The sequence below is a fragment of the Stegostoma tigrinum genome, chromosome 1, assembly GCF_030684315.1.
Source record: "Stegostoma tigrinum isolate sSteTig4 chromosome 1, sSteTig4.hap1, whole genome shotgun sequence".
NCBI classification, from domain to species: Eukaryota; Metazoa; Chordata; class Chondrichthyes; order Orectolobiformes; family Stegostomatidae; genus Stegostoma; species Stegostoma tigrinum.
The window spans coordinates 139,039,101-139,160,996 of NC_081354.1; the positions used below are offsets into that span (position 1 = coordinate 139,039,101).

General features: G+C 42.0%; 2 protein-coding genes and 1 long non-coding RNA gene across 5 annotated transcripts; 2 read left to right on the forward strand and 1 right to left on the reverse strand.

Moving 5' to 3' along the window:
- The first annotated feature begins 15,685 nt into the window (after positions 1-15,685).
- On the forward strand, positions 15,686-30,202 carry LOC125457246 (cryptic protein-like). The gene is made up of 6 exons (XM_048541212.2): positions 15,686-15,864; positions 15,961-16,025; positions 16,144-16,317; positions 23,966-24,080; positions 25,726-25,832; positions 29,641-30,202. Exons 1-6 carry the CDS (start codon positions 15,791-15,793, stop codon positions 29,787-29,789), a joined length of 684 nt encoding a protein of 227 aa, XP_048397169.2. The 5' UTR covers positions 15,686-15,790; the 3' UTR covers positions 29,790-30,202.
- Positions 30,203-44,312: 14,110 nt separating this feature from the next.
- Positions 44,313-76,107, forward strand: rgp1 (GP1 homolog, RAB6A GEF complex partner 1). 3 transcript variants are annotated; one of them, XM_048550179.2, is made up of 8 exons: positions 44,313-44,577; positions 48,219-48,355; positions 54,983-55,066; positions 64,479-64,628; positions 65,445-65,591; positions 72,250-72,377; positions 73,335-73,512; positions 74,253-76,107. In XM_048550179.2, the coding sequence occupies exons 1-8, from the start codon at positions 44,462-44,464 to the stop codon at positions 74,474-74,476; spliced, it is 1,164 nt and encodes a 387-aa protein (XP_048406136.1). In that variant the 5' UTR covers positions 44,313-44,461; the 3' UTR covers positions 74,477-76,107. The 3 variants fall into 3 exon arrangements, with proteins under 3 accessions (XP_048406136.1, XP_048406220.1, XP_059504998.1); XM_059649015.1 differs by lacking the exon at positions 44,313-44,577 and adding an exon at positions 45,988-46,047; XM_048550263.2 differs by lacking the exon at positions 64,479-64,628.
- Positions 76,108-86,421: 10,314 nt separating this feature from the next.
- LOC125456209 (uncharacterized) lies at positions 86,422-115,352 on the reverse strand. Its single transcript, XR_007248420.2, has 4 exons — positions 115,234-115,352; positions 114,835-115,076; positions 105,357-105,465; positions 86,422-90,607 (listed from the first exon to the last, which is right to left on the reverse strand). It is a non-coding gene; the product is annotated as an uncharacterized LOC125456209 (long non-coding RNA).
- Positions 115,353-121,896: the final 6,544 nt, after the last annotated feature.

The following is a 121,896-nucleotide window of genomic DNA, read 5'->3' on the forward strand; positions in this document are numbered from 1 at the left end:
TGTGGAGGGGTCACTGAATAGGCCAATCTTGTTCCACCAATAGCTAGGCACGGAGTTTCCAGAAAGGGTTTCTGAAAGCAATCAGGAATCATGTTTGATTATTCCCTCTCCCTTCTCAGGGATGTTGAGTCTAATTATCGTATTTCATGTTGCAGCTGTACAAAACTCTGGTGCGGCCGCACTTGGAGTATTACGTACAGTACTGGTCACCGCATTATAGGAAGAATGTGGAAGCTTTGGAAAGGGTGCAGAGGAGATTTACCAGGATGTTGCCTTGTATGCAGGGAACGTCTTATGAGGAAAGGCTGAGGGTCTTGAGGCTGAGATAATGGGAACTGCAGATGCTGGAGAATGCGAGATAACAAAGTGTGGAGCTGGATGAACACAGCAGGCCAAGCAGCATCTGAGGAGCACAAAAGCTGACGTTTTGGGCCTAGACCCTTCATCAGAAAGGGGCTGTGGGGAGAGGATTCAGAAATAAATAAGGAGAGAGGGGGAGGTGGACCGAAGATGGATAGAGGAGGAGATAGGTGGAGAGGTGAGTATAAGTGTGGAGGTAGGGTGGGGATAGGTCAGCCCAGGGAGGATGGACAGGTCAAGGGGCGGGATGAGGTTAGTAGGTAGGAAATGGAGGTGCGGCTTGAGGTGGGAGGAAGGGGTAGGTGAGAGGAAGAACAGGTTAGGGAGGCGGGGATGAGCTGGGTTGGTTTTGGGATGCAGTGGGGGGAGGGGAGATTTTGAAGCTTGTGAAATCCACATTGATACCATTGGGCTGCAGGGTTCCCAAGCAGAATATGAGTTTCTGTTCCTGGAACCTTCGGGTGGCATCATTATGGCACTGCAGGAGGCCCAGGATGGACATGTCGTCTAAGGAATGGAAGGGGGAGTTAAAATGGTTCGCGACTGGGAACCTTCTATTTCAGATTAGAGTTCTTTCTTTCTCAGTAGTCCTTCAACATTGGGGATTGTTTGCTTCCACTCTGATTTTTGGGTCAGAATAAATCCAACATTTAATCTTTAGACTGCAGCATACAAGACAGGTGGTGCTTGGAAGGTGGGATACACCAGTTGGACATGAAATCCCTGCAGTGTGGAAAGGGGCCATTCAGCCCATTGAGATCACAGTGACCCTTCAAAGAGGATCAACCCCAGACTCATCACCCTACCCCCACCCTATCCCTGTAACCCTGCATTTTCCCATGGGTAATCCACCCAGCCTTCACATCCCTTGATACTCTAGGGCAACGTAGCACAGCAAATCCACCTAGCCAGCACATTTTGGAAACCGTAGCACCCAGAGGAAACCCATGCAGACATGGGGAGAATGTGCAAACTCCACACAGACAGTCACCCGAGGCTGGAATCGAACCCGGCTCCCTGGCAGTGTGAGGCAGCAGTGCTTACCACTGAGGCACTGTGCCACTCTTCATTTTGGTTGGTCACAAGCTAGGGGACCACATGGATCAGTGAGGATGGTTGATCTCTTCGGGGATGCTTAGAGGACATTTGTAAAGTGTTCCTGCTGTCTTCCTGGAAATCTCCTGCTATGGCTAGTTCCAAATAGAGCAGTTGCTTCAGAAATTTAGTGTTAGCCATTTGAATGACACCTCCTGCCCAGCAGAGCTGTGTCTGTCTGATTCGTACTTCGATGCTGGGCGTGTTCACTATCCTCTACAAGTATTACCAAATCAGACACATAAGTAAAGCTCCTCAGGTCTGCGGCTAAATGGCAACAACTTGTCTGCCATTATTTTAATGTATATTCTCTCTAATTTGATGAAACATTTCAAACCTATGTGTACGATGAAGGAATGAATTCAATAAATATTCTAGTTTTCGCAATATTTCTATACAATAGTGGTAAAGAGTGAAAATCCTAGGGCAATTTGCAGAAGACTAAAAGAACAGAAAATATGCAAGCAAGAATTTTGAAACTCAACATTTGTGTGTGCAGTTTTTCTGGGACAAAAATGATGTAAAATTCCTCATGTTCTTCTCATTCTCATATAAAGATAGGTCTGTATTAACCACATTTTCACAATGATAGTAATTGTTTACTAACCTGTTCCTTAATTGGCACATATTGATTCAAAACGTTTTCACATTTCCAAAGTATATGTGAAATCTCTTCTTTGGCAGTCTGTCTGGACTGACTAGTGGTTTTTAAGGGGACTGTACAGTCTGATCCTAGATCTTCACATGCTGCCACACTAGGGCAGGTGTTGTTTGACAAAGCGGGTGGGTGGATGCTGCTACTTTTTATGCCCTGCCTCCAGCTGGGCCTGTCAGGGAAGCTCAAGGTGGTGGGCACTTTCAGTTGCATCTTGACCAGTTTGTATGATCCTGGCCAAGAGATTTGATGAGTTAGTAGGGGTGTTCATTGTTTTCAGGAGACTTTGAGGACATCCTTGAAAGGTTTCCTCTGCCCTCTTGGTAACCACTTACCATGATGAAACCCAGTAGGGAGCTTGTTTTGAGAGGCTAGTGACAGGGAGGTGGATGATGCAATCATTTAGTGCCACCTGATTGACCACAACCATGCTGGGGAAGTTGGCCTCAGAGTACACTAATACTATTCTGCCACTGAATTTTCAGGATTTTCTACATGCATTGCGGGTAATATTTATCCAATGCTGTACATTATTCATGTCTACAAAGCTTGAAGAAGGGCAGATGTCACTTTTCTCTGATACTGCCAAAGGCTGGTCCAAGATTTGAGAAGTGGTCCACACTGTCGAATGCCTCGCCATATGCCTTGATAGCTGGGAGACAGTATTATACTGTGGAAGCATGCACTGTAGGGATTCTAGGATTCAATGGAGGCAGGCTGGTAGAGGATTGTAGATAACAAGGTGTGGAGCCGGATGAACACAGCAGGCCAAGCAGCATCTTAGAAGCTGGAAAGCTGACATTTTGGGCCTGGACCCTTCATCAGAAAAGTTGTGGATGTGAAGGAGCCTGAGGCAAATTCTCTCCTACGTCTCCTTGAAGGCATCAACAACAGACTGGAGCTCAGCCTTTGAGCATGTGTAAACACATCATCTGTGTTTAGCATTTTGATGATTGCATAGCTCGGGATGACCTTTGTTTTTGACAAAGCTGACGTAGGTTTAACAATTTCATGCTTATCCTGTAGAGAAGCTCCACTCCAGTGGGGAGTTCATTGGTGTGAAGTGAAAAGTTGCGGCGAGGTAGATAAAGTAAAGTGTTGGTACTTGACCATCCTTGCTTGACACTAGTTTGCACTTGTATTTGCTGTGTGACAGATCCATTATTTGAGGATCACAGCTAGTGTGTCATTGTACAGCAGAAGGATCAAGCTGAGTCTCTGCAGGCAGGCAGATTTGAGGAGAGTCCTCCATAATCTTTCCCTGCTGATAGAGTTGAAGGGCTTTGTGAGGTCAAAGAAGGGCAGGTAAAGCTTTGCATTTATTGTGGTCTCGGCTCATGTCTCTTGAAGGACACAATCCATATTGTCTCTAAGAAGACCCCTTCAGCCATTGAGAGGAGACAATGGAGGCAAATTCTTGCAATGTTCCTCCCTATGGTAGCCGATAGGGAAATACCTCTGCAGTGACCACAATCTGTCTTGTCTCTTTTCTTGAAGGTAGCTACAATTACGGTGTCTTGGAGATCTCTGGCAAGGTACGCCTCTTTCCAGATGAGGACATACATTCATACCACAATGTTTCAATATTTCACAGGGACTCTGTCTGTACCAGCAGTCTTGTTGGTACTCAGCTGTCAAATAGCCTTTTGAGCTTAATGTCAAGCTGGGTTGGGCTAAGATGTTGGGACGGGGAAGGTTGTGGGACGTGGTCAAGGGTACTCACATGAAGGAGTAAGAAAGTGCAAAAGATAATTCTTGGACTCCAGCTACAATACATTACTATAATGAATCTGCAGCATTCTGAGACACAGCAACTACAGAAAAAGCAAGAATTGATTAAGGATTGATAGTATGGCTTTGTGCATGTCTTACAAATTTGGTTGAGTTTTTTGAAGAGGTGACCAAGAAGCTCAATGAAGACAGAGCAGTTGTCTACATGGACACTAACAAAACCTTTGACAAGGTTCAGCATGGTGGATTGCTTAGTAAGATAAATCACATAGGATATAGGAAGATCTAGCCAACTGGATACAAATTGGGTTGACATAGGAGACAAAGGGTAGTGGTAGAAAGTTGTTGTTCAGACTGGAGGCCAATGACCTGCAGTATGCCACAAGGATTGATCTTTGAGGATGTAACAAAACTTATGACTGAAGGTAGAGCAGTGGATGGTTTGGATGTGTTTGGATTTTAGTAAGGCATTTGATAAGGTTCCCCATGGTAGGCTCATTCAGAAAGTACAGAGGCATGGGATTCAGGGAAATTTGGCTGTCTGGATACAGAATTGGCTGTCTAATAGAAGACAGAGGGTGGTAGTAGATAGAAAGTATTCAGCCTGGAGCTCGGTGACCAGTAGTGATCCACAGGGATCTGTTGTGGGACCTATGCTGTTTGTGATCTTTATAGATGACTTGGATGAGCAAGTGGAAAGGTGGGTTAGTAAGTTTGCCGATGACATGAAGGTTGATGGAGTTGTGGACAGCGTGGAGGGCTGTTGTAGGTTGCAACAGGACATTGACAGGATGCAGAGAGGGCAAAGAAGTGGCAGATGGAATTCAACCCAGAAAAGTGTGAGGTGATTCATTTTGGAAGGTCGAATTGGAATGCAGAATACAGGGTTAATGGCAGGATTCTTGGCAGTGTGGAGGAACAGACGGATCTTGGGATCCATGTCCATCGATCCCTCAAAGTTGCCAGGGTTGTTAAGGTGTATGATTGTTGGCCTTCATTGGCGGGGGATTGAGTTTAAGAGCTCTGAGGTTATGCTGCAGCTCTATAAAACGCTGGTTAGACCACACTTGGAATATTGTGTTCAGTTCTGGTCACCTCATTACAGGAAAGATGTGGAAGTTTTAGAGAGGGTGCAGAGGAGATTTACCAGGGTGCTGCCTGGACTGGAGGGCGGGTCTTATGAGGAAAGGTTGAAGGTCCTAGGGCTTTTTCCATTGGAGCCCTAGAAAGATGAGAGGTGACTTGATAGATGTGTACAAGACGATGATAAGCATAGATAGAGTGGATAGCCAGAGACTTTTTCCCAGGGTGGAAATGGCTATTACAATGGGGCATAATTTTAAGGTGATTGGAGGAAGGTGCAGAGGAGATGTTAGAGATAGGTTCTTTATGCAGAGAGTGGTGGGTGCGTGGAATGCACTGCCAGCGGTGGTAGTAGACTAAGATACATTATGGACATTTATACGACTCTTGGATAGGTACATGGATGATAGTAAAATGAAAGGTTAGTAAATCTGTGGATGACATCAAAATTGGTGATATAGTGAACTGTGATTGAAGGTTATCTAAGAGGACAATGGGATCTTGATCAACTGGACCAGAGAGCCAAATGATGGCAGATGTTTAATTTAGATAAATATGAGGTGTTGCATTTTGGTAAGACAAACCAGGGTAAGACTTATACAGTTAATGCAGGGCCTGGGGACCGTTGCTGAACAAAGAGACCTGAGGTGCAGGTACGTAATTCCTTGAAGGTGGCATTACAAGTAGACAGGGAGGTGCAGAGGCATTTGGCACGCTTGCCTTTATTGGTCAGTGCATTAAGTATAGGAGCTGGGATGTAATGTTATGGCTGTACAAGGCATTGGTAAGGCCACATTTGGATTATTACATACAGTTCTAGTTGCCCTGCTATAGGAAGATGTTAGCATGATAGGAAGACTGGAGGGTTTGAATTATAAGGAGAGGGTGGATGGGCCTGAACTATTTTCCCTAAAATGTAGTGGGATTGGTGGGGGTGGGAGGTGGAGGGTGACCTTGTAGAGGTTTATAAAATCATGAGCAGCATGGATAAGGTGAATAGTCACAACCTTTATCCCAGGATAGTGGAGTTCAAAACTAGAGGGATAGGTTTAATGTGAGGGGAAAACCTTAAAAGGGACCTGAGGGGCAACTTTTTCACACAGAGGTCAGTTTGTCTGTGGAATGAATTGCCAGAGGAAGTGGTAGATGCAGGTACAGTTTCGACATTTATAAGGCATTTGAACAGGAACATGGATAGGAAAGGTTTAGAAGGATTTGGGTCAAATGCAGGCAAATGGGACTAGTTCACTTTAGGACGCCTTGTCGGTAGGAAAGCCAAAGTTACAGAAAGTGACAACAATACTGCCCAGCCATCATTCAGTGCCTGGGAAAATGTCTGTAAAGGTGCATATCGCCAGTTCCTGTGCCCACGGGACCTGGGTTTGAACATGTAGCATCAGAACAACAGCAATGATTTGTTAAGGAATACTCACCTGATTCTCAATCCCTCCTTTCTTGCCTCTGTCATGTAAGGAAGAGAGTTCTGTTGATTGAGTGTCAGTAATATGTTTTGTTGTTATAAAGGTGGGGCATTTGATGGAACGCATTGTCTTCAGACCTAGAATGTGAGCTCAACAAGTTTCACCGCTTCCTCAGTGTTAGGTTACTATTACTGGCCAGAAAAATTGACTGCTTTCACTAACGTCTAATTCAGCAAGTTACAAACCAAGCCTTTTAAAAGGCTGCATGGTCATACTGACACACCCTCCCTCAAAGTTTCTCAGCTAAATGTGCTGTCTCCCTGTTTTTGTCCATTACCACATTAGGTCAGGCATCCATCATTGGCTGGCTTTCAGACAAGGGCATTCTGCACTCCTGAGTCTGTGTATGTACAGGGGAAGGAGAGGAGGAACCATTGGACTATCATGAGAGAAGTACATTGCAATTTGCTCCAATTCACCTTGTATTTCTTCTGTGATTTGTGTGAAAGGGAACATTTTCTGAACCTGGCCTTGTGGAATACTGTTGTGTAAACTTGGGGTATGCACTGTTCTCAGAATGTGTCAACGCAAATTTAAACATTGGGAAAGCCACTTACATTGCATGCCTGAGCTTTCAATATGACCTTCAGCTGAATAAGGCTGACATTGAACTATTTGTCTCCTACACTCATTTGGAAGGGCGTTTGGAGTGTCGTCTCCAATAGGTGCTCTGATGTCGCTATCACTCGCTTCTCACTACCCCACCAAAATATTACACACCAAGCGTCATAGTGCTTTGTACATTCACAAACCTGCACCTCAGTTATAGCCAGGATCCTATTTTTGCTATTTTAAACTAATCTTATGATTTAAGGCGATGATTGCTGGTGGTAATGAGGGGCTTGGGTGTGTGCAGAATGAGGGGTCCAGAATCAGGATGAACACCTGTGCATATGATTTCTCACTCTAGCCTTCTGCACCCTGATGAAAAAATTCATTTTAATGTTTATAACCTGGAACCTTTGTGGCTGAAGTAAAAAGATGCAGTTAAATTGTTCCTAACAAACGATTATTTTCTAAAATGTGCTTTTCTTTAATTTGAAGCACCGTGAAATAAAAATAGCAACAGACATTAATGGCCCTCCCAGATGACTACTCTTTCTTTGAACCCTAGATGACATGGTTGGGCCCTAAATTGTTTGAAATCCTTCTGGTAAATTAGAGATTCAATCAGTAAATCTCCCAACAGTTTATGTATGAGTTGTAAAGCTTTACTTGGGAAATCTCTTTGTTCACCATTATTGTTTCCTTCTCTCTCTGACATTTTAATCAGTTGTACACACTTCTAAAGGGATTAACCCCATCCTTCGAAAAACCTTACTTTCACTGCTATGCTCAAGCACCTCAGAATCTTGTGATTGGTCTTGTTCTAATTATTAAAAACAGCAGGAAATTTGTCTTTCAATCGTGTTTGAGATACAAAGTGTTTTTTAAGTCAGGCAACACACAATATGGGTTTTCTGCATCCTTCATAAAAGAGGTCTTGTGCTCTTTTAAATGAAACAAAAGAATGTTTCATAGCTTTGGATAAAAGCTTAAAGAACTGAGGAGCTTGTGGGAGATTTGTTTCTAATGTTATTGTGATCTTCTGAAAAAAACAATTAATCAAATCCCCCTTGGCCAATCAGATTGTTTGCACTCATCTTCTTCATCTCTTTAATACTGGTAGGTATTTGTCCATGCAGCCCTGTCTGCTCAAGGGATGATCCCTGTACTGGAATGGGTAGGCTTGAATCTTGCGCAGCTTTGAACCTGCACATCCACTTATCCTACCAAAGTAGATAGCTTCACATTTTTTCCACGATACATTCCATCTTCCATATTCTTCCCCATTCTCTAAGCCTGTCTAAGTCTTCCTGAAGTCGTTTTACATTTACCTCTCAATACATTCCCGCTTGGTTCTGTATCATCTAAAAATTAAGAAATGTTCCATTTAGTCTCCACATCCAAATCATTGTCTATTGCACACAGCTGGAGCTCAGGCAAGGATCCTTGTGGTACCCCACTACTTACAGTCTGTCAATGTGAGAATGACACATTAATCCCTATATCTGTTTTCTGTCTGTTAACCAATCATTAATCAATACCAATAAATTACTTCTATCCCATGTGTTTTAATCCTTCTAACCAGCCTACTGTGGAGTATTCTATCAAGGGCAGCCTGAAAATCTATTTATACTATGTCCATGAGCTCCTCTTTATCAATTTTGTTAATAATATCTTCAAGGAGGTCCGACGAGTTCATCAAAAACAATTTCATCCTTCCAAATCCGTGCTGTGCCCAAATATAGTTTTAGCAACCAGGTGTCTACTTTTCCATCCTTTCTAACAGATTCTAACACTTTCCTACCACTGATGTAATGTTAACAAGTCTGTAGTTTCCTGCTTTTCTTCTCTCTCCTTTCCGAAAGAGTGTGGTGACATTTGCTACCTTCCAAAATCATTCCAGAATTTATAGAATTTTGGAAGAGGATCACTAACGCATCAACTATCTCTACACCCACCTCCTTCAACACTCTGGGATTTTCCTTCAACACTCTGACTTTCAGATCCTGGACTGTTAGCAACTTTCCGTCCCAATAACTTATCCAGTACAATTGCCTTCAACCCCTCATTCTCCCTAGTTACTTGGATCTCTAGTTCTGAGAGATTTCTTGTAAGAAAGGAGAAGGGCCTCTATGTTGAGGCACCCACAAAGGATGGTGCTGGAGCTAGTGCAGACAGCTCTGATGATCAGAGAGATGCTTCTTCCAGTAGTGGAGCAGGAGTCCCCAGGACAGACATTGGGTAATTTTGAATCATAAAGTATTCAAAAATGAATGTCTGCACATGGGAAGCTGCTGGGACGTCACCTCAATGTAGGTGGTTGTTTCTCTATGTAGGCAGGGTCTGTTCTAACATGTATAAGATCCCAGTGATCTGGTAAAATGACCATTAAAAGGCCAATGGATTGGAGTAATTGACCATCTCTCTTTGGGTATTAATGCCGATTATTATATCTCACGGCAGTGGGAACACATCAGGCTTCCCACCCAATGCTATCTGCTGCTACTTTACCACTTCTCCCACCTCCCAGCTGATCGCTAAGGGACTGATAATGTCCCAGTCCATACCTTAAGCGGCAAAAATAATTCAAAGAAAATAGAAACTATGAGAAGCAGCAAAAAATGGGAGTATGTTTCTCCATTTACAGAATATCAGTGCTTCGCACATCCATATAGTGTTCCACGTTTATTTTAATTTTTTATGGGATGAAGGTATTGCTGGCTAGGCCGGCACTTATTGCGCATTCCTGTTTGTCCATATGGTAGTCAAAAGTGAACTGCTTTGCTATTGCTTTGGATTTACATGTAGGCCAGTCCAGGTGAGATTGCCTTTGCTAAAATGCATTAGTGAACCAGATGGGTTTTCAATAACAATCAGAAGTAGTAAATGGGTCACTATTAGATTATCTCTTTTAATTCCAGACCCTCTAAACCGAGTTCAAATTTTACCATCTGCCACGGGGAAATTCAAACCCACGGACCCAGACCGACCTGAAATCTCAGCTTTCCTGCTCCTCTGATGCTGCCTGGCCTGCTGTGTTCCTCCAGCTCTGCACTTTGTAATTTCTGACTCCAGCGTCTGCAGTTCTTGCTATCTCCGCTGCCCCGGAACATTAGCCTAGGTTCTGAATTATTAATCAAATGACATTGCCACTAGGCCACTGCCTCCCCAAATATTCTGGCCCATGTCAACTGAATTTGCAGAATTCATCCAAACGAGGGACTACGTTCAGTGCTATGAGAGAAGGGAGGTGAAAAACAAGCTCAAACCCCAACCCTAATCATGGTCCATGAGTCCTCCTGACAAGGGGATGTCAGGTGATAATGGGATTTAGCTCACCCTTGTACATGCCACTTTCAAACTATGATCTTTCTGGTCTGCATAGCACAGTTCCTCACCTGAGAAACAACTTGTATTTGATAAGTTATTCAAATTAACTTTTTACAATATTGGATACATTTGAACTAGTTATTGGAATTTGGAGACATTAATGTTTTGGTCAAACTTTGGAAACTTGAACCAAAAACAAAAATCGCTGGAAAAACTCAGCAAATCTGGGACCATCTGTGAAGAAAAAGCAGAACCCTTCTTCAGAACACTTGACCTTTGTTTTTAGTTTTGGCTTCAGTTTTTGTTACTTGGCTAAGTCATACCTCATTATTTCTTCATGCTATTTTGTAATCCTTAACTAAACAAGCTCACTCTTCATTAAATGAACAGATTCAGTCACTCAACTTGATTATCTAGTTCTCAGAATGGTAATCTCCAGTTCATGAATTGAGGAAATCTCTCTGGAAATGAGGAAGACAAGCTAACTGCTTACAGTCAGAAATTGTTGAAATTATTGATGATGAAGCACTGTACATGGACATTGACAACCATTTTAAAAATTATTTTCCTTTATTAATTTGCCACTTTGTTCGCCTTTTTTCTCCCTCTGCTGAAAATGCTGACTTGCTGCAGTTCTAAGGATGTTAATCACCTCCAACACTTCACTAGCGATTCTTCAACTGTCAGCATTACCCCGAGCACTTATAGAACATAGAACATTACAGCACAGTACAGGCCCTTCGGCCCTCGATGTTGTGCCGACCTGCCATACCAATCTGAAGCCCATCTAACCTACACTATTCCCTGTACGTCCATATGCTTGTCCAATGATGACTTAAATGTACTTAAAGTTGGCGAATATACTACCGTTGCAGGCAAAGCGTTCCATACCCTTACTACTCTCTGAGTAAAGAAACTACTTCTGACATCTGTCCTATATCTTTCACCCCTCAATTTAAAGCTATGCCCCCTCGTGCTCGCCGTCACCATCCTAGGAAAAAGGCTCTCCCTATCCACCCTATCTAACCCTCTGATTATCTTATATGTCTCAATTAAGCCACCTCTCAACCTTCTTCTCTCTAACGAAAACAGCCTCAAGTCCCTCAGCCTTTCCTTATAAGACCTTCCCTCCATACCAGGCAACATCCTAGTAAATCTCCTCTGCACCCTTTCCAAAGCTTCCACATCCTTCTTATAATGCGGTGACCAGAACTGTACGCAATACTCCAAGTGCGGCTGCACCAGAGTTTTGTACAGCTGCAGCGTAACCTCCTGGTTCCGGAACTCGACCCCTCTATTAATAAAAGCTAAAACACTGTATGCCTTCCAGTGGATAAACTTCAAAAGACAAAATGGTAGAGCCTGATCCTGTTCCTTTCCCAACACTGACATAGGAGCATCGCTGACAAGGGTCTCTCAAAGACAATCAGGAGTAACTGATCTTATCCCCCTCCTAAAGGCAGTCATAACACCTATATTGGTGGAACGGCTGGAATCAGCTAATTTGGCACATGCTGGATATAAAACCTGAAGGCCTCCTGATTGTGTCATTTAACTACTCACAACATAGCTCCACAATCCCACAATTGACACATACATTAGAGAGTAGTCTAGCTTTCAAGGTAAAGATGGAAAAATCAAACTGCTGTGTTAGTGTTAGGGAAAGTGATAAAAGAGCCTCAAGCTGTTTATTCTATGAGGGCAACTGTTTGGGTACAACAGAATAGAAATGAATGACAATTAGAGTTTGCACAGTGTTGCTTGCTAAAGGACAAAGTGCACAGATCTGGGCCAACAGAACCAGCACTTTCAAGTGAATATTGGACAAACATAGAACTGAAAGGCGAGAATATCTTTCCAGCCCAAACAAAGCTGTTCACATCCATTCCTGAAATGGGGGCTATTAGCTTGTTCTTTCTCCCAGAATAAATGTGTTTATCCCTCATATTAAGAATATCAACAGGAAAATGAATATCAGTTTGCAGGAATGAATTTGGAGTGTTTTGTTTTGAAAATATGAGAATAAGACATTACCTTCTAAGAGCAATTCTTTTTCGTATATTTTCTCCTCGATGCGATCCTTGGAGATTCCCATAGCAACACTATTTACTTGGAGAATGTGAGTAAACTTGGTCAAGTTGCAACATTTTCAGCTGGTCAGTAAAGTTTGGAGAAGCTGAGTTTCCTGAAACAGCGAGAGCTGTGATTGGAGAAACATTGAACACCATGGGAGCTATCAGTCAGTGATCATGGGTTGATCCTAAACAGGAAGGAAAATTTGAGCTGAAATCCATGGGGAATGAAAGAACTGGAGACAGGTGGCTGAGCAAAGACAGATGTCTCTGAAAGAAAATCTTTGTAAATATATGATTAAAACAATAAAAAGAGAAAGGGAGGGTGATGAAAGTAGATAGGATAAAGCAAATCAGCAGAAATCATGTTAAAGAGGAAGAGAATTTCTTCATGATTGAAGAATGCTAAAATCAAAAGCCCAAGTATATATTCATTCTACTAACTAAATGGTTCAGATACATTAATTACCAAACTGTGTCTCAGGGGGTATTGCACACACAGCCAAATACAATGAGTGAAATAAGACCATAAGGTACAGGAGCAGAATTAGGCCATTCAGCCCATCAATTCTGCTCTACCATTTGATCATGGCTGATATGATTCTCAACTAGTCTCCTTGCTATAGGAAGGATGTTGTGAAACATGAAAGGGTTCAGAAAGAATTTACAAAGATATAGCCAGGGTTGGAAGGTTTGTGTGACAGGATCAGGCTAAATAGTCTGAGGCTATTTTCCCTGACGTGTCAGAGCCTGAGGGGTGGCCTTATAGACGTTTATAAAATCATGAGGGCCATTGATAGGGTGAATAGCTAAAGTCTTTTCCCCAGGGCGGGGGAGTCTAAAACTAGAGGGCATAGGTTTAGAGTGAGAGGGGAAAGATTTAAAAGGGACCACAGGGGCAACCTTTTCACAAAGAGGGTGGTGTGTGTGTGTGGAATGACATACCAGAGAAGATAGGGGAGGCTGGTACAATTGCAACATTTTAACTTCATCTGGATGGGCATATGAATAAGAAGGGTTTAGAGAGATATGGACCAAATGTTTTTAAATGGAACTAGATTCATTTAGTATATCTGTTTGGCATGGATGAGTGGGATCATGCTGTATATCTCTATGATTCTATGACTCTATAACATCATTCTTTGGCTTCTCCCTGTAATCTTTCATCTGCTTACTAAGCAAGAACCTATCTATCTGTCCTAAATACACTCAATGACTTGGCCTCTACAGCCTTCTACGACAATGAGTTCCACAGATACACCATCCTTTGGCTGAAGAAATTCCTCCTCATTTCAGTTATACGGAGTTGTCCCTTCACTCTGGGGCAGTTTCTTCAGGTCAGAGTATCTTTTATTAATGGAAACACCTTCTCCATCTCCATTCTATCCAGAAATTGCAATATTCTGTAAGTTTTAATCAGATCCCCCCCTCATCCTTCTCACCTCCATCTTGTACAGGCCCATTTGGTCTATATCCCTTTAAACTCTTCCTATTCATATGCCAGTCCAGGTGGGTTAGAGGTCCTACATGTTACATTTTCTCTGTAGGACCATTTCACCAAAGTTTACTTGTGTTTCTTTCGGTCTGTTGACATTATTTACACTTAGTTATAATACATGGCACTTTGCTGTAAAAGCAAGTTTAAAAGCAATATTCTAATTTTGTACATGTGGTATTCTGCCAAGCAGTGGTGTTGGCCACAAATGCAGCTATGTAATAAAGGCTAAGCTATCCCTTGTTTTCTTATATAGTAAAACAAACAACTGTGCATGCTGCAAATCTGAAACAAAACAGAAATTGCTGGAGAAACTCAGCAGGTCCAGCAGCAGAGTTCTGAAGAAGTGTCACTGGACTCAAAGCATTAACTCTGGGCTTTCTCTACATAGGTCTGCTGAGTCTCTCAAGCAATTTCTGGTTTGGTTCACTTTTTTAATTGCTTACTGTTCTTGCAAAGTGACTTAACAAACTAGGATACACAGCATCCCCTCCACTTAGAATCCCTACCATGTGGAAGCAGGCCATTCAGCCCATACCAATCCTCCAAAGAGAATCCCACCCAGACCCACCCCTCTATCATATCCCTATAATCCTGCATTTCTCATGGCTATCCCACCTAGCCTGAACATCCCAGGGCAATATGGGTAGTTTAGCCCAGTCAAACCACCTAACCTACACATCTTTGGGCTGTGGGAGGAAACTGGAGTACCCAGAGGAATCTTTGCAGTCACGGAGAGAACATGCAAAGTCCACATGGCAAGTTGCCCAAGGGTGGAATTGAACCTAGGTCCTTGGCACTGTGAGGCAGAAGTGCTAACTACTGAGCCACCTAGCCACTGTTAATGCCAATGTTTCCTAGTCTCTCATCTATTAAAATATGTTCAGTGTTTCTAGTTGACCTAGTAAAGTGGATAACTTCGCACTGCCAGATAATCCATTCAATCTAATATATTCTGCCCATTCACCTAAATTGACAGGGAAATTAGGATGAAGCAAGCTGTGCAAGATATTTAATAAGCCTAATTTAGATGAGAGTTTGAATGGCATCCACCTTGTGCACTTAGATAAACTAACAAGAGCTGAGCGACAAACAAGATTGTATTCAGTGGAATGCAAACCTTCTGCCAGAACACATTCTATTCCCAACTGTGCTGAGCGAGGGAAAGATAATCACTGGGAAGAGTTAATCATTTATAACACCTCACATTGATATCACTGAAAAACAGTAACAGTATACTTTTTCTCACACATCGCTCACTAAGAAATACCACATTTATATAAATCAGTTTGTACTCACTTATTATTTGATAGTTTAATTTGGGGAAATTAAAATATTCCAAGAGATATTTTAGTACTGTCTAAAATCAGAATAAATTTGTAATCCAAAATTAATTTTGTGATGTGGGGTTGGTTAGTTCAGAAGTCTGAAGTGACACTGATGGTACAGTTTCAATCCCTCTGATAGGAGCTGGGTAGTTCATATCGGGGCTGTTTCCTTACACATAACGTAGCGTGGTCCCCCTAGAAAACTCATTTGATCCTAAACATTAATTCTGTTTCCATCTCTCCACAGATTCTGCCAGACCTGCTGAGTTTTTCCTGCATTTTCAGATCTGCAGCATCCGTAGCATTTATATTACGGTTACATTTTACTTTTGTTCTGGACATTGAAATGAAAAGGGAAGTGTGACGTGTAAATGGTGAAAAATCTGAAATGAAATGGTGTAAAATCTGAAATGAAATGCTGGAAATCCTGGTCGAAGTGAGGAGGCGGGCATTGAGGAGCGTATTGGTTTACTGAAAGCTGAGGGCGGCAGGAGGTGAGAACTCACTCACTGTTAATTGCTCATCGTTTGGTTCCAGTTGAAGAATGGTCGGAAGAAGCTGAGTTAGAAAATCAGCGGCTCTCACCGACTTCTCTGTGAAACTGAGCTGGCAAAATGGAAGGTTTTGTTTTCAAGAGTAGACAAGAATTTGAATATCTGGGAATAATGCGTTTTGGGAAGTCTGCACGGTAAATTTGCTGAAAGCATTTGGACAGGGATGCGATCTGCAAAGTTGCAAAATGGAAATTTAATGAATTAATTTGCAATTTCTTTCTTTTTTGTAGTGCGCGTAGATTCAGATTCCTCACTGTTGCGCTGTTCACTTTACAGGCGGTGAGGATTGAGGCTGGTAAGTAGTGAAAATAATATTTCGTGACTTGGAACTCTGTTAAACAGTTATCGAGAGCAGTCGATTACTTCTTTTGTTATTGATCTTCAGGAACATCCTTTAGATGTTGTTTGGTCAGTTTCAGGCTGCGAAGGTCAAAATTGTGAAGATACATCAGAGTCCGTGGCTCAGGAAGCTGTGGAGAAGACCCACGGATTTGCTTTAAAGCATTTCAACCAATTCACCAAACAGGCTGAAGATCGAAAGGCCAGGCGTGGGGAAGAGATTATACCGTTCATTGGGCTGACCGACAGTGAGTGAGAGCTACTGCACACACCGGGCTGGACTGCCTTTCTGTACAGTCCATAGTTACAGCTGTTTGAAATTGTTAGCTACTAACAAGCCTAATGTTTAGATGCCGCCCACTTCCTATTATCTGCTTTAGAACGGTTCATAATGAGCGGTACAAAGTGAATGGTTGGAGGTAACGCTACAAGATAGGGATAAAAATCGTAAACTTGACCTGACTCCAGCTTCAGTCTCTGTCTCTCCCTCCTACAATGAATTAAATCTTCAATAATCTCTCTTTAGTTTTTTAATCCTTATCCAAACAAATCAGTCTTTACTGAGTAAACACACAGCACTCATTGGGTTTTATTGCCATCCAAACAGGGATGACCTGCTGTGTGAGGGAAGTTCAAGAGAGAACATCGCTCCTGAATCATAACTGGCGATTCAATTTCCCTTGTGTCCTTTTTGTTCTGCTTACAGCTGTTTTAATACATTTGATCCGCTAAACCCGCTAACGGGATAAAAAATGTTATAAATTAGGTCTATTAAGAGAATTAAGACCGTGTGTGAATTTGATTATCAAGTACCAGGAGGCATAGGGTCACTGAACCTAATCGAGACCGGAAGAAATTTGTGCAGAATTAGACCATTCGGTCCATCAAGTATGCTCCGCCATTCGATCATAGAATCCCAACACAGTAAATAGAGGACATTTCGCTCATCAAGTCCATACCGACCCTCTGAAGAGCAACCCACAGAGACCCCTACCCTGTGCGTACACCTCGGCATTTGAAATGCCTGACCCACGTAGCTGCACATCCCTGGAAACTGTGGGGCAATTTAGCATGGCCAATCCACCTGAGCTGTGAGCCAGCAGTTCTAACCACTGAGCTACCAGAGCTGGTATGTTTCTTCACACCATTCTTCGGCCTTCTTCCCATGATTTTTGATCCCCTCACCAATCAAGAATCTGCCTAACCATCTACCTGTATATCTGTCTATCTCTGTCTTAAATACACACAATGACGTGGCCTCAAAGGCCCACTGTGATATTGAGTTTCACAGATTGTTCACCTACTGGCTGAAGAAATTCCACCTCAGTTCTAAATCTTAGCTCTAAAGAGGTGTACCTTCACCCTGAGGCTGTGCTAGTCTTTCCTTCTAGTGGAAACATCTTCTCCATGTCCACTCTATCCAGGCCTCTCAGAACTCTGCAAATTTCAATCAGATTCCACCTCAACCATCTAAACTCCATCAAGTACAGACCCAGAATCCTCAACTGTTCCTTGTATGACACGTTTTTCATCCCTGGGATCATTTTGCAAACCTCCTCAAGAATCCTTCCAAGGCCAGCACATCCTTCCTTACAAAAAGGTTCAAAATTACTCACTATATTCCAAATGGGGTCTGACCAGAGCCTTATACAGCCTCAACAATACATCTCTGCTCTTTTATCCTCGCACTCTTGAAATGAACGCGAACACTGTATTTGCACCTAACTGCCAACTGAAGCTGCATGTTAACCTTATGAGAATCTTGAACTGGGACTCCCAAGTCCCTTTGTGCTTCAGAAATCTAAAACCATTCCCCACCTCCAATTTACCTAGCAAAGTGCATGCCTCACACTTCACCACATTGTATTCCACCTGCCACATTTTGCCCACTGGTCTAGCATGGTCAAGTCCTTCTGCAGCCTCCTCACTTCTTTAACACTGTCCCTCCACCTATCTTTGCATCCTGAGCAGACTTAGCAATAATGCCCCTATTTCCTTCATCTGGATCATTAACATAATACATGAATAGTTATGGTCCTAACAATGACCTCCGTAGAACTCCACTAGTCAGCAGCTGCCATTCTGAAAATGACTCCTTTATCTCTATCTTCTGCTTTCTGCCATTCAGCCAATCCTCTACCTATGCCAGTAGCTTGCCTCTAACACCATGGCTGTTATTTTATTTAGCGTGGTCCTGTGCAACACCTTGTCAAAGGCCTTCTGAAAATCAAAATAGATTACATCTACTGTCTCTAATTTGTCTAACTTGCTTGTTACCTCCTCGAAGAATCCTAATAGATTTGTCAGGGATGACCTCCCCCTGATACAGCCCTATATTAGCACTTCCAGGTACTGCTTTGCTGTGATGCTGATTGCAAGGATGTCCTCCCAGTCTGCTTCACTGTGATGACAACTGCAAGGACACAATTCCCAGACTCTTTAATTTCAAAACCATATTTTATTCATAAAAATATCTATAGTATATATACAAAGTCACACGCAGTTCGGTTCTGTACAGTGGCATATCAAAGAAATGAACAAACATTGAATTTGACTTTCTCCAAACAAACCATCTGTTTCACATACAGGACTATATTTATATGCATTTGAGGCACCAGGAAGGTCCAATAACTGAACAAACCCCCATTTAACTTTAACAGGAAGACTTCAGACAATGGTCTTTCCCTGCTGTGTCTTGGCGGCAACTGCCGCAAGCTTTAGTGTGTCCTTCAGCACATTGTCCTGGGCCTTGAAATGTGCCAGTCTACAACAGTGGAGATCAACTCGTTGTTCTGGAAGACCAACAAGTTTTAGGAAGATTAAAGAGCATCTTTCACCAAGTTGATGGTCAATGTTTAGTCTCAGTGTGCGTGCTGGGGAACAGACCATAAGGCACAGAGTGCTGTGTCATGGAGCTGCTCGAGATGAACCTCGACGAAAACCACTGCATCTTTCTCCAGACTTTCCTTTGCAAAGACCCATTCCAGAAGGAGACAATGTGACCAACTCAAAAGCTGTACAGCTGCTTCGAGGGCAGAGTGTGGTGGCATGACCAACCAGGTGTAAGTGAAGGACCTTACAGGTAGTGCCCTTCTCACCACCAGCCAAGCCATGTCTTGGTATTTGTTGAAAAGTTCTGGTAACGAGATATTCTGCCAAATGACTTTTGACAGTCTGCTCGGGGAACCATGCAACAGGATCCATCCTCACTTTTACCTGCAGAGTCTCAAGGACACTATGTGCCGACCATTTCCTGATCGACTTGTGGTCAAAGATGTTTTTCCTTGCAAATTTCTCCACAAAAAGCTGGTGACATGGAACGGTACAACTACTTGGAGCATTCTGTAGTGCCAAGGCCAGTCCCATCCTTCACAACAGTGGGGACAGGTAGAACCTCAGTACATAGTGATGCTTGGTGTTTGCATACCGATGATCTACACACAGCTTGATGCAGCCGCACACAGAGGTGGCCTTCAGGATGAAGATAATGTTGAGTATGTTCTTCCCCCTTCTTATCCAGAGTTTTCTACATGTAATCCCTGCAGACATGGTCCATCTTAGGCTTCCAGGCAAAGTGGAAGATGACTTGGGTGACTGCAACAGTGCAGTTTCAGGGAATGGGCCAAACATGTGCCTTGTACAACAGAGAGAGTGCCTCATACCTGATGACCACGTTTTTACCCGCAATGGAGAGGAAGTGGTGCTCCCAAGAGACCAGTTTCTGCTTTACCTTGGCAATGTGCTCCTCCCAATATTTTGCACATACCCTTGCCCCTTCGAACCATAATCCCACTGTATTCAGGTAATCTGTCCCAATGATGAAGGGGATAAAGTGTCAGTCAACCCAGATCCCAAAAAACATGGCCACAGTCTTGCCTTGATTTACCTTGGCTCCCAAGACCAGTTCAAACTAGTCATCAATACTCATGAGTCCGCACACTGTCAGCAGATCCGAGCCGAAAACTGCGACATTGTCCATGTATAGGGAAGCTTTGACCTGCAGGCCTCCACTACCTGGATTAGTCACCCCTCTCAGGCTTGCATCCTTCCATTGGACTCAGCAAAAGGCTCTATGCAACAGACACTGACTGCAAGTAATTTAAATAAATGAGAGGTGCTTCATTTTGGTAGGGAAAATCAGGGCAGGGCTTATACACTTAATGGTAAGGTCCTGGGGAATGTTGCTGAATAAAGAGACCTTGGGTTGCAGGTTCATAGTTCCTTAAAAGCGGAGTCACAGATAGACAGGGTAGTAAAGAAGGCATTGGTATGCTTGCCACTATTGGTTGGTGCATTGAGTATAGGAGTTGGGAGGTCATGTTGCAGCTGTGCACGACATTGTGAGGCCATTTTGGAATACCACATTCAATTCTGGTCCTCCTCCTGTAGGAAAGATGGTGTTAAACTTGAAAGGATTCAGAAAATATTTACAAGGATATCATCAGTTTTGGAGGATTTCAGCTATAGGGAGAGGCTAAATAGGCTGGGGATATCTTCCCTAGAGTGATGGAGGCTGAAGGGTGACCTTGTAGAAGTTTGTAAGATCATAACAGACATAGATAAGGCAAATAGTCAAGGTCTTTTCCCCATGGTAGGGAATTTCAAAACTAGAAGGCATAGTTTTAAGGTGAAAGGGGAAATATTTGAAAGGGAACTAAGGGGGAACTTTTTCAAGTAGAGGGTGGTGAGTCAATGGAATGAGCTGCCAGAGGAAGTGGTGGAAGCTGGTACAATTACAACAGTTAAAAAGCATCTGGATGGACATAACAATAGGAAGGATATTGGCCAAATGCTGGCAATGGGAATAGATTCATTTAAGATATATGGTCAGTGTGGAAGAGTGGAATCGAAGGGTCAGTTTCCATGCTGTACATCTCTGTTATTGTATGACATCCTTCCCAGACTGCATCACCATGACACTGATTGCAAGGACACATTTGCCAAAGTGCTTCAATTAAATCTACTTTTTGATCACTTGCTGCATTTGGTATGTCCATGCTTTACGTCTTGATGTGCCACTTGGGTGCATATTGTAGAATTTTGACAACTTATTAATTAAATTATTAATTAAAATTAATTAAATAATTAAAGATTAGTTTTAACATTCCTATCTCAGAACGAATCCAATTGCAGTCCTGCTTCAGAATTTTTCACCAATAATCATAGAAACATTTTCCGTTTATATAGTGCCACTCATGGACTAAAGGCATTTTAAAGCATTGTCCAGCTAATTAAGTAGGTCTGAAGTGTAACAATTGTTGTAATGTGGGGGATGCAGCAGCCATTTTGGCAAATAACAAGTGCTAACAAACATGAATAGTCAGATATAATATGGTCAGAGTGTGGCCTGGAGTTTTGTCTGTATTTGCATCCAAAATCTATGTTTGATTTGCATAGAACTGAATTATGTCCTTGAATAGACCATTTTGATAGTTCTAGCTGTAAGTGACTTATACATGATTACAGTACTCGCAGTATTGACAACATCTTATCCATCAGACTATTAGTTCAAAGGAATCACTGAATGAATTGACCATAATTCCAACTATTCCCCTCCTACTGTGGTAAAATCAGAAAATGCTGAAATAACTCTTCTCCGATGTGCAGAGAGAAATGTGTTCATGTTCCAAATTAATAACCTGTCATACACTCTTAAGACAAAAAGAAGAAATGCATTTATGTGAGTTGGCATTTCACTTTGCTGTGATTGTTTATAAAGGTTAATGATAGTTTTAAGATCAGGTCCATAATAATAAGGTTGTAAGACTATTCTTTAGTTCAACTTGACATTGGTAAAATAGATCAGTTTTTTTGGGTTCAATGTTTGTGTCAAGGGGGAATTCCAGAATACTATGTGATGTTGTTGAAGGATGGATTTTGGCCAGTGTAGCAGGGAGAATACTCTTGCTCTTGCTCTTCTTCAAGTAATGCCTCAGGTATTTTACATCCATCAGAAAATGTGGATAGAACTTCAGCTTAACATTTCATCTGGAAGGTGACATCTCTTGTCACCTCCTTCAGCAGTGCACTGAGGTATGTATTTGGACTAAACTTTCAAACATCTGGATGGCCTTTAAATCCACAACAGTTTAAGTGAGAGGCAAATGCACTACCACTGACCCACAGTTACCACCAAAATGTTCTTTATAAACCACCAGACCCACCATATTGAAACAGCAAGTGAAAAAAAGTTAGTGCAAATGGGACACAGTTACTTGTGCTTTGTGGAGCAGATTGCTAGGGCTGTAGGCGGCATGTTCCCTAGGCCATAGTTTGGATTTGTTTGAACTAAATTGTTGTCTAATTCATCAACAGCAAATATTCAACATACACTCAGTCGTTTTTTTTACTTTAGAAAGGTATTCATTCACCCAATTTCAATTTTACATTTTGGTCCACGTCTCAGGAGTCCAGAACCTGTGGGCATAATCTCAGAGTAGGATAGAGATGGAGAAGAAATTTTTCTCTCAGAAGGTAGTGAATCTATGCAATTCTTTACCACAGAGGGCTGTCAATGCTGTGTTTGAATATTCAAGACAGACATAAGTAGGGAGTATATACTGCGGCCGCTGTGCATTGATGGTGAAGGGTGTTGATGTCAAAGGTGGTGGAAAGGATGCCAATCAAGTGAGCTGTTTTTTTTCTGAGTGGTGTTAATCTTTTTGCATGCTGTTGGAGCTGCACATATTGAGGGATGGTGGACAGACACTAAGGAAGTGGGTTACACGTCATAGAATTCCCAGCCTTTGACCTGCTTATGTAGCCACAGTATTAATATGGCTGATCAATGGAAATCCTTACGATGTATATAATGGGAGCTTCAGTGATGCTAATACTATTGAATATCAAGAGGTGATGAATTGGTTCTCTCTTGTTGAAGGGAGCCATACCTGGAATCTGTGGGGCGCAAATGTTCCTTGTCACATATCAGCCCAAGCTTGGATATTGTACAGGTCCAGTTGTATATGGACATGGTCTGCTTCAGTATCTGAGGAGATGTGAATGGTCCTGAACATTGTGTAGTTATCAGAAAACATTCCCACTTTTGACTCTTTGATGGAGTGAAAGTTATTGATGAAAGCAATTGAAAATATTTGGGTTTAGGATATTATCCTGAGGAACTTCTGCAGACATGTTCTGGAGCTGATACAACTTTCTTCCAACAACTACAACCATCTTCTTTTGTGTCAGGTATGACTCCAACTAGTGGAGACCTATCCCCTGATTCCCATTGACAGCAGTGTTGCTGGGTACTATGATGCTTCATTTGATCAATTGCTGCTTTGACATCAAGGGCAGTCACTCCCACTTCACAACTTTTTACCATCTCCCTAATCCAGAGTTGTGATGCAAATTGTAGCCATCGCAGATAAAGTCAATTATTGGGGTTTATAGAAACAGACATATAAACCCATTTTTCAAGAGGCTTGACCATAGTTTGAACTTGCCTAAAATAAATTGTTTAGTTCACCATGGAAATACTCATCATGGTGTACTTTTTATGCTGATTTTTTTTTGCTTCCAGAAGTAGTCACTTGACCGAACTGAAAACACTGGCAGTCAATGGATTAATGACAATACCCTGTCATCTGAACAGAACAAATGATGACATGTCAATGAAATGGTCAATGTGATGACATGTATAACCTGTATGACTCAGTTCTATATTGCATTTAGCAACACAGCCACTGGGTTCAAACTTAGCTCTGCCATTGTTTGCATATATATGTATAGATTTTAATACATATAAATACACAACAGTCACTAAAATTTCTGTTAGAAGTCTTATGTCTGCTGTGATTTTTATCAAATACTTAATTATCAGTTTCAAGTGTTAAGATATAGGACTCAACATTTAATAACATTTTATTTTATGGTTTATTTCTCTTTCCCCAGGTAGCAAGTTGAACAGGAATTGCTGTCAGAATGGGGGTACATGCGTACTTGGAAGTTTCTGCATTTGCCCAAAATACTTCGTGGGGAGAAACTGTGAATATGATGAACGTGTTAGGTAAGATCCATTTTGTTGCTCAGATTTAAGAATTAAACTCATCCCAACTGCTCACTGATGAAATTACAAAGACCAGGAAGGTAGTAGGTTAGATCCCAGCCTATACTGAGTTAGCTGATGCTGCTAGTTCTTTTTTCATTCATGGGATGAGGGTATCGGTGGCCAGGCAGCATTTATTGCCCATCCCTAATTGTCCAGAGGGCAGTTCAGAATCAACCACATTACTGTGGGTCTGGAGTCACATGTAGGCCAGACCAGGTAAGGATGGTAGTTTCCTTCCCTAAAGGGCATTAGTGAACCTGATGGGGTTTTTCTTGACAATTGACAATGCATTCATCGTCATCATTAGACTCTTAATTCCAGACATTTATTGAATTCTATTTCCACCAACTGCTGTGGCAGGATTCGAACCCAGGTCCCCAGAACTTTATCTGGGTCACTGGATTAACAGTCCAGTGATAATACCAATAGGCCATCGCCCACCGCTCCCCCCCCCCCCCCCACCCCCACCAATTTCAATTGGTTGCAGAACTTTGGTTTATGAAATAAAAAATCTCAGAAAATTTAAGAAAGTTAAATGAATGAAAAAAATACAGTTTTGATACATACTGCTTTTCCAGTGACTACTCCTTTCCACCGCTAGTAGAGGTTTGTATGACAAGTAATTAACATTAGAATGTCTATTTGGATGATCCCTAGAGTTCAGGAACAAAACACACGTTGGTACCTGATACAGAGTATCAGACATAGTTAGAGGTTCCTCCACAGTGGGCCAGTCTGACGAAACTTGTCAATGTAATTTATGAAGATTGATCACTTGGGTAAATCCTAAATGATTAACAGCCACCCATGGTACCATATTCCAGGAGAAAACATTTCAGGATTATACTGAACCATTCAAATTTGAAGGATGCCTGGTTTAATGCTTAGTTCTACTGAGTTAGGGACCCTTAGTCCTGGGATCTTAGATGCCTGTTTTACTTCATTCATTCTTCATGTAAATGCAACATAATATTTGCTATTTGTAACACGTTTATTATATATAAAAAAACTCTTGTAATACATGTTGATTATAACATTAAAACTACTATATTAACCTCAGTAAATTTAATAAAATATTATGAAATTTTGTCAATAGCCTGGTTGGTTTTGGCCCCATGAATAAAGGTAACAGATTTCAAAGTCCAGATTTGAGCTGAGTTATCTGATCAACATTTAATTTGCTTTTAATTTGCTATTTGTTTTTACCTGAGGAAACTCCTGGCCAACATTTGTTGCCCATTTCTAATTGCCTTTGAGAAAATGGTGGTGAGGTATCTTCATGAATCATTGTAAGTCCTTGGGTGTAGGAAGGCCTACAGTGCTATTAGAAAGGGAGTTCCAGGATTAGATTTTCCAGGATTTTTGCTGATAATTGCTGATTAGATTGCTGTATTAAGAATGCAATATGGGTAAGGACTATCTAAGTCTGTACCAAGTGTGAATCACTTCACAGTTCAAGAGGTATCAGACTTCTGGAAGTTGTGGGTGGTAGTGTGGTATCAAGTTAACGTTTTAGTTCTTGAGAGGTAGCCTCTACCTTGTACCTAATAATTGTGTGTATGCAGTTATAGTTTCCTGAATAGCGTCCTTTTTGCTCTGACAGGAACTGTGGCAATATTCCGGAAGGAGCATGGGTACCCAAAAATTGTACTTGGTGTAGATGCAGCTTTGGAATCCTGCACTGCATTCAAGGATCACAAGATAACTGTGGTAAGAAGTATGCAATGTCTTGCAACTTGGGCTTTATAGAAATTTCAGTATGAAACCTGTAGTATTGGTATTGATAAACAAGTATCATTACCCTTCATCTGATTTTTATCGCTGATTCACGAGATGTGGGCATTGCTGACCAAACCAACATCTGTTGCCCATTTTTAATTGCCCTTAAGAAGATGGTGGTGAGCTACCTTCATGTTGTCCTTAGGCTGTAGGAACACCTACAGTGCAATTAGAAAGGGATTTCCAGGATTAGCAATTTTGAGCCTTTTCTCACATGCATTCAAATAAATGATTAATATATGTAAACAAGTTTTATGGACTAGAGTTGAGACGAGGATTACAATGTAATCTGATTGAACTATTTAACATAATGAAACGAGTTCACATGATAGCGACTGAATGCTTCTTCCACTGGTAAGGATCTAGAACAAAGAGCAAAGGCTGAACACTTTTAAGTAATTACAGGTTTTTCTGCAATAATGCGTGTTTGTTAATGGAATTGGCTGTAATACAATTGATGAATAATGGATAACAAAGTGTGGAGCTGGATGAACACAGCAGTCCAAGCAGCATCTTAGGAGTACAAAAGCTAACGTTTTGGGCCTAGACCCTTCATCAGAGGGTCTAGGCCCGAAATGTCAGCTTTTGTACTCCTAAAATGCTTCTTGGCCTGCTGTGTTCATCCAGCTCCACAACTTTGTTATCTCGGATTCGCCAGCATCTGCAGTTCCCATTATCTCTGATCACAATTTTAACCACACTGCGAAGCCTCTTCCAGGGATGCCTATCCTGAAGAAGTTACCCTCCTCCCTCCGGACCAACCTCAGGGGATCTCTCTCCCACTGCAACTCTCTTGTCATCTCTTCGGCCTTGAAAAGCATTTCTGATGAAGGGTCGAGGCCCAAAACGTCAGCTATTGTACTGCTAAGATGCTGCTTGGCCCGCTGTGTTCATCCAGCTCCACACTTTGTTATCTCGGATTCTCCAGCATCTGCAGTTCCCATTATCTCTGAGGAATAGTGGACGCTGTTTGGATAATGCAAGCTTTCTACTGTACAATATAGCAATTTCCCTATAAAGCGATTTTCTATGGCGATTTTCTACAGCACAATTTTCTGTAACGTGAGGTTGCACAAGAACTCAATTGTCATGTTATAGGAGAAATACCTGTATCAAAGGTGTGGAATCTCACCAAGTATCAGCTCAGAAAATCACAAGCAGCACGCTGCTAGCATGTATCTGGAAAATATAAAGACATGGAATATTAAAGCGGAACTAAGATGGAAAAATTTAAGGCATACAAAAGGGTAGGTAATGTAAATACACTGCTAATTGTTACTATTTACTTGATTAGACAAGTTGATGTCATCACTAAATTATCATACTCAACTTGTTTTATGGGCTGTGTGAGCCACTAACGTGAAAAGATGTTTACATTTATGTTGTATCTCGCAGAAACTTCCACATTCAAACAGAATCTGTTTGAAATCCATTTCATGCTGTGATCCTCATAGTATAAACTCAGTGCCTTTTTTGTGTTATATAGCTGTGATGAAACTTATTCTTGGGGTAGGAACACAAGGACAGGAGTAGACCACTTAACTTCTCTAGCCTGTTTTTCAATTTGATCCTGGCTGATCTGTGACCTAACTCCATATACGCATCTTTCTCTTTTATTGTTTAATAATGGAGGAGGTGAATTGAGATTATGTGGAGCAATCAGATCTGCATGACTTTACTGATTAGAGGCTGAGGCTCAAGGGACTGAGCAATTTACTCCTGCTCCTAATTCATAGGATCATAATAACTTTGGATAACAAGAATCTGTCAATGTCAGATTTACAACTAATGACTGATCTGGAATTAGTTGCCATTTGTTGCAGAGAGTTCCAAACTTCTACCACCTCCTGTACGCAGGGTTGTGTGTGCCTTTGGAACTTTCTTCCTCACAATGTGGTCCTTGAATATTTTTAAGGTAGGGGCAGATAGATTCCTGTTAAGTAAAGGGTGAAAGTTTATCATGGTAGGTGGGACTCTGGATTTGAGGTTACAACAGATCAGTCATGAACTTATTGAATGATGGAGAAAGTCTGAGGGGCTGAATGGTATATTCCTGCTCCTTGTTCATATGAAATCGGCCATCCTTACCTGGTCTGACCTACATATGACTCCAGACGCACAACAATATGGTTGAGTCTTAACTGCCCTTTAAAACGCCTTCGCAAGCTACTTAATCACAGGCATTTAGAGATGGGCAGCAAATATTTGGTTTTATCAGTGATGCCTACATCTGATAAAAGAATAAGGGGAAATAAACAACGCCTTTTCTTATTCGTATTTTGCCTGCAGATTTTTCTGTAGGTTATTATGTTGAAATGACAGACAGGGAGGGAAGGGGACATGTAAAATGCATTGGGTAAGTGAGTATTGACAGTGTTTGCTCAGATTTTTTTCTTATCCAAAATGTAAATTTATGCTGCTTAATATAAGTTGAAGTAGGTGAACATGGCATTCCCTGATAACAGTTTGTAAAGTTCATCTGAAGAAGAAGAAAGCAATTTCAAATCCTCATTAAAGGAAAAGAAAGAGTGGAATACTCTGTTAAAATGGATACTTCACTTTGGGGTTATTTACATTTTCTGTTTTTAATTTTAGATTTCTTAAATATGTTTGGTAATTTTTGAAGAACATAACTTAACCTGATTTTAAAATCATGTCCGTTATTGAAGAGGACATTATACCTTCTGTTTTATACAGCTTCCTAGGTAAGTTTAACGAGAGGCAGTGAAAATGCTACATTGTCTCCAAGATCTCTGAAACTGAAGAGGGAAAATTTGTCTAATGTTTTGTTTTCATCCAGACTACAGTTCAGTAAAAGTACAGTTCACTGTAAGGTTCAAGGATGTTGGACAAGGATGGATGAAACAATTTGGAGTAATTGGCATTTGGACAATTGTCTTATGAGAACAGCTTGGACAGGTTAGGCTTGTATCTATGTGAATTTAGAAGAGTAAGACATGATTTTGTTGAAGCATATAAACTCTCGAGTGTTCTTGACAGGGCAGATGTGAAGACAGTATTTCCTTTTGTGGAAAGGTTTAAGGGATCATTGTTTAAAAATAAGAGGTCACTCATTTAAGACAGGGAAAATTCTCTCAGAGGTCATGTGTCTTTGAAACTCCCTTCATTGAATAGTGTTGGAAGCAGAGTCCATCAAGTTTGTAAGGCAGAAGTAGGAACATTCTTGATAAGCAAAGGTTGAGAGGTTATCAGTAGGAGGCAGGAATGTGGAGTAATTAGATCAGCTGTGATCTATTTGAATGGTGGAGCCGGGTGGCCTACTCTTGTTGTTGATTCATATATTGGTCCAAGAAGGTAGTTTGGTTAACATTCATCATCATTTCCTGGAAATTAAGGTCAAGAGTTTTTTTTAAAAGAATAATAAGAACTCTGGAGATTTAGCGCATATTTTGTAGATCTTGCCAGTTGGTCTTATTCTCCCCAATTACAAAATAATTAAAATTGTAATTCAGACCCTCTATCAAACAACCATGAGTCTTTACCCTATGGACTGTCACATGAAGTACTGACAAAAAGCAAAAATAAATTATAGAGAATAATGTGTAACATTTTGCAGGTTAGAATTCCTCTCACCTAAAGCTCCATATGTAAGTGTAAAAGTGTACTAAAGTAAGTCAAGCCAAAATGTTACACATAAGGATTTCTTCAATTTGACATTCAGGCTTGAAGATTGTTTTCTATATGCTTAACATTTTAAGTCTTTTCCTTTATACAACAGATATTAGAAGAGACTTAAAAGAAGATCACAAATATTACCAGTTACTCTCAGATAGTTCCCAGCTGCTACCATTCAGATATCTGCTGCTACCAGTGATGTTCCTCAACATGGTATTATTTGGACTATTACCTTACAATGTATGTTCATAAACTGGAACAACATGAGTACATTTACTTCTGTTCTTGGAAAATACAGGGAAATTATTCTTGGTAATGGCTGAGTTAATGTGCAGAATGTATTGTGTTTTATATTCCAGTGGAATGCTTCCATTATTTTCCAATACACTGAAATTTTTTAATTATTAAGTAAGAATTTATGACTTAGGCAGGGGGGCTGCTTGCAGTAGCTTTTTTTCAGTGTATTTTTTACGTGAGGCACAAAAGTCAGTTCATAGTAGGCAGGTTGATTGATGTTAAATTTCTTTTTATTATATTGTATCAGCTAGAAGGCTAGGCAATAAGGGAGGATTGCAATGATGTATTCATGCAATATTGCACAGTGGGAATTGTTCAGAATAGCCATGGGCAGGGAGATAGTGCAATGGTTTGAATAGTATCACTTCTTTCTTGTTTTACTGTTCAAGGAATTAACTTGTGTTGAAAGCTATCTATCAGTCATAGGTTTATAAAGTGTTATTTAAAATGTAAATATTCTGTCGTAAGTATGAAACTATTCTGTAATATATTAATAAATCTATTTATGTCGATCTATGTTTGCTCTTTAATTATCTTGATATTTTGTTGCTGATCTGAGTATAATCCTTTTATTGAGATGGACATTGATCTCTACTTCTACAAACTCCAATCACTCACTTCCCATATCCATCTAAACATTTCTTATTCATGTGCTTATCTAAATGTCTTTAAAACATTGTAACTGTACTCGCATCCACCATTTTTTTCTGAAAGTTCAGACAAACACAAGCCACACTCTGTGTAAAATAATTGCCCCTCATGCATTTTCTGAATCTTTCTCTTGTCACCTAATAAATATGCCCACTAGTCTTGAAATCCTCCACCCTTGGGAAAAGACACCTGCCTTTCGACTTATCAATACCCTTCATGACTTTTTAAACCACTACAAGGTCACCCCTGAACCTCCTATGCTCCAGTGAAAAAATGTCCCAGCCTATCCAGCCTCTCCCCATAACTCAAACCCTCCACTCCTGGCAACATGCTGGTAAATCTCTTCGGAACCCTCTCCAGCTTAATAATATCCTTCCCGTAACAGGGAGACCAGAAATGGACACAGTACTCTAGAAGAAGCGTCACCAATGTCCCATACTGCCTCAACATAATTCTCTCCAACAACTTTTACCCAAAAAGTGGACAGAATTACATTGGTGAATCTAAGAAGATCAAAGCAGTGAGGTTTACCATCACCTCATCACTCAAACTGGATTACTTACCCTAGCAGATAAGTGATTGTATATTCCTTCTTCACCCTTTATGCAATTTCCCAAAATTGTTGTTCAGCAATGCTATATACTCTAATGAGAGAAAATAAAGTCTCAAATTAGTGTAACTAGGCTTTTCTTGCAATTTTCTCTCCATCCTGATATTTCCAGAGACTTAGCAGTACATGCTATCCCACATTCTTCACTGAACCAGGGTTGATGCCCTGGCTTGATGATAATGGTGGAGTGGGGGATATGCTGAGCCATGAGGTTACAGATAGTGTGTGAATGCATGCCCTTGAGTTGCTAGATCTGTTTGAAATCTAATCTATGTAGCACGGTGGTAATGACATACAACATGATGGAAGGTATCCTCAATGTGAGAGTGGACTTTGTCTCCACAAGGACTGTGCAAATTACTCACCACCTGACTTCCCAAAACCTGCTCATCCCCATTTACAAGGCACACGTCAGGCGTGTGATAGACTACTCTCCTCTTGCCTGAATGAGTGAAGCTCCAAGAACACTCAACAAGCCTGATACCATTCACGACAAAGCAGCTGCTCAAAATTGGGAGCACATTCACAGAACTAGAAACCACAACTGACCCACAGAAGGAGCAGTGTGTACCATCTACGAGGTACGAGAGAAATTCATCATGGCTCCTTCAACAGCACTTTCAAACTCGTGATCGCTACCATCTGGAAGGACAAGGACAACAATACCTGGCAACACGACCACTGGCAAGTTCCTCTCCAAGACATTCCTAACTTGAAAATATATCGCTATTCCTGTACTGTCATTGAGTCAAAATCCTGCAACTTTCTCCTTAGGAGCACTGTGAGTGTACCTAAAGCAAATGGACTGCAGCATTTCAAGAAGGCAGCTCACCACCACTTTCTCAAGCGCCACTAGGAATGGGCAATACTGCTGGCACAGCCAGTGAAGACCTCATCCCCTTAAGGAATAAAAAAAATCAATGCGCTTTTCCACTCTGCTGCTCTTGTTGTTCTATCATTTGACTACAATGCCATGGATTTGTTCTGGAATGCCGTGCCTTTCTTTTGTTGCCAGACTCACTGGAAACCAGTTTGAAAGTACTACATTTCTGGATGATGTCTTCACTGCTGCATCTTTCTATCCTGCTGGATGGATTCCTAATAACCATCCTTTTGGATTCTATTGCAGAGTAAACACCTGGAACTTGCATATTCCAGAAATTACAAATATTGCTTTATATTTTTAGTCAGGTTTTCACCTTTTCTTCTCTTTCTTCTTTGTCTGCTGTTGCTGACACGTGTGGGGATGGATGGGCAGGTACAGTTCATAAACATTATGTGTTCTCTGTTAGCAAGTGCCCACTCTTCCGTTGTGAACTTAGGCTACCTTTCCATAGAGGCATCAAACCTAACAAATATCCACTGTGAATACAATGACGAGATGGAGTATAGGAAAGCGATTGCTTAGTGAAATGGTGTAAAGACAGCAACCTCTCCATCAACGTCAGAAAAACAAAGTAGCTGGTCTATATCCCCACTGTTACCCGCTGTTATCAGCCTTATGAACAGACCTTTCATATATTGGAGTTGATCTTGCTCTGCACCTTCTCTGTAGCTGTAGCACTATATTCTGCAATATGTTCTATTACCTTGATGTATTCATGTAAGGCATGATTTCGGGAAGTGGGGTGGAGAACATGCCCCTGTCTATATCAATGGTGCTGAGGTGCAGATGGTCAATTGCTTTCAGTTCCTGGGAGTAAATATCACCAACAATCTGTCCTGGCCCATCCATGTTGTCGCTACAGTCAAGAAACCATACCAATGCCCTTACTTCGTCAGAAAGCTAAGAAGATTTGGCATGCCGACAATTACTCTTACTAATTTCTTTACATGCACAATAGAAAGCGTCCCATCCGGGTGCGTCACAGCTTAGTATGGCAACTGCTCTGCCCAAGGTTGCAAAAAAAAATAGTTGTGAATGCAGCCCAGTCTGTCACACACACCAGTCTTCCTTCCATTGACTCCATCTACACTTCCTGCTGCTTTGGAAGAGCAGCCAACATAATCAATGACCCCTCCTACCCTGGCTATGCTCTCTTCCACCTTCTTCCATCGCGCAAAAGTTTGAAATGACGTACCAACAGATTTAAGAACAGCTTCTTCTCCGCTGTTATCAGCCTTATGAACAGACCTTTCATATACTGGAGTTGCTCTTTCTCTGCACCTTCTCTGTAGCTGTAACACTATATTCTGCAATATGTTCTATTACCCGGATGTATTCATGTAAGGCATGGTTTGTCTGGTTAGCATGCAAAGCAATGCTTTTCAATGTGTCTTGGTATATGTGACAATAATAAATTAAATCAAATCAACTACTTTGTTAATTGTTCTCTCCACCTCACCCATCACTTTTAAGCACAAACAAAAATAGAAATTGCTGGAAAAACTCAGCAGGTCTGGCAGTATCAGGAAGAAAGAATCAGAGTTAGTGTTTCAGGTCCGGTGACCCTTTCTCAGAACTGGGCGTTTTTATTGATCTGTGCATATATACACCCAGGTCTGTCAGTTGTTTAGACAGCTAGTATTACATTATAATGGAAGTGGAATACATATTATAATGTAAGATGGAAGTGTGGTGGAAGCCGTTTGATTCTTCACTTTTATAAAGGAATTAGATAGGCACATGAAAAGGAAACATTTCTGGGCAACAGGGAAACAGCAGTAGAGTAGAAACAATTGATTAACTCTTTCAGTGAACTATCACAGACACAATGACTCAAAATTGACTTCCTTCTTTGGCATGTTATTTTAAGGTTTTGGTGTATTTGTGAAGATGACAACTATCCTTTCTTTTGCTGAGTAAAGAGTTAGTTGTACACAACAAAACTTGAAATTGTTGCCAATGGCCTGTGTTAATTACAAATTCTAGTCTGCCTTATTGTGGACAATATGCACAAGTAAAATATGTGAAGATATTTTTGGCTTAGTCCTCATTAAGCTATTTGCAAACATTGTTAACAAATAGACGCATTAAGTGATCAAATCACCTAATTTTAACTGAGGTACCATTGCAGTGAGATCATTTTAATTGAATAATGGATATGTCTTTTCTTACATATACTTTGATTCAAATAACTGACAATGCTTAAAATCTGACCGCATCTGTCAACATCAGGTGATATTTTGTGTGACCTAAGACCTGATCAAATGTTCCAGTTTCTTCAGTACCTTCAAAGTAAATAAAATGACCACCAGTGAATTGGTGTGTGTCACAGGCCTTATTGTCCTTAAACAAATAAATGGTGGACATTATTAATACCATTTGTCTTCTAATGTTTAGCTGACATTTACAGATCCTACTCTCAATGGCTGGATAAATTGTCCTTGAGGACAGCAGAAATTTGCCAATGAAATTAGCACAGAATTAGCTAATTTAATCAATGCGTTTAGACTAATCAGTAAATATTATGCATAAATTCTTGCAAACTGATGAATTCTTTCAAAATTTGCAGTGTTAAATTATTGACCCACTAGTATATATCCACCAATGCAGCAATTAATTGTAGGTCACTTCCAATTTAAACAGGTGGAATCATGAGCTCTCTACTGTTAAATTCACAAAACTACCAATAATAGATTCATTGATTAAATGGAGGCTAATTGACAGTGAAATTGATTACCGAGCAATATCTTAAAAGGAAGTTTAGATAGAATAAATCATGACAGCACTTTATAATTCTATTTAGAAATTGTATCAATGCTTAGATATAAGAGTTAATTTATATGATCATTTGCAGCATTTATGCAATTTTCTGTTAGTATTAGCTCTCCCTGCTGTCAATTTGTCCTGTACCAGAAATTGTAATATTATTGATATTGAAAAATTAGCAGACATATCAAAACAATCTTATTAAAAGCACTGAGTTTACTGCCCTCAAAATTTTTCAGTCTTTGGGTGCTGATTGTAACCTAATTCCCACAAGTTCAGATGAATGAGATAAAGGTAAAATTGCCATTGACCAATCTCTTGTTAGAGAGGGATAACTGTCGGTGAGGTTAACTTGTGATAGGACGTGGGGTTAACACATGGTAGAGTATTACGTTATGAAGGCAGAACCTTCGTGGTAACCTCAGCCAGTGCAGAAATTAAGCCTGTGCTATTGGCATCACAAACCAGCCAACTGAGCTAACTGATCCCACTGTAACTGAGTGTGATAATGCACAAATCCTTGGTGCAATGCTGACACTTTTGGCCTAGAGTTTGCTGGAGAGAGGCATCTCTCGGCAGACCCCATTGAGATTCATAGAGGTAAAGAGCTGTACAGCATGGAAATAGACCCTTTGGTCCAACCCATCTATGGCAACTGGATAAGTCAGACCAATCTAGTCCCATTTGCCAGGACTTGGCCCCTGTCCCTCCAAACCCTTCCTATTCATATACAGATGCCTTTTAAATGTTGTAATTGTACCAGCCTCCACGATTTCCTCTGGCAGCTCATTTCAAATATGCACCACCCTCTGCATGAGAATGTTGCCCCTTAGGTCCCTTTTGAATCGTATCTTAAACCTACGACCCGTAGTTTTGAACTCCACTACCCTGGGAAAAGACCTTGGCTATTCACCCTATCTATGCCCCACATGATTTTATAAACCTTTAAAAGGTCATCACTCAGCCTCCAAAGTTCCAGAGAAAATTTCCCCAGCCTAATCAGCCTCTCCCTATAGATCAAACCCTCCAAAACTGGCAACATCCTTGTAAATCTCTTCTGAACCCTTTCAAGCTTCACAACATCCTTCTATATGAAGGAGATGAGATTTGGAATGTATTATTCCAATAATGGCCTAACCAATGTTGTGTACAGTCTCAACACGACCTCCCAACTCCTGTACTCAATGCACTTACTAATAAAGGCAAGCATACCAACACTTTCTTCACTATCCTGTCCACCTGTGACTCTGTTTTCAAGGAACTCTGGATGAAGGGACTGGGGGCATTCTGGCGAAGTTTGCCGATGATACGAAGATAGGTGGACAGGCAGGTAGTACTGAGGAGGTGGGGAGGCTGCAGAAGGATTTAGACAGTTTAGGAGAGTGGTCCAGGCAATGGCTGATGAAATTCAATGTGAGTAAATGTGAGGTTTTGCACTTTGGAAAAAAGAATACAGGCATGGACTATTTTCTAAACGGTGAGAAAATTCACAAATCAGAAGTGCAAAGGGATCTGGGAGTGTTGGTCCAGGATTCTCTAAAGGTTAATTTGCAGTAGAGTCTGTAATTAAGAAAGCGCATGTAATGTTGTCGTTTATCTCAAGAGGGTTGGAATATGAAAGCAGCGATGTGCTTCTGAGGCTTTATAAGGCTCTAGTTAGGCCCCATTTAGCATACTGTGTCCAATTTGGGGCCCCACACCTCAGGAAGGACATACTAGCCCTGGAGCGTGTCTTCAGCCAGAGAGTGGTGGGCTTGTGGAATTCATTGCCACGGAGTGCAGTGGAGGCCGGGACGTTGGATGCCTTCAAGGCAGAGATCGACAAATTCTTGATCTCAAAAGGAATCAAGGGCTACGCTGACAGTGCAGGGAAGTGGTGTTGAAATGCCCATCAGCCATGATTTAAATGGCGGAGTGGACTTGATGGGCCAAATGGCCTTACTTCTACTCCTATGTCTTATGGTCTAACTATGAACCTGCACTCCAAGGTCTCTTTGTTCAGCAATACTCCCCACGACCTTACCATTAAGTGGATAACTCCTGCCCTGATTTTCCTTTCCAAAATGCAACACCTCACATTTATCAAAATTAAATTCCATCTGCCATCCAACAGCACATTGGCCCATCTGATCAAGGTTGTGTTGTAATGTAAGGTAACCTTCTTGGCTGTCCACTACACCACCAATGTTGATATCATCCGCAAACTTGCTCACCATACTTCCTATGTTCATATCCAAATCATTTATATAAATGACAAAGAACAATGGACCCAGCATTGATCCTTGTGGCACACCGCTGATTACAAGCCTCCAGTCTGGAAATCAACCTTCCACCATCACTATCCTCTGTCTCCTACCTTTGAGCCAGTTCTGCATCCAAATGGTTAGTTCTCCCTATATTCCATGTGATCTAACCTAGCTAACTAGTCTACCACGCGGAGCATGGTCGAACCTTAAGTCTTACTTAAGTCCACATTGATCACCTCCACCACTCTGCCTTCATCAATCTTCTTCATTATTTCTTCAAGACACTCAATTAAGTTAGTGAAACATGCTTTTCCATGCACATAGCCACGTTGGCCATCCCTAATCAGTCCTTGCCTTTCCAAATATATGTAAATCCTATCCCTCAGGATCCCCTACAATAACTTGCCACCACTGATGTCAGGCTCATTGGTCCATAGTTCCCTGGCTTCTCCCTACCACCTCTCTTAAATAGTGGCACCATGTTAGCTAACCTCCAGTCTTCCAGCACCTCACCGGTAGCTATCGATGATACAAATATCTCAGCAAGGGGTCCTGCACTCACTCTCCTGGCTTTTCTACAAAGTTCCAAGGTACACCTGATCAGGTCCTGAGGATTTATCTACCTTTATGCTTTTTAAGCCGTCCAGCACCACCTCCTCTGTAATATGGACATTTTTCAAATGTCGCTATTTAGTTGCCCAAGTTCTCTAGCTTCCATATCCCTCTCCACAGTAAACACTGATGTAAAATACTCATTTACTATTTCCCCCATCTCCTGCAGTTCCACACAAAGGCAGTCTTGCTGATCTTTAAGGGGCCCTTTTCTCTCAATAGTTACTCTTTTGACCTTAATGCATTCGTAGAATCTCTTTGGCTTCTCCTTAACCCTATTTGCCAAAGCTAACTCATGTCCCATTTTTTGCCCTCCCAATTTCCCTCTCAAGCATAATTGTACTGCCTTGATACTCTTCTAGGGATTCACTCAATCTCTGCTTTCTAAACCTGACATATGCTTTCTTCTTTTTCTTGACCGAAACCTCAATTTCTCTCATCATCCAGCATTCTTTACACCTACCAGCCTTACCTTTCACCATAAAAGGAACATATTGTCTCTGAACTTTTGTTATCTCATTTTTTTAAAGATCTCCCACTTTCTAGTCATCCCTGTACCTGTGGTTATCCACCCCCAATCAAGTTTTGAAAGTTCTTTCCTAATGCTGTCAAAATTGACCTTTAGAACTTTGACTTCTGGATCCAGTCTATCCTTTCCCATCATGATTTTGAATGATGATCACTGGCCCCAAAGTGCTCCCCCACTGAAACCTCAGTCACCTGCCCTGCCTTATTTCCCAAGAGTAGGTCATTTGTTGCACTTTCTCTACTTGGTACATGCACACACTGAATCAGAAAATTTTCTTGTACACACAGAATAAATTCTTCTCAGTCCAAGCCCTTAACGTTATGGCAGTCCCAGGCTATGATTGGAAAGTTAAAATCCCACTAAGAGTTCTGTTTTTCCTCAACCATCTACTCAAAGGATTTCGTAACAAGTTGGTAACAGTTTGGCAAATTCAGTGGGGAACCTGGGACAGCAGTGAATGATGGGATCAAAATTAACCAGAGATTTAAGATTGAAAAAAAGGAATAGAAACAACTGGGAAGGAAACACAGTCAGTTTAGGCAAAAAGAGAAAATAATTAGAGAAATGAAGAGAAGAAGAGAAAGATTAAGTTGAGATGTAAAGTATTCTTTGGGAATTTTTCAAAGGAGAGCAGGTAAGTTATTCCTGGTCTCCTGACCAATATTTATCCCTCAAAAACAGATTTGAGTCATTATCACATTGCTGTTTGTGAAACTTGATTGCGTGTAAATTGATTTCCATGTTTCCAACATCATAATACACTGGCCACAGTACCCTATATCAAGAACATATCACAACTTACAAGACTCCTACAACCACTAGGTATCATGGTAACACACAAATCCACAGCCACACTATGACTAACACTCACAAGGACCAAAGACCCCATACTCATGACATGCATGACAATTGTAGTTTAAAGAATACCTTGCACTGATTGCAACAAACACGACATCAGCCAGGCCAGGAGGAAACTAGCCATAAGGATACACAAACACCAGCTCACAGCAAAACGACACAACAAACTTTCCCTCATCTCAGTGCACTCAGACAATGAAGGCCATCAATTTAACTGGGACAATGTGACCATCCTAGCTCAAGGCAACCACAGACACGTGTGGGAATTCCTAGAGGCCTCGTTTTCAACATGTATTGCAATCAACCAACGTGCAATTAGAACCCATACAAACTCATCAGAACAGAACTGGAGATGATGCAACCCAATTTAACAGACCAGATTATATAAATACAAAGCGGAGTAGAACAACATCGCTTCATCAGAGGCCGCACTGATGATGTTACCTAGCATGGTGATGAAACGTCTGTGCAATAACCAGCCAGCTCAATGAGCAAACCAACAATGTCATTATAGTAGTGACTACAGGTAGGAAGTTGTCCTTTCCAAACATTTTACACTGGAAAGTTTTGAAAGGTTAAATGCAGGTCTGTCCTTCTTACAATGGGCAGTAAATCTGAAAATTTTTCATTGGGCTTTCACCAATGAACTGGGTTTTTCAGACTGGGGGGCCAAGGACTTTCACTGTCAGACTCGGGTTAGTGACAGCAGCACCATGGAATCTGATATAGAGCTCCAAGTGTCACCATCACCGGTTCGCAATGGACAGAAGGCAATAAGACTCATTGGTTTTCATATGTGTAAAAGAGTTGAAGCTAGTAGATAGCTATTTGGATACATATTAAGTAGATTAAGCTAATAAATTTTTCTATATATTTTAAAGCACGTGTCTTCTTGTATTCATTGTGATCAGACCTTAAAAACTCAACAGGTACCTTCAGCCTAACAATAGCCACTCAGAGAGTCAGTCAGAAATGCACCTCCATTGACCACAGTAGCCTGGCAGCCAACAGCTCCAAAGGGTGTTATCTGGTTGGAGACAGGACTGTCTCCCCTCACTGAGGTGGATATTCTGCCTCAGAGAGCTACAGGACAACAGTTCCAGCAGCACTAGTCACAATGGTGGTCAAAATTAGAGTTACGTAACATCCTCAGGTTTTGTGTCCCAGGACAGAATTTAAGATTTAGGTCCTTATGGGATGTTTGCAGGCAGAGTGGCCTGTCAAATTTATTGTCTATAAAACCCCCAGGGTTGATCTGCCATCCGATGGTAAGGGTCAGAAATCACATGACACCAGGTTATAGTCCAAACGGTTTAGTTGAAAGCACAAACTTTTGGAGTCTTACTCCTTTTTCAGAGTTAGTGAGCGAGGTGGTATCAAGCAAAAAATTTATAAATAAGAGATCAAAGGGTCACACTGCTGATGAGGACGTTCTAAACAAACCTAAGATATTGTTAAATCTTTAATCAGTTAGAAATTTTTCGTTGATTAATATGTATGTGTAAATCCCAAATTCCTTTCAAGTCACTGTCCTGCGAGAACTAGGGTTTTATCAGTGTAAAGAAGAGGTGACATTTTACGTCACACAATGCATGTTATGTGTGAGGTCACGTTTAGAATCTGTTTGTGATTTGGTTTGGAGTCAGACTGATTTTATTTCTCAAATAGGAACTTAAAAAATGCCACATTGACTGACTGTCTATAAGTTGTGTGCTTTTTGAACAAAATAGAACATATCTGCAAATATAAATTCATCCCGTAGATTCATGTGTGTTTGCGTAAGGGAGAGCGAGGAAGAGGGAGAGAGAGAGAGAGAGACACACTGTGTGTGTGTGTGTGTGTGTACAAGAGAGGTTCTGTGTGAGTATGTATGAGAGAGGATCTGTGTGAGTGTGCGTATGTGTCTATGAGAGAGGATCTGTGTGAGTGTGTATGTGTCTATGAGAGAAGATCTGTATGAGTGTTTGTGAGAGAGACAGTGTATGTATGAGAGAGGATGTGTGTGTGTGTGTGTGCGCGCGTGCGCACGCGTGTGTGTGAGTGAGTGTGTGAGAGTGTATAGTGTGGTGCCCTGCTACATGAACCCAAGATCCTGGTTGAGGCCATCCTCATGGGTACCAAACTTGGCTATCAGCCTCTGCTTGGTGACTCTGTGTTGCTGTGTATCCCGAAGTCCACCTTGGAGAATGTTTACCCAAAGATCCGAACTGAATATCCTTGACTACTGAAGTGTTCCCCCATTGGGAGGGAACATCCTTGTCTGGTGATTGTTGCGTGCTGTCCATTTATTCATTGTCACAGTGTTTGCATGGTTTTGCCAATACACTATGGCTCATGGCACCTTTGCCTACAGCGTATGACATGGACAACATTGGCCAATTCACATGACTACCTGCCGTGCATGTGGTGGGTGGTGTTCCCACGTGTGATGGTAGTATCCATGTAGATGATCTGACATGTCTTGCAGAGTTCTTACTTTAGAAATAAAACCAGTCCAAATCAAACCGCAAACAAATTCTAAACAAAGCCTTACACCTCTCACGCATTGTCTGATCTAAAATGTCACCTCTTCTTTACCCTGATAAAACTTCTGGTTCTCTCAGGACAGTGACTTTAATAGCATTTGGGGATTTACATATACATATGGGCGGCATGGTGGCTCAGTGGTTAGCACTGCAGCCTCACAGCACCAGCGACCCGGGTTCAATTCCAGCCTCGGGCGACTGTCTGTGTGGAGTTTGCACGTTCTCCCTGTGTCTGCGTCGGTTTCCTCCAGGTGCTCAGGTTTCCTCCCACAGTCCAAAGATGTGCAGGTTAGGTGGATTGGCCATGCTAAATTGCCCGTAGTGTTCAGGGGTGTGTCTAGGGGAATGGGTCTGGGTGGGATGCTACAAGGGGCGGTGTGGATTTGTTGGGCCAAAGGGCCTGTTTCCACACTGTAGATAATCTAAAAAAAATTAATCAACTAAAACCTTCTAACTGATTTCAGATTTAACAGTATCTTAGGTTGGTTTAGTATATACTCATCAGTGGTGTGATCCTTTGATTTTTGACTTATAAATTCTGTGTCGGATACCACCTCTCTCACTAACACCTGAAGAAGGATTAAGACTCCAAAAGCTTGTGTTTTCAAATAAACCTGTTGGACTATAACCTGATGTTGTGTGATTTCTGACCTTGGCCACGCCAGTCCGACACCAGCACTTCCACATCTGCTGATAATAGTAGAGTGGAAGGTTTGTCATGCCTTGGAACTGTAGATTGTGATTGCTGACAGCTTTTCATGGGTGTCCAGTTTTGAATTGGTGGATCTGTTTGAAAGCTGTCTCTTTAACACAGTACACCACACAACATGATGGGGGGTATCTTTAATATGAAGATGGGACTTTGACTTTATAAGGGCTGTGTGGTGAACACCCCTTCTAATTCTACCATGGATGGATACCTGGGTGACAGGCAGATTGGTGAGGATGAAGTGATGTAGATTTTTCCCTCTAGTTGGTTCCCTCACTTCATGCCACATACCCGATCTAGCAGCTGTGTCTCTTAGGAGTCAACCAGTGCCATCAGTAGTGCTACTGCAAGCTATTCTTGGTGATGGACATCGAGGTCCTCACCCAGAGTACATTGTATATCTTTTCTACCCTCTGAATTCCTCAATGTGGAAGAATACTGATTCTTCAGCTGCCTGGGGTGGGGTGTGGGGTTTAACACCTCATGTGGAAGTGGGACCCTTGAGGGAAGCAAACAAATACTTTCTCTCAAACCTTCCGTTCTGACTAGGGTGACCTGCTGGTTTCTTCCTCACCTTAAAGTCTTCCTGCCAGACTCAGGCAGCCTCAATTGGAGGGTAGATAGGCTTTTTCTACATAAAGAGTAATTCATGTGTGGAATGAATTGCCAGAGAAAGTGGTCGACACATGCACAGTTAAAATATTTAAAAGACATTTGGAAAGGTTTAGAGGGATATGGACCAAGCAGGGGCAGGTGGGACTAGTTTAGTTTGGGAACATTGTTGGTGTGGACTAGTTGTACCGAAGTGTCTGCTTCCATCCTGTATGACTCTAAGGCTGCCATTGTCTTCACCTCCCACCGCCAAATCCTGTAAAATCACAGAGAGGCCGGGGTAAGTAGAGAATGACATGAAGGGCACCCAGGGAATTTTACAAGCTCTAAATTAAAAGGAAAATACTGCAAATCCTGGAGAACTGCGGAAAAAAAAACTTAGCAGGTCTGGAAGCATCTGTGGAAGGAAAGAGAAACAGAATTCTGAGGAGTCATAGCAAACTTTTAAAAGACAAAAATCACTCTTGGGATCTAAGCATTGCTGGCTGGCCTGCATTCAGTGCCTGTTCCTAGTTGCCTTTAACAAGGTGGTGGTAAGCTGCCTACTTAAACCACTGCAGTCCATGTGCTGTAGTTTGAAAGACAATGCTCTTAGGGGGGTGGAATTCCAGGATTTTGACGCAGCAACAATGAAAGAAAGGTGATATATTTCCAAGATAACGAAATGCGAGGCTAGATGAACACAGCAGGCCCAGCAGCATCTCTGGAGCACAAAAGCTGACGTTTCCGGCCTAGACCCTTCATCAGAGCTCTCTGAAACGTCAGCTTTTGTGCTCCTGAGATGCTGCTGGGCCTGCTGTGTTCATCCAGCCTCGCATTTCGTTATCTTGGATTCTCCAGCATCTGCAGTTCCCATTATCACTGATATATTTCCAAGTCAGGATGGTGAATGGCTTAGAGAGGAACTTGCAGGTGGTGGTCTTCCCATGCATGTGCTGTCCTTGTCCTTCGAGATGCAAGTGGAATGGATTTGGAAGATGTTGTCTAAAAGTCTTTAGTGAATTCCTGAAGTGCATCTTGTAGATAGTACACACTGCTGCTATTGAATGTTGGTGGTAGAGCGCGTGAATGTTTGTGGATTTGGTGCCAATTTTGAGCGGGCTGCATTTGGTGTCAAGCTCTTGCCTGTTTGAGCTGCATTCATCCAGTTAAGTCGGGAGATGAGTTACTCACCACAATATTCCTAGTCTTTAACCGGCTCTTGTAGCCACACTATTTATATGGCTAGTCGAGGTACGTCCGTGGCTTTATATTTTTATCCCTGAAACTGTGGCACAGGTATCACCCATTCCAACACCCTGAAACTCCGCACCTGGCGTTACAATTCCAGCCTCCCCGTTACCATTCCAGCCTCCCTGAAACTCCGCTCCTGGTGTTACCATTCCAGCCTCGCTTGAATTCCGCTTCTGGTTTTACCAATTCCTCCACCACAAAACTTCACCTTTCGTTGACGTCACAGCCCGACAGACTGTAGTCAATGCGCATGTGCATTGCCAACCAACTTCCGTTTGTTGTTTTGCCGGTGGATGTTTATGGAGCGTGTTTTATTTTGGTGCAGGTTTAAATGTATTGAGGAGGTCCATGTAAAATTGATTTAAAACAATTAATTGCGAAGATCTCGGGATGATTGAGGTGGTGGCAAAACTCCTTCGTGGCCCGGTGTTTCTGACCGGCGAAGTAATGGAGTGTGTTATAACTTTCACCAATCCTATGACTGCCCGCTCCACCTCGGCCAGCAGGTAAAGGTCAGCGCGAGCGCCGCTTCCTCTGCCCGACCGACCGTTACCAGACAACCGGAGTGTGCCGGTCACCCTTGGTAACCAGGTAGCTCATAGAATTCATCACCTTAGTAACCAGGTTGCCCCGACTGTTCGTTGGCTGGTAATATCACGCCTGATATCTGTCAATAATAAAGTTGTAAAGCATCATTAGAATTTCCTCCCGAAATATTTCTGCCTCTGTACTACCTCTTCCTCCTCGAACACCTTCCTGATGAAGGGTCCCGACCTGAAAGATCGACTTTCCTGCTCCTGTGAGGCTGCCTGACGTGCTGTGTTCCTCCAGCTCCACACTGTATTGACTCTTCCTTACAATCTTAAATGTCGGAAAACCTCGGCAGGTCTGGCAGCACCTGTGGAGAGCAGTCAGAGAGAGAACCCATTCTTCTCTGATGTTATTAGAGTGCTGAATGGGCCTGTCTAATGTTACCTCGCTTTTCTGCACTTATGCAGTGTTAACCTTATATGCCTTGCTCAATCGTAGTACTCTATGATCTGTATGGCCTTAATAAAAACCAGAAGAACTGTGAATGCTGTAAATCAGGAACAAAAACAAAGTTGCTGGAAAAGCTCAGCAGGTCTGGCAGTATCTGTGGAGGAGAAAACAGAGTTAACGTTTTGGGTCCGGTGACCCTTCCTCAAATCTGTATGCCTTTGTTTGCTATAATCTGCCTGTACTGCTAGCAAAACAAAACTTTTTACTGTACTTGGGTACATTTGACAGCAATAAATCAAAACAAATCTAATCACTGGACCCAAAACTTTAACTCTTGATTTTTCTCTGCACAGATACTGCCAGACCTGCTGAGATTTTTTCCAGCAACTTCTGGTTTTTTTTTCTGATTTCCAGTGTCTGCAGTTGTTTTGTTTTTTTACCTCAATTTTTTGTTGGCCAGGCTTTTGCCTTATCGCCTTGTGTCACTCAATGTCAAGACTTGCTCCATTTTCCTTGAAGTGCTTTGGCAAGTATTATTGTATTCCTGCCTCCTGAAGTTCCCAGCATCCCAGAAGCTAGTTTCCAAACAATCTTTCTTTCTCTACATGATATCAAGCAATGGCTGAAGGCACTGGACACAGCCTGTCAACATTTAGTTAGTGCTGCTGAAGGCATGTCCTCCAGAACCAACTGTGCCTCTAGCCATGCTGTTTCAGTGTAGCTTACAATGCTGCTATCTATCTTACATGTGGAAAAATGTATAATTATCCCCAAAAAATGCAAGATAAATCCAAACTGGCTAATTACGGCCCCATCAACGTCCTCACAATTGTCACCAAAGTAGTGGAAAAAGTCAACATTGATGTCAAGTGGCACTTGAACAACAATAACTGGCTCACTGACATTCAGTTTGTGTTTCTCCAGGGCCACCTGGCTCCTGGCCTTGTTATAATCTTGGTCCAAATGCAGACAAAAGAAGCTGAATATGAATGGAGGTGAGAATGACTGCTATTGACATCAAGACATCATTTAATTGAATGTGGCATAAACAGCCTTAGCAAAATTTCCTAGCAAATAATTATTTTGGGAGAAAGCAGACCACTTGACTGGCACCCATACACCAACTTACCTCTACCCTTGACGCTTCCTGATAGCTGAATATGTTATGTACAATGTACTTTGCCGGCTGTCACAAGACACTTTCAATAGCACATATTCCAAACCTATAACCTCTGCCACCTGGAAGGACAAAGGCAGCAAATGAATGGTGCCGCCATCACCTGCATGTTCCCCTGCAAGCCACACACTGTCCTGACTTGGTAACTTTATTGACATTCCCATACAAGTTGGAATGTAATCCTTCAAGAAGGCGGCTTCTCAAGATCAGTTAAGGATGGGCAACAAATGCTCATGTCCTGTGAAATAATTGTTTTAAAAAATTAAAGACAAGCTTTTGATGTTTTCTTGCCAGCTTATGAAGCATGCAAGAAGTGGATGTTACTGATTTGTACATGGTGCAGTATTGATCAGTAAGGTTTTTTTTGCAAGACACAACTAAAGAGAAAAAGAAAATATCAGACCAGTGTTTTTATGAGGAATGCATGCAGAAAATAATACATTATTTGGGTTTGGCTAATCAGATGGCTTTTGTGATGCAGAGTGATGACAACAGCATAGGCTCAGTTCTGCAGTGGGTTAGGTTAGCCTGAAGAACACTCTGTCTCAACCTCTCCCTTTGCCTGAGGTAACCCTAAGTTTAAGTCAATACCAGTCATGTCTCTCTTCTCTCTCCAACCATTGTCTACTACCACTAAGCTAATTTTGGATCAGTCTTGCCATGTACTTTTACCTTCTTTGTCAGTCTCCTATGTGCAACATTTTCAGAGGCTGTGCTGAAATCCATATAAACTACACCAGCTGTAGTACTCTCATCCAGACACCAGGTCACATTCTTGAAAAATTCAATCAAATTTGGTAGGTATTACCTCCCCCTGACAAAGCCATGCTGATTATCCCTGATCAAGTGGAGATTAATTCTTATGTTCAGAATTTTCTCCAATAGTTTCCCTACCACTGATGTGAGATTGACTGACCATAATTTCCTGGTTTATCCCTACCACCTTTCTTGAAAAGTGGAACCATATTAGCTGTCCTGTAGTCCTGTGGCCCTTGAGAAATTAAAAATTCAGTCTTAGAACCGCCATAATTTACCCCCTCCATCTCCAACAGCATCTTAGGATATACCTCATCTGGATCTGGAAATTTGACCATTTTGAAGCCCTCCAATACTACTTCGATCCCTATGTCAAGCCGCTCAAGAACTTCACAGTCCCTCGTCCTGAATTCTGTACCTACATTCTCCTCCTCCAAACCGTATCATTTTACACCTCAACATTTTAAATTTAATCTGCCTTGAGCCCGTCCATGTTGATCTGGTGTGTGCTACTAATCTTACTGTTTATTACATTTCTAAGCTTTGAGTCATGTGTAGGCTCTGAAGTAATGCCACCTAAAGCCAGGACCAAAACAATACATTATCATAAATGGTTCTAATGCCAGCCCAGTTGGAGATCACCGTATTCTTGCCTCCAGACAGCTTTCTGTCTGTCTGACTAATGTTGCATCCATACTGTCACTGTCTGTAACCCCACAGTTTAAAATATATCTAACAAGTCTGTAATGTGATGCTTCATCATATACCTTCTGAAAGTATAAAGAAACTAATGGAGATCATTTAAGTTTATAATTTTTGTCAACATAATTTCAGTCAAACATAATTCCGTATTACATAACTGCCCTTTCTTGGGATTAACTGATCGTATATCTTTCTTTTGGTTATCTTGTAATCGTGAAGTTGCTGTGACACATTCTTATCATTGTCATCTCAAAAGTACACCTTAGAATGGCCGCTGCTGTTTGTGAAACTTTGACAAAGTTGGAAACTTTTGATTATTTGTCTGTTGAACTAATAATAAATTGACCAGGTTTTGGGAAGCAGTTTGTAAAATATTGCTAAGGTCGTGCAAAAGCACTATTTTCCAAACAGCCAATGCATTTTGAATATTGTGATTATCCCTAAAGTTCAATTGAACTTTACAACTTGTCACCTAGAGTACACTAAAATATTTTGCAACTTGAGCCACAGTTTTTTTCTTTTATTTATCAGTGAGATGTTGGCATGGGCAAGTGCTCAGATACATTGCCAGTTTCATACCAGTGAAAGTCGTGTTGCACTACCACCTTCTGAAGATACAAAGCATGATGTGCAGGCAGAGAATGAAACTGTTTTTGTTCCAAACAGAGGTATGATTTTTTTTCTGTGCTTTCTTCTGTTCTCGATATAAGAAGGTCTGATTCTCTCTGTTTTTCAGATTGACACTTTTTGAAATGTTTGCAATGTATTATGGCACTGTTTACCCTGTCTTGCAATTTTCCACGTTTGAAAGTTTATGTTAGTGAGCTTGCCAATAGAGTTATGGAGTCATAGAGCACAGAAACAGACCCTTTGGTCCAAATACTCTATGCTGACCAAGTTTCCCAGACTAAACCAGTTCCACTGCCTGCGTTTGGCACATATCCCTTTAAATTTACACTTTTGGAATCATAGATAATGGCCATCTTTGATCATTTGTCTGCATCTTTCACTATGCCCATCCACTTGCTCCATTTCCTTGCATCTGAACTGGAAAATGTCATCGCCAAGCCACCTACAATAGCACTTTCTATACCCAACAATGTTACCTCTCTGCACATTCAACCCTGCGCTTTTTGCAGTTATTAATCTGCTCAATCATTCTTTCATCTTTGCTTTGTCTCAAGTGAAATGTCTCTCTTCCACTGGCAATTTACTTTAGTATACCTCCCATCAAGACTCCCTCAAATCCAATGATGTAAATTTCCAGGAACATTTTGAAAAACAAAGCTAGCCCCTACTTTTCATGATGATAAACATCTCCGGATTGTCTACCACATCCGACACTACAACGAACTCATGGACTTCTTTGTTAATAAGGTTGACATTGTCTATTCAGCTGTTTCTGCCAGATCACATCCTTTTCCCCGTGCAAAGATATTTCTAAGATTCTCCCTTCCATGCACTTTCTTCTGTTTAGTTTCTAGCCTAATCTTTCCTCAAAATTTATTTCCTTTATGAGTTCTTCCTGTCCGTGTGATTGGCTTCCAGCTCTTTTTCTGTTCCATTCTCATTTAACTGCTGATCATCCATTTCTTTTCCTGCCTCCCATGCTACCTGATACTGTTAAAAGTTTCCTCCCCTTCGATACTATGACAATCCCTTCAAAATGTGCTGTCTTCACCCACCTCCTCAAAAAACCCTAGCTTCACCATTTTTGTCCATGCAAACAACTGCCTCATTCCAACCTCCCTTTTCTCTCAAGTCTTTTCACATAATATTGCCTCACAGATCAATATCCGTTCCTTCCTCAATTCCTTGTTTGACCCTCTCCAATCTGATCTCAGCTGGGCTGTGGCACTGAAATTGCACTAATTAAAGCCACAAATGGCTTCTGTGACTATGACATATTATCCCTGTTCATCATCCTTGACTTGGCTAGCGTTACTCACCACACCATCCAGCCTCAATGCATTTTCTCAGTTGTGCATTTTTGTTTGATGTCCATTCTTGAGATGTCAGTGCCACTGTATAGTCCAGCATTTATTGCCCATTCCTAATTGCCCAGAAGGCAGGTAAGACTCAAACACATTGCCATTGAGATGGAGTTATGTGTAGGCCTAACCAGACTTACTTTTCTAAAGGAATTAGTGAAACAAATAGGTTTTTGCTAACAGTCGATAATGGCTTCAATGTCGTCATTAGTTTTTTAATTCCAGATTTTATTGAAATCAACTTTACCATCTGTCATGGAATCAAGCCCAGGTCACCAGAACATTTCCTGGGTTTCTGGATAAATAATCTACCAATAATACTACCAGGTCAAGCCCCCCCACGTTTGAGTCCGATTCAACATTTATGCAGTTGATGTAACAGATCCACAGCAGATGCCATTCCCTAGACCTGTGCTCGCTCTTGGAACATCTGCACCACAAGGACACCTATGTCAGACTCCTGCTCATCGACTACAGCTCTGTTTTCAACACCATTATCCCCTCCAAACTGATCTCAACACCTTGGTAAAAATGGAAAGAACTGTGGTTGCTGTCAAAAAAAATTGCTGGAAAAGCTCAGCAATCTGGCAGCATCTGTGAAGAAAATATCAGAGTTAACATTTCAGGTCCGGTGACCCTCAGAAGTTTGCTGACAACACCAGGGTGGTAGGATGGATATCTAACAATAACAAGTCAGAATATAGAGAGAAGATAGGGCTCGGTGAGGTGTTGCAAAGAGAGCAACCTCTCTCTCCATGTTAGCAAAACTAAAGAACTGAACATTGACTTCAGGAAGAAAGGAGAAGAACACATTCACATCTATATCAACAGAACTGAGGTTGAAAGGGTGGAAAGTATCAAGTTCCTAGGAGTGTTGACAACTGACAACCTGGCCTGGACTTCCCTTGTAGATGCGACGGTCAAGAAGACACAACAATGCCTCTTCCTCAGGCAGCTCAGGAAATTTGACATGTCCAGAAGTGCCCTCACCCCAATTTCTACAGATGCACCATTGTCAGTGTGGTACAGTGGCTCAGTAGGTAGCACTGTAGCCTCAAAGCGCCAGGGACCCGGGTTCGATTCCACCCTCGGGTCACTGTCTGTGTGGAGTTTGCACATTCTCCCTGTGTCTGCTTGGGTTTCCTCCAGGTGCTCCGGTTTCCTCCCACAGTCCAAAGATGTGCAGGCTAGGTAGATTGGCCATGCTAAATTGCCGGTAGTGTTCAGGGGTGTGTGGGTTATAGGGGGATGGGTCTGGGTGGGATGCTTCAAGGGGCAGTGTGGACTTGTTCGGCCGAAGGGCCTGTTTCCACACTGTAGGGAATCTAATCTAATCGAATCCAAACCATACTGTCCAGATGCATAATAGCCTGGTATGGCAACTGCTCTGCCCAGGACCGTGAAAAACTGCAGAAGGATGTGCCATCAGTCCAGACCATCACAAAAAGCAACATTTGATCCATGGATTCTGCTTACACATGTCGATGCCGCAGAAAAGCTGCCAACATCATCAAAGACCCATTGCATCCTGGTAATGCTCTCCTACAACCTCTTCTGTCAGGCAGAGGTACAGAAGCTTGAACACACACACCAGCACGTTCAGGAACAGATTCTTCCCTGCCATTATTAAACTGATGAACAGCCTGTCTACCTTCAAATACTGCAAGCTTGCCAATATTGATCGTTCCTAGTGCATGCACTTTACAATGTAACTTGTCTGCCTCAGTCTAAGTTTCTTTTTTCATCCTATGATCTGTGTGCCCTTGCTGACTATGGTCTGCCTGTGCTGCTTGTAAACGACGCTTTTCACTGTTCTTAGGTACATGTGACAATAAATAAATCAAATCAAATCAAATTAAAGTCATAGCAAGAGATTCTCCTGCGATGGTTTCAGTTCCCACCCCAACCTTTTGCCTCCTGTGTCATTTAAGGTCTTTGGCCCCTTTTGGCCCAGTTTCAGATATTAAGAGAGTTGGAAGCTTGAGTTGCTTTCTTTGGAACAGAAAAGATTAAGAGGAGACTTGATAGAGGCCTGAATGGTGAATAGCAAGCAACTGTTCTGCTTAGTTGAAGGGTCACTGAGAAGGGGCAGAATTTTAAGGTGACAGACAGGAGGTTTGGAGGTGAGTAATTTGAAGAACTATCTCTACACGCAGAGGGTGTTGGGGATCTGGAACACACTGCCAGGGAGGGTACTTGAGAGGGAAAACCTCACAACCTTTAAAAAATATTTGTATGTTAGACACATCAAGTGCTCGTCTCAGGCTATCAATCTAGTGTGGGAAAGTGGGTCTAATGCAGGTAGTAGTTTGTTTTTAATGGGACAGATTTAATTGGTCAAAAAGCCTCTTCTGTGAACCAACTGCTACATCTAGGCAACACATCTAAAAAGTCAGTTTCAAGTATCATGCTTGCGTGTTCTACCTCACCACCATCCAGCTCAGCCCCTCACTTTCGTTTGAAGTACCATTTATCTGACATCCACTGTTGAGTGATTGAAAGATTTCCTTCAAATAAACAAAAGGAAGAGTAAAGCTATTGATTTCGGCCCACACCACAAACTGTTCTCTCTCCAGAAATTCCATGTTCTTTCTTGCAGCCTTGGCCCGAATCAGAGTGTAACATTGATATCCTGACGACTCAGAGCAAAGATTCTGATTCTATCTCCTCTCCAGCATTTCTAACTCCGTTGCGGCCCTTTTTGTCTTTTCATCTCCACCTTTCTTCTTTTAAAGATGCTGCTTAAAGCCTACCTGTTTGACTAAGAATTTAATCAACTGTTCTCATGCCTCCTCTGGCTATATCCATTGTTGGACAAAGTCAGAAGTCATGTGACACCAAGGTATAGTCCAACAGATTTATTGGAAATTATAAACTTTCGGAGAGCTGCTTCTTAGTAAGATGAAGTGGAGGGAAGTGTGCAGGCACAGAATTTATAGGCAGAGGGATAATGGCAGGATAATTCCAGATAATTAAGAGTTTCAAAAGATTGTACATGGGTGGAATAACGAGTCTTTTTCATTCCCATCTCTTTTTCATAGCATTGTTAGCTTTGTCCTTAATCTCTTTAGCTCCCTGTTCCATAATTGTCTACCTAAAGCCTTCATTCTCTGGATCCTTTTCTTCCTTCTTTAAGAATGATTCCAGAAGCCATTGCTCTTAATATCTCCTTCCTTATATTGATATTCATATTTCCCTTGTGCTTCTGTACCTCTCTACCTACTGAGTAATAGAGTTATACAACACAGAAACGGACCTTTGGTCCAATTTGTCCATGCTGACTAGATGTCCTAAACTGATCTAGCCCCATCTGCCAGAGGTTGGTCCTTATCCCTCTAAACACTTGCTATCAAGTACCCATTTAGAAGCCTTTTAAATATTGCAGTTGTACCCACCTCCATCACTTTCTCTGGCAGCTTATGTCATACATGCACAACCCCCTGCGAGAAAAGGTTGCCCATCAGGTCTGTTTTAAATCTTTCCCCTCTCACCTTAAACTTACTCCCTCTAATTTTCAACTTCCCTATCCTGGGAAAAAGACCTTGGCTATTCACTGCATCCACATCCCTCATTGTTTTATAAACCTCTATAAGGTCACTTCTCAGCCTCTGACACTCGAGAGAAATAAAGCCCCGGCCTACTCAGCCTCTCCCCAGAGCTGAAACCCTCCAATTCCCGCAGTATCAGTGTATACCTTCTATGAATCTTTTCAAGTTTAACGTTGTCTTTCCTATAACAGAGAGACCATAACTGGACACAGTATTCTAAAAGTTGCCTCACCAACATTCTGTACAGCCGCAACTTGATGTCCCAACTCCTATATTCAATGTATGGACCATTGAAGGCAAGCATGCCAAATGTCTTCTCCACTCCTCTGTCTACCTGCAACTCCACTTCCAAGGAACTGTGAACCTGCACTTCTAGATCTCTTTGTTCATCAGTAGTCCCCAGGGCCCTACCATCAACTGTATAAGTCCTGCCCGGGGTAGCCTTACCAAAATGCAGCACCTCACATTTATCTAAATTAAACTCCATCTGCCACTCCTTGCCTCATTGATTCCATCTGATCAAAGTCCCATTATACACTGAGACAACCTTCTTCACTGTCCACTACCCCACCAAGTTTGGTGTCATTTACCAACTTAGGAACCAAACCTCCTATATTCACATCCAAATCATTTTTTTAAATGATGAAAAGCAGTGGACCCAGCACCGATCCTTGTGGGACACTGTTGGTCACAGGCCTTCAGTCCAAGAAATAACCCTCTACCACCACCTTCTGTCTCCTATCTTCAACCCAGTTTTGTATCCCATTTGGCTAGCTATAGATTGATTCCATATGATCTAACCTTACTAGAGGGATGGAGTTCAAGAACCGTGAAGTTATGCTCCAGCTATACAAAACCCTGATTCGGCTACATCTGCAGTATTGTGTCCAGTTCTGGTCGCCTCATTACAGGAAAGATGTGGAAGCATTGGAAAAGATGCAGAGGAGATTTACCAGGATGTTGCCTGGAATGGAGGGAAGGTCTTACAAGGAAAGGTTGAGAGAGCTAGAGCTTTTCTCTTTAGAACGAAGAAGAATGAGAGTTGACTTGATAGAGGTGTACAAAATGATCAAAGATATAGATAGAGTGGATAGCCAGAGCCGTTTTCCTAGGGTGGAGGTAGCTACTATGAGGGGGCATAGTTTTAGTGTGAGTGGGGGGAGATGTAGGGAAGACGTCAGATAGTGGTAGTAGAGTCGGCTTCATTAGGGGCATTTAAGCGGCTATTAGATGGGCATATGGATGATAGTACAAAGTAGCGTTGGCGGTTAGATCGATCTCAGGGTTAGGGTAAAAGTTCCGCACAACACCATGGGATGAAGGGCCTGTATTGTGCTGCACTGTCCTATGTTCTAGCTAGCGGAGCCTTGTTGAACACCTTTTTGAAGTCCATATAGACCACGTCTGCTGCTCACCTTCATCAGACGTCTTTGTCATGTGTTCAAAAACTCAATCTAGTTAATTAGATATAATTTCCCACACATAAAGCCATATTAACTATTCCTAATCAATTTGATTAATCTGATTTTCTGTTTTTTTCCTCACCTGATTATTAAAGGTGTTGTGTAAATGCAAGTTCTTGCTGTGTTTCGCTATTACCCTGGGTAATGTATTTACTCACTGAACCAAGGGGAGTTTTATCAGATAGGTTTTAGTTAAAGAATCCTAGTTTTGTCTGCAAAGAATTTGCTTCCTTTAATATTAGTAATCAGTTAAATATTTAGCGCAATTATTTCAACTATTCATTTGTTTTCAGGTGAGCGAGGGAAATGTATTCTAGCTACTCCACCCAAGATACTGTTCTGTGACTTGCGACTTGATCCTGGTGAATCAAAATCCTGTAAGTGCTTAATTAAAAACTGAAAGAACTGCGGATGCTGTAGATCAGGAACAAAAACAAAGTTGCTGGTAAAGCCCAGCGGGTCTGGCAGCATTTGTGAAGGAAAAAACAGAGTTAATGTTTTGGGCCCGGTGATCTTTCCTCAGAACTGCTGGTAGCTAGGCAAATGTCAGTTTATATGCAGAAAATAGGGAAGAGAGTGGGCTAGGGAGTAAATGAGAGGATAGAGCCCAAAAAGAGAGAAAGACAGTTGGACAGACAAAGGAGTTGATAATAATCAGGTTGGGAGGGTGAATAGTTGAAAATGGGGACTATTCGTGACTAACAAAAGGGAGTGTGTGCTGGCAGGCGATGTAGTAACAAGGCCTGGTGTGTGAGGTTCGGGACTGGGACATTGGAGAGTTTGGACCCTAAGATTATTGAACTCAGTAATGAGCCCAGAGGGCTGTAGGGTCCCCAAGTGGAAAATGAGGTGTTGTTCCTCCAGCTTGCGTTGGGCTTCACTGGTACACTGCAGGAAGCCAGAGGCAGAGATATTGACCAGGGAGCAAGGTGTTGTGTTAAAGTGGCAGGCAACAGGTGGCTCAGGTTCTTTTTTGCGAGCAGAACGTAGATGACTACATGTTCTCACATCCTATTTCCTGTAAAGACTCCATCCCGTTCTCTCAGTTGCTCCGTCTCCATTGCATATTTTCAGATGAGTCCAGCTTCAAAAAGGGAGCCTCCGAAATGTATACCTTCTTCCCCAACCGAGGACTCCCCAGCTCTGTTGTCGACAGGGCCTTCAACCAGGTCCGACTCATCTCCTGCACTTCCACCCTCACCCCTTTTCTTCCCTCCCGCAACAGTGATAGCGTTCTCCTTATCGTTGCCGACGATTCCACCAGAATCCACATTCAGAAGATCATCAGACACCATTTTCACCACCTCCAGCAAGATGCCATCACAGGACACACATTCCCCTCCCCTCCCTTGTCTGCCTTTCGCAGGTCCGTTCCTGCTGGGACACCCTGGTCCATATTTCCTTCACCTCAACACCCCCTGACCGCCCTATAGCACCCTGTAACTGGCGAAGGTGCAACACCTGCCCATTTACCTCCACCCTCCCCAGCATCCAAGGGCCCAAACATACCTTCCAGGTGAAGCAACAGTTCACCAGCACTTCCCAGAATCTAGTCTACTGCATTTGCTGCTCACAATGTAGTCTCCCCTACATTGGGGAAACAAAGCGTAGACTTGACGACTGCTTTGCAGAGCATCTGCGTTCTGCTCACAAAAAAGACCCTGAGCAATCTGTTGCTGCCACTTCAACACACTACCCTGCTCCTTGGCCAACACCTCTGTCTTCCTGCAGTGTTCCAGTGAAGCCCAATGCAAGCTGGAGGAACAACACCTCATTTTATGCTTGGGAACCCTACAGCCCTCCAGACACGATATTGTGTTTTATAACTTTAGGGCCTAAACTCTCCCAAGTCCCAGCTCCCAACCCCACACACCAGGCCTTGTTACCACATAGCCTGCCATTACACAGTCCCTGGTGTTAGTCACTAATAGTCCCCATTAACAACTATTCACCCTCCCAATCTGATCGTTAGCAACTCCTTTGTCTGTCCAACTGTTTTTTTCTCTCTTTGTGCTCTGTCCTATTGTTTACTCCCTACCTCATCCACCTCCCTATTTTCTGTATATAAACTGGCGTTTGCCCAGCCACTATCAGCTCTGAGGAAGGGTCACCAGCCTCAAAATGTTAACTCTTGTTTTTTCCTTCACAGATACTACCAGATCTGCTGGGCTTTTCCAGCAACTTTGTTTTTGTTCCTGTGAGTGCTTGTATATTGGTAATATGATCTGGATAAGCCCTTAAGTTAATTATTTAACACTTCATAAAAGCCTCCAGTCCTTTATGTGAACAGTTTGTTTGCATAAGGAATTGCACTGTATTGAATCATTTTACATCAACAAGAGTGTTTCTTTTCAATAGAGACATCGTCATTAGACATACAGCTTTATTTTCTGCCAGCATGCCTCCTGAGATATGTGTACCGTAGATTCTAAGTGTGTTAGTGTGGAGAAGCCAAAGAGTGAGGAACAGGGTTATATATTGGCACTGAGTTTACATTACCTAGGGGACAGGGGAAACAAAGCTGAGTTCAGGATTGTAGAAGATTAAAAGGCCTATAAAGTTGTGAGAAATTGCAGTAATTCTGAGAATTGGGAGGTTCCTAGAACATAACAAAGGAGAATCAAGAAACTGATGAAGATGGAGAGAATATGATATGAATATATTCTAGCAAAAACAACAGATTGTAAATATTTTTACGAGTACATAAAAAGGAAATGTTTAGTTCAAAGAAATGTGGGTCAGAGTCAGAAGAATTCATGATGGGGAATAGAGGAATCGTAGGGAAGCTAAATTATTACTTTATGTCTGTTTTTGCTGAGCAAGGGACAAGAAATGTTCCAGAACTAGACATCCAAAATGGTTAGGAAGAATAAGGAGTTTTAGGAAACTAGCATCAGTAAGAAGATTGTGCTGGAAAAATTAACTTGGCTGAAACTTGATATATACCTAGAACCTGATGATTTTGACAGTGTTGAAGGTGGTAGCTTTAGAGATAGTTGTACTGGTGATTGTATTCCATAAATTCTATGGATTCAAGTATTGTTCATGCAGATTGAAACAAAACAAATGTCATTCCACTATTTAAGCAGGGAGCCAGAGAGAACCAGAGAGAACTATAGACTCGTTAGTCTTAAATTGGTAGTAGGGAAAATGATAGAATCTGTTGGTAAAGAAGTGGTAGATAGATACCGGATTGATAATGATTTGTTGTATGTGGTCAGCATGACTTGCAAATGGGACATCGTCTTTGACAAGCTTGTGAAAGTTTTTTGAAGACAGTACTAAATATTAGAAAGGAGAGCAGATGGACATAATATACTTGGATTTTGAGAAGGCCTTCAAAGAGTGCCCCACAGGAGGCTGGCCAGAAAAAAACTTTAAATACACAGGATGGGAGATGATGTTTGGATGAATGGCATGGATTAATGGTAGTCTAACAGACAGAAAACAGAGAACGGGAATAAATAAGTCATTCTTACTTTGTTTAGGATCGATACTAGGACCTCACCTGCTCACTAGATATATATCAATGATTTGCAGTTGGAGACCTAACGTAATATTTCCAAATTTGTGGATGATACAGAGCTAAGTGGAAATGTGTAACAAGCACATGGAATGCTGGAGAATGCTGCTCTGCCAGCATCCGTGAGAGAGAAAAACAGAGTTAAGTTCAGCCGACTGAGTGGAATTCAGGTGTGTTGTGTGGAAGATGAAAAGTGGCTTCAGGAGGATTCAAACAGACTTAGTGACTAAGTAAGAACATGACAGCTGGAATATGGCAAGTGTGAGGTTATGCAATTTGGTAGGACAACAGATGTGCAGAATATTTCTTAAACAATAAGAGGTGGAGAGTATACATATGCAAAGAGACCTAGGCATCCTTGTCGATAAGTCACTGAGGGCTAATATGCAGGCAGCAGAATGAAATTTTAGCGTTTTTTGCAAGAGGATTTGAGCTCAGAAGTAATAAGACATAGGAGTGGAAGTAAGGCCATTTGGCCCATCAAGTCCACTCCGCCATTTAAATCATGGCTGATGGGCATTTCAACACCATTTCACTGCACTCTCCCCGTAGCCCTTGATTCCTTTTGAGATCAAGAATTTGTCGATCTCTGCCTTAAAGGCATCCAGTGTCCTGGCCTCCACTGCACTCCGTGGCAATGAATTCCACAAGCCCACCACACTCTGGCTGAATAAATGTCGTCTCATTTCAGTTTTAAATTTACCCCCTCTAATTTTAAGGCTGTGCCCACGGGTCCGAGTCTCCCCGCCTAACGGAAATAACTTCCTAGCGTCCACCCCTGCTAAGCCATACATTATCTTGTAAGTTTCTATTAGATCTCCCCTCCTGGACCAACACTCCCAGATCCCTTTGCACTTCTGATTTGCAAATTTTCTCACCGTTTAGAAGATAGTCCATGCCTGTATTCTTTTTACCAAAGTGCAAAACCTCACATTTACTCACATTGAATTTCATCAGCCATTTCCTGGACCACTCTCCTAAACTGTCTAAATCTTTCTGCATAATAAAATGTGAGGTTGAATGAACACAGCAGGCCAAGCAGCATCTCAGGAGCACAAAAGCTGACGTTTCGGGCCTAGACCCTTCATCAGAGAGGGGGATGGGGAGAGGGAACTGGAATAAATAGGGAGAGAGGGGGAGGCGGACCGAAGATGGAGAGTAAAGAAGATAGGTGGAGAGAGTGTAGGTGGGGAGGTAGGGAGGGGATAGGTCAGTCCAGGGAAGACGGACAGGTCAAGGAGGTGGGATGAGGTTAGTAGGTAGCTGGGGGTGCGGCTTGGGGTGGGAGGAAGAGATGGGTGAGAGGAAGAACCGGTTAGGGAGGCAGAGACAGGTTGGACTGGTTTTGGGATGCAGTGGGTGGGGGGGAAGAGCTGGGCTGGTTGTGTGGTGCAGTGGGGGGAGGGGACGAACTGGGCTGATTTAGAGATGCAGTAGGGGAAGGGGAGATTTTGAAACTGGTGAAGTCCACATTGATACCATATGGCTGCAGGGTTCCCAGGCGGAATATGAGTTGCTATTCCTGCAACCTTCGGGTGGCATCATTGTGGCAGTGCAGGAGGCCCATGATGGACATGTCATCTAGATGTCATCCATGATGGAATGTCATCTTGGGGCCTGGGATGGGGGTAAGGGAGGAGGTGTGGGGACAAGTGTAGCATTTCCTGCAGTTGCAGGGGAAGGTGCCGGGTGTGGTGGGGTTGGAGGGCAGTGTGGAGCGAACAAGGGAGTCACGGAGAGAGTGGTCTCTCTGGAAAGCAGACAGAGGAGGGGATGGAAAAATGTCTTGGGTGGTGGGGTCGGATTGTAAATGGCGGAAGTGTCGGAGGATAATGCGTTGTATCTGGAGGTTGGTAGGGTGGTGTGTGAGAACAAGGGGGATCCTCTTGGGGCAGTTGTGGCGGGGGCGGGGTGTGAGGGATGTGTTAGCAGAGGTTCACCTGCACATCACATTCCACATTAAGCAGAGGTTCACCTGCACATCTGCCAATGTGGTATACTGCATCCACTGTACCCGGTGCGGCTTCCTCTACATTGGGGAAACCAAGCGGAGGCTTGGGGACCGCTTTGCAGAACACCTCCGCTCAGTTCGCAACAAACAACTGCACCTCCCAGTCGCAAACCATTTCCACTCCCTCTCCCATTCTCTAGATGACATGTCCATCATGGGCCTCCTGCACTGCCACAATGATGCCACCCAAAGGTTGCAGGAACAGCAACTCATATTCCGCCTGGGAACCCTGCAGCCATATGGTATCAATGTGGACTTCACCAGTTTCAAAATCTCCCCTTCCCCTACTGCATCCCTAAACCAGCCCAGTTCGCCCCCTCCCCCCACTGCACCACACAACCAGCCCAGCTCTTCCCCCCCACCCACTGCATCCCAAAACCAGTCCAACCTGTCTCTGCCTCCCTAACCTGTTCTTCCTCTCACCCATCTCTTCCTCCCACCCCAAGCCGCACCCCCAGCTACCTACTAACCTCATCCCACCTCCTTGACCTGTCCGTCTTCCCTGGACTGACCTATCCCCTCCCTACCTCCCCACCTACACTTTCTCCACCTATTTTCTTTACTCTCCATCTTCGGTCCGCCTCCCCCTCTCTCCCTATTTATTCCAGTTCCCTCTCCCCATCCCCCTCTCTGATGAAGGGTCTAGGCCCGAAACGTCAGCATTTGTGCTCCTGAGATGCTGCTTGGCCTGCTGTGTTCATCCAGCCTCACATTTTATTATCTTGGAATTCTCCAGCATCTGCAGTTCCCATTATCTCAAAATCTTTCTGCAGCTTCCCCACCTCCTCAGTACTACCTGCCTGTCCACCTATCTTCGTATCATCGGGAAACTTTGCCAGAATGCCCCCAGTCCCTTCATCCAGATCATTAATATATAAGGTGAACAGCTGTGGCCCCAACACCGAACCCTGCGGGACACCACTCGTCACCAGTTGCCATTCCGAGAAAGAGCCTTTTATCCCTACTCTCTGCCTTCTGTCAGACAGCCAATCCTCAATCCAAGCCAGTAGCTCACCTCGAACACCATGGGCCCTCACCTTGTAATGAAATCTTGCTACAATTATGTAGAAGCTTGATTCGTCCACCCTGGAGTACTGTATGTGCTTTTGTTCTCCTTATCTTAGGAAAAATATTATTGTCATAGAGGAAGCACAATGAAGATTCACTAAACTTGTTCCCAGGATGGTAGGTCTATCCCAGGATTAGAGGTTGGGCAAAGTGTGCATGTATTCTCGAGAATTTCGTAGAGTGAACAACGATTTCATTGAAACGTACAAAATACTTGAAAGGAGACAGGGTAAATATAACTGAAGCAATTCTCCCGGTTGCAGCGCCTAGAACCTGGGGGATACATTTTAAAAAATAAGGGTCAACGCTACTTAGTTCTGAGATGAGGTAGATTTTGGGAACCTTTGACATCTACGCTAAAAGAGGCTGTGGAAGCTCAGTCTTTGCACATGTTTAAGGTAGTGATTGATAGATTTCTAACCGTGGCATACAGGGTTATGGTAACAAGGTGGATAAAAGGCACTGAAGCATTTGATCAGAAATGATCGTATTGAATGGCAGGACAGCTGGAAAGGGCTGAATGGCTTACTGCTGTACCTATATTGTAATGTTCCTTTATTACTTGGAGGGCAGGAAGTGATGATTGGCACAGTTATAAGGTGCCATTAGTGATAGGCATAGTGTGGCATAGGAGTCACGGGGGACCATGTAATAGAGAGTTGTGCGTAATTGACATTGGGGAAAATAAGTGCTTTGGAGGCTATGTATTTGGGCATTTGACACTGTCGGTATAAGAGACCATGCATGAGTCAAGGGCTTTGGTTGGTACAGGGGCTATGAGAGGCCAAGAAAGGATTATATTTGCAATGGTTGACATCATGATTGGGGGAGTAACTTCGGAGTGGATTAAGGACATTAAGTAGCATGGATTGGGAATGCACAGTCATGGAGTAAGAGTAGGATGGATGTTTCACATTTTATTCAGTCAGCAACCTCCTCATTTTCTCCTGGTTGCCTGCCTCATCTCTGAAACCAATCCATTGCTACACATGGCTACTTTGAAAGTTTGGGGCTTTGCTCTTACAGTTGTTTAGTCTCATTCCTTAAGTGTTAATTATTGGAGACGTTTTTAAAAATAGAGAGATAGAGTTTGGTCCAACTTGTCCATGCTAACCAGATATCTTAAATTAATCTAGTCTCATTTGCCAACATTTGGCCCTTATCCCTCTAAATCCTTCCTATTCATGTATCCACCCAGGTGCCTTTTAAATGTTGCAGTTCTACCAGTCTCCACCACTTACTCTGCCAGTTCATTCCAAACATACATCACTTTCTATGTGAAAATGTTTTCCCTCAGCCCCTTTTAAATCTTTCCCCTCTTACCTTAAACCTCTGCCTTCTAGTTTTGGATTTTCCTACCCTGGGAGTAAAGTCCTTGGCTATTCACCCTGTCAATGCCCCTCGTGATTTTATAAAACTGTATGAGGACATCCCCTCAGTCTCTGACGCTCCGGGAAAAAAGCCCCAGCCTATCCAACCCCCACCTATAGCTCAACTCCTTCAACCCTGGCAAAATCCATATAAATCTTTTCTGCACCCTTCTAAGTTTTAACAATATTTTTCCTATAGCAGGGAGACTAAAATTGAATACAGTATTCCAAAAGTGGCCTACGTAATATCCTGTACAGCCACAACATGACATCCCAAGTCCAATACTCAATGCACTGACCAATAAAGGCAAGTACCAAACACCGCCTTCACTACTGTGTCTACCTGTGACACCACCTCCAAGGAACTATGGACCCACATTCGCAAGATCTCATTGTTCAGTAACACTCCCCAGGACCCTACTGTTATGTGCACAAGTCTTGTTCTGATTTGCCTTACCAAAATGCAACTCCTCACATTTATCCAATCCGGAAGTGGATGTTATTAATGTGTTTATTGTTGACTTATATATCTTGATCACACTTAATCAGAGTTTGTCTGTTTATTTCTGTGTGTGAGACAGTAAAATAAATCATTCCCCCAAGTAATGCACGTGTTTCCCAGATTTTCTTTCTACTTTAGCATCATTTTTGTAGGACTCGATGTGCATAGACCTACTAAACATCCTAACCAAATGAAACCATTCCTATCTGCTTTATCACGTTCCGGTAATGTCTAAAATGTTTGTCAAATCACTCCTTAACTTAAATTTAAGGAACAGGCATGTGCATACTTAAAAGTCTTGCCTGATAATACAGCAATATTTATTTTCCATCATAGAGCAAGCTACGCTATCCAGTTGGATCCCAGGAACTCAACCCTGTGTCCTTTGTTCTGAGACCAAAGAGCTGTAATCCAATGCCCAGGTTTCTAACATATACTAAAAGCTATTGCTATGTAGAAGAGTCACTAAGCAAAGCAAACTTTTTTTTCGGTCTCACGCATTTGAATCCTGTTTTTTTCAATACTTCTGTTTTGGTTTCTGTAAATCATTTTGAATTGAATTAAATATTCTGATTTGGGCACCCTGGTTTAGACTCTGCAGTAAAGATGCTTCAAAAGAACTGTAGTTACTTGCCCTGTTCATGCATGTCATTGATGCCTTGTAGTTCAAAGGTATTATGTTTCCTCTGGCTATTTGACAATTGCAGATCACAGTGTGAAGACGCACAGAAATGTGCTAGACATGTGAAAGAATAATGGACGGCAAATGCTACAACTACAAAATCAGTGCTAAAATGAATGTCTGTAGCTTCTAATTAAAAAGATTTCCACATGGTGTGTCATTTTTAAAATCCATTCATGGATATGGGCTAAGCCAGCATTTGTTGTTCATTTCCAATTCCTCAGAGGATTGTTAATGATCAATCACATTGCTATGGGTGACCAGATAAGAACAGCACTTTTCTTTCCTGGGTAGATGTTAGTGGACCAGATGAGTTTTTATAACAATTGACAGTGGTTGCATGATTGTCATTAGGGTGGCTTTTTTTAAATGAATTCAAATTTCACCAATTTGCCATGGTGGGATTGGAGCCCATGTCCCCAGAATATTAGCCTGGAGTTCTGGATCGCTAGTCTGGTGACATCACTGCTACCCCACTACCTCTACCAAATAGGCACCCCCTTTGCTCGCTTATCAAATTTTAGGAATAAAAATTCATAGAAATGCTTGCTATATAGCAACAGTTAGTATTATCAGTGATTACGTTCCAGTGATTTTTCTGATATGTGGTTTCATTTTGCTGGAAATTTTCAGATTCTTACTGTGAACCTGTACCACTTGATGGTCCACCTTCCTTCCGTGGTCAGTCAGTGAAATATGTTTATAAATTGACAGTAGGCTGTCAAAGGGTCAATTCTGCAATCAAACTTCTGCGGGTTCCTTTTCGGGTTTTTGTTGTTTATGGTAAGTCTGAGGTAAAGGTAACTTAGCTTTTAGGAGCTACTTGAATGATAGTGTCTAATTTTATAGTCAGTGAAATATCTGTAACTGAAAGTTAAAATGTTCTATTTGGGACAAAAGACTTTTTAATTGTTTTTCTGTAAATTGGTGTTAAGATTCTCCTTGAGGACATTGTTGATGGATCTAACCCAGGCTTCTATAAGGATAGGCATCTATTTCGCAGGATTTTCCCCTTTTTGTCAATCATGATGTTTCTTGTTGAATCAATCAGATTGAGAAAAATTGCCTCTCAGATTTGTATTCACTATCTGAACATTAATTATAGATAACAATTTCTTATGTAAAATGTATACATTTTGGATATTAGCTTACTCTTAAGAAATTAGAGCAAAACTAACTTTATAACAAAGAAGTAAAATTTTTCTTGAAGTGGAAATCGGTGCTGAAGACTGAACTTCAAGAAAAAATGAGTTCCACTATGCATACTCAAGCTTCGTTAGAATCTAGATGTTTTAAGCATGGAAGAATTGTATATCTTGGCTACCAGTCTTTATTTCTAAAACAATAATTGAGTAAGTTTTAACTGCTGAAATTGGGCAGAAATTGGCTGGTATTGCACCATTTTGGATATTCCCTGATATTTAATATGATTGATCTTCAGACTTTGTGCAAATCGGATGACTGATTTGATTGGTTCTGTCCAGTTTCTACAAAGAGGTACTAGTGAAGATGCACTGGTGATATGAGTGTAAGCATGTGAAAAAACTAATTTCATTTGTGATTATACATTGTAGTGAAATGTAATTTTTTCGATATCAGGGTTGGAAGATTACCAGTTTCCTCCAGATGATGCTGTAGCTCCCACAAATCCATTTTTGGATGAAGATGAGAACGTTAAAAAAGACACAAGATTAGTAGATCTGGCAACAGAAATGCTGATGACCAGCACATCCCGCCGTAGTCTTCGTGAGTATTTAGTAATGAAACTAGCATTGGAGATTCTGTTTCTTCCTAGCATAATACCATTCAAACTTAAACCTTCTCCAACCTATTAATACAATTATTGGATTTATAACCAGTGGACGAATGGTTTCACCAAGCTAAGGAACGAGAAGACGACTGCAGTTATTTAAAATATTAGGTTTTTTTGTGTTAAGAAACCAACTTATTCAGGTAATTTCGTTTTGCTAAACTTTTCAAATTAAACTTTGCCCTGAAAAATTCCATCTTAAATGGATGCTTTCTTGAGTAATATTTTTCCTTTCTATTTTTCCTGTGACTCCCAACAGTGTGGATCACCATAATCAAACGATTTTTTAAAAATTTACTCACAACAAGTGGACATTACTGCTGTACCAGCATTTATTGCCCATCCACAGTAACTCTTGAAAAAATGGTGGTGAGCTGCCTCTTCAAATGCTGTAGTCCATTTGCTGTAGGTAGACCCACACTGCCATTGGGCAGGAAGTTCCAGGATTTTGACCCAGTGTCACTGAAGGATTGACTATACATATTTGCAGTTGGTGTTGTTCTGATTAATCTGTTGCTCTTGTCCTTCTAGTTGAAAGTGCCAGTGGGTTTGGAAGGTACTATCAAAGGAACTTTGGTGAATTCCTGTAATGCATCTTATAGATGGGACACACTGCTGCTACTGAGTGTCAGTGGTGGAGGGAGCAAATATTTGTGGATGTAGTGCCAATCAAGTGGGATGCTTTGCCTGAATGGTGTTAAGCTTCTTGAATGTTGTTGGAGCTGTACTTTGCCAGTATTCCATCATATTCCTGAACTGTGCTTGTAGATGATGTGCAAACTTTGGGGAGTCAAGGGCAAATTACATGCTGCAGGATTTCTAGCCTCTGACTTGTTCTAGTACCTATAGTACATTTATGACAAGTTCTGTTCAGTCTTTTGTCAGTAATATCCCTTAGGATGTAGATAGTAAGGGTTCAGTGATGGTCCCACTATCGAATGTCTAGGTGTGATAGTAAAATTTTTTTTTCTTTGGAGATGTTCATTGCCTCGTGGTTGTGTGGCATGAATGTCACTTGCTGCTTGCCACCCCTAGCCTGTGTATTGTCCATGTCTAGTTGCATTTTGCCATGGACTGGTTCAGTATCTGAAGAGCTCCAAATGGTGCTGAATGCTTTTCAGTCATCAACAAACATCTCATGTTGAAGGGAAGGTCATTGTTGAAGCAGCTAGAAGTTGATCTTGTGCACTATCTTGAAGAACTCAGGAGCTGAGGAAACTGACCTCAGCCACCACAGGTTTCTTACTGTGTGCCAGGTATGACTCCAGCCTGTGGAGAGTTTTACCCTAGTTTCCACTGACTCCAGTTTTGCTAGGGCTGCTTGATGCCTACATTATCAAATATGACCTCGATGTCAAGGCAGTCACTCATCTCACTTCTAGAATTTACCTGTTTTGTCCAAATCTTTAATGAGGTCAGAAACTAAGTGATCCTGGCAAAATGTGAACTGAGTATGACAGAACATTATTGCTAAAATAGTGCACTCGGTTCGCAATAAACAACTGCACCTCCCAGTCGCAAACCATTTCCACTCCCCCTCCCATTCTCTGGATGACATGTCCATCATGGGCCTCCTGCAGTGCCACAATGATGCCACCCGAAGGTTGCAGGAACAGCAACTCATATTCCGCTTGGGAACCCTGCAGCCCAATGGTATCAATGTGGACTTCACCAGCTTCAAAATCTCCCCTTCCCCCACCGCATCCCAAAACCAACCCAGTTCGCCCCCTCCCCCCACTGCACCACACAACCAGCCCAGCTATTCCCCTCCACCCACTGCATCCCAAAACCAGTCCAACCTGTCTCTGCCTCCCTAACCTGTTCCTCTCACCCATCCCTTCCTCCCACCCCAAGCCGCACCTCCATCTCCTACCCACTAACCTCATCCCACCTCCTGACCTGTCCGTCTTCCCTGGACTGACCTATCCCCTCCCTACCTCCCCACCTATACTCTCCTCTCCACCTATCTTCTTTTCTCTCCATCTTCGGTCCGCCTCGCTCTCCCTATTTATTCCAGAACCCTCACCCCATCCCCCTCTCTGATGAAGGGTCTAGGCCCGAAACGTGAGCTTTTGTGCTCCTGAGATGCTGCTGGGCCTTCTGTGTTCATCCAGCCTCACATTTTATTATCTTGGATTCTCCAGCATCTGCAGTTCCCATTATCACTGCTTGATAGCACTATTGATGATGCTTCCTATCACTTTACTGACACTCTAGACTGATGGAGCAGTGATTCGCTGGTTGGATTCATCCTTTTTTTGTGTGTACAGATGTAGCTGATGCCAGTGTTGGAACTATACTCTAACAGCATGGCTAAATGACTGGCGAGGACTAGGGCACAAGTCATTGGTCCAGTTGCCAGAATGTTGTCAAGGTTCATAGCCTTTGCAGTATCCACTGCCTGCAATTGTTTCTCGATATCATACGGAGTGAATCAAATTGGTTGGAGACTGGTATCTGTGATGCTGGAGACCTCTGTAAGAGGCCCAGATGGATTATCATCCTGCTCCAGTGAATTGTTTAATTGTCTGCCACTGTTCATGTCTAGATGTGGAAGGACTGCAAAACTTAATTCTGATTTGTTGGTTTTGGAATCCCTTGACTCTGTTCATCACGTGCTGTTTGTATTATTTGGCAAGTAAGTAGTTCTGTTTTATGGCCTCACAAGGCTAACACCTCACTTTTATGAATGCTTGGTGCTACTCTTGCTGTGTCCTCTGCAGTCCTCATCAAACCAGTATTGATCCCTTGGGTTGATCATAATGATAAATTAGGTGATATGCTGAATCATGAGGTTGCATATTATGATGGAATACAGTCTGGTTGTTGCTGATGGCCCACGGCACCTCATGAGTGCCCAGTGTAGAGTTGCTCGATCTGTTTGAAGTGTCACATACAGCATGGCTTTGTGCCACAAACATGATGGAGGGTATTCTCATTGTGAAGACAGGACCTTGTGGAGACAATAACTTTTGCCAATATTGTCATGGACAGATAAATCCTTGTAAGGCAAATTGGTGAGGATGAAGTCAAGTATGATTAATTTGCTTGCAGTTCTGAACCTGGTTTAGTAGAATAACAGATATAATGCCTGTAGATAGTGTTACTCACCTAACGTGCTTTAACAGTTTAACCATATCTGTTTTAGTTTTCTTTCATAGCCAATATTTCTCACTGTAAGCAGCTGCGCCATATAACGCAAAAATAATTTCTCAAGATTGTTCATTTGTTTCTCCATCAATCAATAATAATGAATAACAATGAGTCAGTAAGTTATTGATATAAAGACAATCCAATTTGAAATGTAAACTCTGTTCTCTCAACAGATGCTGCCTGACTAGTTGAGTATTTCTAGCATTTATGTTTTTGGTTTTACAAGGGGAGGCAATGGCCTAGTGGTATTTATCACTAGACTATAAATCCAGAGACCTAGGTAATGTTCTGGGGCCTGAGGTTCGATTCCTACCTCGGTAGATAATGGAGTTTGAATTCAATAAAAATTCTGAATTAAGAGATGAATGATGACCAAAAATCTATTGATTATTGGAAAAATCCATCTGGTTCACTACTGTCCTTTAGGGAAGGAAATTGTCGTCCTTATCTAGTATGGACTATGTGAGACTCCAGACCAACAGCAATGATTTTGACACTTCATTGCACTTTAGGCAATTAGGGATGGGCAATGAATGCTGGTTTGGCCAGTGATGCCTTCATCCTGTGAATGAATGTATTTTTTTAAAAATTAGAAACTTTCATTAATTTGATTATGGTCGTAAATGGGAAAAGAACTCTTTTATAAACTAGGATTGTGGAGAGGATTACTGCAATGTTTAAATGTAGGTTTCCTGATACTTATTGTAAGTGCTGTTCATACTGCTGTTTGTTCAAGCAGTGGGGCAAATCTCATTGCAGACAAGCTGGAGCCAAGGGCTATGTATGAATCGAGATTTGGCCTGCAACAAGTAACTAATTGGTATGGGAAATGGTGACCTGCTATTGGTGGAAAAATCCTTCTGCCTGCCAACAACTATGTGATTGGCTCCCAGCTAGCTGAATAGTTTATGGGCGTGAATGTTTGAGGTGAGCCATTGGACCACTGGAAAGCAAGTAGCTATCCTTTATTCTGCCATAATAAAACACCTTAAACCTGACAAAAGCCAGTTTATTTTCCCCCATCACTTGCTATTAGCTGTGACTTTTAACCAATAAGTCAGAGATGTTTACGAATGTGAACTCATCTCTCTGTGCCTCCTGCAAGTAAGTGAAAGTACCTGGAGAAGGAAGACAGAGGCGTAGCAAGTCAAAACAAGCAAATCCCTGTTGACAGGGACCATTGAGCTGCTTTCCCAGACTTTTCCTCTGCCTGTAATAACCATTTAATTTTTTGTCTGTCTGTTTCTCTCTGTATGTGGATTTAGAATTTTAACATGAAATTATAGATTAACAGTTTAATTGTTTACCTGTAGCTAGAATATATCTATCAGTAATAAATAGTAATTCTTGTAAAGTATAGAAATCTGACTGCTTTCTGTCAGTCTGGGTCTAAAAGAAAGGTCAATGTGGAGGTTTGCCAATTATAAAAGGGTGAGGAGGGGATTCCTGCTTTATGAACATCCCACTTATGAAAGCTTGCATTTACTAATGAGATTTAAGGATTTGATATGCAAGCATTGGCTAATGTTTTGGAATGGATATTTTATACTGCATTGTGTTCCAACTTGCATACAAATCAACTTATGAACATACTCAGAAATTGCTAAAATTCCATCCCCTATTCCCAATTGCTCCGCCTTTGCCGCATCTGCTCCCAGGATGAGGCATTCAACTCCCGCACATCCCAGATGTCCAAGTTCTTCAAGGACCGCAACTTTCCCCCCGCAGTGGTCGAGAACGCCCTTGACCGCGTCTCCCGCATTTCCCGCAACTCATCCCTCACACCCCGCCCCCGCCACAACCACCACAAGAGGATCCCCCCTCGTTCTCACACACCACCCCACCAACCTCCGGATACAACACATCATCCTCCGACACTTGCGCCATCTACAATCCGACCCCACCACCCAAGCCAATTTTCCATCCCCACCCTTGTCTGCCTTCCGGAGAGACCACTCTCCCCGTGACTCCCTTGTCCACTCCACACTCCCCTCCAACCCCACCTTGTCCGCTCCACACTCCCCTCCAACCCCACCACACCCGGCAACTTCCCCTGCACCCGCAGGAAGAGCTACACTTGCCCCCACACCACCTCCCTCACCCCAGTCCCAGGCCCCAAGATGACTTTCCACATTAAGCAGAGGTTCACCTGCACATCAGCCAATGTGGTATACTGTATCCATTGTACCCGGTGTGGCTACCTCTACATTGGGGAAACCAAGCGGAGGCTTGGGGACCGCTTTGCAGAGCACCTCCGCTGGGTTCACAATAAACCACTGCACCTCCCAGTCGTGAACCATTTTAACTCCCCCTCCCATTCTTTCGACAACATGTCCGTCATGGGCCTCCTGCAGTGCCACAAGGATGCCACCCGAAGGTTGCAGGAACAGCAACTCATATTCCGCTTGGGAACCCTGCAGCCCAATGGTATCAATGTGGACTTCACCAGTTTCAAAATCTCCCCTTCCCCCACCGCATCCCTAAACCAGCCCAGTTCGTCCCCTCCCCCCACTGCACCACACAACCAGCGCAGCTCTTCCCCTCCACTCACTGCATCCCAAAACCAGTCCAACCTGCCTCTGCCTCCCTAACCTGTTCTTCCTCTCACCCATCCCTTCCTCCCACCCCAAGCCGCACCTCCATCTCCTACCTACTAACCTCATCCCACCTCCTTGACCTGTCCGTCTTCCCTGGACTGACCTATCCCCTCCCTAACTCCCCACCTATACGCTCCTCTCCACCTATCTTCTTTTCTCTCCATCTTCGGTCCGCCTCGCCCTCTCTCCCTATTTATTCCAGAACCCTCACCCCATCCCCCTCTCTGATGAAGGGTCTAGGCCCGAAACGTGAGCTTTTGTGCTCCTGAGATGCTGCTGGGCCTGCTGTGTTCATCCAGCCTCACATTTTATTATCTTGGATTCTCCAGCATCTGCAGTTCCCATTAACACTGTCCTTATCCAGCCTGGCCTATAAGTGACTTCAAACTCTCAGCAATTTGTTTGACTTTTAATGGCGTCTGAAATGGCCAGCAATTCATTCGCTTGTATTCAAGATGAACAACAAATTTCTTAAGTTCAGCTAAAAGACAGTAACAAATACCCACAAACGAATTTAAATTAAAGGTAATTATCTCCCCTCATAATCACAATGGTAACTGATTTGTTTTCACCTTGGGATACAGATGGGGAGCTGCACCTGGTCACGTCAGCACTAAACTGTGGGATTGGTGTGGTAAATATACTTCTTAAATGGTCTAAATGTTTATTGGATTCTAAAGAACTTGAAAAGGGAAGGAGGTGAAGAGTCTTTGCTTCTTGCCTGTTTGATCAATGCACCAAATGAACAAGACTTCAGAGTTCAAATTGATTATTACAACAATGATTTTATGCTTCTCCTTAAATAAGAACTTTTATTAATAATTGCTTTATACATTCTATTCAGATTTGTATAACATTACTAATGTGCGAGGGAAGGTTGGAAAATTTTGCATCTTCAAAACAATCTATAAAATTGGAGAGGATGTAGTGGGCACATTTGATTTCTCTGAAGGCGATATTCCATGTTTGCAGGTCAGTATATCTTGTACTTGCTAATCTTAGTATTTTAACAATTTTAAAACTGTGATCCATTGTTTTAAAAATATTTTGATATTGTCTTGTGTACAAATTCAAATATATATATATATATATCTTGGAGCTAGTCACTGGCTAACTGGGAAGAATATTTGATTCCTGGGCTGAGTTAAATTATCTGATTGCAATTGGTGCCATATTAGGAATAAAATCAACTTTAGCACCCCTGAAATAGATAATGTAGAGAGAAGAGAAAATGTATTGTCATGATTGTTCGTCGTGGCTTTTCGTCACAGTCCAAAGCTCCTTTTTGCGACATATCCATGATGTTAGCAGAAGAACTGATCCATTGTGATGCCTCCGTAACTGAACCAAGTCAGCAACTGTTTAGTCACTTGAGTAAAGTACTGATGGGCAAACAATACCCCTGGCGCAATGCCTTGTGAAACATTTGTATTGCAGGATCAAGTTTTATAATTCTCTTGTTGAAGTGATACTGCTGGATCTGTATCTAATGCTTCTCACGAATATGGACAAAAGCTAATCCAAATATATTGAATTATTATAAAAATAATTATAAATCTCCACATACATGTTTTGCGTGGAAGAAGTCAAACTGAGATGAAAGCTGGCAATCTATGTACAAACATATCTCAGATTTTCTTAATGACAGTCCTACAGAATGACTTTTTTTTGGCTTTACTAATCTCTTCCGTCACCTTTCAAAATGAAATTGTAACTGCTTGTGACTACAGGGTTTAGTTTCTAGCAGTGCAAAATTCGGAGACGCCAGGATTAAAGCATTACTTCTATGGCCATGACGTGAATAATAAACATTATATATGAGCTTTCAGTTTAGAACACTGTTGTTATTTATGGGAATTAAAATTTAAACGGTTATCAGTGTTTATTTTGTAGTCAATCATTTGACTCTTTATCTTTCTTTATTTGTAGTTTTCAGTGTCTTTACAAACTGAAGAGCATGTCCAGGAAGAATACCAGAGAAAACCAGGGCAGCCTGTTTCCCTTAGCACACATGCTCGACACCAGGAGTCATGTTTGCATACTGCCAAGACTCATTTCAGTTTACCTATTCCACTTAGTGCCACTCCCAGCTTTATGACCGCTGTAGGTAAGCATTTATTTAGCGAGTTTTGAGAAGATTTGTAGCTCAGGTTGAGGTTCTGGATGTGAGTTTGCTCGCTGAGCTGGAAGGTTCGTTTTCAGACGTTTCGTCACCATTCTAGGTAACATCATCAGTGAGCCTCCGACGAAGCACTGGTGTTATGTCCCGCTTTCTATTTATCTGGTTAGGTTTCCTTGGGTTGGTGATGTCATTTATTTATTTATGTGGTTATCAGCTCCTATGGGCAGATAATGCCATGAGATGACCTGTTTTGTGTATTTATAAAAACTAGAACAGCACTATAGTTGCACCTAAACAATATGGACTGCTTCACCTCAAGAAAGCAAATCATCACCACCTTCTCAAAGGCATTTATGTGGACAACAAATGCTGATCTACCCAGCAACATTCATTGTGTGAGAAATTTGTTTTAAAAAAGAATCCACATTTCTGTGCTTAAATTGAATCAAATAGCAATGTTCACCACGAGCATTGCAAGTATGCCCTAACCATACAGTAATCGTTCTCATTGCTTGTTTTCTCCTTTCATACATTGATGAGGTGATCTAATAAACATAGTTCCCACAGTCTCGAAATGTGAATTACTAGGTATTATTAGAATCTATACAGCATACCAAGTAATCTTAAATATTTAAGATTTTTATAAATCCTTGCTTTTTGTATGACTTTAAACAATGGTTTAATTATATATGTTGTGGTGATTAATGCATATTTTTCAATTTCAGTAACCTTAAAGTGGCGTTTGCATTTTGAGTTTGTCACAGCTCGTGAACCAGTGGAACCGCCTACCGTACTTGAGAATCAATCAGAAATAATTACTTGGACTGGGACAGGGAAGATTGATGTGGATACATTCAGCTGGGATCTGTCCATGAAGGTGCTTCCAACCAATCCTGTACTTGCATCCTATGTCTCACAATTTGCATCTTCTAACTCCATCAGTATTTGAACTACATTAATTTCACTTCAGCTGTGGAGCAGTTCGTTGAAAAATGTTCAACCACTGAACTTAAAAAGTTTAAATTTTAATAACAGCAATGATACAAAAGAAACAAATGAAAAATTAAGAAAGAACATTGACATTGATGCTCCAAGTACACCAGTAGTGCTAATTGGGGTTACTGGAAGATAATCACAAAGTGAGACATCAGAATATTGTTGTTCAGAAGTGAGCAGTATTATTTTATGGAAATAGCATTTGAAGACCAGGATTTATGGTGACTAAAATTTCTTCTATTCACTACATTCAAAGACGTCAGCAGAGAAAAACAAATGCACTTTCATATTTTCTTCTATTTTTTTAAAAAACTGTCAATTTCAAAAAAGCACTTGAATTGAAAACTGCTTGTACTGAAGATTCTTTCGTGACTATTTTGCATGTATCAAGTGATTTTATGGCTTTTGAAATATAACGGGTAAATTAATAATGGCTAGCAAGAAACGTCATTGACATGGATTTTCTAATTACTGATGTATTTTAATGTAATTTGCCTGAAACCCATGAAGCGAGGATACTGGAACCTAACTATTTATTCTCATTTACAGGTGTATAGCTTTCAATTCATACTTAAGATTGATAGTGTGCTGTTCTTGAGAATTCTACATTTTGTTTTCAAAGTACACTTATAGTCATTGAATTATGACACCAGTTAATAAATCTTAATTAATATGCCATTACCAGTTAGTATCCACAATGCTTCCAATATATTTTACTTACTATTGCTGAAATGCGTGGCACCAGGAGAAATGATGGAAACTGGCAGGTGAATCCCTTGCCTCTGCTGACAAACTTCTTGTTACTCGATCTTGATTGTTTTTCTTTTATTTTTAAAGAAAATGTTCATCAAATTATATTTTTCTCAACTTCTTCCGTGAATAGTTTTCAAGAGAAATAAACTAACAAATTCTGAGAAACTTTGCAGAAAATATTTGCTTCAGTGTGTCTTGTTTCATATGAATGAAACATATTCACTTTTTAAAATTACTAGTGTTTCGTACTCTTTTTCTACATTTAATATAATGTAGCCTTCAGTTTAACTGGGATTAGTAAATTCCCATTCATTTTTGAATGCATTGTCAATTTTCAGATCCTGATATCTGATGAAGGCTAAAAGTTTTTTATTACTATAAGGTTTTAAATCTGGCTACCTGTATTTTCCCAATGACTTTTAATTATAATCATATTTGTAGTTTTAAATTTGTTAAGGCCATCATGTGCATAGCCCTATCATTGTATCATTCAGGCATCTGGTTTCATTTCAAAGTTATTTATTTTTTGTCCTAACCTGGGTTGTGTGCTCTTTGGCAATATGCAGAAGCTTAGAAAATCCCAGCACATGGACTTACTGGACACTAGGCTTTCCATTTGGGAAATAGTCTTGTTTATTTCATTAAAATTACTTTGACAACTTGCTGCAGATCATTATTTACATTGCATTTAAAATGGAAAAAGTGCATTAATCATAATGGTGAAAGCTACAATACTTGCTGTATTCCAGATGTTACAAAATAGAATATTTGTATAGTTTGTATTCTAGGTAAATCAAATGTTTTGACAGTTGTTAGAATTTAAGACTTATTCAAAGCCATAATGTTTAATTGTATATTAAAAACCATATAGCATTGCTAATCTCCATTTTTGAATGAAAATTCTGGTTTACTATTCTTTCTGAGGTTTGATGGATATTTTCACATTTGCTCTATATTTGTCACCAAGCTGCACGTTCATTTAAGTGTCTTTATTCTTTTACAATGTCTTTCATTTCATTTCCACCGAGCTTTAGGCCATCCACAAAATTGAATCCAACCCCTCATTTAAATCATTGATAAGGTTTTAAATAGAATATTCCAGCATGCTTATTACCAACAAGTGCTTTCCAATTTCATCTTGAAGTCATTGTTTCTTCTTCCACTATCAATGTTCCAGTGAGTTCCTGATCATAACCGCTCACTTGCCTCATATTTGCTAACATATACCCTGTCTGTGTCCCCTGTTGCTGCTACGTGCAGCAAATGGGCATACTTTTTCATTGTCTACATTTATCAAAACCTATCTTTGGTTTGTTCACCTCAATCAAATTGTCCCTCCTTTTTTCCAAGGAGAACAGTCTGCAGCATTTTAAACATAATCTTGTAACCAAAATCCAACACTCCAAAGCCATTCTGGTAAATCACTTCTCTACACTCAGGGACCCTCACATTCTAGAAGTTGAACAAAGAAAATATAGTCAATACAGTGTGGAGCTGGAGGAACACAACAGATCGGGCAGCATCAGAGGAGCAGGAAAGTCGACATTTCAGGTTTACACACTTCATCGCGATAGGTTACACTACAATTCTGAAGGATTGTTGCACTATTGGACTAGATTTAGAGAGATCCTGTCTATTCAGATGGATGCAAAGTATTGAATGAGATTATTCAAATATAAGACTGGATTTTCATATTATCATCTTGTCATTTGGATTTTCAGGCTGGAAAGGGGCCAGATTAGAAAGCAGAATTAACACTCAAGATCTGCCTGATCAAATTGAATAGTGAAGCAGGCTAATTGAGTCATGGAATATTCACAGGATGGAAGAAGGCCCTTTGGGCCGTGGTGTGCATACTGGTCATCATGCATACACCTGTCTATTCTAATCCTGTTTTCCAGCACTTGGCCTGTTTCAAGTGCTCATTAAATACTTCTTAAATGTCCTAAGGGTTCCGACTTCTACCAGCATTTTAGGCAGCAAGTTCCAGATTCCCACTACCGTCTGGTGGAAAGATATTTTCCTCAAAGTCCCCCAAAGCCTCTTGCTTGTTAATTTCAAACTGTGCCTTTTGATCATCAAGCTCTCTGCTAAGAAGTTTCTCCCTATGTATGCTTGTCATGACTTTACAGCTTAATCAGATTCCCACATCCTTACCTCCAGCCCAGGCCACATCCTAATGAATCCCCTACGCACCCTCTCTAGTGCCATCACGTCCTAACTACACTATAGCAACCAGATCTGCAGTCGTGGGCTGTATGATCTACACCACCTATTTGTAATGTTTGTATGTCCTTAGCAACAAAATATATAACAAGCTATTTACCTTATTTACTATTGGTAGGACTTAGCAGAGTGCAAACTGATCCTGATTGGACCATATAACGAGCGGAAATGCAAAATAGCCTATCAGCAATGAAGCATTTTAGGATATTCTTCATTCAAGGCAGTTCTTCTCAAACACTAACTGTCTTGGGTCAATTGAAAACATATATTCCAGTTCTTATTAATACTTTTGGTCTTAATGGTCAAAGTTACATCCTTTTAACAGACAGAAAATAGGACGAGCAAAGATAAAACACTTCTAAAATGCATGCATGGTTATGTTGTGATATGAAAACATTCTTCATCAGTGAACATTATCCCAAGCATTGTTTGTTCCTAAACATTGTTTAAGAGTTGCAATGTTGAAGCTTTTCATCTCGTACTCATCAAGACATTTATGTACAAGAAATCAAAGTTGGAAAGGGAGTAACAATTTATAGAGGAGGAGGAGGATGCTGTCTGCTGAACCAGGGTTGGCATTTGGATGCAACGGGAAGTGTTAACTGTCAATTTTGGTTGAAAAATTTTAAATCAGGCAGCTAGACTGATTTGTCAGGGTATTGTCATGCAAAAAATCTGATCCTTGAAATGACCTGGCGCAGTATATTAGTTTAGGATGTTTTAAAATTTTATATTGATTATTCTACAAATTGAAACACTAGTGTTTGCTTATTAACTCCGGACAATTTCAAGGCTTTTAAAATTGTTTTCTTTGCAACAGTAAGGCTATATGGTTATCTTTATTTCGACATATAAGGCATATAAGATTTTGGTTTGTAAGTGGAGATTTCCCATTTGCAAATTCACCAAGCCTCCTTAGAGTGCCCCTTCCAACCCATGACCCACTACCATCTAGAAGGGTAGCAGATACATGGGAACATCACCCATTAGCTTCTTTCCAAAATATTCACTGTACTGACTTGGAAATATATTGCAGTTCCTTCAGTGTCACTGGATCAAAATCATGGAATTTCCTCCCCAACACCATTGTGGGTTTAACTGCACCAAATGAATTGCAGTAGTTCAAAAAGACAGCTTATTAAGGGCAATTAGCCATGGACAACAAATGATGGCCCAGCTAACACTGCCTGCTTCCAATGAATGAATAAACTGCTTTTAACAGAAATATGCAAAATGTTTTTTGCTCCTAAAAGATGGTGAAGCTGACATCCTGTATATATAATTGAGGTCCGAGCACTGATCGATGTGGCATTCCCTTGATTACAGCCTCTGAATATGAAATTGACTTCTTTATCCCTTATCTATTTCCTATCTGTTAACTTCAATCTTCACTCCCTTGATTACAGCCTCTGAATATGAAATTGACTTCTTTATCCCTTATCTATTTCATATCTGTTAACTTCAATCTTCACTCCAAACTGTCCCCTGGAATCTTGCATTCCCTTCCAAATAGGATTTTAATAGTTGAGGAGGCCAGTGAGGAAAAGCTAAGTCTACAGAATATTGGTATAAATGAGTTTGCTTTTTCCAGACGAATTGAAGAAATTTAAATTACTGTTTCACTTTTAGTTCATCAATATCCAATGTCAACTTTACCCTGCCTTCATGGCTGTTATTCCAACGCAGAACCTTTGGATTTTAACTCTGAACTTTTGCTGTTACCTTTCATTTTCCATCTACTGCATGTTTCCCATTTACTTCATGTTTTCTAAATCTTATCTTTTTTATCAAAATATGATATATAATTGAGCTTTTCTTCAGTATATTTGTCTGTCCAATTGTTTAATATTATGTGAACGTTACCTTTTTTGTGAAGATTCAATGTCAGCCATCATTTACCTCAAGTTGGGCAGCCTCTGAATGGAAACCATCATCAGGGTTCACGTACATCAGTTGTTTCCTGGAGATCAGAATCTTTGCTCAACAACTGCACGGGATCCGTCACGAGATAAACAAATGAAATGGAAGATGCTGACTATTCAAGTGACAAGCCTGAATGTCAAGGACATGCACGATGGATTGACAAACCACAAGCCCATATGATATAGGAGCAGAATTTGGCCCATCAAGTCTGCTCCATCACTGAATCATGGCTGATATGTTACTCAAACCTATTTTCTTGCCTTTTCCCTGTAACCCTTGATCCCCTTATTAATGAAGAACCTATCTATCCCTGTCTTAAATTTACTCAAAGATTCAGATTTGTAGCTGGTCAATAATATGAGCAAAATGGATGTGATTGACATGGAACTTGATAGGCTGAACACTGAAAAAATGTCCCAACAAAAACACCAGAAGCACCTAGAATGGATCACTGAAAGAAAATCATTACAAGTTTATCTGGCAGGGTGGTATAGTTGAGAGAAAATATGGTAGGGATATGTAGACTTAGTTCATAAAACACCTCACAAATGGTTCATGAATATGTTTTTTCCATCATCCTCTCATTTCGGGCCAGGACATTGCTATCAAAACCCTTCCAAGTAAGAAAATCTTTAGGTACTGGAGACTTTTAAAGTGGGTGCAGACCTGTGCCTCAAATATAACCCTGAAATTATAAATGAGAATGGATTCAGATGTCTCGAGCTTTGTTACTTTCATGAGCTTTGTGAATCCTTCTTTTAGAACAAACTATCTCAGACACATCCAAGAAGGAAAAAGAATACTGTTGTAAGGGATAGGAGCAGTTGATCTGAAGTACAGGATGTAGAATCTGTTTGGGTGGAGCTAAGAATAAACAAGGGGTAGCAAGGATAGTTGGGAGTAGCCACCAAGAAGTAATGGGACTAAATGTTGACAAATTCCCAGGACCCAATGGTCTTCACCCTAGAGTGTTTAAAGAAATTGCTGTAGAGATAATAGATGCATTGGCAATCACCTTCCAACATTTTAATAATTTCTGCAGGCCCCATTGCAGATTGCAAAGTTGAAAATGGGGGAACCCATTGTTTAAGAACAAAGAGAGAGAGAAAACAAAGAACTACAGGCCTGTTAGTCTGATCTCAATAGTAGAGAAAATGCCAGAATCTATTATAAAGGAAGTCATTACTGGATATTTAAACATTCATTGTCTGATTGGACATGGTCAATGTGAAATTGTGACAGAGTAATCATGTTTGACAAAACTGATACTGTTTTTAGAGGGTGTTACTGGCAGAGTTGATAAGTGGGATTCAGTGTACGTGGTGTGTTCAGATTTTCTGAAGGCTTTTGATCAAGTTAAATACAGGAGATTAGTAAAATAAAAAGCATTAAACCTCACAGGAGTGCTGTTAATGCACTAACATGGATTGTAGACTGATTATGAGGTGGAAATAAATGGTCATTCCCAAATTGGGGCAGGCTGCGAATAGCCAGTACTGTAAGAATCAGTGTTTGGGCTCCAATTGTTCAGAACCTATATCAATGATTTGGAAGTTGGGGTTGACTGTAATAGTTTCAAGTTTGTAGACAATACAAAATTGGGAGTTTTGAAGAGAATATGAAGAAGATTAAAAGGGAGTTATTCAGGCCATCTGAGTTGGCAAGTGTACGGTAGATATTATGTATGTGGATATGTATGAGGTTGTCCTCTTTGGTAGGAGGAATGAAGATGTAATGTATTTCTTAAATGGTGAGAGGTCGGAAAGGACCAAGAGGTCCTTGTTCATAAACGTCTATGACTTTATGTTACCAAAAGCAAGCATGCAGATGCAGCAAGCAGCTCAAAAAGCAAACATATATTGGCCTTTTGAGTGCAGGAGCAAAGAAGTTTCTCTAGAGTATTGGTGAGACTGAACCTGGTGTGAAGTTCTGATCACCTTGCCTAAAGAAGGGGAGGCAATGGTCAAGTGGTATTATCAGTAGACTGTTAATCCAGAGACCTAGGTTCAAATCCTGCCATGGTGGATTGTGAGTTCAATGATAAATCTGGAATTAAGAGTTAATTATTGGGGGGAAATCATCCTTTAGGGAAGGAAACTGCCGTTCTTACCTGGTCTGGTCTAAATGTGATTCCAGACTAGGGATGAGCAAAAAATACTGACCTATGCCACACCCTCATCCTGTGACTGAATAAAAAAAACTGGCATACAGGAAGTGTAACAAAGTTTTGCTAGATTGGTTCCTGGTATGTCATGGCAAAAGAGATTCAGACGATTGAGCCTGTATTCTCAAGTTTAGAAGAATGGGTGGCAACCTTATGGAAATGTACAGGGGGCTCTGCTATAATGTTCCAGCACAACATCGCGTTATAGAAAATCATGCTATAGAAATGACAGGACCTATGGGGAAAGTGGGGTTAGGGGGCACAAAGGACACATAACAATTATATTTTCCAAAATTCTTCCTCGCCTGAGTAGCTTCATTCTTATAGCTACAGATATAATGACAGCTTATCAGACAGCTGATGCCGCAAAGAGGCAATACATGTACAAATCTGACCTTGTATTTACTTTGAAGTGACAGCAGGGCTTTAAATAGAGTTCTGCCACTGGAGATCCCAGCAATGATCAGTACTGTATGATAGCACAAGCATGATCCAAACGAGGTGAACAGTGCAAAATTCTGTGAGTTTGAGCTCACAGCTAGCAACCCTCCATAGATTTTCAGATAAGTGAAGCAGAGGAATCTGACCTTTCTTTCCTATGTAGCCCCATTGACATGGAAATTAACTGTCGGATTAAACAACATTGTAAACCTGAGTAATATTGTATTCCAAATAGTGCTGGAAAAAAGCAGGTTGTAACAGACAGCTTTTGGTATAAATGATATACATGAGCAAATTCTAAAAAATTCTTGTAGATTATATGCACAACAACATCCAGGCAAGAATACTACACACAAAGGAGCATGTTTTAATAGCATCCATATTATTTTAAACTCTACATTTTTTTACTATTACCGTCAATTTAACATTGGAGTCTATTCTTCTATTTAAAAGAGCTGCTTTTGTAAATAATGCTGATGCATTTAATGTGTTCAACATATACTCTTTAAACTAACACTTCACATATTTTCCTAATAAGACAGTAGTTCTCTGTGCGATACTATATTCGAGGCTTATGACATACAATCCATTCTCGCTGGAATCGCGTTATAACCAACTCAAGTTTGCATTTTACACATACGGTTCTCCTATTTTCCCCTTGAGTAAATACTATTACAAGGAGGCATAATTTTAAGGCGATTGGAGGAAGTTTTAAGGGGAGTTGTCAGAGATAGGTCCTTTATGCAGAGAGTGATGGGTGTGTGGAATGCGCTGCCGGCAGTGATAGTGGAGTCAGATACTTTAGGGACATTTAAGCAACTCTTGGATAGGCACCTGGATGACAGTAAAATGTAGAGTACGCAGGGTAGTTTGACCTTAGTGTAGGATAATAGGTTGGCACAACATCGAGGGCCAAAGGGCCTGTACTGTGCTGTACTGTTCTACATTCTATTTATCAATCGCATTATAGCCAACTCCTGTTGCTGGAACACATGTTATAGGAGAACAGTTTTTAATAGGACACTCAGAATAGCTGCAGAAAGGATGTTTCCCCTGGCTGTGGGGTGTAGAACCAGGAGACACCGATTCAGAATGAAAGGTAAATCATGCAGGGCCAAGATGAAAAGGAACTTCTTCAAAGATACAATGAAGAATCTTTGGAATTCTCTATCCCAGGGAGCTGTGGAAGCTCAGTCATTAAGCGAGTTAATGACAGAAATTGATAGGTTTCTAGTTACTAATCACAACAAGGGATACGGCAGGAATATGGTGTTGAGGTAGATGATCAGCCATTATATAGAATGGTGAGCAGGCTACTGAATGGTCTACACCTACTGATATGTTCCTATTCTTCCCATCACAAAGATCACCTATTTCCACTTTTAAGTTCATGCATCCCTGTTCATTTGCTGCTGAAACTCTCATTGATGCCTTTTTAAAACTTGAGACTGAATTATCCAAATCCAACTGAGGATGGTCTGCCATATTCTAACCTCTGCAAACCTTAAGCTATTAAAACTCTTCTGTGCATGCCATAAGTAGTTTTACTTATCACCACTGTGTTTACTGTCTTCACTGACTCCTTGCTTCTGAAATTCTCATCTTTGTTTTCATATCGCTCCAATGTCTTTTCCCTCTCAATCTCAGTAATCTCCTCTAGCTTCACAATCTTTCCGGGACTTATCTAATTTTAGCCACTTGAGAATCCCCAATTTTACTCACAACATTGCTGGTGGTGATGGCTTTGGTTGCCTAGATTCCAATCTCTTTACCTCTCTGTTTCTCTACCCCGCTTACTTCTTATTAAGGCATTACTTTAATCTACACTTTGACCAAATCATCTGATCAGATATCTCTTACGTAACTTGGTGCCATATTTGATTTATGGCAGTTGTGAAACACCTTGAAACATTTTACTAAATTTAAGGTGCTTTAGGTTTCTTATTCCAGTCCAACTTAGGAAACCTCCCACAATTCTTTCTCCAGTACATTGATGATGTAATCACTTCTGCTTCCTGTCTCATCTAGAATTGGAAAAAATGATCAGTTTTGCTTCCAATTTCTATCCTTCTCTCACTTACATATTGTCCATCTCTGAATCTTCCTTCCCCTTCCTTGACTTCTCTGTTTTCATGTCTAGACATAGGCGAGCCATCAATATACATTACAAACACATCACTTATCTTGATTACACTTTCTCACACTCTGCTTCCTTCAAGGACTGCATTTGCTCTCCCAGTTTCTCTGACTCAATCACATGTGGGCTAATGATGGCACCTTCTACACGGGTGTCTCTGATACATTCTCCTTTTCCCTCAACCCAGGAGACATCCCCCCCCCCCCAACCCATTCATCGTGGTTGAGAGGTTTGTCAGCTATGTCCAACTCATTTTCTGCACATTTATCTTCACGCCTTCACCCACTCCCAGGGTTTCCCTTGTCCTACCTTTCCACCCCACTCTGCAATTTCCAGCACCTCCAGCAGGATACCATCAAACCTTTCATTCCCCCCTCCCCTTCACTGTCAGCATTCTGCAGTGGCCATTCCCTCCACAACACTCTGGATGACTTCTCCATCACTCCTTCAACCCTATTACACTTTCCATGCAATAAGTTTATCTCTCATTCTTCTACATTCCAACAAACAGGTCCAACCTAGTCAACGTCTCCTCGGAAGACAGTCCCTCCATATTTGGCATCAGCCTAGTGAACCATTGGACTGCCTCCAATGCCAGAATATTTTTCTCCAGATAAGGGAGCCAAAGCAGTTCACAGCAAGGAAGGAGCTCAAAAATGGTCTGAGGAGAGCCAGGAGGGGGCACGAGAAAGGCTTGGCAGAAGGAATCCGGGAAAACACAAAGGCATTTTACACTTATGTGAAGAATAAGAGAATGGTCAAAGAAAGAGTAGGGCCGATCAGGGATAGCATAGGGAACTTGTGTGTGGAGCCTGAGGAGGTAGGGGAAGCCCTAAATGAGTTTTTTGCTTCTGTCTTTACGAAAGAAACCAACTTTGTAGTGAATGAAACCTTTGAAGAGCAGGTGTGCATGCTGGAATGGATAGAGATAGACGAAGCTGATGTGCTGAAAATTTTGTCAAACATTAAGATTGACAAGTCGCCAGGCCCGGATCAGATTTGTCCTCGGCTGCTTTGGGAAGCAAGAGATGCAATTGCTTCGCCACTTGCGAAGATCTTTGCATCCTCGCTCTCCACTGGAGTCGTACCTGAGGACTGGAGAGAGGCAAATGTAATTCCTCTCTTCAAGAAAGGAAATAGGGAAATCCCCGGCAATTATAGACCGGTAAGTCTCACGTCTGTCGTCTGCAAGGTGTTAGAAAGGATTCTGAGGGATAAGATTTATGACCATCTGGAAGAGCATGGCTTGATCAAATACAGTCAACACGGCTTTGTGAGGGGTAGGTCATGCCTTACAAACCTTATCGAGTTTTTTGAGGATGTGACTAGAAAGGTTGATGAGGGTCGAGCTGTGGATGTGGTGTATATGGACTTCAGTAAGGCATTTGATAAGGTTCCCCATGGAAGGCTCATTCAGAAGGTCAGGAGGAATGGGATACAGGGGAACTTAGCTGCTTGGATACAGAATTGGCTGGCCAACAGAAGACAGCGAGTGGTAGTAGAAGGAAAATATTCTGCCTGGAAGTCAGTGGTGAGTGGGGTTCCACAGGGCTCTGTCCTTGGGCCTCTACTGTTTGTAATTTTTATTAATGACTTGGACGAGGGAATTGAAGGATGGGTCAGCAAGTTTGCAGACGACACAAAGGTCGGAGGTGTCGTTGACAGTGTAGAGGGCTGTTGTAGGCTGCAGCGGGACATTGACAGGATGCAGAGATGGGCTGAGAGGTGGCAGATGGAGTTCAACCTGGATAAATGCGAGGTGATGCATTTTGGAAGGGCGAATTTGAAAGCTGAGTACAGGATTAAGGATAGGATTCTTGGCAGCGTGGAGGAACAGAGGGATCTTGGTGTGCAGATACATAGATCCCTTAAAATGGCCACCCAAGTGGACAGGGTTGTTAAGAAAGCATATGGTGTTTTGGCTTTCATTAACAGGGGGATTGAGTTTAAGAGTCGTGAGATCTTGTTGCAGCTCTATAAAACTTTGGTTAGACCGCACTTGGAATACTGCGTCCAGTTCTGGGCGCCCTATTATAGGAAAGATGTGGATGCTTTGGAGAGGGTTCAGAGGAGGTTTACCAGGATGCTGCCTGGACTGGAGGGCTTATCTTATGAAGAGAGGTTGACTGAGCTCGGTCTCTTTTCATTGGAGAAAAGGAGGAGGAGAGGGGACCTAATTGAGGTATACAAGATAATGAGAGGCATAGATAGAGTTGATAGCCAGAGACTATTTCCCAGGGCAGAAATGGCTAACACGAGGGGTCATAGTTTTAAGCTGGTTGGTGGAAAGTATAGAGGGGATGTCAGAGGCAGGTTCTTTATGCAGAGAGTTGTGCGAGCATGGAATGCGTTGCCAGCAGCAGTTGTGGAAGCAAGGTCATTGGGGTCATTTAAGAGACTGCTGGACATGCATATGGTCACAGAAATTTGAGGGTGCATACATGAGGATCAATGGTCGGCACAACATTGTGGGCTGAAGGGCCTGTTCTGTGCTGTACTGTTCTATGTTCTATGTTCTATGTTCTATGTATTCCAGCTGTGGTCTGACCAGAGCCTTACACAGTTTTCACAAAACCTCCCTGCCATTGTACCCATGCAGTCATGAATCATAGAATTGTACAGTATAGAAGGAGGATATTCTGTCTGTTCTGGCCCCCAATAGAGCTACCCAGTCCCACTCCATTCTAGTTGAAATAAAGACCAGCATTTCATTTGCCTTCCCTATCACCTGTTGAACTTGGATACTAGCTTTTTATGATTCATGGGCAAGGATTCCCACATCTATCTATTCTGTAATTTTCTGCAGTATTTCTCTATTTAAATTACATTCAGCTTATCTATTCTTCCTGCCAAAGTGCATAAGCCTAATATTTTCCCACATCATATTCTAACTGCCACATTTTTGCCCATTCACTTAACCTGCCATATCTCTCTGCAGACTCTTTGTGACATCCTCACCACTTGCCTCCCTATCTATTCTTCTGTCCTCCACAAATTCGCTCTAGCACATCATGCTTCTGATCCATGTCATATAGATATATCATAAATAATTCAGCCCAAGCACTGATCCCTGTGGTACTCCAGTAGTTATAGGTTGCCATCTTGATAAAAAAAAGCCCTTATCGCAGCTGTCTGGCTTCTATTAGTTGGTTAATCCTCCACACATCTAATACACTACCTCCATCACTATGAACACTTCTTAGACAGCCCAATGCATGGCACCTTATCAAACACCTTCTTAAAATCCAAATATATTATATTCACTGCATTCCCTTTATCTATCCCATTTGTTATCACCTCATAGAATTCTAGTGAATTTGTCAAGAAGACTTTCCCTTCATGAAGTCATGCTGACTCTGTTTGATCATGTTATATATTTCTAAATGCTTTGCTATTATATCCCTTGTAATAGCCTCTAAAGTTGTCCAAATAATAGCATTAAGTTATCTGGCCTCTAGTTACTTGTCTTTTATCTCCTTCACTTTTTAAGTAATGGTGTCTCCTTGGCAGTTTTCCAATCCTCTGGGACTTTTCCAGAATCTAACGATTCCTTGGAAATTACTACCAATGGAGCTATTGTTACTGTAGCTACGTTCTTTAATATTCGTGAATGCATCCCAACATGTCCAAGGGACTTATTGATGTTTAGCCCTAATCGGTTCCCTAGTTTTCTCTAGTAGTAGTAATTTTTTTGAGTTCGTCCATGCTGTAAGTAATTTCATTGTCTTCTGCAGATCTGTGATGGCTGAAGAGTCCAATGCAAGATCAATATGGACATCTGCAATTGTTATAGGTCTTTTTGTTACTTGTAGGATCTTCTGCAGCTGTGCCATCTCTGGCTGTCCTTTGTGTATGTTGCACGTTGTGAATTTGGTGTGGATAATCCTTGAAAATATGCTGAACCAAATTTTAACATTTCCATCCACATGAGCAGTTGGCTGTCGTGTTTTCCTAAAAGAGGGAGCTTACAGTGCAGGTGTTTATGAAGCTGTTTTTGAGGGTGTCTGTACATTGTTTGTACTGTTCACCTTGATGTAATTTACTCTGAGGCAGTATTATGTAGAAGAACAGCTTGAATTTCTGTAGTCATCCTTGAGGGACACATGGCTGGATATTGAGGCTGTATTTACTGGACGCTGTTCTCCATGCTATCAATGGAATGCAGTGAACGACTTCATTGTTTCTGATTTTGTTACAACATTATCTCTTTGTTAGGAGTGTATTCCAGAGGTTTGATGTGGTGTCAATAGCAGGTCCAGGATCATGCATCAAACAGCAGGGTCCTAGGGACAGTGGTCTGCTGGAGTTTGATTTTCACCTTTAGTTAATGCCACACACTTTGAAACACAGTCAACACCGATATCTTTGTCATTACTGGTATTCCTGTGAGCAGATGCCAAAGTTGGAGTAGTTTGAGACAAGTATCTTCAACTTTAATGTTTACTTTGTGCCAACTAAAACATAACCTTGGTGTTGTAGACACTGGTTTGAAGGCCAAGTTTTTGGAAGCATTTGAGAATTTGGTTTAGTTTGGACATCTTCCTTCCTGTGAGCAGTTGCATTCAGAAGCCCTCCAATTACTCTGTGACTTTATTGGAGGCACACAGTCAGGAGAACTTGCCTGAATGAAACTTAATACTGATTTCTGCAGTGGCTTCCTTAAATGGGGAGATATGGCAAATTCTTGCTTTATGTCACTAGTTATTGTAAAGTCATCTGACATCTTGCCACTGGCAAAAATACATCCAAACATGTCTTCATGCTGTAGGCTTTGGATTTTGACAAATGTTTTTGGACATGTTTTGCTTGGACAAAAGTGCTACGGATCAGGATGATTCACATTGTCGGAAGATTTAGTTAGGTCCATGAACAGCACATACAGATCCTAATGTTGCTCACTGCATTTTTCTTGAACTTTGTCTGGCTACAAACATCAGATTGGCTGTCCCTCACTGTGATTGCAGAAAGAACTCACTTTTATGGCTGCCTGGTTCTTTTTTAATAGGTCCTTGTGAGGATCTTTCCTTGATTGTGAGGAGTGTTATCCCTTAATAATTTCCTCATGAATTTTGATCCTTTCTGCTGACTGTGTTGGCATTCCTGAGGATGTGTGGAACCTTTGCTTGATTCTAGATACTCGAGGCTGCAGGAGGAAGAGGCAAAATTTATTTTTCAGCCAATTGCTCAATATGACGCAGAGAATCGGTGAAATGTGGGAATGCCAGCGGAGGAGCTCCATGAGGTCCTCACACCTACTTTCCATTTGAACTTGATCAGCAGTATTTCATTCATTTCCATTAATTGTTAGGCTAGGAGCTGCAAAAGTTACAGCTGTTAAGCCATAGAGATCATTTTAGATGTTTCAGCTCCTCAGTTTTTGTTTTCCAATGTCATTCTGCATTTCTTCTAAAGCATGTTACAGCTAACATGATATTCTTGAAGCCTGGCTGTTGACGGTGGGTTCTCCAGAAGGTTCACATTTGTGAACTGTTTCCATTGCAGCTTAGACGTATGCCCATTTTCCATTAAATGAAACTTCCATTATTTGAAGAAATGAAGTTTCAGCAGCAGCTGCTGGACTCTTGACAATTTGGTCACAGTGGTCTCTTGATATTGGATCACGTTTGAGGTATAGACTTTTGCCTTCTATATCTGGGAGTTGAAGAAGCATCCTTCTACAAGCAATATATTGAATCAATTTCTTTTTAATGATAACTGAGCGAATTCTATAACAAGCAATCTTTTTCAGAAGGTAACTTCTTAAGTGATGAAGACAATCATCTCTTAAAAATCACAAATGCTCCCAGGCAACTCTGCCTTGCAACTTTTACTATATTGTGAACTTCATTCTAAAGAAATGAAACGCTAAATAATTTTAAAAAGTGGAATGCAGAATGAGAGTATTTCTGGATTGATAGTGGCTCATGATACCATGGTAAATTTAGTTGAGGAACAGAATTTAACTAGGAAATGGGGAGATTTGTCAAACCTGCTTCTTCAGTTCACCCAACAATAACACTAGTCCTTTGAATAACATTAATTTTAGAAGTACAACACCAAAAAGATTTATACAATAGTTTTTGTTACGGTCATGTTCTATGGAGTATAATGTTCAGATACAATAAATATATCATTATCAAGTTCTTATTCTAGCCTATTAAAAATAATTTAAATAAAATTTACAATTTAATGCGTACATATTTTATGCAGAATGTTTATAAATAACTTTGTCTTCTTTGCTTGAAATATGACTTGTTTCGATATATTAGGTCACTGGATGAGCTGAGTGTGAATCTAATTTGTCATTAAATGGTACATCTGATTTAATGGAGCGTTTCTGTGTCTTCAGCAAGCTACGGCCACAGAGAAGCGAGAGTTGACAAGTCGATGGGTCGTACCAAACATCACAGCGATTACTATGGTCAACTGAGTAATTGACCCTGAATGGAGATCAATTCCAATTAACTTTTCATTCAATATAAATGAGCCATTAAATACATTGTTAAAGATCAGTGAACTACTAACAAATAGTATAAATTGTAACTGATGAAAATTGTGCAAGCTGCTCTGTAAAGCCAAATCATTATAGAAAATAACTGTAACATTTTTTTGGCTCTTTGTTCAGAAATTAATAGCAGCATTCATTCATTATGAGTGCATAATATAGATTTTGATTTTTAAATTTCAGAACAACACAAGATAGTTAAAGGAAGTTAAACATGGAAAGCAAGTTTACTGTAATGAAAAATTAAGTGCTAAATAATATTCAAATCATACAGTTATGTGATCCAGACCATTATTAACACAATGTTCATTGCTCACTTTACAGATCATTAAAAGCATACTTTCATGAATAGTCATGAATTTTATTGAATTTTTATGATTAAGTTATAGAGAATATTGATGAAAGGAATCTGCTGGATGTTGTCTATATGTGTTTTAAGAAAGCATTTGATAAAATGCCACATAAAGGACCAATCATTAAAAATAACCTTCATGGAAAGGGAGAATCCAACTGAATTTAAAAAAATTGGCTTAGTGAGAAACAGCAACAAGTCATGGCAGATAGATTTTTTGGAAAGCAAGGTAGTAAACAGCATTGCTCTGCAAAGGCCAATGCTAGGAACTTTTTTTTTGCTCTCTGTGAATGTCTTGAATCCTGAAAGATGGGGTAAAATTTCAACATTTGTCGATGATACCAAAGTTGAAGGAATGCCAAACAGTGATGAAAATTTCAATCACCTGCGGTAGGTCATAAATAGCAAATGTGGTTCCCCTGTTCAAGAAGGGGAGTAGAGACAACCCTGGTAATTATAGACCAGTGAGCCTCACCTCAGTTGTTGGTAAAGTGTTGGAAAGGGTTATAAGGGATAGGATTTATAATCATCTAGAAAAGAATAAATTGATTAGGGATAGTCAACATGGTTTTGTGAAGGGAAGGTTGTGCCTCACAAACCTTATTGAGTTCTTTGAGAAGGTGACCAAACAGGTAGATGAGAGTAAACCGGTTGATGTGGTGTATATGGATTTCAGCAAGGCATTCGATAAGGTTCCCCACAATAGGCTATTGTACAAAATGTGGAGGAATGGAATTGTGGGAGACATAGCAGTTTGGATCGGAAATTGGCTTGCTGAAAGAAGACAGAGGGTGGTAATTGATGGGAAATGTTCGTCCTGGAGACCAGTTACTAGTGGTGTCCGCAAGGGACGGTGTTGGGTCTACTGCTGTTTGTCATTTTTATAAATGACCTGGATGAGGGCGTAGAAGGATAAGTTAGTAAATTTGCAGATGACACTAAGGTCGGTGGAGTTGTGGATAGTGACGAAGGATGCTGTAGGTTGTAGGGAGACATAGATAAGCTGCAGAGCTGGGCTGAGAGGTGGCAAATGGAGTTTAATGCAGACAAGTGTGAGGTGATGCACTTTGGTAGGAGTAACCAGAAGGCAAAGTACAGGGCTAATGGTAAGATTCTTAGTAGTGTTGATGAGCAGAGAGATCTCGGTGTCCATGTACACAGATCCTTGAAAGTTGCCACCCAGGTTGACAGCGCTGTTAAGAAGGCATACAGTGTTTTAGCTTTTATTAATAGAGGGATCGAGTTCTAGAACCAAGAGGTTATGGTGAAGCTGTACAAAACTCTGGTGTGGCCACACTTGGAGTATTGCGTACGGTTCTGGTCACCGCATTATAAGAAGGATGTGGAAGGTTTGGAAAGGGTGCAGTGGAGATTTACTAGGATGTTGCCTGGTATGGAGGGAAGGTCTTACGAGGAAAGACTGAGGGACTTGAGGCTGTTCTCATTAGAGAGAAGAAGGTTGAGAGTTGACTTAATTGAAACATATAAAATAATCAGAGGGTTAGATAGGGTGGATAGGGAGAGCCTTTTTCCTAGGATGGTGAAGGCGACCATGAGGGGGCATAGCTTTAAATTGAGGGGTGAAAGATATAGGACAGATGTCAGAGGGGGTTTCTTTACTCAGAGTAATAAGGGAATGGAACGCTTTGCCTGCAACGGTAGTAGATTCGCCAACTTTAGGTACATTTAAGTCGTCATTGGATAAGCATATGGACGTACATGGAATAGTGTAGGTTAGATGGGCTTCAGATCGGTATGACAGGTCGGCACAACATCGAGGGCCGAAGGGCCTGTACTGTGCTGTAATGTTCTAAATAAATAGCCTAACAGAATGGTAGAGAAGTGGCAGATCAGATGCATCACAGTCATGCATTTTGGCAGATGGGATTGGAAGAGGATAGAGTGAATGTCACGTGGGGAGGTTTTTAAGTGGTTGCATAACGCTCAGCACCATTCATGACTCCTCAGATACTGAAGCAATCAGGCCTATACACAGAAAGACTGGAACAACTTTCAGGCTTACACTGATAAGTAACAATTCACATGAATACCAGACAAAGACCATCTCCAGCAACAGAGAATCTAACTTAATCTTAGCCTTGACAATTGAAGACATTGTTACCCTGACTCTCTCCCCATCAACATTCTGGGGGATGCCACTGACCAGAAACTTAACTGGACAAGATATATAAATACCGTGATGACAAGCACAAGTTAGAAGTTGAGTCTGGCAAAGGAGGCAAAAGTGATATGAGACAAAAACTCCCATTCTCAGTGATTAGTGAAGGTCTGGAATGTGCTCTCTGAGACTGTGGTGGAGGTAGGTTTAACTGAAAATTTCAAAAGGGAAATAGACTGTTACCTGAAAACAATAATGTTACAGGGAGAAAGCAAGTGAATGGAGCAAAGTGTATTGCTCATTCAAAGAGACACAAAAGCTGAAGGCCACATTCTGCACTGCAACAATTCTGTATTTCAGAGTTTCAAGAAATATTTGACAAGACATCACACAAGAGATCACTACACAAAATCAAAACGCTTGGAACTCAGTCACCATAATAACCTGGATTGAAGAACAAATAAGCTAATAGGAATAAATAGGATGGGGCGTCACGGTGGTTCAGTGGTTAGCACTACTGCCTCACTGTGCCAGGAACCCGGGTTTGATTCTACCATCAGGTGACTATCTGTGTGGAGTTTGCACATTCTCCCCATGTCTGTGTGGGTTTCGTTCGGGTGCTCCAGTTTCCTCCCGCAGTCCAAAGATGTGCAGACTAGGTGGATTGTCCATGCTAAATTGCCCATAGTGTTCAGGGATATGTAAATTAGGGGGATGGGTCTGGGTGGGATGTTCTGAGAGTTGATGTGGGCTTGTTGGGCTGAAGGGCCTGTTTCCACACTGTAGGGATTCTATAATCTATGATCAGGACAGTGTTGTGTTAGCAAATCTAAATAATGGGTTGCAATAAATACCAATTGGTGCCAGACTCCTTTCTGCTGTTTGACATTGGATTCAAGTTTTTTGACAGGTATTCCCATACACAAAGCATTCAGGTCTACATTTCATTCAGTATGGTCAGTGTCTGATTTCACTTCAGCAAATGTAGTCTGTAATCTTGTTCTTTGCTGAGCTGGCTGCCATACTATCCTTGAGAGATAATGGGAACTGCAGATGCTGGAGATTCCAAGATAATAAAATGTGAGGCTGGATGAACACAGCAGGCCAAGCAGCATCTCAGGAGCACAAAAGCTGACGTTTCGGGCCTAGACCCTTCATCAGAGAGGGGGATGGGGGGAGGGAACTGGAATAAATAGGGAGAGAGGGGGAGGCGGACCGAAGATGGAGAGTAAAGAAGATAGGTGGAGAGAGTGTAGGTGGGGAGGTAGGGAGGGGATAGGTCAGTCCAGGGAAGACGGACAGGTCAAGGAGGTGGGATGAGGTTAGTAGGTAGCTGGGGGTGCGGCTTGGGGTGGGAGGAAGGGATGGGTGAGAGGAAGAACCGGTTAGGGAGGCAGAGACAGGTTGGACTGGTTTTGGGATGCAGTGGGTTGGGGGGAAGAGCTGGGCTGGTTGTGTGGTGCAGTGGGGGGAGGGGATGAACTGGGCTGGTTTAGGGATGCAGTAGGGGAAGGGGAGATTTTGAAACTGGTGAAGTCCACATTGATACCATATGGCTGCAGGGTTCCCAGGCGGAATATGAGTTGCTGTTCCCCAGGCTTCGGGTGGCATCATTGTGGCACTGCAGGAGGCCCATGATGGACGTGTCATCAAGAGAATGGGAGGGGGAGTGGAAATGGTTTGCGACTGGGAGGTGCAGTTGTTTGTTGCGAACTGAGCGGAGGTGTTCTGCAAAGCGGTCCCCAAGCCTCCGCTTGGTTTCCCCAATGTAGAGGAAGCCGCACCGGGTACAGTGGATGCAGTATACCACATTGGCAGATGTGCAGGTGAACCTCTGCTTAATGTGGAATGTCATCTTGGGGCCTGGGATGGGGATGAGGGAGGAGGTGTGGGGACAAGTGTAGCATTTCCTGCGGTTGCAGGGGAAGGTGCCGGGTGTGGTGGGGTTGGAGGGCAGTGTGGAGCGAACAAGGGAGTCACGGAGAGAGTGGTCTCTCCGGAAAGCAGACAGGGGAGGGGATGGAAAAATGTCTTGGGTGTTGGGATCGGATTGTAAATGGCGGAAGTGTCGGAGGATAATGCGTTGTAATAACTGAATTAATAGCTGCAACTGTGAATCCGTGCCCTCATATTTACTGATAATAAAATGTGAGGCTGGATGAACACAGCAGGCCCAGCAGCATCTCAGGAGCACAAAAGCTGACGTTTCGGGCCTAGATCCACATCCCTCATATTTACTGTTGTTTTGTTCTTCTGCCACTTGCCTATGCAAATTATAACTCTACAGTATCTAAAAGGAAAAACTTACAAGTTTATAAAGGAAACAAAACATATGAAGCGAATACGTACACTGTTAATAGCTTTTCATTGAGAAGAGACTGTAGGGATGAAGGAGGAAAAGGTGAGAGAAGAATGATTTAGTATGTGGATACTCCATTGTAGACATAGCCTCAGCAATGGCCCTTCCAATAACAATGAACAAGATCTCATCCATGAATGTTGAAACATGCAAGTGTCTGTCTCTCCCTTTCATTAGCTTCTACTACCTCAAGTGTTTACTACCTTCTCTTGGTCAAAGACTGAGCTGGCACTTTAGGGAACAAGGATGAATTTTGTCATCTATATCTGTCCTCAACAAGAGTATAGAAAATGGTCCATGTGTTCCAGGTTCCAGCTGATGCTCTTAATCAATGGGAGCATTTATGGGATTTTGCTTTGGGAGATGATTGGAAATGGATGTTAATTTTCCAGCTGGTAAGCAAAAAAGGCCATCTTCGCATATGTTTCAGGCCAGAAGTGAACGATTATCTGTAGTTTATAACCATCTGCAACTTGAAGCTCTATGATTTTGTTGTCCTGATTGTGCATGAAGGCAACGTAGTTTGACGAGTTTCCAATCTATTCTGTACATTATTTTTAACCCTTTTACTAATTTCTGAAAGTGAGGTGCAGCAAAGAAAGTGGAGAAGCCACTTTGTGCAATGACACAACCTTGTTTTACTCCAGTTTTCACAGAGATAGATTTTGAGGTAGTTCTCTAGGTGACAATCTCAGGATCTCAAACCAAGGTCATGCTTTGCTGAACCCCAAGCTTCTGTAGCTCTTGAGATTTGGATGACCCACAGCAAACTTTAGAGAAATAATTATGTCTTTGCACTGGGGACTTGGGGTAAGTGTTTACTTTTGCATTGGGGAATGGGAGGGAAATAGTATTCACAAAAAAGTATGGCACAGTGGGTCAGTGGTTAGCACTGATTCCAACCTCAGGTGACTGTCTGTGTGGAGTTTGTATGTTCTCCCCATGTCTGTGTGGGTTTCCTCCACGTGCTCCAATTTCCCCCCACAGTCCAAAGATGTGCAGGTTGGGTGAATTGGGCATGCTAAATTGCCTGTAGTGTTCAGGGATGTGTAGGTTATGTGCAGGGTTACAGGAATAGGGTAGGGGGAAGGTCTGGATCGGATTGTCCCCAGAAAGTTGGTGTGGACTTATTGGGCCAAATGTAGGGATTCTATGATTCTATGATCTTTTGAATCCTGTGGCAAGAACAACAATCCAACAGCATCTCAAGCCAACTTGCCCAGCATTATATTAGTCACTACAACAGACTCACAGCTTTTGGGATATCTTCAATATATGTCTGAAGAGTAAAACCTTCAACTCATGGGAAGCTTTGGATTGCCACTAACCCAAATGGAGAAGGCTCACTGGAAGAGTATAAGTACATCAAGGGGATTTGTTGTGAAAATTCAGAGGTGTGATTGAGATGTTGGAAGGAGCACATGATCCTCTAAACAACCCTTCTGCCTAACCCTGCAAGCACCATCAGCCCTGCATGGGTCTTCATATCACACATTGTACTTAGTGACCATCTTAGAACCCAGGGTGGAAGCAAATTATCCTCAATCTCGAGGATTTATCCAAGAAGAAACATTGAAGCATAGAATATAGAAGCAGGAGAAGGTTGCTCAGCCCTTATAGCCTGCTGTGCCATTTAATGTGATCATTATTGATCATCCAACTCAGTACAATGTTCCTACTTTTCCCTCACATCCTTTGATCTTTTTAGTCCTAAGGACTATATCAACTGCATTTTTGAAAGTCTTCAACATTCTGGTCTCAATAATTTCCCATGGAGGTGAATTCCACAGGCCGTCTTTGAATGAAGAAGTTTTGCTTTCTCTCTGTCCTAAAAGTCCTCCCTCCTATCCTGAGACTGTGACCCCTGGTTCTGAACACCCCAGTCACAGATAACATCCTTCGTGCATCTACCCTATTTAATCCTATTAGAATTTTTTAGGATTCTATAAGATCTCTCCTATTGTTTTCAGTTCTAGTGAATATAGCCCTAACTAACCCAGTCTTTCCGCATTTGTCAGTGCCACAGTGCCAGGAATCAGTCTGTAAACCTAGTCTGCACTCTATAGCCAGAACATCATTCCTCAGATAAGGAGACAAATGCTGCACACGACACTCCATGTGTGGTCTTAGCAATGTACAATGACAGTAAGATAGCTCACTTCTGCGAGCTCCTGTACTTGAATCCTCTTGCTATGGAGGCCAACGTACCAATTGCCTTCTTCACCTACCTGCTGTACCTGCATGCTAACTTTCAGCGGCTGGTGTACAAGGTCACCTTGGTCTTATTGTACTTCCCCCCTTCCCAATCTATTGTAATTTAAATAATAACCTGCCTTTCTGTTTTTGCTACCAAAGTGGATAACTTCACATTGATCCATACTAAACTGCATCTGCCATGTATTTACCCACTTGCTTAACATGTCCCAATCACACTGAACTTTCTCTCTTTTCTCCTTACTGCAAATCCTCCCACCTAGGTTTTCTGATGAATGATCTAGGCCTGAAATATCAGCTTTTGTGCTCCTAAGATGCTGCTTGGCCTGCTGTGTTCATCCAGCTCCACACTTTGTTATCTTGGATTCTCCAGCATCTGCAGTTCCTATTATCTTTGTGTCATTCACCAACTTGGAGACATGACACATCATTTCCTCATCTAAGTCATTAATATTGTGAATAGCTGGTGTTCAGGCACTGATCCCTGCAGGACACCATTTATTATTGCCTAACACTCAGAAAAAGACCGATTTATTCCCTTTCTTTGTTTGCTGTCTACCAGCCTGCCTCAACCCATTTCAGTCCATGTGTGTTTAAATTTTGTATGCTGGTCTCCTGTATGGGATCCATTGAAACAAGAACACGTTTGCTGGAAACAAAGTGAAAATTGTATCAATGAAAAGCATGCAAACTGCTTATGAGATATAGTTTTGAGGTTTGCAGTAATGCTAAATGAAGGGAGATGAGATGATGGAGGATTGTGTCCTAATTGATAGAGATTATTGATGGATGAGTGTTGAGGTTGTTGAAGATTGAGAAGACGCTGATGACAATGGTGTAACTGGGAGGATGTGGCATTTGAGTTTGATACATTCACTGATTCTGTCTACGTATGTGAGATAATCAATCTATTTTCTGCACTGCATCCACATTCTTGGAGCTACACCCCAGCATTAGATTCCTGTGCTAGCTATTGCTACTGCTTTCTGAGTACACATGCAAGCTGAAGAACAGGACACCTCTCCTTCATTCCTCCCTTTTAATCCAGAAACTTTGGTGCCCGCCATCTTAAATGGTAAGCCATTCTTCAATCTTTTCCAGGTCAGATTCACTTTGAGAATGACTCCCAGCATTCATTGCAGCCATAATACACTTCCCTTTAAAAGATGCAAAATAGTTTCAGTTGCTCACATTGTTGTAATAGTTAGTTTCAGGGTCAGAGAGGTAATTTGACAGGCCATAATATAAAACACACTGTGAAACATTCACTTGGTCCCCTGGCAGGCTCATTCAGAAAGTAAGGAGGCATGGGATTCAGGGAAATTTGGCTATCTGGATACAATAGAAGACAGAGGGTGGGAGTAGATGGAAAGTATTCAGCCTGGAGCTCGGTGACCAGTGGTGTTCCACAGGGATCTGTTCTGGGACCTCCGCTCTTTGTGATCTTTATAAATGACTTGGGTGAGGAAGTGGAAGGGTGGGTTAGTAAGTTTGCTGATGACACGAAGGTTGGTGGAGTTGTAGATAGTGTGGAGGGCTGTTGTAGGTTGCACTGGAACACTGACAGGATGCAGAGCTGGGTAAAGAAGTGGCAGATGGAATTCAGCCCAGAAAAGTGTAAAGTGATTCATTTTGGAAGGTCAAATTTGAATGCAGAACAGAGGGTCAATAGTAGGATTCTTAGCAGTGTGGAAAGGAACTGAGAGATCTTGGGGTCCAAGTCCAAAGATCGCTCAAAGTTGCCACCCAAGCTGATAGGATTGAAAAGAAGGTTATGGTATGTTGAGAGGGGTAACAAGGTGTAGAGCTGGATGAACACAACATCACAGCATAAAAGCAGCATCAGTGGAGCAGGAAAGCTGGCATTTCAGACCTAGAGCCTTCTTCAGAAATGGGGGAGGGGAAGGGGGATCTGAAATAAATAGGGAGAGAGGGGAAGGCATAGCGAAGATGGATAAAGGAGAAGATAGGTGGAGAGTAGACAGACCGGTCAAAGAGGCAGGGATGGAGCCAGTAAAGGTGAGTGTGGTTGGGGAGGTAGGGACAAGATAAGTTAGCCCAGGGAGGACAGACGGGGCAAGGGATGAGGTTAGTAGGTAGGAGATAGGGGTGGGGCTTGGGGTGGGAGGAGGGGATAGGTGGGAGGAAGAACAGATTAGGGAGGCAGAGGCGAGATGGGCTGGTTTTGGGATGCTGTAGGGGAAGGGAGATTTTGAAGCTTGTGAAGTCCACATTGATACCATTGGGCTGCAGGGTTCCCAAGTGGAATGTGAGGTGCTGTTCCTGCAACCTTTGGGTGGCAGCATTGTGGCACTGCAGGAGGCCCAGGATGGACATGTCGTCTGAGGAATGGGAGGGGGAGTTGAAATGGTTCGCAACTGGAAGGTGCTGTTGTTTAGTGCGAACCAAGCGTAGATGTTCTGCAAAGCTGCCCCCAAGCCTCCGCTTGGTTTCCCTGATATAGAGGAGGCCACAACTTGAACAGCGGATAGAGTATACCACATTAGCAGATGTGCAGGTGAACATCTGCTTGATGTGAAAAGTCTTCTTAGCCTGGGATGGGGGTGAGGGAGGAGGTGTGGGGGCAAGTGTAGTACTTCCTGCGGTTGCAGGGAAAAGTGCCAGATAGAACATAGAACATTACAGCACAGTACAGGCCCTTCGGCCCTCGATGTTGTGCCGACCTGTCATACCGATCTCAAGCCCATCTAACCTATACTATTCCATGTACGTCCATATGCTTATCCAATGACGACTTAAATGTACCTAAAGTTGGCGAATCTACTACCGATGTGGTGAGGCTGGAGGGGAGTGTGGAGCGGACAAGGGAGTCACGGAGAGAGTGGTTCCTCTGGAAAGCAGATAAGGGTAAGGAAGGAAAAATGTCTTTGGTGGTAGGGTTGGATTGCAGATGGCAGAAGTTGGAGGTTGATGCGTTGGATTCGGAGGTTGGTGGGGTGATACGTGAGGACAAGGGGGGATTCTGTTTTGGTTATTATTGCGGAGACGGGGTGTGAGGGATAAATTGCGGGAGACACAGTCGAGGGCGTTCTTGACCACTGAGGGGGGGGTAGTTGCGGTCCTTGAAAAACGAGGACATTTGAGATGTACAGGAATAGAATGCCTCATCCTGGGAGCAGATGCGGTGGAGGTGAAGGAATTGGGAATAGGGGATGGAATTTTTGCAGGAAGGTGGGTGAGAGGAGGTGTATTCTAGGTAGCTGTGGGAGTTGGTGGGCTTGAAATGGACATCAGTTTCTAGGTCACTGCCAGAGATGGAGACAGAGAGGTCCAGGAATGGGAGAGGGATGTTAGAGATAGTCCAGGTGAACTTGAGGTTGGGGTGGAAGGTGTTGGTGAAGTGGATGAACTGTTCGCGCTCCTGTTGCATACACGAGGCAGCGCCAATACAGTCATCAATGTACCGGAGGTGGGGTTTGGGACCTGTGTAGGTGCGGAAGAGGGACTGTTCCACGTAACCTACAAAGAGGCAGGCATAGCTTGGGCCCATGTGGGTACCCATGGCCACCCCCTTTGTCTGTAGGAAGTGGGAGGAATCAAAAGAGAAGTTGTTGAGCGTGAGGACGAGTTCAGCTGAGTGGATGAGGGTGTCTGTGGAGGGGGACTGGTCGGGCCTGTGGGACAGGAAGAAGCAGAGGGCCTTTAGGCCATCTGCATGGGGAATGCCGGTGTATAGGGACTGGACATCCATGGTGAAAATGAGGTGTTGGGGGCCAGGGAATTGGAAGTTCTGGAGGAAGTGGAGGGCATGGGTGGTGTCACGGACATAGGTAGGGAGTTCCTAGACCAAGGGGGAGAAAATGGAGTCCAGATAGATGGAGATGAGTTCAGTGGGGCAGGAGCTGGCAGAGACAATGGGTCGACCGGGGCTGTCAGGTTTATGGATTTTGAGAAGGAGATAGAAACGGGCGGTGCGGGGTTGGGGAATGATGAGGTTGGAGGCTGCGGCTTTAATTCACTTGTGTGATGTGGGCATTGCTGGCTGGCCAGCATTTCTTGCCCATCCCTAGTTGCCCATGAGAAGGTGGTGGTGAGCTGCCTTCTTGAACCGCTGCAGCCCTCCTGCTGTGGGTTGACCCACAATGCTATTAGGGAGGGAATTCCAGGATTTGGACCCCGTGAGAGTGAAGGAACGGCGGTATATTTCCAAGTCAGGATCGTGAGTGACGTGGAGGGGAACTTGGAGGTGGTGGTGTTCCCATCTATCTGCAGCCCTTGTTCTTCTAGATGGTAGTGCTTGTAGGTTTGGAAGGTGCTGTCTGAGGTTCTTTAGTGAATTTCTGCAGTGCATTTTGTAGATAGTACACACTGCTGCTACTGAGGATTGGTGGTGGAGGGAGTGGGTGCTTGTGGATGTAGTGCCAATCCAGTGGGCTGCTTTGTCCTGGATGGTGTCAAGCTTCTTGAGTGTTGTTGGGGCTGCACTCATCCAGGCAAGTGGGGAGTATTCCATCACACTCCTGACTTGTGCCTTGTGGACAGACTTTGAGGAGTCATTCATTCCTGACCTTATGATGGAGAGAAGGCCATTGATGAAGCAGCTGAAGAAGGTTAAGCCTAGGACACTACCCTGAGGAACTCCTGCAGAGATGTCCTGGAGCTGAAATGATTGACCTCCCACAACCACGACCATCTTCCTATGTATCAGGTATGACTCCAACTACCGGAGCATTTACCCCCGATACCGATTGATTCCAGTTTTGTGAGGGCTCCTTGATGCCATACTCAGTCGAATGTAGCCTTGATATCAAGGACTGTCAGTCTCCCCTCTGGAATTCAACTCTTTTGTCCATGTTTGAAGCAAGACTGTAATGAGGTCAGGATCTGCATGGCCCTGGCAGAGCCCAAACTGGGCATCACTGAACAGGTTATTGCTGAGTAAGTGTTACTTGATAACACTGTTGATGACACTTTCCATCACTTTGCTGATGATCGAGAGTGGGCTGAAGGGCCGGTAATTGGTCGGGTTGGATTTGTCCTGCTTTTTGTATATATGCCATACTTGGGCAAATTTCCACATTGTCAGGTAGATACCTGTGTTGTAACTGTGCTAGATCAGCTTGGCGAGGGGAGTGGTAAGCTCTGGAGCACAAGTCTTCAGTACTATTGCTGGGTTGTTGCCAGGGCCCGTAGCCTTTGCAATATGCAGTGCCTCCAACTGTTTCTTGATATCACATGAAGTGAATTGAATTGGCTGAAGACTGGTATCTGTAATGCTGGGGACCATTGGTGGAGGCCAAGATGGATTGTCCATTCAGTGCTTCTGGCTGAAGATTGCTGCGAATGCTTCAGCCTTATCTTTTGCACTGATGTGCCAGGCTCTTCCATCATTGAGGATGGGGATATTTGTGGAGCCTCGTCCTCCAGTGAGTTGTTTAATTGCCCACCACCATTCATGACTGCATGTGGCAGGACTGCAGAGCTTAGATCTGATCCGTCGGTTATGGGATCACTTAGATCTGTCTATCACTTGCTGCTTTTGCTGTGTGGTGGCTTCACCAGGTTGACATCTCATCTTCAGGTATGCCTGGTGCTGCTCCTGGCATGCCCTCCTGCATTGAACCAGGGTTGATCCCCTCGATTGATGGTAATGGTTGAGTGGAGGTTATGCCGGACCATGAGGTTATAGATTGTGCTGGAGTACAATTCTGCTGCTGTTGATGGCCCACAGTGCCTCTTGGATACCCAGTCTTGAGGTGCTAGATCTGTGCAAAGTCTGTCCCATTTAGCACGATGATAGTGCCACACAACATGATGGAGGTTTTTTCCCAATGTGAAGACGGGACTTCACCTCCATGAGGACTGTGCGATTTTCACGCTTACAGATACTGTCATGGACAGAAGCAACTGCAGCTGGCAGATTAGTAAGGATGAGGCCAATTATGTATGGTGTGTTGGCTTTCATTGGCAGGGAAATTGAGTTTAAGAGTGCAAGGCTATGCTGCAGCTTTATAAAACCTGGTTAGATCACACTTGGAATATTGTGTTCAGTTCTGGTCATCTCATTATAGGAAAGATGTGGAAGGTTTAGAGAGGGTACAGAGGAGATTTACCAGGATGCTGCCTGGACTGGAGGGCGGGTCTTATGAAGAAAGGTTGAGGGAGCTAGAGCTTTTCTCATTGGAGCGAAGAAGGATGAGAGATGACTTGATAGAGATGTACAAAATGATGAGATGCATAGGTAGAGTGGATAGCCAGAGACTTTTTCCCAGGGCGGAAATGACTATTACAAGGAGACATAATTTTAAATGATTGCAGGAAGGTAGAGGGAAGATGTCAGAGGTGAATTCATCATAGGGGATCATCATAGAATCCCTACAGTGTGGAAGCAGGCCATTCAGTCCAACAAGTCCATACTACCACAAACAGCATCTACCCAGACCCATCCTCCTAATTTCCCACGTCGAACCCACCTAACCTAAACATCCTGTACACTATGGGCAATTTAGCATGGCCAATCCACCTAACCTGCACATCTTTGGACTGTGGGAGGAAACTGGAGCACCCGGAGGAAATACACACAGACATGGGGAGAATGTGCAAACTCCACACAGACAGTTGTCTGAGGATGGAATCGAGCCTGGATCCCCATTCCTTACACAGAGAGTGGTGGGTGTTTGAAATGCACTGCCAACAGTGGTAGTGGAGTCTGATTCATTGGGGACATTTAAACAACTCTTGGATAGGCACATGGATGATAATAAAATGAAGGATATGCAATAATTTGACCTTAGAGTAGGATAATAGGTTGGCACAACATCGTGGGCTGAAGGGCCTGTACTGTGCTTTTCTATGTTCTTTTTAGCCTTGAGTGGACAATATCTACTCTTATCTGCGTATGTATCGGATTTGAATTGGGTAAGTGCCACAGCTTCGCTTCATGTATTTTGTTGCTGCATCTCTTGGCAAATTGCCAGTGCATTAAAGCTCATAAAGGAGTAGGGCAGTTCAGATGGCAACATTCTAACTTCCATGCTTGACTGTAAATGTGCAGACTGCAGATCTTCCGCCCATTTTGTTTCTTAACAATGATGACCACGTCTAAATTACTAAATTGCATTTCTGTAGATACCTTTAAATTGAATGTGCATCGCAAAGTGATTAACAAGAGAGTACATGATCCAAATTGAGTACTTGGTCACTTCAGGAGATACTAAGGTAGACAGTTACAGACATAGGTTTAAAAGAGGAGGAAAGAAAAATCAGGAAGCAAGAGGTTTAGTGAGGAAATTCCAGAACCCTAGAAGTTGAAAACATGGCTGTCGCATTAGCTGGGTTATTAGATCCATGGCTGGAACAAGATATCAGGTTTGGGGGAGTGCAGAACTGTGGGAGGATTGGAGGATTGAAAAGGGACTTCAGAGATAAGGCCTCATTCCTATTATTGTCATTAAAAAATCTAGAATATCGTAAATGTTTTCTGATTGATTTTTACAAATTACACAAGCATTAAGTATGAGAAATTTAATGTGATCCTGGTGGATAATGGAACCGGTATCACACTAGTTTCCTTGGCTGTTTGAAAATATTTTAGAAGAGATTTTCTGAATAATTTGGTATCATCTGGGTAACTAATTTGCAGAGTAGTTCCTTGCTCCCTGGATCATTAAATCACTCACATGTCACAGCAAATTACTTGGCCTGCCTTCACACAGCTGCAGTGAAAACAATCAATGGTCTTCCAGGATTCACCAACTTCGTAATGATGGTTGCCATACTGGCATACATCTGGAAAATGAAAATACATCTTTTCACAAAGAAGGCAGTGAGGAAACAATGTCCCATAAGATATAAAATAAATTTGGCCATAATGAACAATAATTTAAAGTGATTTCCATTTATATAGTGCCTCCAAGGTAATAAAGCTTCACTATAGATTATAAATCAAAGTTAAATACCAAGCCACATTAGGCAATGTTGGGGCAGGTGGTCAGAAATTGGTCAAAGAGGTTTTAAGGAGCATCTTAAAGGAAGAAAGAGACTGAGAGAGGTGAAGGCTTGTAAGGAAAGGATGAAAATAGGAAAATCAAACTTCCAAATTGAATCAATACTAAGTAGTTGATTCTGAAATAGTTTAATATAAATATATCCAATGTACCATTGTATGGATGCACATGTAGAAGTTTACTACTTCAATGTGAGGAAATGGGTGTGAGGATAACCTCAGTATGGTAAAACAGGGCTGAGTCAGCACAGCTTGGTCAAGGGGACACCAGGCATGACAAATCTGTTAGAATTCTTTGAGGAGGCAATGAGAAAGTTAAACTAAGGAGAGTCAGTGGATGGGATCTATTTGGATTTCCAGAAAGACTTTGACAAGATGCTGCACTAGAGGCTGCTAAATAAGCTAAGAGCCAATGGTATCAGGGCAAGGTGGTGGCATAGGTAGATGATTGGCTGCTGGGCAGAAGGCAGAGAGAGGTGATACAGTAGTCTTTTTCAGGATGGCAGCTGGTGACTAATGGAGTTCCACACCGTTCAGTGTTGGGACCACAGCTATTCACATTATACATTAACAATCTTGATGAAGGAACTGAGAACATTGTGGCTAAGTTTGCAGGGGACACAAAGATAGGTGGAGGGACAGGCAGTGTTGAGGAAGTGGAGAGGCTGCTGAAGGACTTGGGCAGGCTTGGCGAATGGGCAAAGAAGTAGTATTGGAATACAATGTGGGAAAATGTCATGTGATACAATTTGGTACGAAGGATAGCATTGTAGACTATTTTCTAAATGGAGAAAAGCTTTGATAAACTGAAGCACAAAGAGGCTTCAGGAGCCAACACAGTGTGGAGTTGGATGAACACAGCAGGTCAGGCAACTTCAGAGGAGCCCGAGAGTCAATGGTTTGGCTCGGGACCCTTCATCAGGACTGGGGAAGGGAGCTGGGAAATAAATAGAGGGAGGAGGGTTGGGGTTGGGGTTGGAACGCCACCTTCCATCTACCTTCCCCTCTGACTCCAGCATCTGCAGTTCTTGCTATCTCTAAGTGCCTTAGGAATCCTAGTGTAGGATTTTCTTAAGGTTAACATTGTAGTATTCATTTCAAGAGGGTAAGAGTACAAGAACAGAAATGTACTACTAAAGCTATATAAGGCTGTGGTCAGACTGCATTTAGAATACTGTGTGCAGTTTTAGACCCTGTATTTAAGGGAGGATGTGCCAGCATTGGACAGGGCCCAGAGGAGATTTACTAGAATGATCCCAGGAATGAAGGGCTTGTAATTTGAGGAGCAGTTGACGACTCTGGGTCTGTACTTGATGGAGTTTAGAAGGGGAGGGGAGGGGAGAATCTGTTTGAAGGTTACAGAATATTGAGAGGCCTGGATACAGTGGGCATAGAGAAAATGTGTCCACTCAGGGGAGAGACCAGGACCCAAGGACATAGTTTTGGAGTGATGCAATGTCCCCAAAGTGAGATGTGGAGGAATTGTTTCAGCCAGAGGGAGGTGAATCTGTGGAACTCATTGCCACAAAAGGATGTGGAAGCCAAGTCATGTAAAGTATAGAAGGCAGAGATAAACAGGTTTTTGATTGGTAAGGGGACCAAAGGTTACAGGCAGAGGACAGGAGAACGGGGTTGAAAAATGTATCAACTATGATCGAATGGTGGCCTAATTCTGCTCCTATAACTTATGGTCTTCTAAGCCAGTCAGTTTAATTCCTGTGTGGAAAAGCTTTTAGAAATGATATTCAGTGTCACAATTAACAGTGACATAGACAGGTATGAATTCATTCAAGAAGTTAGGCAGGGAGTTATCAAAAGCAGATCAAGTTTAAACTAAGTTTAACTCATGATTGAGTTTTTTGATGAGATAACAGGGAGGGTTTCTGAGGGTAAAATAGTATCAGAGATAATGGGAACTGCAGATGCTGGAGAATCCAAGATAATAAAATGTGAGGCTGGATGAACACAGCAGGCCAAGCAGCATCTCAGGAGCACAAAAGCTGACGTTTCGGGCCTAGACCCTTCATCAGAGAGGGGGATGGGGAGAGGGTTCTGGAATAAATAGGGAGAGAGGGGATGGCGGATCGAAGATGGAGAGAAAAGAAGATAGGTGGAGAGAGTATAGGTGGGGAGGTAGGGAGGGGATAGATCAGTCCAGGGAAAACGGACAGGTCAAGGAGGTGGGATGAGGTTAGTAGGTAGGAGATGGGGGTGCGGCTTGGGGTGGGAGGAAGGGATGGGTGAGAGGAAGAACAGGTTAGGGAGGCAGAGACAGCTTGGGCTGGTTTTGGGATGCAGTGGGTGGAGGGGAAGAGCTGGGCTGGTTGTGTGGTGCAGTGGGGGGAGGAGACGAACTGGGCTGGTTTAGGGATGAGGTGGGGGAAGGGGAGATTTTACAGTGATCGAGAACGCCCTTGACCGCGTCTCCCGTACTTCCCGCAACACATCCCTCACACCCCGCCCCCGCCACAACCTCCCAAAGAGGATTCCCCTCGTTCTCACACACCACCCCACCAAACTCCGGATACAACGCATCATCCTCCGACACTTCCGCCATCTACAATCCGACCCCACCACCCAAGACATTTTTCCATCCCCACCCCTGTCTGCTTTCCGGAGAGACCACTCTCTCCGTGACTCCCTTGTTCGCTCCACACTGCCCTCCAACCCCACCACACCCGGCACCTACCCCTGCAACCGCAGGAAATGCTACACTTGCCCCCACACCTCCTCCCTCACCCCTATCCCAGGCCCCAAGATGACATTCCACATTAAGCAGAGGTTCACCTGCACGTCTGCCAATGTGGTATACTGCATCCACTGTACCCGGTGTGGCTTCCTCTACATTGGGGAAACCAAGCGGAGGCTTGGGGACCGCTTTGCAGAACACCTCCGCTCAGTTCGCAACAAACATCTGCACCTCCCAGTCACAAACCATTTCCACTCCCCCTCCCATTCTGTAGATGACATGTCCATCATGGGCCTCCTGCAGTGCCACAATGATGCCACCCGAAGGTTGCAGGAACAGCAACTCATATTCCGCTTGGGAACCCTGCAGCCTAATGGTATCAATGTGGACTTCACCAGTTTCAAAATCTCCCCTTCCCCCACCGCATCCCTAAACCAGCCCAGTTCGTCCCCTCCCCCCACTGCACCACACAACCAGCCCAGCTCTTCCCCTCCACCCACTGCATCCCAAAACCAGTCCAACCTGTCTCCGCCTCCCTAACCGGTTCTTCCTCTCACCCATCCCTTCCTCTCACCCCAAGCCGCACCTCCATCTCCTACCTACTAACCTCATCCCACCTCCTTGACCTGCCCGTCTTCCCTGGACTGACCTATCCCCTCCCCACCTCCCCACCTATACTCTCTCCACCTATCTTCTTTTCTCTCCATCTTCGGTCTGCCTCCCCCTCTCTCCCTATTTATTCCAGAACCCTCACCCCATCCCCCTCTCTGATGAAGGGTCTAGGCCCGAAACGTCAGCTTTTGTGCTCCTGAGATGCTGCTTGGCCTGCTATGTTCATCCAGCCTCACATTTTATTATCCTGGGTTTCTGAGGCTACTGTCCGGGCATTCTTAAAGTATTTGATAAAGTGCTACATAATAGTGCCACATACATTGCCAAAATAAAAGCCCACGGGATACAAGGGCAAGAGGAAGCAGTGGAAACTGATATAATTACAACATTAAAAGATATTTGGATGGGTATCTGAATTGGAAAGGTTTAGAGGGATATGGGCCAAATACAGGGAATGTGACTAGGTCTGGAGTAGATTGAAATGTCTGGTCAGCATGAATGAGTTGGACTGATGGATCTGTTTCTGTGCTGTATGACTCTGTGACTCGATCAGTGACAACATATATAAGAGTTAGGCTGACACTAATCGTCCGAAAGAAACAACTGTTCACTATTAGTCTCAGCCTAACTCTTATATATGTTCCTCAGGAGTCATTGTTAGGACCACTCCTCTTCTGATATATATTAGTGAAGCATACAAACACATCTTTCAAGAACAGAAGTAGAACATTGAGCCACTGCCTCTTATTCTGCCATTCAGTAGCAGCATGGCTGAGATCGTTCACCTTGTTCATATTGACCATGGATCATAAAACTGGGTCACGTAAGGCCACAAGGAGCTATTAAAGTCCAGCTTGTGTTTTTCGAAAGATGGCTGATACTATCAACATGACTTCAGATGTAAATTCAACTGGGTCCTCAAAAGATATATGGACAGGTGGAGCTGGTTTCCACTTGAATTTAGAAGAGGGTGAAGTGACATGTTTGAAGGTTATAAGATGATTTTGACAAGACAGACATGGAAAGGATGTTACCTCATGTAGGTCAGTCCAGCTAGGGTCACTGTGCTAAAATTCGGGGTCAGCCTTTCAGAACAGGGATAGAAGAACTTCTTCCTCTCAGAAGATTTTGTAACTGTCTACCTCAGAAAGCAGTGGAGGTGGGAGGGTGGGGTGTGGTGTCAGTGAATATTTTGAAGACAGAGTTAGTCAGCTTATTGTTAGATAAGGGAACCATCAGGGATAGATGGGAATGTGTAATTCAAAACACAAACAGATCAGTCATGATCTTACTGAATGGTGGAGCAGGTGTGAGGGGCTGATTGATCTAACTCTGCTCGTAGTTTGTATTTTTGTATGGAACCTTTCCAGAAGCTTCTAAATTTTGGAAAATTAACATGAGCACATCTACTACCTCATTAGTCAGTTCTTAAAACTCTCGAGTGAAATCCGTCAGGGTCTGGAGATTTGTGAGGTCATAGCTCTATCAGTTTGTGCAGCGTGGTTTCCCTAGTGACTTCACCAATTCCCTCCATCCCTTCCACTTATTAATTTACGGCTATTCCAGAATGCTTTTTGTATTCTTCATGGTTGAAAAAAGCAAAGTATTTGTTCAAAAGGCTCAGGTTGGTACCAATGACATGGGGAGAAACTTTGAAAGAGGTTGTGCTTAGCCTATATGGGGAGTTTGTCACCAAATTAAGGAACAGAACCTCAAAGAGGTTCTCTGGGTTATTATCCAAGACACATGCAAATTAGAATGGGGTTAGAGAGACAAATGCTGTTTATTCTTTTACTCATTCATAGTGTGAGGTGGTTGCTGGCTAGGCAGCATTTATCACCCATCCCTAGTTGCCCAGAGGGCAGTTAAGAGTTAACCACATTATTATGGATCTGGAGTCACATGTAGGCCAGACCAGGTAAGGATGGCAGTTTCCTTCCCTAAAGGTCATTAGTGGAACAGAAGGGTTTTTCCTCTGACAAATGATTCATGGTCATCATTAGATCCTTAATACCAGATATTTATTGAATTCAAATTCTACCATCTGCCATAGCAGGATTTGAACCCAGTCCCCAGAACATCACCTGGGTCTCTGAATTAAGAGCCCAGTAATAATACCACTAGGCCAACGCCTTCCCCCCGACTGAATGCTTGACTGAAATAGTATAATAGTGGGATGCCGACATCTGAACCAAACTGGAAATGGTGTTCTTGTGAATGACATAACTAGGGAAGTGGAGCAGATTTTAAATTAAACCGTGGGGGAAAGGGCTCAAATTTGGGATGTTATGATGAATCAAAGAGTGGGGAAAGGGCAACAGAGGAAGGAATTAATGAGGGAAACTACCCTTCAATTAAAGTAAAACAGTGTTTTATAAAGATTCATTATAAACCCCTCACTTTTGGCTCCAAATGAAGAGTTGTGTCTTATTCTGATCACATTTTAGGAAGGGCATGAATGAGAGACAGTATGGGGAAAAGATTAATTAGGATGTTTCTAATGACTTCAGATATATGGGTACATTGTTTTTATTAATTTAGGAGATATAAGGTTTTCTGGCTGAACCAACATATACTGCCCATTCCTATTTGCCCTTAAGAAGGTGATGATGAGCTATGTTCTGGAACCGCTGCAGTCTAGGCACAGCAACAATCCAGTTGGGAAGAGATCTTCAGGATTTTACCTAGCAAAATGAAAGGATTTCCGAGACAGGTTGGGGAGTGGCTTGGAGAGGAAATTGCAAATGTTGGTGTTCTAATTTGTCTGCTGCTCTTGTCCTTTTAGATGATAATGGTCATGAATTTGGAAGCTACCATCCAATAAACCTTGCAAATTCTTGTAGATAGCACACATTGCTTCTCCTGTGGTTTGGTGGTGCAGGGAGTGAATGTTTGAGGCTATGGTGCCAATCAAGCCAGCTGCCTTGTCCTGAATGATATGAAACGTCTTGATTCTTGCTGGAGTTGCATTGATCTAGGCATTTGGGGAGTTTCCATCATACTCCTGACTTGTGTCTCATAAATATTGGCTGGTTTTGTAGAGTCAGGAGGTGAGTTACCTGCTGTGGCATTTATTGCTTTGACCTTCTCTTGTAGCCACAATATTTATATGACTAGTCAAGTACAGTTTCTGGTAACCCCGAGGATGCTGATAGTGGTGAATTCAGCAATGGTAATATCATTGAATGTCAAGCAATGTTAATTTGATTTTCTTTTGCTGAACACGTTCATTGCCTGGCATTGCACTAGCAAATTTTCTTGCCACTCTCTCTTTTTCACCAAACCTACATATTATTGAGACTTCAGTTGGTTCATCTCTGACTCCCTGACTTCCCTATTTATTTTCCTGGGGAAAGGCTATCAACACAAAAATCCACTGAATTCCACAGTTACCTTCTCACACCCTGTTTCCTGCTAGGACTCATTTCATTCTCCCAGCTTCTCCATCTCCATTGCTTCTGTTCCAATTATGCCATCTTCCACAGGTGTACTTCTGACATATTTGCTGTTTTCCTGAACTGAGGAATCCTGCCATTGTGGTTGCCAGGGTCCCTGGCCGCGTTCAAACCATTTCTCACATTCCTGCCCTCTTCCTTTCCCTTCTCTTCCCAAAACAATGATAGGGTTTCTCTTAACTTCACTTTGCACACCCACAGTCTCTGCATTTTAAGGATCATCCTATCATTTCTGCCACATCCATCAGGACAAGAAGCACAACTTTGCCTCCATTCCATTGTCAACATTCCACAGGGATTGTTCCCTCTCTGACACACTGGACCATTTCTGCTGTCACACCTGACACATCTTCACTTCCATACCTCCTGCCTACAGAGCAAATTCCCATGCAACTGAGCATGTGCAACACTTGCACTTCTATCTCCCCATCCCCTCACTGCCCAAGGTCTAAGCACACCTTAAAGCAGCAATTTGCTTATACTCATTTCATCCAGTCTACTGTATTGTGCCCACAATACTGTTTCCTCTACAACGGCGAGAACAAACATGGGCTGTGTGACCGCTTTGTGGAACACCTCTGTTCTGTCCATAAGAACAGCACTGGCCTCTCAATTGTTGCCATTTCAATACACCCCATCTTGCTCTCATGCTAATATTTCTGTCCTAGGCCTGCTGCAGTGTTCCAGAAAAGCCATATGCAAGCAGGAGTTAAAACACCTTATTCTCCACTTAGACACTCCATAGCCTTCAGAACTAAACACTGAGTTCAACAAATTCATGACCAAATCCAATGTTCACTGTTCTCCATTTTGATTGCACCCCCTTCACCAGCAGCACCACCCAAGTCCAGTTTTGCTCTTACCAGAACTGGCCTACTTTCTGCTATTAACACCTACCATTAACACATGTTCTTGATCTATATTGTTCCTCTACTACTATCAGCGCACCCTTTCCCTTTTACTCCAGCATCTGTTCAATGTGTTCCTCCTCCTTTATCAACAACATAAAATCTATCCATTTCCAGATCCCTTCAGTTTGAAGCGGAGTCATATTGGACTTGAAATGCTACCTCTGTTTCTCTTGCAACAGATGCTTCAATGCCAACTGAGATTTTCCAACACTTTCTGTTTTTATTTCAGAACTACAGCATCTGCAATACTTTGTTGCTATCTGTATATTGTTACATTTAGACATGGGCTGCTTCAATACCTGAGGTGTTGTAAATGTTGCTGAACATTGTGCAATCATCTATGATAATCTTCACTTCTGACCCTATGATGGACAGAATGTCTTTGATGAAACAACTAAAGGTGGTTAGGACTCGGACACTGCCCTGAGGACCTCCTGAAGTGATATCCTGAAACTGAGATCATTAACATCCGACAATCACAACCATCTTCCTTTATGCTGGCTATAACTACAACTAGCAGACAGTTTCTCCTTGATTCCCATTGGTTCAAGCTTTGCTAAGGCTTCTTGATGCCCTACTTACTCAAATATGTGCTTGATTCAAGGGCAGTCTCTTTCATTTCACAATTAGTGTTCAGCTCCTTTGTCCATTTTTGCATCAAAACTGTAAAGAGGTCTGGAATTGCATGGCCCTAATGGAACCTAAAGTAAGTCACAGAGAGTAGGGCATTGCTTAGCAAGTGCTACTTGATAGCGATGTTGTTAAGACCTTCCATCACTTTACTGGTGATAGCTGGGTAGATGTCAGTGTTATAGCTCTACTGGAATAGCCTAGCTAGAGGTACAGCATGTTCTGGAACACAAGAGTGGTGACCTTATGACTGTTCTCCACACAGAAGAGATTGTTGAAGAGATTTAATGGAAATTTATGAAATCAACAGAACAGATACAGGGGAAGCTTTCTCTTTCCCAGAACGGCAACCAAAACTCATTAATTTCTGGTGAGTGCAAATGAACAAACAGGGCAATTGAGGAAAAGCACGTTCGGATTTGGGGTGAGCTATCTGATAGAATAGTGAAGACAAGTTCAGTTGTTGATTTTGGAAGTAGCTGAATATGGGGGTACAGGATAAAGGGAGATTGTCATTCACAGAATTGCCCTGGTAGAGAGTTAGCACGGACACAATGGGCCAAATTATTTACTGTGCTATAGCCATTTTCTCATTCTATGATCAGCTTAGTTTTAAATGGGCTTATGCATGTTTAAAAGGAATAAAATATATACAGTTCTGCATATAGAGAGCTGTAGGAGGCATGTATTCACTTGGCTACAATATTTAATCGAGCTTGTTTAAAAGGTTTTATTTAAATTCAGCCAATAGTTCAAAAGCTTCTCTGCTAAAAGCAATGGTAAATAAGAACATAATCAAGTTTACAGTGAAGGACATGATAAAATCGGTTAATTGATGTTGACTATCCACATTACCGTTGATGTTCCAGTAGCATTCTGCTCCGGATTGAGGAATGAGTGTTCCCAGTAAAACAGAGAACAGGAGGTTGACCCAGCTCTTCATGGGGGACTGTTGGTGGACCCTTGTTGTTCTAGACATTTGTAACGTGTTCACTGGCCCTCTGAAGGTTGTAACGTGTTCACTGGCCCTCTGAGGGTTCGGTTATAAAAGTCTTCAGGCAACTTGGAGTATTAAAAATAAATTTCCAACCACGAACCTGCACCAAAAGAGGTTAAAATCATTCCATCAATTTCTAGAGAGAAAAATAACATAGTTCCTACACGGTGAAGGTTTGGAAGCTGCTCAACCCGAGCACATTACAGACTCTGTCCATGTAGGGCAGAGAAACAAAATATAACTCTTAAAAATCTCACATTAATGTCAAGTCGTGGTTTCTTATTGGCCAAAATAATTTTAAAGCCTATCTCTGTCTTTTTACTAAAACGTCGCGCTGAAATTATTTCTGTCCCACTTCCTTGTTTCGGCTTGCTGCCGCCCTCCCTCTTGTTTGGTCAATATCTCTCCCTCGCTGACTGGCTGTAAATATACTGCATTGGAGATAATAGCGGTAGCAACAGTATCTATTTTCAACCAACAGGCTCTTCCAGATCTCTCACTTGTTTTAAATGATAGAATGAACAGCTATTTGACTCACTGAGCTGATTCTTATGTATTTTTGGTTAAATGTAAGTTATGTTGAATTTTTCGGAGGGATTTTCACCAGAAAGCCCAGCAAAATTTCTGGCTGTATGTTATCAAACTCATCAATGACCTACCCTGTCCCATGGTTCCATGGTGACCCTCATGTCTAGTTCGATCCCTTCATACCACGTGCTGTTTCTGGAACAATTCACCACCAAGCAGATATACATCAAACTATCAGCATCCTTGTATCCATACCATCTTTGAAAGACCACTGTAAATATCTGGCCACACATTGGAAAACTTGCATTGCCACTTACTGGCAGTATAATGGCACAGCAGCCCCAAAGTCAGGCAGCTCATGACACATAGTAAGCACGCTTGGTACATCTTCGCACATACAACCCCATTCTCTCGCCCGAGTCATTGTTCAGGCCCCAGGCCATGCAGTTTACTTGTCCCTAACTACATCTTTTCAAAACACGCTCTCTAAAGCATCATTCCTCTGTCCCCGGTGCCCAGTGGAGACCTGCACTGTCCCATCAGAAAACATCACAAACAGACATGCAACTGGACAATTCTGAACACGAGCTTTTATTTGCAAAGTAAATGTAATGATGCTGATGTTGCAGTTCACTCCCACAATGCAAACCAAATACTAGCATCATGACCAAATGCAGCATTCCATGATGGCCTTCTGCATCCACCCATACAGGAACTGGGAGTAACTGACGTTCTGTTAGGACTGTAGTCCCTCTGTGGCTGAGCTCTGTCATGCACAAAGACAGCTTTCCCCTGACCACTGTCCTTGTCCTCCTCCTCCTCAGAAAACAGTACTTGCTCCTCAAGTTCCTCAACATCCAGCATATTGCCTCATTGCTAGCTCCAATTGGGCACTGCACAAAATGCAAGGAGTATGCGGGACACTCTTTCTGGGCTATAGCGGAGTAAAACATTGTCTTTTCCAGTGCCTAGGTCGATGTTATAATGTAAATTGCCAGATGGTACTTCTAATCTTATTTTCTCATGGTATTGCATTGAAGTTTCAGCCTAGATAATCTGCTGAAGACAATGCCGCAGGGCTTGAGTCTACCATTGTCAGAACTCACTGAGGTAGTACAAGCCCCACTATTCCAATACTTGTCACAAATTTGAAACCATGTTTAAATAATCAAATGTACAGTTTTACAATATGTACACCTAAGTTTTATAATTAACAAAAATCAAGAATCATGACTTGCTAGCTTATTGATCCACAGCTTATACTCCGCCAATTTTTAAAAATTCCCATAGACATATGAACAGACAAACAAAGGCTCAAGACAAGACATATGAATTATGGTGGGGAATGAAAGAAGTGTTTCGAGAGGCACAACTCTGGCATCAGTCTGAATTACAGATGCTGATGCATGATTTTCTTTTGGCTTTCTTTCAACGTCTTCCAATTTTTTGCTAATGACGTAAGGTTATGGGTTCACTAATTCTCAGATTCAAACTTGCAGTTCTTCTAAAGGTGGTTTTGGCCCATTTCCCTTTAACAGTGAATTTGTGGAGTTGTACAGAACTGAATTGTTGGCAAGGCCATTTTGGAGGGCATTTGATAGTCAACTACGTTATGACGGGTTTGCAGTCACAGATGGGCCAGTCCAGGTAAGGGTAGCAGACTTTCTTCTTGAAGGAACATTGGTTAACTAGATGGGATTTTTACAATTGATAATGGTTTGAGCAGTCAGCATTTATGAGACTAAACTTTAATTCCTGAATTATTGGTTAATTGAGTTTACCTTTTTCCAGCTGCTGTGGCAGGATTTGAAACCAAGTTCAATAAGGGATAGGCAATAAATGCTGACACACATTTCAGATGAATGAATAAAATCACATCGCCATCTACTCTAAGGAACTCAGTGTCCAAAACTTTTGCAGGGATTTGGGAGCAAAATCTTTCTTTGAGGACTCTACCTGAGATTTTCTTGACAGCCATGTTTTAAGTTTCAGGTTTTTGGTAGCTTATTTATTTTTATTTCCAGATAATGATGAAGTTTCCTTTTGAAAACCATGATTTCAATTGGCTTCTGCCACAGATTCACACAGTGCATTACAGGTCATAATCACTCACTGCATAAACTCATGTTGACATCGGTTCTTGACGTATCCCACAGGCACGGACCATTTTCTCCCCAGATAGACAGAGGCCAAATTATTTATATATTGCAAGCAGTCAAAGAGGATTCATTAAGTTGAATTCTGACCTCATGAGGCTGTCCCCTGAGGATAGAACGAACAGGTTGGGTCTATGCCCATTCGAAGAATAAGAAGTGATCTTACTTATTGAAGCGTAAATTCTGAGGGGGTTTGACAGGTTAGTAACTGAGAGGATGTTCCCCACACAGGGGAACCCTCAACTATGGGGCATTGTTAAAAGTAAGGGTTCTTCCATTTAATAGTGAGTTCAGGAAGAGTTTCTCTTCTATACAGTTGTCAGACTTTGGAATTCTCTCCCACAGTGGTGCTGGTCATTGAATTAATCCCAAACTAAGGTAGGAAGATTTTTCATTGACAAGAGAGTCAGGGATTAGGGAGTAAGCAGGAAAATGGAGTTAAGGCAACAGTCTGATCTGCCATGATCTTAGAGCATGCTCAGTGGACTGTTCTGTCATTTCTAATGAGGACCCATCTCTGAAGCTGGTGTGCCATATGTGCTGCACTCAAGTGGTTAGCTGTGGAGTGTACACCCTGCTGGAGGCTCGTGTAATTGATCTAAATTTTGTACCTCCTATGTACAATTCCTGATTGGTTCCTTCTCTGTAACGGTGAAAAACTTCAGGGAGCAATGTTATGTTAACTCAGTTTTGGATGTAGGCAGAACTCAAAGATGAACCCAATGCCTTCCCTTACTTGCTGACCTAAAACTTGACTCCACAATTTCCAAAGATCAAATGCAAACACTATTCTGAGTCTTTGCAATTTCCTCCAACTCATCTTGCACTTATTTCATCCAATAGAAAAACATCCCATTGACAAAAATATCCAATCACCAGCTAAAAATTCAGGGCAAAATATCCTCAAAATGGTTTGAATGTGTCTTGAAGTGAAATTTCAGCGGTCAAGCTGAGGCCTGGGAAATTGAAACAGCTATTGCCAAATAGAACTGTGAACAGCTTATGGAAACAAAATATAATAACTTTTTGATCTAAGCTGTCAATGGCATACCTCAGCCAGCAGGTTAAAAGATTGCAATATGTCACTTCTTTGTTAAACATGTCATATCTGTAGCTTGGGCAGGGATATTGCAACATGCTTGGGTTCTGCTTTGTAAGCCCAAAATCAACATAGTTGCTAATATCACTGTTTACAGTAAACAACAACTTAAAATAGTGAATTAATATAATATATAACATTGAGTTAATGATACAGTTGAGATTTGCTTGGAAATTTAAGTTTTCTAGAAGGTGGTGAAAATTGTTTTGTTAGCAAGCAATTTTTAAACCATATTTGATATTCATAAGTGAATTAAAACAGACTGTCTATTAAAATAAATAAAAGTAATAGCAATAGAACCTAAGTGTTCTTACCCAGTGGTTAAGCTGCATTAGTTAGGCATTGTCATCATGACACGAGTGATTGCTGCTGAAACCATGAATCAGTTTCTAGTATTAAAAGAAACGAATTACTTATGAGAAATTTGAAAGTGAACAAACTGAACAATCAAAATTTCTAATCTCTTCTTACAAATGAGCATATGAACTTGGAGCAGGAGTAGGCCATTCAGCCCCTTGAGTCTGCACCAACTTTCAATATGATGATACCCAATCTAATTGTAACCACAAATCCACAATCCTACCTATCCTGATAATGATTTTTTAATACTTAGCAAGAATCTGTCTACTTCTGCCTTAAAAATATTCAAGGGCTCTGTTTCCACCACCTTTTCAGGAAGCAAGCTTCAAAGATACTTGATCCTCTGGGATCTCCTGCTTTAAATAGGCGAGAGCCTGATTTTTAAAAGCAATCCTTAGTTCTAGACTTTTTTGTATGAGGAAACATCCCTTCTGTAGCTACTTTGTCAAGACTCCTCAGAATTCTCTTTGGATGAGTTTATTTCGACATTGCAAAGTTAAGCACAGAGCTTAAATAACATTCAGAGAGAGAGAGGTAGGATTTAAACACAAGTTAACCTAAGGTGACCAATTACAAAACATATTCAATGATTGCTATTTCTCAATGTGAACATATATACAGAAAAAAAGCCCTACCTTTCCCTTCACAATTTTAGAAATCAACCTTAGCAGCTAACAGGCTTTTAATTTGGTGGGAGTTACTGAATTGGAGATAGAAGATTCATGATTAGATAATGCTGTAATGAATACATACCAGACCATGAATCAAAATAAAAGACCTAAGAATTTAGTGTGATAGGTTGTAGCATATATATTTGCCTGGAATTGGAATAGAATTTAACCAAACGTTTAATAGAAACCTGTAATATGAAAAGCAGGAAATATTATTTTAAATAGGAGGTAAGGTTTATCTAATTAGACAATTATGGACAAGTCTCGAGACATATGGATGGCCAACATCAGTCATAAGAATGATTCTAGATCTTTGAGTCTGCCCACATGTCCACTCTGGCTGTTTTTTCTCAAACAGGAAGGATGGGATGGTGTAAGAATCCATGCCCAATTCAGGAGTTAGCAATGCTAATCAAACCAGTAGGTATCAGGCATTAGACTTCTGACAGAAAGAGCAAAACCACAATAATTATGAATAAAACCTTATTCTGGGAGAACTATTTTCTTAAAATCTCAGACCTGCTGGAATATGAACTCAGGTGACCAAGATCAGGTTCTCAGAGACAGGCCTAACAGTTGTTGAGGCCAGAAGTTCCAGGGGGCTAATTCACGAGTATCAGAACCAATCACCATCCCACCAGGAGAGAAACATTTTGGGTTATTTGAAGAAATGGAAAGAACATTAGACAAGTTAATGGAAGAAGAAACAGAGAGGATTCAAATAAGAATTAAGTCCAAAGTGTCTGTACAGACAAAATGAATTCACTTACTGATTCTAATTGAAGATGTTAGATTTCCATTTAATCTATTATGGTACTGCATTTAACGTCTGATTACACATGAATAGGATAGAGAGGGATATGGAAGATGGGATTAGCTTAGATTGGCTTCATGGTCAGCACAACATGGTGGGCTGAAGGGCCTGTTCCTTTGCTGTACTGTTCTATGTTCTGTTTTGATAAAGGATCCATGTGGTAGATGTTCCAAAACTGACTGATACTCCTTTCAAAGAAGCTTGTATCATCTGCTGCCTCCGCAAGGGTAATTTGTTGATAATGACTTGAAATTTGATTGTTTCGTTGTTCAAGATAAACTTTGGGAAACCAAAACAATGTTGATGCCTCAGAAAACGACGCGTACTGAGATGAAACAATGTATTCCTTACAAGGAATGGTTTGGCCTAAGCTGTCAAGGCCATAGCATTGAGATTGCAAATATGCTGGCAGGTTGCAAATACGTCACCTCTGTTGTGAAAATTAATGGATTCTTTGTTAAAGTTAAGCTGTTACATCGCGGTGGAGTTTGTACCTGATGCATTAGAATTATTTTATTTTTTAAGCTGCATTTACTATGGATGTTTGCATAGCAATTTTGTTTAATTGACGTTTAAAGCAGCGAACTAATGTAATTAAAGGGATACAGATTAGCGAATGATAAAAGTTGAAAACGTATTGGCTTGAAGTATGAGAATGGAGTGGTTCTCTAATGTAGGTTTAAAGATGTCTGATGTGAAAGTTCCAAAAACCACTCTGGGCAAAGAAATAAAAGTAGGGGGGAGAGAATGAAGATGAGATTATCTGGTCTTTATCTTGTTGGTGTTTTGAGATCTTGCCAATGCAAACTGACTGTTGCATTTTTTTTATATATATATACACACACAGATCAACACTATTTCACTGATTAATCCACTGCTTTTGGGTGTCTAAATGCCATGGAGTTGAAATAAGATGGCAATGGAATGCTAAGTGATCATAGGGAAGGTTGGTGTATTCGGAGAGAAGTCAAAGTGCTGCAAAGTGCTCACAAGTTGGTGTATATGCCTACAGGTAACATGCCTGGTCCACACATAGGGCTGTATAAACCTCTATAAGGTCACCTCTCAACCTCCCATGCTCCAGTGGAACAAGCCCCAAAATGTCCTTCTAACCCAAATCCTCCAGTCCTGGTAACATCCTCGTAAATTTTTTCTGCACCCTTTCCAGTTTAATAATATCCTTCCTAAAGCAGAGTGATCACAACTGTATGCAGTCCTGCGAAAGTGGCCTCACCAATGCCTTGTACAGCTGCAACATGACCTCCCAAATCTTATACACAAAGCTCTTACCA

Bases quoted from the DNA above. Each gene is read 5' to 3' on its own strand.
- LOC125457246 (XM_048541212.2), top strand. From the start codon at position 15,791: ATGGAAGGTTTTGTTTTCAAGAGTAGACAAGAATTTGAATATCTGGGA. The intron at 15,865-15,960 runs GTAAATTTGCTG...TCTTTTTTGTAG, and splicing joins CGTTTTGGGAAGTCTGCACG to TGCGCGTAGATTCAGATTCC. The intron at 25,833-29,640 runs GTAAGAAGTATG...TTTATACAACAG, and splicing joins AGGATCACAAGATAACTGTG to ATATTAGAAGAGACTTAAAA.
- rgp1 (XM_048550179.2), top strand. From the start codon at position 44,462: ATGATTGAGGTGGTGGCAAAACTCCTTCGTGGCCCGGTGTTTCTGACC. The intron at 44,578-48,218 runs GTAAAGGTCAGC...TTTATTTATCAG, and splicing joins CGCTCCACCTCGGCCAGCAG to TGAGATGTTGGCATGGGCAA. The intron at 72,378-73,334 runs GTCAGTATATCT...CTTTATTTGTAG, and splicing joins GCGATATTCCATGTTTGCAG to TTTTCAGTGTCTTTACAAAC.